Genomic DNA, 144,179 nt, shown 5'->3' with positions numbered 1-144,179 from the left:
TTAGCCGGCCGAATTTCAACATCATGAGGTGCTCCGCCTACAGTCCTATTCCCACCGTATTTATCGAAGTATTGATTCTGGTTGCCGTACCTGTAGTGTTCACGATCTTGTCCACGTCCTCGATCATTTCCGTTGTTCCACCTGTGTTCGCGGCTGTTACCCCAGTTTCTATACGGCCGGTCCCGATTATTGTTCCGTTCGCGTCGCGACGACCAGTCACGCCGCTGATTAGTAGTACGGCTACGACTGCGATCGCGCTGCTGTGCCCCGTAATAACTTTGTGCCTGATTAGGCAGGCATTCTGCTGTATTATATTCCAACTCTTGGAGAAGTGTCTTAAACGTTTCCACGTCCTCTTTGCATCGTCCCACAAGAATGACGTGGCGCAAGTGCATCGGCAATTTGGTGATGCATATCCTAATTAGTTCCGCAGGCCCGTATGGGTCGTATAGAAATTAATTGGCCTGCAGCATGGGGTCGAATAGGCGTGCTGGACTGCCGAAACCAGACTGGTTCGAATTTGGCAGCATAATTATGCCATGCTTGACCCTATCTTGTGCCGCTTCCGACCAATAGGCGGAGAGAAAAGGTTGTCGAAACTCCCGAGTGAAGTTGCAGTGACGCGCTGCCGACCTCATGCGAATCGCCGGTTCACCTTCCAAATAGCCACACATATATTCTATCTTATGTGAACTTGCCCAGTCGGGGGTAAGACAAAACTCAAATTGCTCGAGCCATGCTCGTGGATGTATTCCTTTTCGCGAATTTCGAAATATCTCAAACTTTCTCACCGTAAGGAAATGTTTGAAATCAAATCCCCGCATTTCCTCCTGGCGAGGCCCTTGAATGTTTCTATTTTTCTCATGTCTGCCCCTCAAATTACATTCTTCCCTGTCGTCAAAATCTCCCTCGTGGCTGGAGTCCCACTCTGCACTGTTCATACGGCTATTTTTAGTGCTATTGGCGAGTTCGGAATCACACGCCATGCGGTTTTCCAGATGCGCCACACGTTCTTGTAATTCGCCTGTTACAGCTTTGTGCTGCCTGTTCACTTCGAACTATCCCTTCTGAAATCAAATAAGCGAACGCACTTCTTCGGTCTCTGCGGCCGCTACCGGTGTAGCATTGTTCTCGCTTTCCATCACCTTCATCATGCCTACAATGTCCGCTAATGCCGCAATCTTATCATGTATTTGTCTCTTGTCCTCCGCCCCACTCTGCTTCAATTGTTCTACTTGCTGTTCCAGTGCGTGAATCGCTAGACTGTTGTCCGCTATTGTGTTGCTAACAGACGTGGGACAATGCGTTTCCGCCTCTTGGACCCTCGAGAGTACCTGCTGGTGTTCTCTTTGGCATTCTTCTCTCAGCACTTGAAAATTCCTAAGTAGCTGTTCTTCGCTCTCTTTAGATTCCGCATCGCAACTCCGCTTGCCCTGTTCTAAGGCTTGCAGACGGTCCTCGATTTGTTCAAATGTATGGCCTAATTCTTTCATAATATCACTTTTTATTTCACTTGTCAGATTGTTTATTCTTTGTGAGATATCATCGGACGCTCTCTGCATCGACTTGTCGACTTTATTTGTCTGCTGGATTAGTTTTTCGTCTATTTGTTCGCCTAGCTCTCGGATCGATTTTTCTGATTTCAGCGTCATTTGTTCGCCTAGCTCTCATATCGATTTTTTTGATATCTGCGTCATTTGCTCGCCTAGTTCGTGGATCGATTTTTCGGATGATTCTTTTTGTTCTCGGAACGATTTTTCTGATTTCTGAGTCATTTGTTCACCTAGCTCACGGATCAATTTTCCGGATGATTCTTTTTGTTCTCGGAACGATTTTTCTGATTTCTGCGTCATTTGTTCGCCTAGCTCTCGGATCGATTTTTTAGATTTCTCTGCGTTTTCTTTATTTTGTTGCAATAAGGCTTTTATGAGTTCTGCCAAATCAATTTGGTTAGTTGGAGGCAAATTTATTTCTGGCTCTGATGTGAGCCCGTTCGTCCTGTTTTGCATTTCCTCTGAAGTATTCCCCAATGCATTTTCGGAACCGTCTGACGCGTTAATATTCGAAATCTAATTACCCCCTTGGTCCATGTTGCTTAAGTTGTTGGACCACCTACTTTTAGCTTGGTTACGTGTCTGGATTAGTTCTATTTATACCCGGTACGCAACACACTAATCAGAACAAACGCATCCCCCAAAAATTACGACAGTCACACGAAAGGTACCCAACCTAGTACGCACTTTTTGACACGCAAAACAAATTTATGTCTTTGATCGAAGTAAATGCAATTTACAAGCGAGAAAAAAAACACACACACATATAAAGCACACAAATATAGAAAACAAAACAAGACAAACAACACAATGCTGATCAACAACGCCGTGAATCTTTTGAAAGTCTGCTCAGAAACAACGCAGAAGTTGTTTGAGTGCTGTAGGGGGAAAAAAATTAAGATTATACAACGCTCGCAATCTAACGTTTCAGAGATTCCAGAGTCTAGCGGAATCGCAGAACAGGGTCGCCATGTATAATATTGGTGCTTTAATTTCTTATGAAGGCGGTGCTGATAGACAATAAAAGCGGGTTAAAAGCTGTGAGCTGTCTGGGGAAGTTAACCTTGCATTATTGAGCAACTGTTTCACCAGGTATCCAATCTAGCTTACCAAATTGCCAACCAGACTAACATTAATTATAATCTTTTAATAGTCATATGACAACTGGTGATATATATATAAAAGAGAATTTAAATAAAAAGAAATAAATCAGTTTATATTTGGAAATTTATTTTAACATTGATCATTGAAATTTCAGCATATTAAATTTGATTCATAACTAAGCTGGTGCCTTATTTAGGACTGTGAAAATGTGAGTTTGTAATCTTACGGAACACATCAAATATGGAGCCAAGATTGGGAGACTGCATGCAACACTGCATTCATAAAATAACACATGAAGAACGTTGAAACATATGCAAGAGAAAATTAACCACAACCAACCGATTCAATTTTCACCCAAAGAAGTTGCATTCGTAGCACAATCCTGTCCGTCGTGTAATTACCACACACTGGTATACTAAATTCATACTAACTCTCTGTGAAATCTTCCCAAAAAGAATAGCTGAGGGCTACTTTGATGATTACACCACATGCTTCACGTGGTCAACTTGGTTTACACAAAGTGTGTAACTCCACAATAATTTTGATAATTAAAATAAATTAGATCGAAATGCAATTTACAAAAGAAAAACCTCGAACTGGTTACTAACGTCGTACTATTAACCTGATGGGTCAAACAATTATATAAGCACGTGGTAGTGGTCTCACAAAGTACACCCCACGTGGGTTGAACATAAAGAAAAGTTGCTATATTGAAAAATATTGTCAAGACGAGATATTATAATCTCACACACACTCGCATTTAAGATTGATGATCTTAGTTAGAGTTACTGATCAACACGTGGTTCCACTTTACTCACAAAGTAGTGACAAAGCAACTACCAGAATATATTCTGAACTTCACACGAGAATTACACTGCGCTGCAATTTAAGATAACATTAGATATTTTAGAGCTAAACCTGAAATAAAGGTGATTAAATTTTCAGTTAGGCTGAACTTAAGAAATCCATTGTCCTACGGACTTAGCAGACACGCGCTTAGCCAGAGATCTTACCACTTCAGACGCTCGCCACGGACAGACTGACTGGTGCCTTCCTGAGGGGTGGCTCACAAATACAAACGGAAGTGGCCAGAGGGGCAGCTTCCTATACCAACATGACAAGCGATGGACAGGACCATACTAAGGATAGAAACCTCTTTGCTTTTAGAAAGCGTAGCTACCTGTTCCGACGTTGGTCCTACTGTTCTCTAGTAGACAGGCTTGTCTGCTACCCTCAAGCATGCAACTAGAAATACATTTGCTCATTCATCCTCTCACACAGAAGGGAAGGGGGATGACAGTATCTTATCATATACAGTATATAAAAGAAAGCTGATGTAGGTTCCGTATGAGACTGTGTGACATGAATTACATATAAACTGTGTTTTAAAGTGTAGTAGTGTGACAGATCGTTCTTGTTTATGTGTAAAAGTAACACGTTCCACTACTCAGTCTCCTCCCGGATAGTCAGAAATGCCACAGTAAATTTAGAAGCGGAATTTATGCCGTAAATGACAACAGATTTAAGAAATTAAACATGAAAGGAATCCAACAGAGACCTTTCAGCATCTTCATTGTTGCTACGGTTAAGAACACAAGATGGATGCCATAATAGCAGGATTCAGTGTCTAGTAGGTGTTTGTCACTTATTTTCAAAGTTAGGTGCCGTCTTGTCTTCTACCCGGTATAGCTCTGCAATTGTCACCTACCGCGGTGTGACGTTTGACTATCAGGAAGCGTCGCAGCGTGCGCATCTGAGAGTTGACGATCGGCTTGCTGCGAAAGATTTCTTTGAGCAGTTACGTCATAAACTTGAAAATAAACATGTCAGATGACAAAGGAAAGCCGACAAACAGTGCGGATGACGGTGATGACACAGTTGTCAAGTCATACCCACTACGTTCGCGAACCGGAACAGGCAGACCCGATTCGCGATTGGAGAGAACGGTAGACGATGATGGTGTGCGTGACGTATCTTCACAGCAATCATCGTCACAGCAAGCGGGAGAAAATTTGATGGTTGAAATGATGAGAATTTTTTTTCAAGAAAGAGAACAGGAGAAACTGGAAAGGGAAGCTTATAAATTACAAGAACAACGTGATAGAGAACAGGAGAAACGGGAAAGGGAAGCTTATAAATTACAAAAACAACGAGATAGAAAAGAAAGGGAACAAAAAGAAAGGGAAAATGAACGGGAGACCGAGCGAAAGTGGTTTGACCTAAATACCATGATTGGTACAATGAAAAATAGGTCAGATAATATTGATGCCAACTTATGGACACAGCAGTAAGAATCCGTTAGTACGCAACCAGAATGATCAAGTAACTCTTGTCGAGCTAATGAAAGAAGAAAGCGTTCTCAAGCACCGCGTGTTCCAGCCTTTTCTGCCAGAGAAACGCAACATCCACCCAATGGTTTTTCTGAAGTCATTTAATGGTGTTTTTCCTGAGAGCTGGGATGACAAGCAACGTATGCGCTTTATAGTAGGTTACATTCAAGGAGAGGGTTCTGTCTGGGGAACAGAAGTAATTGACAGATGTAATAATTACGCTGACTTCGAAAAGCTTTTTCTGAACAAATTCTGGAGGTCAGGTATACAACAACGCCTTAGAAAGGCAGTATATAATGCTGAACCGTTTAACACGAGAAGTGTTGGTCTCCGTAGGTACTTCGAGAAATACCTGCGAAAAATACAATATTGGGACACGCCCATTTCCACGAAGGACGTAATTATGATCCTTAAGTCAAAGCTACCGGTATCAATCAGGGAGAAGTTAGTAAATGTCAGTGACGACGACACGGAGGCTTTTCTGTCAGTACTTGACAACCTTGACATGATTCAAGAAGACGTGCGTGCTAGTGCGCGGAGTAATTGTAATCTTGGCCTGCACACTACACAGCCGCACGGTGTAGGCGCAGACTCAGGTATGTCATACCAACCCAACAACAGTAAAGGACACGACGTTCCGTGTGATAATAACAACTACTATCGCCGTAACGGGAAGCAGAAACATAAATTCCAGGATCAAAACAGGTACCACCCCATGTACCAGACAACACAACAGAAATACGGTAATTCCCAGTTAATTACAATGATCGCTATCACTACAATAACGATCGCCAAAATAATAATAATTTCAACGGAAAAGGACGTTGGATTAACACCAACAGTCAACAGAAGTATGGTAACCAGCCTAGATTCCAGCACTGTTGTAAAGGGAGAAATGCTCCAGATCCTTCCAAGCAATACAAACAACAGTATGCTCCAAACTTTAGGAATAGTCCTCCACCTTTTACTAACTATCAAAGTCAAAATCATGAACCTCAAAACTCTCGCATCTATTATGCCCGAGCAAACCCGCCAACACACGCCATCTCGACTGAAATTCCGGCAAATAGCTCGCAACTTAGGTGGAATACGGAAGCAAACTTCGTACCGAGCGTACCGCCCGGTACTTCAAAAGTAATTGTGAGCGAAATTCAATCTAATGAACATGCGGAAAACTGAAAGCAGCTTCTTTTTCTTGGCTCCTTGGGGAAGCTGCGGAACATGTTGGGGGCGATTTCATTAGAGGGCAAATCAACCTTATACGATATGACAATGACTGTGACTTGCGAGATGACTTGCTGAAGGAGAAGGACGTTTTGAATGGTGAGGATTTATGGGAAAACCAGGTTCAGGCATCCACTATGATTCATATTCATGATGTACCACTTGTCGCTATAATAGATACTGGTGCCAATATCAATGTTTTGTCTTTATGTGTATATAAGAAAGTGTGTTCTGTAGCAAAAGTTCTGTCATTGCCAGTACAAGGGTGTATCGTATCCGGAGCTGTAGGCTATCTAGTTCAAAAGGTGACGCTACAAATTCATGTACCAGTGAGATTTGCATCAGACACCGTACCATGTACTTTTCTAGTTGTTAAAAATCTGTCAGTACCTTGCCTCCTAGGAATGGAGTTTCTATGTAAGAATCGTGTCATCATAGATTTACATGAAGGTACATGTACTTTCAGATGCAGTGATAAGAATATAGTGATTCGACTTACGAGGACCAAAGTTAAGTTGTCCAGCCAAGAACATAAAGTAAAGCTCCGCAAGCTCACATCTCGGCAACAATATTTCAATTATTTAGATGAGTCAGGAGATGCGGACGAAGACTTTGACTTATTACCGACACATGAAGAATTACTGACGAAGGCAAATGAATCTGACGGTTTAGGTGACCGACAAAGAAAGGAACTATACGACCTGTTGACACAATTTACCAATGTGTTTTCTAAGAAACCGGGAATCATAGCCAACTATGTATTCGACATGAAGGTTAAGCCCCACAGCACCTACTGTAAAACCACCTATGCAGTTCCGCAATCCCGCAAGGAAGCAGTACGACAGGAAATCCGCAAAATGTTAAACTGGAAAATAATTGAGCCCTCTGACTCTCCATATTCGAGCCCATTATCGTCTATATTTAAACAGGACGGAAGTGTTAGGCTTGTTCTAGACGCTAGGAACATCAACAAAATTATTGCTCCTGTGTGTACCCGACCGGAAGCATTGGAGGAGCAACTGCAAAGGTTTTATGGTATCAAATTTCTAACCTCCATCGACCTTCGAAGTAGCTATTGGCAGGTGAAGTTGTCGCCTTCTTCAAGGAAGTACACGGCCTTTATCTTTGCGGGTCGGTCATATCAATTTCGTGTCGTACCCTTTGGCTTGAATATTAGTTCAGGTGTCTTTATTGCCGCACTTGACCATGTCTTAGGTCATGATTTACTGGACAAAATAACTGTCTATGTAGATGATATCTTAGTAGCCTCGACTTCATGGGAGGAACATCTTGACTTGATTCGGAAAATCTTCGTGAGGTTTGCTAACTTTGGCGTTACTGTCAATTTACAGAAATCAAAGTTTGTAAAAAAGGAAGTAAAATTCCTTGGTCATATTATCTCTTCTGAGGGAATCTCTCCCGATCCTAACAAACTGTCTGCAATAAGGAACTTCCCTGTGCCCTGCACCAAAAGACAGTTAAAAGGGTTTCTAGGGTTAACGTCTTTCTTTCGTCGCTTTATACCAAATCAATCCATGAACAGTCCAGTGTTGTACAATCTATTAAAGAAAAACGTTCATTGGGCATGGACCTCTGAATGTCAGCAAGCCTTTGACAAAATCAAACAAGCTCTTCTGAATAGCAATATCCTCAGTCATCCGGATATGAACTCTGAATTCTGCATTTCTTGTGACGCCTCATTTCACGGCTTGGGCGCTTGTTTGTTCCAGCTAAAGAAAACTAGAGATAAAGAAGAGATTAGGATAGTTAGTTTCGCCAGTCGTGTGCTGATGGAGTGCGAGAGATCGTAGTCGGTTACAGAGTTAGAAGGATTGGCAGTTGTATGGGCGTTCCGCCGTTTTAATTATTACATTTATGGCCATCCGATCAAAGTGTATTCCGACCATCAAGCTCTTAGCTTTCTCCTTTCGTGTATCATCCGAGGCTTACTCGCTGGTGCCTATTTCTACAGGAGTACAATTTCGAAATTGTTTACATGAAAGGCAAGAACAACATCGTTGCAGATGCACTGTCACGCATGCCGGAAGGTATGCCGGAGCCTACGGAACTTGTAGAACAGATTTCCAATCACAAGATACTCCTTATGAAAGATCCCTTGAATCGTAGTTATTTTCTACGTCTTTGCCGACAGATGGGTACTCTGCAAGAAAGTGACCGAAAATGGAAGAGAGTCAAACAGCTTCTACAAGACAACCCCAATCATCGTTTGTCGAAATTTTATAAATCACACAATGGTGTTTTATTTCATCGTACATCTATGTTGACGGAGCAATGGTGTGTTTGTATTCCTGAGGAGTACGTTGAATATCTCATATGGTACACTCACCTATCCTGGGGACACTATGGCCCCGAGAAGTGTAAAAGAAAGATTTCTGCCTATTGCTACGTACCCAATCTGCATAAGAGAATTCATAAACTGCTAAGCACTTGTTTAATCTGTCAGAAGGCAAAGCCCTTCAATCTTTCGAATGTCATACCTTTGAATCCTATCTACACTGACCGTCCTAACCAAATAGTCAGTCTCGACTATGCAGGTCCACTTCCTAGAGGAAGAGGAGGTGCTAAGTACCTTGCTGTTTTGCTAGACCTCTTCACTAAGCACGTGCGTTTATACGCGATGAAGTCTTCCAGTGCAAAATCTTTAATAAGACGAATAGAAAAGGATTGTTTTCCTCGTTTTGGTAAGCCGGAAACCATGTTGTCTGATAATGCTTCAAACTTCGTTGGAAAAGAGTGGAGACAGTTTCTTGCCAATAATGGTATTAGACAGATTCTAATCTCAAGATTTAGACCGCAAAGTAACCCGACAGAACGAGTCTTCAAAGAATTTAATCGTTTTATTCGCACCTATGTACCGAACCAGCAAATACGGTGGGTCGATTTCGTTACTCCATTTGAAGAGATTGTAAATAATCTTCCGCACACTTCGACCGGTTTCACACCTTCAGAATTAATCTCGAGGCAAAAGGAAAGCAATGAATGGACTGATCCTATCCCCAAGATACAAGGTCCAGAAGTCAACCTAGATAATAAGTTAAGACAAGCCCTGGTCTCTCTCTCACAACTCATGCCAATTTAAGAAAAAGGGCATTTGACAAGCATATCAATAAAGTTCTGTCGTATCGCCTGAACGAGCGTGTTCTTCTGAGGACACACTTCAAACCATCTCTCATCTTACGTAAAAATCGTAAGTGGCAACACCTATACGAAGGACCGTTTGTTATAGTCAGGAAGTCACATATTGGTTGTTACGTGTTGGCAGATCCAGTTAGTGGACGAATAAAAGGACTTTACCACCATGTAGACCTAAAGAAGTACCATGAAAAACATTAAAAAAATATTTATTGTGTTAAGCTGCAACTTGAAACAAGAGTGTGATCTGTTTAGAAAGTATGTGAGTCAACAGCACGTACATGTATTCTGCAGGTGACGTAATCATTTGAGTGAGGTGGACACAAAGTAATGATGGAGCTTGAAAGATATGAACTGATTGAAGAAGGTACTCTACGTATTTGGAACATAAGATTTGCTTTAGTTTTAAGGTAGGTTTAAGTTTCTTGAGCAAGAGAAGGCTGCAGTCGTTGAATTGAGTAAGGGATGTGCCAAAGTGCCACCTGCTGCTTTAGTTTTAAGTTATGGCAAATCTCCTTTTTACCAAGTAGTAAAGGTTTTCTTTAAATCCCTCATTCAGACCAGAATGTCCGTATATGTGAAGTATTAACCTAAGTTAAGCTTTCAAAGGATTGATATTTTAAGTCGCTAGAACCATGTACGGTGCAAAACTGATACATTGTAATCTGTAGATTACACCGAGTATAAGCAGCAACATATAGTTAATGTACAAAGAAATGAATAATGGTACCCGCAACTGGAGAGCAACTTTAATTTATTTATTACTATGAGTCAACCAGTTAAGAAATTTGCATTTATAATAAGAATTAGGTCCTGTATTGGGGAAACTTAGAGAGACTATTCCTATGTCACGAGTATTATACAGAAACCTTCGATATTAAGACACCTAGTTGAGGACTGAGATAATCTGCTTATATTCTTCTGCTATGTCCGCATGCCGTGATTTTGAGATATATTTGAAGATGCTTTGGAAGCGGATTTGTGCGACATTTTAATACTGAAGTCAAGTTAGGCCACGTGGATGACACTAAAAACGGTGGAGCCGAAGAATGAATTTGCTCAACTGATTATTTCACCTATTATCTATCTTCGTACCTTTCATTTCCTTGCCCTATCCTATTGTATTTTTCTTCTTTAGCATTTTTACCTTTTTACCCTACCCGGTAGGGGAAGAAATTTGGAAATTGGTTCAAAAGACTTGACGTGTGTATATTGTGTGTATTGACGATCGTGGCTCGTTGGCTAATGCGTATCTGCAGTTACTTATCGAAACGTGATGTAAATCTGATTTGCTGTGAGCAAAAGCATCCTAGGAAATAGGAATAATTTTCCCAATTTCTGTTAGATGAAGTTTTGAACGTGAACTGTTCGGCACGCCAAAGTGGGTATATTTTACTGATTATTGATGTAACCGAATAAATGAACAAAGAAAAAGGGCTGTTATAGAACAATAAGAAAAGGAAAAGAATCAGATTTAAAATATATATAAAATCTAACGTGCTTCAGAAGCACCATTCAGAATAGCAAACACGTTTTTCGTTAGGTCTTGGACAGTAATAAAAAAATACTATGTATATTTTGTAAATGATCCTTTCATGATAAGTAATTTTAGCATTACCTGTGCTACTCTGTGGTATAGAGACACCTATATGGACACGTATGGATTGCTGCGTGTGACTCAGTGACAAAATAATGGACACGTGTGTAAAATCGTAATTTGACACATGTATGGACACGAAAAACTAGTTATCTCTTGTGTGAATCAAAACTGTAATAAACTTATGGACACGTGTGATGTTCCGCGTGTGAGGTAGCATTACAAGTATTCTCACGTTGTAACGACGATACAGTGACTATCAGTCAAAGGATAGACAAGCTATTGTGCTCACTGCAATAGATGACAGTAGTCATTTTCATCGATGACTGTTCTTCGTCGCTGGTGCAGTCAATTTACCGTCCAGGTTGACCATGTGACCTTGACGAGCTGCTCCAGTACCCATGATTCAACAAAATGCACAAGTTATAAAACGATTGGTAGCCACTGAACCATCTGCCTCGTGCAGGACGCGGACTGCCAACGCTGTTAAACCGCCAGTTCGTTACCACGTGACTGTGAAGCACTGTGGCAACATTCAATGACCGCTCGCCGGCCCGTACTCAACAATAAGCATTCCTCTCCATAACGGGCTCGAGCGTGCTCAAGATTTGAGATGAAAATGGACATAAAAATAATAAAACGTTGATAAACTACGCACGATTTTACTATATTTACATTAAAAGGACACTAATGATGACTTTTCCTTAACTATGAAAATTGCTACGGCAATATTGCTAAATACATTGCTTAAGAAAGACCTGTACAAGACGAAACGTGTTTTGCTAATATTTGCTAACGAAAGAATATAAAACCTAGACACAAAATATGAATAATATACAATGTATATGTACATAGTCTATGTAGTAATTTTTATTGTCTTAAATTCTTACTCTCTATTCCCTTAGATTAAGACGCTAGTTAATGAGCAAGTCCTAATACAGATTTTTTTTCTGTATTTTCATGTGCTGAAACATGAATTGGAATGAGATTAAGACAGCCACCAAACTGACTCATTCGTCATTGAACCAGTCATCAACTTTCCTGATTCCCGACATGACCCGATGGATCGTCGAGTCAAGAAATATCACTTCCCCCTTCACATAGTGAAATTCCCAGTGTTTTCCACCAGAATGTGAAAAGGTGATCCCCAGTTTTAGTGCAGAGAAAAGTGACAGGTGATGAAAGAATTCCCCTGTGAAAATCATCCGAGTTCATGGGAAATACTACCAACTACAAAGTGAAGAGTGATATCGCTACGAGAAAGACTGATAAGAGTCATGTTCTGTTCACAATTGGCGGAAATGCACCAATACTGTAGTAGAATTTTTTTTTCTTATTGTCAATATTTATGTATATTTGTATCTGTATGTGTATTTAAAAAAAAAAAAAAAGGAACCTATGTTAATTTCTTGAACACTTATGATGGCATCATGCTACAACCAAGTTTGTTAATGATCAAGCAACTGTGAGTAGCTTCGACGACTTAGTGTGAAACGTATATAATTCTATGTGCCTTATGTTATGTTTGTTTTGCTCCCTACAAGGAGAGATCCTTAAATACTTCATTCACTAAGTATGTGAATCCAATAATATTACGACTGCGCGTGAGTCGTAACGATCTTTCAGACTGTTTACTCCTCACGTGGGAAGCGATGTAATATTATTGGTATTTCCGTCCTATGAAAGCTTTGAGTACCCTTGGAAAGGCATTCACCTATCTGTATATTAAATGATCAACTCATAAGATGAGACATATTCTTTGAAAGACATTTGTTTTGTATAATTTACATAACTGTAAAGTGGCGTATCTAGCGCGGACGCTAATACATCGATTGCGCAGTCAAAGAAACATTTCAACAGAAGCTGAACCGTCGTTCCGCTTCGATCTAAATAAAAGATGAGAAAAAAAAGCTTTTGTAGATCTTCAGATTTTTAATGTACTTCTGCTTGGTATGTGAAAACGTAAAGGAGGTCGACTTTAAGTTAAAAAAGTGAGCGGTCTTGCTAGCGTGCAGACAACATTATTAATTAATAAAATTAAAGTAATTCATGTTCGAAACTGTAAATCAGCAAGTTATTGTTATCGGAGGTGTTGAACAGTGCAAGAATTGTTTTTAACGAAAGGAGAAAAGTAATGACAGTAATTTGTGACAAAAACGTGAACCAAGGAAACAGCACAGGACAGGCTGAACTCTGATCGCACCATACTGTTAAAAAAAAGTACTTATGTAAGTTATATTGTTTATAAATAAGCCCTAATTTACTAGTGAGAATTGTTTGAATATATTTAGTGTTTACCAGACTTCTTATTCTGTTCTTTTCCTTTATACTTTTTTGTCCTCCATGCCATATTATTTTTATAAATGTCAAACAGCCTTTACTACAGCAGAGAATACTGCGGCATCCTGGTCGTAGACAGAAGGCCGCTCCTTGTCTTCTATACAACTCATAGCTGCCCCATTTATTAATGATTTCATTTGCAAATACAATTTTTTTTTACTATTCATTGTTAAAGGTCCCTTAGGTAATTATAAAATTCATACTGATTACGTAAAGAAATCCGGGTTGTTCTTTTCCAAATAATAGAAGTCTTTGCGTAATCAAAAACTAGCCTCCTTCTGACAATGATCAGGCGCCGACCAGAAGACGGACGTCTTCGACCGCTTTCGTGTGTCCTGTGGCAAAGCTGTGCCAAACTGGGAACACGGCATTCTAGTATGAAATACAGATTTAAATTGAAAGAATTGAGATATATTTAATAGTAATAATTTTTTTATCATACTAGAAGTTCTAGATTCAAAATTGCTTTAATAGCTACGTTTTTTTAAAAAAAAACTTCTTCCGCCATTTCACAAACTTAGGGATTAAATCTCGAAAAATCCCTTCGTAGACGATGCCTACAGTATAACATCAACCCCTCTATGTTTTAATGTAATGAAATATTTTCATAAAAATTTTCATCCCCTGTTTCACCTCCTTAAGGGTTTCATTTCCAAAAACACTTAAATACATATATTATTAATTTCTAGCCGAGGAGCCAAAAACAAATGTTCAAGATTTAGCTTCAAAAATGATTGCGTAATGGAATATTTCCATAACAAATTCTCATCTCTTATTTCACCCCTTAGAGGTTGAATTTCTAAGAACACTGAAACACATTTTTTTTTAATTTCTATCTGACAAGGCAAATACAAATTTTCATACATTTAGCTTTAAAAATGTTTTCATAATGAAATATTTTCACAAAAATTTCATCGTTTATTTCACCTGCTTAGAGTATGAATTTTCAAAAACACTGAAACTCTTTTTTTATTAATAACCAATACCAGTTTTCATGGATAAAACTTTAAAAATTCTTTGGTAGTTCTTTAATAATGAGCCATTTTTTAAAAAAGAACACTTCCACCCACTTTTTCACTCCCTTAGGGGTTGAATTTCCAAAAATGCTGAAACACGACTTTCTCATTTCTGGCCAAGAAATCAAACACCAGTTTTCGTAGTTCTGGTTTCAAAACTGCTTTAATAGCGGCACATTTTAAGAATAGTTCTCTATTTCACCCCCTTAGTGGTGGAATATATATATAAAGACTAGCATAGCAACTGCTGCTTCACTCACATAGACTATCTAGTCTGCAAACTTTTTTTTTGTTTTTCTGTAATCGAATCTTTATGTTGTTCACAAATTGCAACATCTAAATTTTTCACACTAATTAAAATCATAGGAGCACGGTCTTTTCTGAATGTACTTCTGACCAAAAAGTGATTCCCATAACTGGAGTCCAAGGTTTTGGTTAATTATGCCTTTTGCGCTCTTGTGTTGATATGTCCATAGAAACTTTCATCACTTAACATGTATTTCTTTACATCTAACCAAGAAATTAAATACCAATTTTTATAGGCTTAGCTTTAAAGCTTTTTTTAATATAATGAAATATTTTTTAAAGTTTTTAATCCCATTTTAGCACCTTAGGGGTTGAATTTCCAAGAATAGTGAAACGTGAATTTTTTATTTCTAAAAGAGATCCCAAATACATTTTTCATTGATTCAACTTTTAAAGTACTTTTGTATTGAAATAATTTCATAAACATTTCCATACCCTACTTCACTCCCTTAGGGGATTGAATTTCCAGAAATACTGAAACACGCACTTTTTTATTTTTAGGGAGAAGTCAAATGCAAGTTACCATTGATGTAACTTTAAAAAAGCTTTTATATTTTCCTAATAATGATTTATTTTCAAAAAAGCTTTCACCACCCATTTTACCCCTTTAGTTGTTGAATTCCCAAACATGCTGAAACAAGTGTTTTTTGTTTCTGATTGAGAAATCAGATGCCAATTTTCATAGTTCTAGCTTCAAAACTACCTTAATAGCAACATATTTTCAAAAAGACTTTCGTCACCTACTTCATCCCCTAAGGAGTGGAATTTCGAAGAATTCCTATAATATCTACAATATAAGGTCCACATCCCCTCCAAATTTCAAGCTTCTATCCTGAGTGGTTTTGGGATGGGCGATGAGGAGTTAGTGAATCAGTCTCGCCTTGTTTCACCCTCTTAGCGTTTGAATTTCAAACATGTATTTTTTCATTTCCACCCGAGAAGCCAAACATCAGTTTTCAAAGAGGTAGCTTTAAAAAGGCTTTCACAATGAAGTATTTTCATAAAACATTTCACTCCCTATTTCGAAACCTCACAAGGCAAACTCCCCGTCGCACCCTTCTCAGATTTAGTGGAAAAATGACCCAGTGGATACGCCGTCAAAAACTGATCACAGATCAAGCATGAAAACAAGAAGGTATACGGAACTGTGAAAAAAAGAGGCAAAATAGAAATAGTGAATGGTCGAAGCTGAAGCTGTGCAACGTTTAGCGACGCACAAAAAGCAACGCGTCATGGTTGTGTGGCCACTGTGCTGGACTCCAAAGTGGGAGGTCCGTGTTCAAATCTCCTTCGTACCGCTTTTTTTCTCACAATTTTATGAATTGTCCGTACTGTCATTAACGTGTCTTTTCTCCTTCTGTAATCTTGGCAATTGTCATACTGTACACTGGTTATAGAATACGGGTCATGTGGTAAGAATATATTACCGTCACAAGTAAATTTGATGAACACTGAGATCAGGCGAGATACCTCATAGACCTCTCACAGAAATGAAAACAACAAATAAATAGGTGTGAGCTATGTTACAACGAAGGCAATCAAGAGTCAAAACTTCCAAAACGAAACGCAAGAGCCATAACGTCTGCTACTTGTGTAGACCAAATAGGAGGCACGTACGTCTGGAGAGTCCTTCGTTACACGTCGCTGTTGAGAACGGACGTCACACCACGACAGGGACACAAATTTAAATATAGCGAACAGATACGTCTGTGACCTGCCGGACAGTTCATAATTTTGTGGAAAAAGAGAAAAAAGTGGGGCTAGAAGTAGATTTGAACCCGATTCTCCCTCTACGCAGTCCAATACCGTGACCACATTACCACGACGCCACAGCCATTCAGGGTCGCTCCATCTTGCACATCTTCACCTTGGACCGTTCACTGTATCTATTTTGCTTCTCTTCTCACAGTTCGGTACACGTTCTTCCCGTTTCCATGCTTGATCTGTATTCAGTGTTTGACCGCTATCCAATGGGCCATCTTACTACCGAATTTGAGGGGGCTGCGTTGGGGAGTTTCCCTTGTTAGCAATTAAATTTCCAAAAACAGTGAAATGCTTATATTTTATTTTTAACAGGGAAGCCAAATATAAATATTCATAGATTTAGCTTCAAAAATCCTTGCATAGTGAAATATTTCCATAAAAACCATCATCCCCTATTTTACCCCCATATGGACTGAATTTCCAAAAACAGTCAAAGACGTATTTTTTTATTTACAACTGAGAAGCCAGATGCAAATGAAATCCCCTTAGGGGATGAATTTCCAAAAACTCCGAAGCAAGTATTCTTTTTGTAACTGAGAAGTCAAATAACCAATCTTCATAGCTGTAGCTTTAATAATACTTTAGTTGTTCTTTGATAATGATTTACTTTAAAAAATTTCACCCACTATTTCGCCCACATAGGAATCAACTTTCCAAAAATGCTGAAACACCTATTTCTCCTCGAGAAACCAAACACCAGTTTTCGTAGATGTAGCTTCAAAATGGCCTTAATAGTGGGGTACTTTCCAAATATCTTTCATTTCCTATTTCATCCCATTAGGGGAGGAATTTCGAAAAAATCCCCTCTTAAACGACGCGTAAAATATAAGATCAATACGTTCTCCAAATTTCAAGTGTGGTTTGGGCTGGACGATAATGAGTCAGTCAGTCAGTAAGTACATACATTGCCTTTTATATATATAAATTATCTATTCTAGGCGTATACCAAAAATCTATGAACTAATTTTAAGTGCTTGGCCAACGGTACTCTTCACTTTAAAACATTTACAGTTTCTTCCCGTTCCATTCTCATATAGCGAATGGTAAGAATGACTGCTTCTATGCTACTCTGTGAACTATTATTTGCATACGTTCGTCTTCATGAACCCTGTGGCACGGATACGTATGTAATGGAATGTAGTCGAATTAAATCAGATGATGCCGATGTAATGAAATGAAATGATCGCATGGAATTGTTGGGCGGGATGCCCCATTGGGGATAGGTGACGCCACATCGGTGACTTACGAGTCAGTGATGATGAAAATGATGATGATGGACACACAACACCCAGTCCCCTGTGGGGAATCGAACCCGGGCCCCCTGCGTGGTAGGTGGATGCCGATATAATTAGATTAGTAAATGAGGTATCTAAAATAGTGATTTACTATTTGGACAGGAAGATAAAATAAATATCTGAAGCTGAGATAGAAAACACAGACTGGCAATAGCAGAAAAAGCGCTTCTCAAATGAAGAAATTTGTTAACATCAAATGTTAGCCGCTAGGATTTTTTTCGGAGTGTATACATACTGCGCAACAAAGTTAAAGGATCAGTTTTTCGAAATCCCTAACTCTCTCCCATTGAGACGTATAAGCTTGTTATTCGACTCGAAGGTACCTACAATCTTCCCCTGTAACGGTGCAAAAACCTGGCGCCCTGCGACGTCAACCTCGGGTTCGATGCCGCTTCAAATAGCAAAACGTCGACACACGCGAAAAAAAGGCCAGAGTTCAGAAGTTATGTGGGCTGTTAGGTGGGTTTACGATGTCACATTGGCACCAGCCAACCAACTCTGGATGTCGAGGTTCTGAACTCCATCGCAGAGACGTCAGAAGAAGGGCTGAAATGTGTGTAAGACGGACAGTCCACAGTGCGCGTTGGGCATAATTGTGGTGAAATTTGGTGCTAATGTGATCCCATTAACCCACCATACAACTGTGACTGATGACCTTAGCTGTTTAGTCCCCCTTAAACATCCCCAACCCACCATACAACTCACATGAACTTCCGAGCTGTGGCCTTTTTTTCACGTGTGTCGGCACCATGCTGTTCGAATGTCGCCGAGCCCGAGAGTGACGTAGCAGGACGACACGATTTTGCATCATTACAGAGGAACGTTGGGGGCACCTTTGAGCCAAATTTCAAACTCATGAGCCGCAATGGGAGGCAATAACTGGATTTTCAGGAAAGTGACCCTTTAATTCTGTTGCACAGTGCACGTAGAGTGTAGTCTTCCACTGAAGTGAAACGTGGACGATAAGATGTTTAGACAAGAATAAAATAGAAGAGTTTGAATTGTGGTGTTACAAAAAATATGATGAAGATTGAATGGTTAGAGGGGATACCTAATGAGGAGGTACTAAAACGAAATGAGGAAGAAAGAAATTTGTTTCTCACCTTGACGAAAAGAAGATACGGGTTGAAATGACCACTTCCTGAGGCATCAAGGTACTGTTGCTTTGGGAATGCAAAGAAGTGGAGGAGGCGGGGTAGGGAGGGGGTGGAGTCAAAACTGTAGAGGAAGACCAAGGGTTGAAAGGTTGAGCGCAGTAAGCAAGTTCAGATGGATATAAGCTGCAGTGTTTATGCAGTGATGAAGAAGCATACACAGGATAGACTAGAGTGGAGTGCTGTGTCAGACCAATTACAGGACTGAAAATCACAATAACAACAACAAATCCAATAACAGCAACAATAACAACAACAAACACTATGTGATCAAAAGTACTGGACACCCCCAAAAACATATGTTTTTCATATTAGGTGCATTGTGCTGCCACCTACTACCAGGTAATCCATATCAGCGACCTCAGCTGTCATTAGACATCGTGAGAGAGCAGAATGGGGTGCCCTGCGGAACTCACGAACTTCGAACGTAGTCAGGTGATTGGGTGTCACTTGTGTACGCGAGATTCCCACACTTCTAAACATCCCTAGGTCCATTGATTCTGATGTGATAATGAAGTGGAAACGTGAAGGGAGACGTACAGCACAAAAGCGTACAGGCCGACCTCGTCTGTTGACTGACAGAGACTGCCGACAGTTGAAGAGGGTCGTAATATGTAATAGGCAGACATCTATTCAGACCATCACACAGGAATTCCAGACTACATCAGGATCCAGTGCAAGTACTACGACAGTTAGGCGGGAGGTGAGAAAACTTGGATTTCATTCCCGAGCGGCTGCTCATAAGCGACACATCACGCCGGTAAATGCCAGACCGCGCTTCGCTTTGTGTGAGGAGCGTCAACATTGGACAATTGAACAATGGAAATACGTTGTGTGGAGTGACGAATCACGGTACACAATGTGGCGATCCGATGGCAGAATGTGGGTATGACGACTGCCCGGTGAACGTCATCTACCAGCGATTGCAATGCCAACAGTTAAATTCGGAAGGGGTGGTATTATGGTGTGGTCGTGTTTTTCATGGAAGGGGCTTGCACCCCTCTTTGATTTACGTGGCACTATCACAGCACAGGCCTGCGTTCCTGTTTTAAGCACCTTCTTGCTTTCCACTGTTGAAGAGCAATTCGGGGATGGCGATTGCATCTTTCAACACGATCAAGCACCTGTTCATAATGCACGGTCTGTGGTGGAGTGGTTACCCACAAAAACATCTCTGTAATGGACTGGCCTGCACAGAGTCCTGACCTAAATCCTGTAGAACACCTTTGGGATGTTTTGGAACGCGGACTTCTTGCAGGCCTCACCGACTGACATCGCTACCTCTCCTCAGTGCAGCACTCCGTGAAGAATAGGCTGCCATACCCAAATAAAGCTTCCAACACCTGACTGAACGTATGCCTGCGAGAGTGGAAGCTGTCATCAAGGCTAAGGGTGAGCCAACACCATACTGAATCCCATCGTTACCGATGGAGGGCGCCACGAACTTGTAAGACATTTTCAGCCGGTGTCCGGATACTTTTGGTCACATAGTGTATGCCCCTAGAGAATATTCGTAGCTTATACCCTGAACAACGCTTCTTGAATTTTTATAAGCAGATTGTCGTAGGATGTACGGCGCTATTGCTTTAATATCTATCATTGAACATTCTTCAACATTTCTGTTATATTTTCTCGCCAGTCAAACGAACTTGTGACCAGGCATACTGTCCTTCTTACGAAATAGATGTCCTCTGTTAGTTTGCCCTGAAATGGTTCCTACATACTTGAAGGGTATCTACATATGGGTCATGCACCTGTTTAGTAAGCAATCTCTTTTGTAGACAAGCTGCAGCTTGCCAGTATCCTCTACCAATGAATTGTAACCTGCCATATTTCTTTGCCCACATCTGAGGCTACATACACTGCTGGAAGAAAATAGTAGATCTAGAAAGACAACGTCGATTTTGATCTGATGACGGGATTTGCCACCTGGGTGATAGAAGATGTACTGATAATGGTTTCAACGTCGTCCGCCAACATATAGCGTAATGGCATAGCTACCAGAGTGTCTAATTCTTACAGCCAGAAGGCTCAGTGTGGTGCAAAAGTGTGAATCGAGCAGGCTACCACGCCACAGAGTAGCACACGTGCTTCCAACAGCCAACTGAGTGAGTTTGAAAGGGGTCAAATTGTAGCTTTCCGAGTGGCTCTTCAGAGAATTGCCACACAAGCTGGACGTGATGCGTCAGTTGTGCAATGATGCTGGTATGAGTGGGTACGTGAACATTCTCACACCCGCAGACAAGGTTCTAGACGTCCACGCAGCACAGACTCCCTCCAGGATCGTCGTATTGTAAGGGCAGTAGTGGTAGCACCACAGCACAGATAAAAAAGGTATGAGCGCAGATGTGTCAACACGGACTGTTGCGAACCGGATATTAACAGTGGAACTACAGACATGCACGTCTCTAGCCCGTCTACCACACACACCACAGTATCGACGAGCAGAGCAAGAAAGTGCCATCAGAGGATCGCTTGGAAGACGGAATAGTGCGTCGTGGTCTTCAGCGAAGAAAGCAGATTCAGCCTGCACGCAAGTGATAGTCGTATGTGGGTACGACACAGGCCTGGTAAATGCTCTCTCTCTCTCTCTCTCTCTCTCTCTCACTCTCTTTCTCTCATAGAGCACGTTTGTACAAGATACAATGGCCCCACTCCAGGCCTTATGGTCTGGGGTACGATAAGCCACAACTCTTGTTCACCATCAGTGTTTCTGAAGGTGACGCTAACCAGCGCTTGGTAGGTGTAGTAGTAGTTGTTAGATTCGTTCTTTTGCCGTTTTTGAAACATGAAGTTGGTATTTTGTTCCAAGAGGATAATGCTCGTCTGTGGAACTCAACATGCTCTGTAGGACGTGAAGCAGCTTCTCTGATCAGCACGATCTCCAGACTTGCCTCCAATGTAGCACATGTGGGATATGATGGGACGCTGACTCGTGCGACTCGTCAGTTAACAACTCTTACAGAGCTACGTGAACACGTCGAGATGGCGTGGAATAACGTATCTCAGGACAGTGTTCGCCATCTGTACAATCGATTGTATACCAGAATAGCGCCTGCATTGCCATCTGTGAGGCTACAACACGCATTAAAATGTGTGTTTCATCATGTCTCGATATCTGGTACCTCATAACCGCTTGTACTATTGATCTGTATATGTAATCATTTCAGGCACTCCACATGCACTGTTGCAACAATAAATCTTGAGCGAACTGGAAATCTCTAAACTTGTTCCAACAAGGTATTCGTTTCACTTCATATCTCCACACGATGTTAATCCCAAATTCTTATGTGGCACGACTGACTCTGGGTGTGACAACATCATGCAGTTACCTAATGTTGTGTCACGTGTGCCGTGTGCATTTATTTACAAACACAGCGCTGTCAAACATTTCGCGCCAGACACCAGAGGCGCTGTGTTTTGTACGAGTATATATGAGTTTTGGTTTTGTTATTCTTTGACTATGTTTTTTACATTTTTTATCTTCCATGCATGTAAGTAGGTTGTGCATAGCTATGACATAACTGTGATGCTTTCGTTGCTTCCATGTTATGTTTTACTGAACTGTAAGCTCGAATCGGCTAAACAGGCTGTTGTATTTATGTCGTCTACTGTAACTGCGACCACTTTTGCTTTTGTGTGATCTGGTTCCGTCGTATCAAATACACGCAGCTTCTAATAGTTGAACGACAGCCTGCTGTGCGGCTAGTGAAGCAAGGGAGACAACCTGTCGGCTTTGACCAATGATGTCATACATTACTCATAGATAATGTCTTCACTTTCAGCCATAGATAATAAAACAGTTCTGTGGCGGGTAAGCGCTATCATTGTACATTAAAATAATTGAATGTGATTTTAAAAGAGATCGCTACATATCGCTCAAAATGTTCTTCGTGTGCATTTATTTAAATAAATGATTGTTTGCAATTAATTCGGTATTTAATTTCATTCTTAATGATATTGAGGTAATTTGGACTATTAGTTTCTTATTTTACGACAATTTTTAGTATCTCATTTTCGTTTGTAGGTATGGATTTATCTGTTCCGATGAACTTGGATGATTTGATACAGGCTATGGGCGTAGACATGCTGGCTACGATTTGCTTTTTTACAAATGTGTGGTCTCCTTGCCGCGTATGTTCGATGTCGTGACTGCGGCGAACATACGCGCCTCGCAAGTGAATCTCGTCGCCGTACTCACGACTTATTCGTATGACGCTGCAGCAAAGATCGGTTGTGGCGGTCCATTAGACGAGGGACGTGGTTCGAAAAATCTAAGCTCGCCTTGAGAGACATTATGAAAATCACGTACTGTTGGTGTTTGAGATATCCTGTGTGGCTGTGTGTCCATGAATGTCGTGTGAGTAAGCGTACAGTTATGGAGTGGTACTGTTTTTGTAGGAAAGTTGGTGGAGAATACATGAAATATAGGGGCCGGGGGGCCGTTGGGGGGGGGGGGGGGAGGGTGTTATGGACGAAACTGACGAGTAGCATTTTGGCAAAAGGAAGTACAACAGAGGAGAACCTCCGGTGGGATTATGAGTTGGGGGGGGGGGGGGGAGGGGGGCTGTAGTTTCAGGTCATGAGTGTCACGATGTAGTGTTTAAAGTAGTACCGAATCGAAGGAAGGAAGTTTTGGTCAGCAGCTTAACTGAAGATCACGTTGCAGAGCGTTCCATTGTACCATTGTAATTTCAGATGGGTTTTCTTCATATAGGGATTTACGAGAAAGGGGTTCTCAGCATCTCGTAGTTAATCACAATATTGAGTTCAGATCTTTATCCACAGGGTCTTGCACAAATATCATAGAGGGTTATTGGTCAGCCATGAAATCTCTTGTAGAGAAGGGGAAACGCTGTCTCATAGGCGAATATTCATGGAGGCATAGTATTCCCCAAACATATTGCCCATTTAAATGTTTTGTTAAACTGGTTGGGCAAATGTACTGTCCGAAGTATGTTAGCTAATTTCACATCAGGATGGGGAGTGGGAGGGTTGGGGGTGAATGTGTGTGTCTGGGCGTGTATGTGTGTCTGTGTCTGTGTGTATGTGTTTTTTCATAATGTTTTGTTTGTTATGTATGTGAATATGTGGCTTTTATTGATGTCTTTCTAGGCGAACTACAGTTCTTTCAAGAAGTTCCCGTGTGGTAAGTTCAGTTTTCCATTTTTTCTTTTACTGTATTTGACTAGTTTGACGTATTTCATTGTTGTATTACACCATTACGTATGTTTTCGTGTCTCCAGCACGTAGCAGAAATTTCGCAGCTGTCGTTCTTCTTTCGTTTCCCAGCACTAGTATCAGCACAATGTTTTCGAATCTGTACTAGTAATATTAAAGGCGAAACGCCCGACATAACTAAAATTTGTATCCCGTCCTTCAGTTGACCTTTACACTGACACTAACTATTCGAAAAGAACAACATATTTAGCATTGATGAGATTTACCTATATATCTCAACTGGAGAGCGGGATACAAATGTTGTGTATAGCTATATAGCTCAACTAAAGAATGGGATACTATTGTCACTGCTGTGATCAAAAGTATAACTTTCAGTCGATACTATTAGCATCGAAGGCGGGAAAAAAATTATGACCCATAGTGAAATATGGGATGCAAATTGTATACGTGTCGTCTTCTGCCTCTTCGCATAGTTCAACTGAGGTACAGGTTGCAAATGTAACGTACCTCCATTTCTACGTTTTCGTTAGCTGTATATACATCAATGGAAGTATGGAATACAAATATTACGTACGTAGTTCCTTCTGACTTGTATACCGTACTGCAGTTAACCAGTGCAATTCGAATGAGGTTCGAGATACAACCCATATATATGTGACGTGAGGTATTCTATGCTACCAATATTTCGATCCATTTTTCCCCTTCATTTTCTACAGAAAAAATACGAAACAAACACGCGATACCCTTAACATGAAAATACTACTTGCCTTGATATATGTCACTATATTTTTCGTCTCTCGTATTTCTTTGTTCCTGAACAGTCTTGTCAGCTCTTTCATCTGTATAATAATTGCTCTCTGGTCAATTCTAACGTCATTGGTCAAAGCCGACTAGTTGTATCCCCTGCTTCACTATATAGACCCGTACAGCTTGTATCAATACTAGGTATGATTCACTAACCCATTTGTGAAGGGATACCACGCCGTTATGTATCATGACATGAACTTTGCATTTTTCTCAAATATGCACCAGTTGCCAGCTTTTGCTCTGGGCTGACATTTTGTTGATAGGTAAATATACAGGATGTTCAGGAGGAATTGAGAACACACAAAACACAAATGTGAGGAATGTTATCCACAGCTACACGTTTTGGATGTCAAGCTCCCACTGTCTGTCAGCCTCCATTCAGTCCTTCATGCACAAGCAATTGCAAAAGCATAGAATAGTTATGAAATAAAAGAAAATCAAATTAAGGTATTCAGACATTAAGTACTCGTCTTACTTACAGTTAATAAACCAAAACGCAGAGAAAATAGCAGTATTAATAAAAAGACACCACTTTGCAGTAGAACTCAATAATAATAACCCACGAAAGTTTTCGAAGATGTAAGAAGAAAAATTCAGAGTCGTAACGGTAGAATCATTCGCGTTGTGACCTCTATAGGTAGTGGACCCAATGGAGTTGAGTGTCAACCTCAGAGTCAGATGCAATGTAACTCAAACGTTCAACTTTAGATGGTTGTGTCTACCACATGATTAGGATAGTACAGTGTGGAAGCGTTAGGAGAGCACGTTGGTTGGTATGTGTAGTATGTGATAATATAGGCTGCACTACTGTTCCACTTGTCGACTGGTCGATGCCAAATAAATTAGTTTCATTGGTGGATAGTGGTTAAGGAATAACAGAGACAGTGTGTAATACATTTTGAGGATACAATTAACAGAACATATTAAATATGACATCCATTAAAGGGACAGAATAGGTACTGCCAATGTTGTTGACAGCCCTACCTACTTTACCTGAACTCAGTCTTTACTCCATAAATCCGATTGTTGTCGGTTTACCTTCAACAATCTGGCTCCCATCAATCATTAAAAACAGTTGTTAGGAAATGAGGCACACTTCATAATTGGCGGCCAATATGGGGCTCGCAAAAGGAACCACGACAATGGAGAGCTTTGCATCTTAAATAGTGTTCAGAGAAATGAACTTATATTTACTCTGCAGGACACCGTACTATGTATGACATTTGCTCCATTCTGTCCCATCTGTGAATGGTGTGCAAAAGGAAATATTGTCAGGAGGAATCAGAAAAGGCTAGAATTCATCTGATTGCACATGCTGCCCAGAGGCACAGAAATGAAGTAAGCCCTACTGTACTTATAGGCGCAGACGACCAGTAGAGCCAAGATTCCTCTTAATGTACTATGATGCCTCTTTCCATTGAGCTGTTCCGGTGGACGAATTTTTCATAGATAGATATATCTGCAATTTGGAGTGTCCTGTAAGGTCTCCTTGTCGTGTGCCTAGTGCTCATAGGGAGATGTCAAACCTACCAGTTACATACATCCTCCTGGAGTAGCATACAACTTTTTTGGACTCGACTTGTTTGCTAATATCTTCTGGATATTATGGTGGCCTATAAATTTATCTTCCAGATCTGTACTACTGTTTATTCCCAGCTAATAATCTTCTTCACTATGCTTGGATCCTCTTCTCCACAGATTTCGTGAATTAGCTAGAAAAGGAGCTCATTTCTCTCCTCAAACAACTTAAAAAATTCATAACCCGAGTTTCATCATTTCAATGATATATTGTCAAAATGTACTTTACAGTGAGTACTCGTTCTCTCTGGTCCGCTTACAGTAGAGTAAATCAAATACATTACTTCTTACACAACATTCACTGCGAATACAAGCTCCTTGGTTGTTGCTTTGATTAACAATTCCATCGGCTCTTGGTAGAATATTTTATACACTTAGAATGAAAACACATGCAATACTGGTGTAATATTCTACATTATTTATTATTTATTTCACAAACTGGTTTTCAGTTGTCATGCCATCATCCAATACAGCTATAAGTTTGTGGTGCAGTGAAATTTTGTTGGATCAGAAATTTCAAACTAGTGCATCTACAGATTATCTTCATTTCCAGATATGAAGAAGTTAATCTTTGATTTAGGAATAAAACAAGGTAGTTTATTTCAATTTAAATTTGATGTAAGATTATTTAACTAAGATAAAATATACAACATGTTAATTAATAAACTATGACAGTTGTTCATAGAAGAAAATAAATTGAACAGTAAACTATGGTGGCATATTCCTAGGATGTGGCTGAACAAAATAATCTTGTCTTTAATTAGTCCTTGGTGGGCTTCCATAACACTTTTCATCAGTGGCTGCACAGAATATCAAGTCCACCACAGCAAGTGACAACGTTCATTCACCACTCATGGCCATAGGAGGTGCAGCTCCTGCATATATTCTGGACTTTGCATAAACAGAAACCCAGTGTCAGTGTTTTGCTCTGTACTAGCTCAAGTAACTTAAAATATTAGTTTTTCTCTCCATATTCAAGTGACTATCTTCCATTGTTCGAAGAGCCTAAGAGTGTCCCATAGCATTTCCTAACGAAATCTCATGTTATGCTACATCCTGAATGTCGTAAAGAATACCAGGTATACTCTGGAGAGACGTAATGCAGTCCATCAGTCACCACCAAAGGCTTTTTGAGACATCTGTTCATCTGATAGGACTGAGATTTATTGTCAATGCAGTTATGTCAACTCCTTATAGAGAGTACTCCCTATTGTTGCCAAGGTTACATAGCTGACAGAAGTAAGTCCCTCGCTCATTAATGGTTTTGTTGTTACTTTCTGTTTTTGTTTATTTTTCAAAGCTTTATTTATGTTTTGGAAGTTATGAAATTACATGTTTCCAACAATGCTGTATGTTATGAATCTTTACCTTGTCCTGTAACTCCTCTAAAGCCTGTTTTGCAAAATATTTCCTCTTGTCTCCATTGTGCTTCACTTTGACCTCTTCATTTTCACATTTTCAGCTAGATACAGAACATGACTGTAATTTCACTAAGGACAAACTGTTTTTGTTAAGCTGCACATGTAATGTTTTGGAAATAACATTGTTATTCTTATTTTGAATTTTACTATTTTATAAAATTGTATAACTTTTGTGAAAAGCAGTCAATTGCAGAAATTACTGTAGCCAATCCACAATTATCTTAGTTATTCTTAAATTTTGGTACATTTGTCTTCATACCATTTTCTGTACAATTTTATAGCATGTTCTAAGCTCAAATGTAATAATATCTCCATGCCAATCATCGTGGATTTCAAAGAAAAAAAAAAGATTGTGCAATCCTCAACATGCACTTTTCTCAAATGACTTTCTGAAAGTCATGGATCAAGGTGCTCCGCCGAATGCACTATTTATTGAGTTCCAGAAGCATATGACTTGTTACAACACCAACAATTATTACCAAAATTACGATTATAAGGCAAAAGAAAGAAATTTTGTGACTAGACTGAAGATTTATTGGTAATGTTGCAGCAAAGTTACATCTGTCTGCAAAGTCGTGTGTGCAGGAAGCTGAGCGGTGGGTTCTTCTGTAGTGTGGTGAGTGCAAAGTCAGAAATCCGTACTCAGCAGGAACATTCTTTTTTACTCGAAGCCACCTGTATAGTGTTTCGATGTCAATGGCTTGGAGTCAGATGTGGCTGTTTAGTGCACATTGAGTGACATACACTGAACAGTGGAATGATGCAACAGCTCAACAGAAGCTGACGAAGACAGCGCCCTTACTGACCCAGGAATGTGTCACTCTGCAGCGTCACAAACCAGTGGTGGGCATCTGCTGCTTGTGGCCTTTGGTAGCTGGCAGAAATGTTCTGACCACCCTGGCTCCCCAAGTTGAACTCTCTGTCTACAGTGTCTGATGGTGGCAGCCACTGGGTAGCCTCGCCTTGTATGCAAATATATATTTAAAAAATTATTATTAGTCAAATTAATTACATTATCGTCATGTTTGATTTTTATGGATTTTGAAGTGAATGAATTGTCTTTCACTTTTAATTTACCGATTTTGTAAATTGTAAGTCAGTGGTGGTGTGAACTTACATCGATTTCGCTTGCTTTACACCACTGAGCTTTACAGAATTTGGATATATGCTTCTTCTTCCTCCATGACTACTTCTCATTTTTGACCATGAATACAATACTGATTTTTATCGGACTTCCTCTTCAGATGCAGGCAGTTACAGTGACATGACATTTGCATAGTGCACGGAAGAAAAGAAAACTTTCGTGGTTTTGCACTAAAAGGAACTCTCACACGTCATACTTTCATAAAAATCATTATTCAGGTAACACAATGTCTACTACACACAGGAACTAAAGACAGAGTCTATGTAATAATTGATAAAAAAAATGAACGAAGTTTTTATCATTTGTCATTTGCCTTCCGGAGTAGCAAAATACATCCTTTTCGACGCTTACAGAGGTCGCGCTAGTGTTTATTATCATTGCTTTTTAGCTTTTGTCGTAGCTTGTTGGGGGTTTCCTTGTGTATCTATACATCTGGATGATTCAGTTCGATGCCCAGCACTATCAGGTTTAGCTGACAGCTTGTAGATCAGTGGCTTTCCCTAGTCAGCTGGTGTAATTAAACCATACATTCAATCGATGAATCAGCTTTGCTTCTCTTAAATCCTAATCCCGTGATGAAATTAGCGAATTTATATTTGAGCAATATGGTGCTGGTTTCAGGCCATGTAAGCTTTTCATTAGTCAGCATACTTTTCTAGAGCCATCATTATAACCTTCAGGCTGTGTCATAAATATCGTTTCCTTCAGGTCACTTTAAAGCAAAGCAGTAGTCACATCTATTTGTGCAATGTTCATCTTCTCCTTCGCTGCAACAAGAGTAATGTTCTAGTAGTCAACATCTTCGCCACGGGGCTGAAAGTTGGTTCATAATCGAATCCTTTCTTTTAAGAAAATCCTTCGATAACCAAGCTTGCTTTGAATCTGTCAACTGATATTCAGCATTCTTCTTCAATTTGTAGATCCACATATATGGACTTGCCCTTTTTTCGTGAGGTAAATCGTCCAAAGTCCAAGTTTCATTTTCTTGGTGTGCCACCATTTCTTGATCCATTGCTGCTTCCCACTCATCTCATTGACTCATATTCATGGCGTCACAACAAGATTCTGGCTCACAAAAGATCATCAGCTGCATTATGTAGACTTGAATTTTTTTTGGCGATCTCTCAGTTGTGTCCCAACCCTTTATTCATCAGAATTTCTACTCAGTTTCATCCAGTTAATCATCACAGCTATGGAACACATTTTCTCTTGGAAAACTAAATTCCACTTTGCTCTCTACTTCGTCTGACGACTCTTGATATTTCCTAAGAGGGAGATCAAGATCCACAGGAATTAATGGACTTTCCTTTTGCATAATTCTCTCTTCATAGATAACATCCCATGATATTGTTAGCTGATGACTTTCTTCACACTAGATCCAATAAACATCATCACACTCACAGCCCATCATAATCCTTTTTACCACTTTTCGATCCATTTTCACCATTAATTGTTTTGGAATGTGAACATAACATTTAGGCCCTCTTATACATAGATGCTTCATGGCAAGCTTCTATTGATATCATATTTTGTATGGAGGTTCCCCTACAGTATTGGAAGGTCCCATTCAATTCAGAATGTCTGTTGCAGAATTTATTATTTCAACCCAAAACGACTGAGGAATGTTTCTGTGAGCATGCATCATAACTCTGACTGTTTCATAAAGAGTATGATTTTCTCGTTCACTTCATCCACTTTGCTGTGGAGAGTATGCCATAGTGAAATGTTGGAATATGCCTTCCATCTGTTGAATCTCCATTGTCTGTTTATTGTTGAACTCTCCTCCATTGTCACTTAAGAGGTTTTTACTTGTATGCCCAGCAGTCTTTGCTTTGGTTATAAATTTCCTTAGGTTATTAGGAACTTCAGATTTTTCCTTGACAAAGTAAATGGCTAGAAATTTGAATACAACAAAATATGATACTGAAACTTGGATTTTTGAAAACCACCACAGACATCCATATGAATCAGCCCTCATGATTTAGAAACTCCCTTCAACACTCAAATGGAAGCTGATGTGGTTTACCATAAATACAGCCTTCACAGAGCTCAGAGCACAATCCCACATTTATGTTCAAGATCTTGGAGAGTAACATCTCAACATATCACTTAGTGTGATATCCAAATCTTTCATGCTCCAATTAGCAGTAAGTTTTCTCGACCAATTTCATATACTTCAACAAGAATAGGAGGTGTAATGCTTCTAATCATTAATTTCAATAGTCCTCCATAATGATACTGATTGCCAACTATTTTTGTAAAGTAATCAATTTTAAAATAACATTTTTCTGTTGTGGATAAAAATGCACTTTTTGAATTTTCTTCTTGTGCTACTAAGACAGACAACAGCTTCTTTTTAATTTTTGGTACATATCATACATTACTCAAAGTGATTTTGTGCCACATTCAATTCACTACTGCTCCATTTCTGTGGTGCCCCTGCCAGCAGCCTCAGCAGCTGATGTTAATGTATGTAACGGTAGATACTGTAGAAAATGGTTCAAATGTCTTGAAAAAGTTTACAATATTGGTGATACGACTTATTGTACCATTAGCTACAGACAGCTACCAGTATCACACTCAGATGACATAATGGTAGACGTCTCAGCAAAGAGAACCATGTTCATATCTGGAGTTTCAGCAACTTCTGACACATCACTTTTCTGATGCTTTTGTCACTGAACATCCGTAATCTACTTTTGACATTTTTTGATCGTGTGATATGGCGTCTTACAATGATAGCAAACAATTTTCTTTTTCAACTGTGGTTGTTTAGAGACTTGTTTCAATGAGTCACTTACAAGTGTCTCTTGAGATATAGAATCTCCTCCTGTACTCAAGAAAGCTTTCTTGTATGGACAAAGTCGAGTTGTCAGGCTGTTAACAGTCCCACCATTTTTTGTTATAAGCATTCAGCTTGATTTGAGTGAGAAATACTCATCTGATAGCACACCTAAAATTTTACAAAATAAAAGTAAATTGGGCAATTCTGGATTATTTTCTACATCTTTGGCCATTTCTTGTTTCAAGTCATCCCACACATTTTTCAGTTTTGATATATGAGTTCCTATATCATCATTGGAGTGTTTCACAATTCCAAAAAATCATATTAAAAGCTCATAAACTTTATCTTCAGAAACACTCTCAAATACTTTATGCTGTTCAGCCTCTACTCCTCCAGATGTATTGAGATACATGTTTTTCTGCAATGTTTTCTCTGTTATATTTGTAGTCAATACAATTAAAGCATTGTTGTCAGCCTTAAGATAATTATTTAATGCTTTCTTACATATCTCTATTTCCTGAACAGAAGAATCTTCTGCAGAGTGTACAGGTTTAACTAACCTACCTTCAATAATGTCAAGCACTTCAGGAACACAATGTAGACAGGCATTTGGTTTGTATTTCCATGTATTCCAGTTTGATTGCCATTCCAACCAATGTTTATCACTCGTGTCGTATCCATAGTCGAAATTCTCAAGCTGACTCCAAAAGTTACTTTGACATATTAAAGTCGTAATATGCTAATTTCAAAATTTTCGCTTCATTTGTGTACGAAACTTACAACTTATGTTTCTTCAATTCACTTTAAATTACACAGTAGCACATCTGGGCCCATGACCTGCTTGATTATTTAGGAATAGTACAAGTTTTCTACATTTAAAAACATTGGTTTATTAAAAATCTGCTCATTAGCGCTTGACAAGATAACACTTTTGTTGCAACAATAAGCATAAACCAGGCTGTTGCTGGTACGACATAAATATTTAAATGTCATTCAATTTATTAAATAAGACAGTTCACAACCTGAAATTCTAACATGTTGTATCAGAATTGAGAAATCAACAACGATAGAGTTTATGAATGATCAACGCAAACTTCATAACATGCGTTCTTGATTAGTTTTCTGTGGTGAAGTGCTGAGAAGTGAAACAGCATTTCAAAAAATCGACATTTATTTGCCAGCGAAAACATATAAATACAAACACATCAGACTCTATTAATAGGGGAACAAATAGAGCTTGTTTGCCTTTACAATCATGTTTATCTTTCCTCGTATGATTTAAAATATTTCTTCTTCATTAGAGCTGACTTTTTCGCTTAATATATTGTTTTATGAAAATTGCGTCACCAGCTTATGTTCTAATTAATATACAGCATAGGTATCAGTTCTGTTATTGTAAAACCTAAATAATTTTTCACTTCCAAGTATTTGACCTCGTTTGTGGAAGACCACTCAATGAAAAAATATCCAAGTCATCATAGAACATTTGCAATTTGATACGAACACAAAACGACACAAATCCACTATTCTAACATGAGTGAGCGCGGCAAATATAAGTTAAGTTTCAATGTTAGCAGATACCCTCAACACTCTCTTCCCGAGAAACTTTACCGAGACGAGACGCCCTGTACGAATGTCGTCATTGAATATGCATTGTTGAATTTTTTGACGTGACGTGAAGGCCAGAGTGAATTGATCTTTATTCAAGGAGCGGTTCCCAATACCAATTAAATTGGCGGCCTTTACTTAACAGTATTACGAGAACAACAGTGAAATATGACGTGAAAGGATGCTGTTGTACTACATTGTGCGGCAAAAAAAAGTTATCGCAATGAAATGCTGGTCGTCTGCTAGACGGTGATATTTTTATTAAGTCTCTGGAAATGATGACATCAAGGATAATATTTAAGCAAAAGTCGATCGGGATATCGTATCGATATTTTGGAAGATTAGATGAGTGAAATATCTTACCTCGGCGTCGTATGATGGCGGAATGCGCGAGTTTCTGTGACAACAGTTCACAAATATTGTTTATTGAACTGTGTTCATTTTGGAATTTGTGTACGTAGAGAAGTTCGCGCGAAAGTGGGCAAGTTGTTGATACCGTTTCACAACATTTAAAAGATCTTTGGATGTAGTTACTGTAGAAATAGTATTTTCTGCAAACTAACGAGCATCACCAAACCTAGGTATGTGTAGTATATCTTTTAAGTACATTTGCGCGTTCGTCAGTATAAACATTTTGTTGAAGTGTGTTTGTTTTTGAGTTAAATAGGACCTTCGTATAATAAATACATCTTTGTGTTTATTGGTGGCAACCGTAATATTAAATTGTCACAAACCTCATGAACATAATGAAGTATACCTTTTGTTTGTTTGTTTGTTATTACCATTACGCAAGTTATTATGAACAGCAACTGATAAGTGTCGCGTAACGTTTATATATGTGCTGTAGCAGTAGACATTCAAATTAATGGCATGATCTTCATCTGGTTGCGAAAAAATGTATCATGAAGTATTTGTTCTAATCTTAGCAATCCAGGCACAGACCTACATTTATAACTCGATGTAAAAAGTATCTGCTGTAGTATCCATTATTGCAGCTGCCTGAGATAACTTAATGGCGAAACGTTATTTGTGTGTGGGTGTAATGTAAAGAATATTATGAGGTTGTATTCGTCAGATTAATGTTACAGATGTGTACTCATCAGGAATTCGTGAATTTTGTCAAAGTTAAAGGTTGTATTTGCTTCTGGCGATAATCGATTTAGTTATTCAAATGTGAAATAGATAACGTACATAGGCTAATGAAAAATTATTTTCCGTTGATTTCTGGTTGAAACGTCTTTGTTGTGATGGTAGTAAAACAGCTGAGTGAAGTGGCACAGATGTTATCGCACTGTACTGTTATTAGAAGTAAGTTAGTTTGAAAAGGCGAACGACCGAATTCTTTCTCACTCTTAAGTAGTCATAACTTGCTCTCCATCTCTAGTAACTGTAGGCCTATCGTTGATAGGACATTGATCCTTTCTTTCTTCCTCAGTAGTAACATCATGTCAGTTGAACACACTGATTGGGACTAGTTTTTCAGTTGTATGCTTAGCCATGTCATAGTGAGTGTAACACAATTCCTGGTTTGTAAAAAAAGTAGGCCTACAGTTCATTATTTTTGTGAGCACTCATCCCAATTTTCTCAGGAGACTCACGTTTAAGAATTCGATATGTAGTGTTAGGTACACTTAACTGTGTAAGGCTCGTGCTGCTTCAATTTGTCAAAGTTAGAAAACATCCTAACCTTTCCATGTCAGATAATATTCACATTTGTGGTGTTTAGCAGTCTGTTCATTTTGTAGGTACTGTCACAACTCATGTCGCTCAGAATATATTACTTCGCCTTCAGGAGCCCATGAAGTCAAGGCATTAAATATTTTGCTGTGGAGCTGTATGATGGAGTACACCCAGTATAAGATGTGGGGGAGGGAAGTGATAGTTCATATTAATTTCAGATTTAATGCTAAAAAGGTGTAAGATATCATGATAGTACACTTGCTATGAATAAGCAACTGTTACGTGTCCCTGTTATCTCCAGACTGATACTGAATTGATTGCACCTCCCTGTCTCAGAATGGGGGGGGATGTGACTTTGGTGTATCAAGATGTTTTTTTGTTCATTTTGTGTATGTATTTAAAACTCTGAATCGACATGATTTGCTGGTGGTAAGCAGTTTCATTGTCCTTATTGCTTTTCTTCTCTCCCCCCCCAAATATTCAACTAAGTAAACTCGTGGAAACTATATAAGGCATTTGTTCATTGCTATAGCCTCATATTTCAAAGATAATATTGCTTTGGGCTTATGTTCTTATGCCTCTACAGCTAACCCACACAGTTGATCCTCCCTCTCATTTGTCATCCTGCATTTGTCTGTAAATCATATTTCTGCTTGTTTTGTTACATATCTGCAATAAATCAGCTTTATCATGTCCTTTAATGAAAACACAAGGGATGGAACATGGCATACAATACCACCTGTCAGCTTTGAGCTATGACGTCATATGACACCTCAAAACACACACTCACACGATTGGAAAATAGCAACCAATAACTTAATTGTAAACTATTTCGTAACACATATAATCACAAAATATAGAGTCATGCAAACTCTTAATAATAAACATCAAAACTTATGGACAATTGTGGGAAAATAGAGATTTTGCATGGGGGAAACTAATATCTAATATAAAAACCACAAAATCATATTAAAAGTGAGCTATACAATATGCGGCAACAGAAACGAGAAATAGTGAAAAATGGCAAAAACTAAAAAGAGTATCAACAACCTAAATGGGATTATATTGCTCACCTTGAATGACCAGTACCAATAAAGAAATTGAAATACACACCTAATGAAAAGTGACAAAATACAGTACTGATAACATAAATTGAGCCCACCTAGGAAGAAAAAGTCGTGAAAACTAACAAATCATGGTATCATGAACCCAAGTTGAACCGTATAGTTCAACTTGAAAGACCAATACCGGTAAAGAAATCGCTGTACACATCTAGCAAAAAGTCACAAAAACTAATGACATGCAGTATCAACAAGTTGAGTTAAACTATATAGCTCAATTTGAAAGACCAATACACATAAATAAAAACCATATGCCCACATAGCAGAAACTAATGAAACATGGTAGCAATGTCATTGACCGACACTGTCCATGTTGCCACAAAACCGAAACTTTCTTATATAACTGTTATCGAAAACCTGGCCTCACCAATGCAGATGAAATAAACTCCGTGATCCCTGTCACTGACAATCTACGTAGTTGCCAACAACTACCAATACAACAGAAAATTACATAATACCTCGTTCTACGTACAGGGTACAGCAGTGAAACCTGCGTTTATTATTAGTGCGCGGAAGCATTGGGAGTAGTGGGGGTGAGTAACCGAGGTCACCACTGCATTCCCCAATACCAAGCATTTCAGTAGCCACGGAGCGGACTAAGCAACAGTGGTCATTTTCAGTGAGTTTTCTACCAAATTGGTAGCTATGTAGCCGCTCAGCGTCGTTTCTGATCACATTTTCAAATTAATCGTAATAGGCTGTTGCCTTCGGTTAACTCAATAAAAACTTGGGCCAAAACCTTTGAAAACGTTGGTCAAAGAAAAAGAGGTGGCAGAGTGCAGAAAGTGCGTACTCCCAAGAATGTGGAACATGCAAGAATTGCTGTGGGAGGAAACCCCACAAGAAGCTTGTTCTGAACCTCTGGATCAGTGACGAGGCACATTTTCACCCCAATGAATATGTGAACAAACAGAACTTTAGATATTGGAGTGATCAGAACCCTCACCAACTCCATTGAAAACCCCTGCACTCAACCAGGGTAACAGTTTGGTGTGCAATGTTCTCATCGGGAATAATAGGCCCTTTTTTTTTTTTTTTAGAACGAAAGAGGGCAATGTGTTACTGTGGGTGCTGTGTGCTATTCAACAATGTTAAGGTCATTCTTCATACCTCAGCTTCATCATTGTGCAGTGAATTATGAAACATTATTTCAACAAGATGGAACAAGAAGTCACACAGCCCATGTGACCATTAATGTTCTTAATGAAGTTTTTGCTAACCTGGTGATTTCCTGAGAGTCTCAGATTTGGCTGAAATTTAGCACACCAATGCTACCAAGTGTGGAACACTCGTGTACAAAATTTTAAGGCCCCTGCCAATTAGTTCGAGAATTATGGCTTGTGAAAGAAGGTGGCGTGACCCAGAAATTGCAACCCGCATCTGGCAACCTATCTTCAGACCCAACTTCAGGTCTTAATAACTTTGGAACTATTCCGCACAGTCCAGTGAAATTTTTACAACTCAGTAACATCCATTTAGAAAAGACACTCCATGAATCAACACACCAACAACATATTTCTGAGGGAAAATAAAAATTCCAAAATGTGATTAAAAAATGTAATACATTAGAAGGTACATATTGTAGGTGCCCTCTATGCCAAATATAATTCACTCAAAAAGGGTATAAATTTTCTTCTGGTGAACTTAATGGGGCCTAAACACACACAGAACTCATCTTGCCCATATCAGTCACACGGACAGAGTTACATGCACACAAAAATACAAAAATTTGAAAAATTACCTGAAATACATGGATTTTCTAAGTGTGGTAACACAAAAGGGACAAGTGATATCCAAGCCATATTTCAAACACTGCATAAGTAGACCATAATATAATATATGGCAAAATTTCAACTTGTTATTGCAAGGCGACAGAGATGTATTTGGTTATGTTTCTTTTAACGCGATTTAGCAAGTAATAGTGATGATGCAGACAGCTTGTGTCAGATAAAGCTGCAGCAATTGTTGGGAACCATTCGGCAAAAGAAAGTTAAACAGTGGTAGTTTTAAGGGGCAGAATGAGTCATTGTTAGGCAGAAACAACAAAGGAAACAAGCAACAATACAGGTTACTCATGTTTTTAAGATTCTGGTTCAGACTGGTCAGTACTGTTGTGGAAAGTCAGTATGGAGGCAGAAGAGTGTACTAGTGGTGCTTTTGTTCAAGTAAGTTGCAATATTGGTAGAGCACAAGCACTTGAATGACATAAAACAACATATGGAACAAAATGTGGCTTTCGCTTTGTACTGTATGATCTGGATGAATCAGACCAAGATTTGTTGCTATGGAGATCCAGGATACATCCTGTGGGCACAAGAAGTACAGTTCCAGGAAACTTTAGTGTTTGTTATCATCTTATGAAAGTGTTTCTGGATAAGTATTCTTTCCTACAAACAAGTTGTTTTGATCCATTTCAGATTCATAAGAAGACAGTGAAGTGTAGCCTCAGAGAAATTGATATAAAATCAGTATTGAAAGTGAATCAGTGCATGGGACTTAACATGATGGACTTAACATGAAACCAGGACAAAAGTTATGTTCCAGGTGTGTTACACTGCTAAAAAATGAAGAATATTCTGATAATTTACATGACAGGGACAAAGAGTATCAGCCACCTACAACCACAGCGGATGAGGAATTAAATACATCAGTGATTTCTCTTGGTTTGTCTCCCATGAAGACACACAAAGTTGGGAAAAGAGACAGGCCCAGCTATGGTAGAAGAAAACTGCAAGAAGCTCAAATGGACTTAAAACACAAAATAGCTGAAACACTAACGGTAGAAGAGGAAGAACTACCTGCTCCAAAGGAACAGAAATCATGCCAGAAATGCTCTGATTTTGACAAAATTGTGCATGATTTGAAAGAAAAATGTGCCGTATCCACACGCCAGAAAAAAGTAGCTATTCTTACCCATGCACCTTCCAGCTGGCCTATTGACAACACTGCATTGGAATTCAATGTTTCTACATATATGGTAAAGCAAGCTAGGAAAATAAAAGCGGCCCAAGGAGTGCTTCCACAACTTCAGCAGGCTCAGGGTAAGCAATTGAGCTCAGAAATAAAGGTGCTAGTGTCAGAGTTTTATGAAAATAATGACTACAGCTGAATAATGCCTAGGAAAAAAAGACTATGTAACAGTGAAATTGGAAATGTACGTGTACAGATGCAAAAAAGACTGTTGCTATGCAACATATCAGAACTATATGTAGAATTCAAGGAAAAGTATTCCAATATCAAAGTAGGTTTATCATCTTCTTTCAATCTAAGGGCCAAAATAGGTTGTGCCTGTAAGTGCAAGGGGCACACACAATGTTTGTGTATGTGAGACCCATCAAAATGCTAAGCTGATGTTTGCTGCTATAAAGGATTCTGGTCTGGATTACAAAGGCGCAGTGAAGCTGCTAGTGTGTGACATCAGTTCCTACCAGTGCATGATACACAGGTGTGAAAAGTGTCCTGGTAAGGCAAATCTTGCAGAACACAGGAATAACAAACTGTATGGTGAACTCCGTATGGATGACGATGAACTTGTTTCTTATAAATAATGGACACACATGGATTGCACAAGTCTTGAAACAAAGTAAAGTGCAGTGGAAGATTTTGTTGAAATGTGTTGTCAAAAAATGGACAAACTGACCCCACACAGCTTCACAGCAACAGCACAATCAGATTGTCTCCAGTTTTGTAAGGATAATTTGAAACAAGATGAAATTATAGTAATACTAGACTTTTCTGTAAATTATGTATTTATAGTTAAAGATGCCATTGAAGAATATCATTGGGAAAACATTAAAGCAACTCTCCAGCCATTTGCGATTTATTGTAGAGGTGGATCAGTGATGTGTCTGTCATGAACCTGTGCGTTTTTAGTGATTGTTTAATTCGTGATGGCATTGCAGTTAATGCCCACATTCGTGCTGTCATGGCATATGTGAAAAACAAGCTGCCTCACATACATTTTGCGAAATACTTCAGTGATGGGGCAGCTAGTCAGTACAAAGACTGCAAAAATCTCATAAATTTGTGCATGCATTACCATGATTTTTCAGATTCTCGCAGAATGGAATTTTTTCGCAACAAGTCATGGTAAAAATATATGTGCTGGTATAGGTGCAACCATTAAGTGCATGGCATCACGAGCTAGTCTGCAGCACCCTACAGAAGGTCACATTCTAACACCTCTTCAATTATTTGCCTAGGAACAGAAAAATATCTCTGACATACAATCATTCTATGTTTGGAAAGATGAGGTGAAATCAGTCAAAGAGTTGCTAAAAAGCAGACTAGGACACATGAAAACTGTTGCCGGCACAAGGAGCCATCATCACTTCTCTCCAGCTGACTCTGACAATGTACAGATGAGCAGACTGTCCGGTTGTAGCTTTAGGTTCATGCACAACATGTGTCTTCACAATGCGTCTGACTCAGGATTCAGAAGCAAAAGCAGCAACATACAACCAGGTTGCTATGTTATTGCTGTTTATGATGACAAATGGTACTTAGGATGTGTTGCAGAGTGCTCTGATGCAGAAGGTGATGTATTTGTGAACTTCATGGCGCCAGCAGGTCGAGCAAGATGATTTCATTGGCCACGTTTGGCAGACAGGTGTTGGATTCCTTTTGAACATATTCTTATGACAGTTCCTGTTCCTACCACAATGTCAGGAAGACAGTACAATTTGCCAGTCAATGTACAGAGTACAGTAGCTAAAGTGTGGGAGAACATCTGTTCGAAGCACAATCGACTGGTTTTTAGCAATTAAGGTGCAGTAAACATTAATGATAGGTTGTGTTAATCTGTCTATATGTTGTTGCTTAGTGATTAAACAGTTGTGAGAGAGGATAAGAAGAGGCAGAACAGTGTGTCTGTCGACCTGCCAGCACTTTCATTTGGTAAGTCACATCATCTTTGTTACAGATATATATATATATATATATATATATATATATATATATATATATATATATATATATATATTTATTTATTTATTTTCGTGTGCATGTATCTCAGTTTTTGTGACTGATATGGGCATGATGAGTTCTGTATGTGTTTATGCCACATTAAGCTTATCACAAAAAATTTATACCCTTTTTGAGTGAGTTATATTTGGTATAGAGGGCACCTAGAATATGTACCTTTTAACGTATTACATTTTTTAATCACATTTTTGAATTTTTTATTTTCCCTCCGAAATATGTTGTTGGTGTTTTGATTCATGGAGTGTGTTCTCTAAATGGATGTTACTGGGTTGTAAAAATTTCACTGGACTGTGCGGAATAGTTCCGAAGTTATTAAGACCTGAATTTGGGTCTGAAGATCGATTGCCAGATGTGGGTTGCAATTTCTGGGTCACGCCACCTTCTTTCACAAGTCATAATATATATATATATATATTTCCAAAATTGTGTTGTGGAACAATGGCCACATCACCAAATACATCTGTCAACTTCCATTGTACACAAATGTCTTGCAATAATATGCTGAAATTTTGAGATATATATCATTATGGTCTACTTACGCAGTGTGTGAAATTTGGCTTGGATATCATTTGTCCCTTTTGTGCTACCACACTTAGAAAATCCATGTTTTTCAGGTCTAATTTTTCAAATTTTTGTATTTTCGTGTGCATGTATCTCAGTTTTTGTGACTGATATGGGCATGATGAGTTCTGTATGTGTTTATGCCACATTAAGCTTATCACAAAAAATTTATACCCTTTTTGAGTGAGTTATATTTGGTATAGAGGGCACCTAGAATATGTACCTTTTAACGTATTACATTTTTTAATCACATTTTTGAATTTTTTATTTTCCCTCCGAAATATGTTGTTGGTGTTTTGATTCATGGAGTGTGTTCTCTAAATGGATGTTACTGGGTTGTAAAAATTTCACTGGACTGTGCGGAATAGTTCCGAAGTTATTAAGACCTGAATTTGGGTCTGAAGATCGATTGCCAGATGTGGGTTGCAATTTCTGGGTCACGCCACCTTCTTTCACAAGTCATAATTTTGCAACTAATTGACAGGGGAAACTAATACTTTGTTCACGAGTGTTCCACACATGGTAGAATTAGTGTACTGAATTTCAGTCAAATCTGAGACTATGAGCTGGAGCCCCTGGTTGAACTGCCATGGAATGACCCTATGGGGTTACCTTAAGAGAAAAGTGTATGAAGAAAGGCCTCATAGCATTGATGATCTCGAAGCAAGAATCCGGCAGCAAATCAAGAGAATTCCTTAGGGTATGCTCCATCATGTGATGGACAGCTTCGTAAATCACCTGTGAGAATGCCATGATCGAGAACGACGCCACCTTGCTGATGTTATTTTCAAACAATGAAAAAAATGTGTAGATGTTTCTTAAATGCGTTTCAACGTAGAATAAGAGTGTATGAATAAACTTTTGATATCTGCATCCGTGTTTATTCTACACTCATTTAAAAAATGTAGGTTTGACTGCCGCACCTCGTCTAAGAGGTATAGTCATGTAGGGCACACATATTCATATACCATACATACTACAGCAAAAATAAAAACATGCTTATCAACCAAAGTTAGCCAACACATAAATCTAATGATCTCATGATAACAAAAATGATATTTCATCAACACAAACTCCCAAGCAGAAAGCCTAGACTACTCAAACCAGGAACCCCTCCCAATAGAATGCTATATGTTGCACCCCTAACAATGCCATATATGCTGGTTGTAGATGCAACAATTTTAATATATATTAACCAAATAATTGTAGGAATTTAATCCTACTCCAGATGTCATTCCCCATTGTGACATGCAGGGACCTACTTGCGAATGTTGCTGTCACATCCAGAACTAACAAAAAAAAAAAAGTAAACCTAAAGCTCTGACCATGACCAATACAGTCCACTAACAATTCCAAATGCAAATATCAGTATATTGCCCATAACTGTAAATATCAAGATATTCACTAATTAACTGCCATAAGCTCTTCCAACATTGTCATCGCAGCAAGCACTCGGGAAGTTCAATATTACTAAGAAGTCCTGGAAAAAAATTCAGAAACATAAACAACACAACACTATAGAACAAGTGCGCCACCATGTACTCCCAGTGCTCCCTCCTTAGAAACAATAGATTTAAAAATACACCTCACCACCATGACGTAGCTCAACAGTTACATTATGGGTCAAAGCAGGATAGTGGTACTGGCTATGTCGTCAGTCAAAGCAGGATAGTGGTATTGGACATGTCATGGGTCAAGCCAGGATATTGGTACTGGACATTTAAGTTGCTCTAATGCTGGTATCATCTATGGACAACATTGACTATGCTTAAGGCAGGTGGTTTGGTAAATCATTTATAAAAATTCAAGCTAATGGAGAGCCTAACAGAGAGCCTTGAGGTAATTTATTACTAATTTTCCTGTGGCCGGAAAATACATTTTCATGACATTTCACCTGTCAACTTACTAGAAAAATATGATGTGAAATAGTTGTAGGGAACATCATGGATACATTTGTAAATTTGCTAAGCAGCAACTCGTCGTTTATCAAATCAATGACCTGAAGAGTAGGAACAGCCCACATTTTAAATAATTTTGATTTATAGCATTTTTAACCCATTTTGAGCATTGACTATCATTTTATTCATATTTTAAAAAGTTAAGTAACCTTTCATGAACATTTCTTCTAAAGTCACTAGAGAAAACTATAACATTATAAATACTAAACTAATTATAAATACAGAGACCTCTCACAGAAAAGCAGAAGCATTGAGTTGTTGGTAGGCACACACAAAAGAAAGAAAACTTGCTATCATTGGTATACTTTGAAGGTTTTGACAGAATTGCTTGCTGAAACTTACTTGCAGGAAGCGAAACATTTAGTAATGCCAATAGACAGACATAGAACATGCCACTATCCCATCTGTTGGAACTATTAATTCATTACTTGACAAGGCGAGAGCAGTAGGGTGAAAGAATGTTTTGAAGGAAGGGTAGATCACTTGGACCCAAGGATGAGACAGACCACTTGTTTTTAGAGCCTTGATTTGAGGAGCTCCTAAAGTCCAAGTACAGCATGTTGACTATTGAGGCTTTGTGAAATTACCTATAACATAAACAGATATCGGCATACATATTTTGAATGGACAGTAAGGTAGTAAGATACTTGACATCAAATGATCCCTAAGAAAGATACAGATACTTTTCAGTGAAAATTCAATATAGGATTTTAAGAAATAAAAGCTGTTAAGAATAGTATTAGAATAAAGTGTCACACGCTACGTACGTTAAATTACTTACATTTTACAAAGATTTGTACACGTTAGACTCTAGATCTAGATATAAAATTGAATGTATTTGAAATTTCATTATAGGATAACTACATATTAGTAAAATAGTGCTAAAAACGGACTATTTTTTTTCATGCTAAGAAAACTGAGTTTTGCTGATTTTTTTTTTTTTTTTTCTCTGTTTTTGAGTGTGTTTGTGTGTGTCTTTGTCTTGTTGAAAAAGACTGTGAGTGAGCGAGTCAGTAAGAGAAGAATTAAGGAAGATATGAAGAGCACTGTTGATTTAACACAGCTTTTCTCATAGTTTTTGTGTCCTTGGTCAAGTGATATACGTCCATTCAACATTAATCCCACTTCATAGTTTTATGAGAAATATTTGAAAAATATATTTAATGACTGTTTTTCGTTTCCTGTAACAATGAAGGATGGAGGTAGATGTCAAAGAGACATCTGCAGCTGGAGATACCAGTGATGGAGCAGTTAATGCACATGAAGAGAGGGGAGACGAGAGTGATGTAAAAGATACTGTGATGAATATCACAACTGAGAATACTGCAGGTGATGATAAAGCTATTCTTATTTTTGCATAGACATACTGAATTGGAATGTATTGGGCAACTAATACTAAACCAGCGCAAACTGACACAAGAAAAGACACAAGATTTGTCAATTTCTTGATTAAGTCATATGATGTGTGGTGGATAAAAAAGATTACCTTCTTCTCCCACAGTACTTTTTTGTACGTGATAGATGTATACAGAACTCTGTATACAATAAATGCAGAAATGTGCCAGTAACTTTTGAAAAATCCATATCCTACTGTAATACTCTCCCCAGTTAAAAACCCATTGGTTAAACTAAGTTGTACAATTCTGTCAAGCAAAAATAGAAGACAGTTCCTGAATCTTTAAACAACTGTAGTGTAAGACAAATACTCCTAACTTATTTTTGCAATTTTAGATCTGTTATGTTTGTTGTTTTTATGCTATAACTAACACCTGTGTTTTGTATCCTAATTAATTTTCACTTTGCATTTTGTAAAATACCTGTGAAACAATACTGTTCAGATAATTCATTTTATCTGGTTACCATTCATTTAGCTTAATGTTAGCTTTTCCATTCGTCTTGTGTAATTCATTATCTGTGCCAGTTCAGGTGCATATTTTTCGCACTTACCAGTCAAGTGGAAACATACTGTTTATGAGAGTTGTTGAAGGGTTGATTGCCAGTCCATAGTGGAGGAAGTAGCGTGCACTGAATAAATACAAGGTTTATGGATGTGTTTGGAATTGATAGGTCTAGGTTGTATTGCCCGGCAAAGTAAACCGAAGATTTGATTAAGGTGGAAACTCCTTCATGTTTACAGAAGCCAGCAGAAGAGAGGTAGTTACAATGTACACTTAAGAATCCTTAAAAGTAGGTCACACACACTAACACCTTGGATAGCACAATCTTTAATAACATTGACATACATATTTTATTTGGCAATGCTTCTTGCTCGCTGTCACTGTAGCTTCATTTATTCACAGTGTAATGTGCATGAATTCTTGTTTTATCTGAGTGAACCTTTCACCTCCTTAATTCTGTTGCTTCATCTTTCCATAAAAATTTGTGCCTTTCTCTGAAACTAGATAGTCCATGCCATATGATGATTCATTTCCTCTGACACCTTTTAGAAACCAAATCCCATGGCCAGAGTAATTTGTCTCGTAGTATCTCTTAAAACTTTAAGGTAATATTCTGTGTGCCAAAAGTTGTGAAGGTTTTGCAAAGATAGTTTATCTTAGTAACATTCACAATATCGTAGATATTTTTGGCTAATAACAGATTTAATTCATACCCTTAATCAGCTATTTATTGTGTGCACTTTAGCCTCATGCCATAGTTTTCACATAATCAGCTTACAGAACTGTAATATTTTTACTGCATATTGTGTCACAATTTATGTCGACAATGTTACTCCCTCTTCTACTTGCCATAAGTAAATTTAATGATATTAACAGCAACTCATTGTGCCTACTATAAGGTATCAGTGAAGGGGAGCAAGAAAAAGTTACTGATTTAAAGATTGGAACCAAAAAGCTTGGAAGATGATAGTTAAATCTAAACTTTTCGTTTCACTGGAACAGTTATTAGTGATGACTAATGTCAATAAGCACATCTGCTTCTCCCACGGTTGCCTACTTTTCTCCATTCAAACAATTAAACATTGCTCCACCCAACAGAACCTAAAAGCTCCAAGGACATGGTTATCTTAGTACTGCTACCTTGTATTCCCCTCCTACATCTTTTCCCAAATTTATCCAAAATCTTGGAAAGCAAAGGGAGGAAAAAATCAGGAAAATAAAAATCCCATAAGATTCTGTGCAACACAAAGTTAATGACTTATCCACACTTAAGCGCCACTATTACAATATCATATTCAGATTTATCAGATAACATCATAGTAATTACAAAGTGCATCAGACAGATCGTCATAATACAAAATAAAGTTGAGCTCTCTTCATCAAGAAATTGTAACAGTTAATGAAAATAGGGTTAATTAGTAAGTAAAGAAATGTAATTAATATTAAGATAATAAACAAAATGTATGAATATCTTTCTCACAGTACTGAAGGTACGTGGCTATTATATATTCAGGAATGGAAACTATTGAATCTAAATGATTATTAACTTTATGAATATAATGGAGGGACACATTCCACGTGGGTAAAATATATCTAAAAACAAAGATGATGTCACTTATCAAACGAAAGCGTTGGTATGTTGATAGACACACAGCAAACACACACACAAAATTCAAGATTTCGCAACCCACGGTTGCTTCATCAGGAAAGAGGGAAGGAGAGGGAAAGACGAAAGGATGTGGGTTTTAAGGGAGAGGGTAAGGAGTCATTCCAATCCCGGGAGCGGAAAGACTTACCTTAAGGGGAAAAAAGGACAGGTATACACTCGCGCGCACACACACACATATCCATCCGCACATATACAGACACAAGCAGACATATGTAAAGGCAAAGAGTTTGGGCAGAGATGTCAGTCGAGGCGGAAGTAAAGAGGCAAAGATGTTGTTGAAAGGCAGGTGAGGTATGAGCGGCGGCAACTTGAAATTAGCGGAGGTTGAGGCCTGGTGGGTAACGGGAAGAGAGGATATATTGAAGGGCAAGTTCCCATCTCTGGAGTTCTGATAGGTTGGTGTTGGTGGGAATTATCCAGATAACCCAGACGGTGTAACACTGTGCCAAGATGTGCTGGCCGTGCACCAAGGCATGTTTAGCCACAGGGCGATCCTCATTACCAACAAACGCTGTCTGCCTGTGTCCATTCATGCGAATGGACAGTTTGTTGCTGGTCATTCCCACATAGAAAGCTTCACAGTGTAGGCAGCTCAGTTGGTAAATCACGTGGGTGCTTTCACACGTGGCTCTGCCTTTGATCGTGTACACCTTCCGGGTTACAGGACTGGAGTAGGTGGTGTAAAACCTGTCCCATGCACCCTCCCACCACCACCTACTCCATTCCTGTAACCCGGAGATGGGAACTTGCCCTTCAATATATCCTCTCTTCCCGTTACCCACCAGGCCTCAGCCTCCGCTAATTTCAAGTTGCCGCCACTCATACCTCACCTGTCATTCAACAACTTCTTTGCCTCTGTACTTCCGCCTCGACTGACATCTCTGCCCAAACTCTTTGCCTTTAAATATGTCTGCTTGTGTCTGTATATGTGCGTGTGTGCGAGTGTATACCTGTCCTTTTTTCCCCCTAAGGTAAGTCTTTCCGCTCCTGGGATTGGAATGACTCCTTACCCTCTCTCTTAAAACCCACATCCTTTCATCTTTCCCTCTCCTTCCCTCTTTCCTGATGAAGCAACCGTGGGTTGTGAAAGCTTGAATTTTGTGTGTGTGTTTGTGTTTGTTTGTGTGTCTATCAACATACCAATGCTTTCGTTTGGTAAGTGACATCATCTTTGTTTTTAGATATATTTGATTATTAACTTTTGTCTAAATACTCTTCCCTTTATAGTTTCATATCTTTCTCGTTTGGTTATATTCTCATTTGTACAAATCCTGTATCAACCCTGTCATTTCTAATGGTCTGCTAAAAGTCAACAAAACCTTACGTAAGCTGATTGGGATGTGGGCTGCTGAGTGGCATGGGATGACAGCCCCGAATATACTGCGGGCTGTCAAGGGGACGACCGATGTGTGGCGTTCCTCCCTGCGGGCTTCTCGCAGGGACTCGGTAGTCCTGTGTCGGCTGCGCATCGGCCATACATACCTGACGCACGGCCATCTGTTGCGTCAGGAGGATCCCCCCTTGTGTCGGTGTGGGTCCCGGCTGACGGTCGGCCACATTTTGGTGGAGTGTCCTCGACTGCGCACACTCCGGCAATCTCTTAATCTCCCGGGCACTTTGGCTTTGGTTTTATCCGACGATGCCTCCATGGCTGACAATGTTTTAAATTTTATCCATAGTAGTCCTTTTTATGGTTCGATTTAGGGAAGTCCTGGTGTGCTGTCAGATGGTTGACTCTTTTCCCTTTTTTTTCTCTCTCGTGGTCAGTCATCCAGTCTCCGGCGATCCTCCTTTCTTCTGTTTCTTTCTGTCTGGTGTTCCTCTGTCCTGTTCTTGTCTGTAGTGTTTGTTGCTGCATTTGTGTTCATTTAGCGCCTGGGGGGACGTCTCCTCCCCCTTTGGTTTTTACCCGCTCCGTAGATTTTGGAATGGGGGACTGATGACCTTCGCTGTTTAGTCCCCCTTAAACATCCCAACCACCACCACCACCACCACCACCACCACCTCATTGTCACACATACAGAGCCCCTTTCCGTACTTGTGTGATGATATGTCTTATTGCCCAGTGGGGCAGGACAGCTGCACATAGGTGCCCGTGCTACTACTGGAGATTGGTGTTTGTTGACTAGTATAGCCAGGTGGTTCAGTGTGAGCAGAACGGTGTCCATACATGGATGTAGGTCAACAGCTTCTTCCTGCACGTGCACAAGTTGCATATAGTGGTGCTGCTCCACCACAAGGGTGGGAAGTGAGCAGATTTGGCCTGCACAGTGTCTGGACCCGGTGCAGTCACTGTGTCAGAAAACTGGCAGCCCTGCTCCACACCTGCGCAGGCTGTTGTCTGTCCTTTCTTCTGCCACATTAATTTCCTCATGCACACTTCTTTTCCTAGTATTGCTCCATTCTTAACCCCCAAAACATTGCAATCTCACTTTGTAGTTTAATAAACTCACTCAAACCTGTAAAGTTTTTTTCAGTCATCTCTGTGTTCTTGCTGTGACTGATGTATCACGAGGCTTGTGGTTTGTCCTTTTCTTCTTTCTTACGCATTTGGTGTTCCTGAGAAGGTTGGCTTTTCTTTCATCGCCTTACATTTTGTATGACTGTATTCTCTATGGAAAATGCAGGATGGAATAATGACAGAGGCTAGATTGCTACTCAGCACATAATGGAGATGATGTGTTGCAACCAGACACAACAAAAATACTACTGAACATGAGAGTTTTGGTTGGAAGGCTTGGTTCTGAAAAACACACACACACACACACACACACACACACACACACACACACACAATGCAGCTCACACACACATGACCAGTGTCTCTGGCTGGCCTAGGGAGCCAGAGACAGTGGTTTTGTGTGTGTCTCTGGCTCCCTAGGCCAGCCAGAGACACTGGTCATGTGTGTGTGAGCTGCATTGTGTGTGTGTGTGTGTGTGTGTGTGTGTGTGTGTGTGTGTGTGTCTGTGTCTGTGTGTGTGTATTCAGGAGAAGGCCTGCCTTTGATGGGGTAGGTGATGTTTGTGACCAGACTGGAGTAGGTGGTGGTAGAAGGATGTATGGGGCAGGTCATGCATCTAGGTCTTCTACTGGGGTATGAGCCATGAGGAAGGGATTGGAAGCAGGGGTTGTGTAAGGATGGATGAGTATATTGTGTAGGTTCGGTGGATGGCGGAATACCACTGTAGGAGGGAGGCCACTGTCCTTCCCACTCGTTCATCCTTACACAACCCCTGCTTCCAATCCCTTACTTCATGGCTCATACCCCTGTAATAGACCTAGATGCAAGACCTGTCCCATACATCCTCCTACCACCACCTACTGCAGTCCGGTCACTAACATCATCTATACCATCAAAGGCAGGGCTACCTGTGAAACCAGTCACATGATTTACAAGCTAAGCTGCAACCACTATGCTTCTATGTAGACATGACAACCAACAAGCTGACTGTTTGCATGAATGGCCACAAATAAACTGTGGTCAAGAAACAAGTGGACCACCCTACTGCTGAACAAGCTGCCAAATATGATATCTCTCATTTCACTGACTGCTTCACAGCCTGTGCCATATGGATCCTTCCCACCAACACCACCTTTTCTGAATTGCGCAGATGGGTACTTTCCCTGCAATACACCCTATATTCCCATAACCCTCCTGGCCTCAACCTTCCTTAGTCACTGTCCTCACACATCCAGCCCCCTCCCTGTGCTACACAGCTGTCATTTCACTGCCACACCCAGGTCTTTTAATTTCTTTTTATTTCTCTTTTTTCTACAACTTCCCCCACCCCAGCTTCTTTCCTGCCGTCCATTTAAACTGCAGCACTTCACTGTCCGCCACCCCCACCACAGTATCCCTCCCCGCCCTAGCCTCCTCCTTACCCCCACCCAGTTGCCACTCCCATCATGCACTGGTGCTACTGCTCGCAGTGTGGTTTCAGTTGCCTGAGACTGCAGACCTATGTGCGTGAGTGTGTGCGTGTGCGCGTGGGTATGTCTCTGTCGTTCTCAAAGGCCTTAATGGCCGAATGCTATAATTGTGTTCTGCCTGTTGCAACTCAACAACTCCGCCATATGGTGAGTAGCAACTTTCCTCCCAATATTGTGACATTCCATCCTGGATTTTCCATCGTTTGATTTATCTTGTCTCTTGGCATTTTGGGATACTTATGAATGTGTCTTATTTGAATCTGTTTTTCTTCTGGCCAGTATTCTCGTAGGAATGCTACCTAAAAATCTTATTAGCTTTCTGCTGTCATTCCTGAGCCCATGCACCAAATGACTGCATCTCCCATTACCTTCTTTGATACGGAACTGATCTTCTCACCTACTGTCCAGTCAGCAGGCCAATTTCCTTTGAAGTTTGTCAAAAACATGACAGGGTGGATCAAGTCTTCCAAAACAGATTTGCCGATGCCACTTACCAGAGAGCTGTGATGCCCTATGAGTGCGATTCCATTGTGTAAGCTATGTGACTCTGTTTGTAATTCCTTTTTGATGCATTCCTGTGATCTTATTATTGTCCTTGGTGATTTCAGTCCTCACTGTTCCCATTTGGTTATAGAGCCCACCACATTTCTCGCATGTTCTTCTACAGTCTTAACGATTTTAGCAACATCACTATGCACTGCCTTCATGTCACATTTTACTTTCACATTTTCTGTCTGACATAAACCTGTGCTCGCGCAGGTTTCCTTTCCGTAGCTGTGACTCTTTCGGATTGATTTTGTAATCCTGGTTCTGATTCAGAAATTCTTTCCTGTTTGTCTGTTGCCAATTCCTCACATTTGGCTACAAGATGTTCTAGCTAATGAAATATTGACATAAGATTTTTTGTTATGTTCGTCCTTTTCCTTGTTCTTCCTTCTACTTCTTGTTCTTCCTTTGTAAACTCATTAATGCAACAACACACCCAGGGATGGAACGCACTGCCGCCTTGGTGTCTTTGGAGGCCCAAAGTGATTTTAAGCTTGACACAGTACCTGAAAAATTGTACTCCAGATATGGTTTTTACAACTTTGTTTTCATCTATTTTATTTGTCTTTAGCACTGTATGTAAGATTTTCCCCCACTCTGGTGTCACTTCCATCCAAAAATCCAGAATCTTTAGCTTTGTCTCCATCGTCCCATTTTGTCATCCTGGTCCTTATTTATCCTGAGAAGTACCTGTGCTCTTTTGGCCATAAAGAGAATTCGAAATGATACATGCATAACATCCACCGTTTGACTTTACTAAATATGTGAATGGTCACAACAGAGGTGACTTTAAACCTTCACAGGCTATTTCACACCCAAAAATACAGTTGTTGCCCAAAAAACTTCTGCTGCAGCAACACTAAAGATTGTTATGATCATTTGGCACCTGCTCTAAGGTATCGGTGCGTGTGCCGATTCATTCACTACTACTATAAAGGTCAGAATCAATAAAATTTTAGAAGACAATAGTTAAATCAAAGTGCTTTATTTCACTGAAACCCTTATTTCTAATAAAAAGTTAATTCATGCAACTGCTTTTTTCCTTCTCCCTTCCAATTGTCACACATTGCTCCACTAGCTTCAACCTTGCTCAACAGAATCCGAAAGCTTCAAAGACACAGAAACCTTACACTGCCCACAGAGGCACTTTCCACAATTTGGTTGGTCTGCAGTGTAATAAAGCACATGAATTAGAACTGGAATGCAGCTGTACCTAGACACTCGGCCACATTAAATTCCTGCTGTGACCAGTTCTGTGGTTCGCTTTGTTGAATAATGCACTGGCACTAGGCTTGATTCAGACGTGGTAAGTAATAAGGGAAGGGCAAACTGTGTACTTGGGATAACAAATCCTAAATGATGTCCCATGATGTAAAGATTAAAGGACAGTGGCAGAGGTGGTTATTCCAAGTTGAATGTAAAATTCTTAAAACTCATAGCATTTTGACCCGTGCCCAGAGTGGCTCTATGTTGGTAAGATGGAATTCTTACAGATAAACAACACAACTTATACGTAATCTGCGTGATTACTGCACTCATGCAGCACTTTTTTTGTGTCTACGGGGGGAGTGTTTCAGGAAGCAAAGAAAACAAACCTTTTGGCACAGAATGAGTTTTGCGGAGCGAAAGCGGTAAGTTGCTAGTCTTTCATACACTGCTGCCTTAAAGGGAAATGGAACCTGTATTTTATGCTTTCCTGTGAGAGTGACAAAAAGGGATAACTGACATCTAATTGTTATGTGTAATCAAGGGCTACATGGTTTCTACACGAAGTTGGTAGTGGTATCTCTGATGGGCTAATATTTGGTTCACCAAAATGTAGCAAAATACTTTTGGCACCCAACAAAAAAGCACAGAAAAAGTGCAATGATGGTTTGTAGAATCTTGTGTTACTGGTTAGCAGTGTGTTATTTGTCACAGTAATTAATAGTTAAATGTTAGGTGCCGGTGTGTATTTGGGTTCTGCTGTAGCTTTTATCATTGCATATATTTCGTGGCATCCTCATTAATTATTGACTGCTGACAATTGTCATCTCTTGTAAACACCCCCCCCCCCCCCCCCCCTGCTCCCGAACCCACACACAGACTTACTTCCTATGGTTACATCGAGCTTCTCTTATTACATATTCCATGTAGTGCAATCTTGATCTTCCTCTTGCTTACCTAGCTTCTAATATTGATTTTAGTCATTCCTATCTCACTTTAAATATACAGTAGGCTGCAATAGTCCTGTCATGGCTGATTTTTATGCTTACCCTTGTAACACTCCTTTTCACAACATTTTAAAACGCGTGTGATTGTTATTTTACTGAAAGTTTGACCATGAGTGTGGTGCTATTAACTTAGGCAATTGGACTCAGAATTAATTTGTCTTCTTCAAAACATAATTAGGGTGCAAAGCAATGCGGATAGGCAAATCATTTCTGCTAGGACACGCACATTTGTAATTAACATGTTGTACAGTCTCCAACCCCATTCAGAGTTTTTAATGAGTAACAAACTTACAATAATTAAACCCATAATTTCAATTATTAGTTAACTGTCTACATTAACTATTTTATGAGAAAGCTTCTGAAACAATGTTTAATTGTAATATCGATTATGTACTTTATGGTGAGACACTAAGTAATCAGTAAATCACTGCCTTCCCTTATCAAAACATCCTGTATGGTTCTGAAAAAGGCAACCAAAGAAATTAATCTGCAACCTAACTTCATTTATATTTATGTCCCTTAAACACAAATACACATAAATGAACATGCACTTGTTACATTTTGCAAACATTGAAACAAACCAAAGCGATTAGTTCTTTCTCTTGAGTGTTCATTGAGCAAAACTGTCAGAATTAATTTACTTGTAGATTACTGGTTGATTTCTCATGAAAATCCTGTTCTGTTATGACATTATGCAACAGTCAAAATTTTTGAACCTTTTTAATGAGACTGAATCTTTAAATAAAATCATTGTTTTTATTGTGCCTATCAGCGACTCAACATCTCCACTATATGGTGAGTAGCAACATGTCCTTTTCATAATATTTTTGTTACTGAACCTGGAAATAGTTTTTCAAAATGACACAAAATTCCGATAGGCCTTGTAAAGCAAATAATTGGGTTTTTTCTTTAAAATTATGAGGCTAAGGTAAATTTTAAGACTTGAACCAGAAATTTTTCACAGATAGTGTGACTTAGGTAAGTAACAGTCTGTATGCACATGTAAATTGAGTTATATTGATAAAAGAACATACAATATATACTGGCCTGCATGAGTTACAGTTTTAAAGAAAACTACATTGCATAAAGGTGTTGATGCGAAGCGCTCTGTCGGTGTTGGTGAACGATGTGTAGTTTCAGCCGCAGCAATTACAAGGCTCTCATACTGTTTTTCTTCTAATTAACAGTTGCCATGGAATACTGTTTAAACATTCAACTTCTTTATTATCAGAGCCAATGACTGTCAAAGGCAATATTTCCATGAAGTTGTACATATTTTAGCTTCAGTTACAAACCAATGTATGCTCACTATGATGATTGACTACTGCCTTGAGCTTCGTCCTGAGTTAGCGTGCTCTCCACGCTTCTTCCACATTTTCCATTGACACTCTTTTGCTCATTAGCACAGAGGGACTTCACTCCAGCTTTTCCTATCCCATTGTTACAATTCTGTTTACCTTATTTATGGATGAGTAACCTTGCAATATATTCACAGATTATCTTACAGGACGCCAACCCATGCAATTTAAGATTGAAATTGACGAGCAGATCACAGAACAAATTAATATATTTAAATTTTTAGGGTACAGTATTACATGCATGGAATACAATTAAACACAATATAAATTAGACCTATTTCACTATTTCTGTGGAATTTTACATAGAACACTGGGAAAGGAAATCCACAGAGACAGTCTGCTAAAGTTCTGTAAGGTTATGGCTACACCAGCACTGCTCTATGGATGTGAAAACAGCACTCAGAAGAGAAATGAAAAGAGAATGAAAGCATGTGAAATGAATTTCCTTAGATATGTGGCTGGATATAAGTAAAAAGGGAAATGAAGACACACAAGCTGAACTGCAAAACATAATTGACATAATGAAACAATATCACTAAAGATGGAAAGAACATACGGACCATATACCAGATGCAAGAATTGCTATAAAGCCATAAAACAGTATAAACCAAAAAGCAAACATTAATTCGGAAGACCAATGAAGAAATGGCTTGAACAGTTTTGAAGGACACCAAACAGACCAAAAGGCCCAATCCTTGATGTAGATGACGATGATAAGCTTCTGTGTATATAAATGGTTCATATTTAATACAAAATCAGAAATAAAAATAAATAGTAGCAAAATGTACATGCATTTAGCTAAAACGCCTTCATCCAAATCATTCTGGATCTTATTTTATTACTGTGTAAGCGATGTCTGCTCAGTAACTAGGATGGCAGCTTGAACTACCAACACAGTGAAACAGTTCTGCACACGACGAGGCAGTTGTGAGGAGGCAATGTTAAGTAATCAGTTGCCCAAGACATTCTCCAGAATGTTTTGAAGAAGTGAAAAGTGTGCACAAAGTCTGTCCTACATACCTTGACCTCTGAACGAAACATTGATACGTCGACACCTGCAGAGGCTTGATTGAGAAGCAAAATGTATACAATTCTGTTCTGGAAGAAATCATCAGAGCTGACAAGACTTGGCGTTTTCAATACAAACCTACTACAAACGACAAAGTGCAGAAATTCACACGTGTGGTCAATGCTTTGACGATGCAGCTGACCTAGCCAATGTGACATGCTGAGTTGAACAAGATCCCAAAGACGGACTTTCCTGAGAGTGTCTCATGGTTGTGTGAATGTTTTGTGTGTTGTATTAAAGTGGGAGAGACTATGCAGAACACCTGAAGTGTTAAAACAATGACCTTAACTTTTTTAAAATTCAGTCCCTATACTTTTTGGACTGATGGTGTATAAATGATGGAAAATTATGAAAGACATAAGGTCTTTATGTTGCACTCTCTCGTGCATTCTTCAGCAAACCACACCTCAGATGAATTCAGTCTCATCCCTTCTAAAAGTGCTGAAGTAGAGTTGATATGGACATATGAACACCACCATACATACATTTTTTAAAAATATTTTCCCAGTTTCAAAGCTGTTACAGTGGTTAAGTTATATACCACCTCGGTTTGGTGAAAGCACTTACTCAGTGGACAATTATATTTATGTCATTACATATAAATATCACTCGTATAGTATCTGAGATTTATTTTCAACCTGTATGTACACTTGTAAGGTGGATAAGCACATTCTTAGGTCAGAGAAAGACTGTTACATACCACCTGTTGTATTACCATGCCTGCTAACCCATTGTCACTGGGAAATTGAGTTTTAGGTCGATGAGAGCGTTACTATGCTATTGGAAGTAGAAAATATGGTAAATGCTTATAGTTGTTCATAGTTTGAGGATCTTTAATAAAGGGAGAGCATTACTAATACAAAACAACTTTTGCATATTGAAACAAAATGTACAGTTGAATAGTTCTGGTTGCCAAGTTATAGAGCATCACATTTAACTCTTTGAAGTAACTTGATAAAAATCCAGCAGCATTTGTATTACGCACATTCGAATATCCATTCCCACCTTCAACAAAGATCATTGCAAACAATGTTGTTTAGCTGTGGTGTGATAATCAAGCAAAAATACTGCCCATACTAGAAGCAGATAATATATTCAGGTTTTTGTCTCGGTCCCTATTGAATAAATATGATGCCACATTCATGATGTAGGCGCTTAATCTTGATATTACTGATAGCTTAAATATTCCCACCCCCCTTCCCCCGCCCTCCAGTTTTCTACCGTAAAATTGTATATTTCAATTACCTTTTTGTAAATTAATCATATTTTTCAAGGCAACAACCTGTGCATGGGCATACCTCATTTATGAAGCAAATAAATATTTAGTGAACACCTAGAAGAAGCCTTTTATTTTTAATTTCTTTTAACCTCTTTTTTCCCCCATGTATCACAATGTCTTCGTGTAAGTCCATTGTTACCTTGGTCACAATGAAGGTCTACATTACTGAACAGTTAAGTGACAACACATGTTGCATACCATTTAATTTTCTGTATTTATCTTTGGTTTGTGCTGTGTGCATGAGACATTTTCTTTGAAAATTGGATTCTCATTAAAAATGCGTTTTCTTCTCAATAAAAGTGGATTTTCCACCTCACAGATTCTTAGCAAAATAATGGGACAGGGTTAAAAACCTTTTCTGATTCTGGTTTGATTTTAATATTTCCATTCTGTTTCTCTGTGTGATAAACTTTTGAACATTATGTGTGGCATTCAGACTTGATTTTGCTTTTATTGTCTCTAAACAAAACCCATAAGATTGTATTTCTAACAGTACCTTGGGAATCCTTTTTTCCTGCGTGTATTACTTGCACAGATCCTCTCCCTTTTAGAGGCCTTGAATTCTGTAATCAAGAGTACAAACAGTTCAGTTATTGTTGACAATAGATCAATGGAGTAAGTTATACCATCAAAATCATATTACCTTTTCTTTTAGATTGTTTGATTTGTAATTTTGGTTTGCTGTGTATTGCCTTTTGGTATGAAGTTAATTACTGAACCTCCAGACAACTAAGGTAAAAATTTTAATTTTAGAAATGACAAAATAGATCAGTGTTTTTTTGGTCCTTGAGCCTAATTTTCCATTTATGGAGAATTAGCTTCATGTGTGAGACGTGTTTGAAAATAATTCTATATTTCAAACCATGATCCCTAAAATTATAGAAGATCAATACATGTAATGAAAAAGAAGGTTTTTCTTTCACAGATAAGTAGCCAGTAGCTGTCTTCAGGAGAAATAACTCACAGTACAAGCAATAAAAACACAACGAAATGAATAACAACACTCTTATATTTTAATATCACAGATTGCTTTTTCCTGGCTAATGGTGGTGGTGATTTGAGGGGAGGGGGGGAGGGTCACTCAATAATCAGGCAGATCATGGGACTCCCCCTGCCCTTCTTTGAAGAAGAATAAAATGAGAGACCTGCGTATGGTGTAATATTATATCATGTTATTACATTCTGTGTACAATTACATCAGAAAAGGGGGAGGGAGAGCAGAAAGGAAAGAAGTTTCGAGACTGAAAAGTATTCATATGTTGCTGGACTGTTAAATTAATGTTATAAAGAAGGTTAATTAATGTAGACAGACAAAAAGGCAGACCAGTACTTACCTTCACGTGTAATGCTTAATGATACTGTTAGAAACTTTTAATGTGATTAGAGAACTCTTATCTTTTGGAACTACATGTTCCTTCTTCAGAGCAGAAAGGGGGACTAGTCGTGAAAAAGTAAGGGGGAGGAGGGGGCAGGAGCCGTGCTAGACATTGAGTTACACTAAGATCAGTCTGTCGTCTCATCCTCCTCTCCAAAAAATTATTTCTTGTCATTACGTCACATTGCTTGATGTGTGACCGAACAATCACCACCATCTTGGCCTAGGCCTGCAACTAGGTTATGCAGCAGCTAGTAGCTTCAACCTACAGTTTCAAAAAGTTATAAGAAATATCTAAGCTGTGCCAGAAATGATTTAAGCCAATCTTTCTGGATATAACGTAACCATGAATAAAATTGAACAGTCTCAAATTTGGTGTTCAAAAATTTATTGCATCTTTTCTCATTCTTTGGTGGCTTCTTACAAATTTCCTCCTAGTGGTTGTATGTAACTGACACCTGTGTACTGACACGCCTGTGTACTGTAGGGGGAAAGCATCCTGTCTGGTACTATTCCTATTAAAGATTTTAGCACACAACTTCCTATTAAGATAGTTGCTGTCTCGCCTGTCCCCCTTCCCCCTCCCCTGTCCTATCCTTATCTTAAGGCCATCAGTGACTACTTATTAATTCCTGGACAGTCTCCAGTCCTTCAGAGCTTTCCTTTATTTCAGCTTCCAGAGGATGAGCTTTGTGTTTTTTTAATACCTGTTCCCCAATTTCCTCTTCTACTTGAACTTCACAAGTAGTTGGATATTTTCATATAAACATTGTAACAAGGAGTGTTTAGTATTTTCATTACTTAAATGTATCAGTAAAATATGCAGTTTCCTGAATGAATATTTCACCCTGCAGCCGTGCGTGTAGTGTTGTCAAATACATGGTGCCAAATTAAAACTGTAAGTCAGACTGGAGTCAAATCATGACTTGTGCCTTTCACAGGCTGTCTTACTGACTGAGATATCTAAAACTTATGAACTGCTTTCACAATATCAATTCTATCAGTACATCTCCCCAACTTTGCAAACTTCACCTAAGGTACATTTTTAATTCATTCTGGATATCTCACAACAGTACGCACTTTATTGCTGAGTGAAAGTGTCTGGATACAGCCCATACATTTTTAATGGCCTATTTCTCCACAGTATTCTTTTACCAGTGGAACTAACACAGAGAGGCATGCAGAAAAGTTTCTGTAACATTTGAACAATGAAAAAGTCAGGATGGAATAATAACAATGTTATGAAAAGGATATAAGGAGATATTGAGCTGCAGATAGGCACAACAAAAAAACTGCTGTACATTGAAGCTTTTGGCCAGAAGGTCTTCTTCTAAATTAGGAAACACACACACACATTCACACCAGCATGACAAACGCACATAGGCACTCTCTCTGGCGTCTGAGGCCTGACTGCGAATAGCAAGTGCACTGTGTGGAAGAAGCAAGAAGCTATCTGTGGGTTGTGGGGATGAAGCAGAGGCTGGGGGGGGGGGGGGGGGGGGGGAGGTGTTAGCAGGGTAGGGTGGGTGAAAATGTAGAGCAGTTGTGGGAGCCTACAGAGATGCAATGGGAGTGGGGTAGGGCTGCTAGATGCAGTCGGGAAATTGGGGGTGCGAGGAGGGGAGATTAATGGGTACGTTGGTGGACTTGAAGGCTGTGTAGTGCTCGAGTGGGAGCAGGGAAGGGGATAGGTGGGTGAAGGACAGGGTTTAGCCAAGTTTGTGGTCAGGGGAGTAACAGGGACATAGGATATATTGCAGGGAGAGTTCCCACTTGTGAAATTCAGAAAAGTTGTTGGTTGGAAGCATCCGTATAGGGCAGTCTGTGAAGCAGTCATCGAAGTTAAGCATGTTCAGCAACTGAGTAGTACACCTGTCTCTTGACCACAGTTTGTCAGTGGCCATTCATGCGAACAAACAGCTTGTTGGTTGTCATGCCCATGTAGAAAGTAGCACAGTGGTTGCAGCTTAGTTTGTAAATCCCATTACTGCTACCACAGGTAGTCCTGCCTTTGATTGGACAGGTCTTACGTCTAGATCATGTTGCAGGGATATGAGCCATAATGCAAGGTGCTGGCATAGACAAGAATATTGTGTACTTCCTGTGGGCAGTAGAATACCACTGTGGGGAGGAGTGGGAAGAAAAGTGGGTAGGATATTCCGCATCTCAGGGCACATCGAGACATAGTCAAAACCCTGCCAGAGAATGTGATTGAGTTGAGCTCCACTATTGGGTGATACTGCATGATGAGGGGGAGTTTTTCTTTTTTTCTGTGGTCTAGTCTCAGTCTGGCATATGGTTTTAATCCATCAAAAAGTTCAAGTATCTTTCAATCTTTGTGTTAAGAAGAAGTTTACCACTGAAATCAACAATAGGAACCACTTTAATTCTGCGTATTGTCACCATAACTGCTTAAGTTGCTTACGTAACACATCTGAATATTACATAAAGAATTTTGAACTTTTGGTATTGAGGTTTATAATTTCATTTCTGGCCTCAAAAACCATGGACTTCATTAGGTACTTGCATTATTTGTTCATAAAGCAAGATGTATGATACTCTTGTTTATTGAAAATGAGTTTATCACATTACGTGTTGGTGGTTCAGAGCAGTGCTGTCATAACTACATTTTGGAAGAAAATGAAGTTACACCTGCCACTGTGTTGTTGAAGCTATTGTTTTGTCTATGAAATAAAATAATGGGTGTCCGTTTACTGATCTGTCATACAAAGATGATGTTCAAATATCGTAACTACAGACTCTGTATGTTGACAGTGTAGTACCATCATGACTACTGTTAAGAACCTTTTGCACTCATATTTTTAGCAGGTTGTAACTGCTTTGGTAATTTTTTTTCACTGAACAGAAAAAACAAATTTGTATATCACGACACGGTTACGTTAGTATCTCTTCACTCGTTTGTCATTGTAATGTGCAGGAAAAAGTGTTATTTGAATCAGCAAGTTGTGTGTGAAGTACTCTAATACATTCAGCAGCACTGGAAACATACTACAGTAAAACAACACAGTTGCTGTGCCATGAGAAATTGTTGCTATTATTGTAGGAATTCCACATGCTTGCCAAAAAGTGTAGGACCTCAAACTAAGAATTCAGATGCGATAGACAATGGTATTCATGGGCAGTTATCAGTTAATCTTGATGAAACAGCCAAAGCAACTGCAATAGAACCAAAGGCAACTAATAATATAGAAGTAGAATAAGCCTGCTTCATTCAATCCAACCTTGTGAATTTGTTAAATAGATATGTTGGAGTGCTAACTTTTATTTACAGGAATAACTCCCAAATGCAAACGTGAAGAATGGAAATGGAGAAGAAACATTAGAAAAGAAGCTTATTAGAAAGGAAAAGCTTACATTAATTCAAGCAGAAAATAAGTGCAAGAAAAGCAGATCGGTTCACGTTGTGTAATAACTGCAAGGTGCAAGTGTAAAGATAAAGTATCATTAAAAGAAAGAAATTGTTTAAGACATGTTATGGCTTGGAAAGTACTGATAGGAAATGTGATTATCTGGTCAAACTGATAAAGAAAAGGAATTTGTAGCAGATTGGAAGATAGTATTACGTCCAGGCATTCTTGCACATCACTATGTACATTTATTCTTGGAAGCCAAGTAGTAAAGGTATGCAAAACTTAAGTTTTTGCTTATATTTGGAATACCGATTGGTAAGTAAAAATAGTTTTGGGGAAAACTACTACTGAAGGTGTAGTGAGTGCAAATGTGCCAAGCACAATAATCATCAAAGAGCATCAGATGACATTGTGAAATGTATAAGAAATCATGCAGATTAATTTGATAAAGTAGAATCGCACTACATTAGAAATGATAGTTGATGGCTGTACCTAGACAGCACCCTCAATGTTTGAAAAATGTATGGAATGTATATTCAGAAGTGCCAAGAGGAGGAGAAGGAACACTTATAAGCTTGGGTTTATGAAAACATTATTAATGAAGAATACAATCTTGGATTTTTCGAACCTATGAAGTATACATGTGATGAGTGTGAGGCCTACAAGAATGCTGAACTGTAAAATAAGTCTTCTTTGGAGGAAAAAATACATAGACATCTGAAAAACAAATACATGGCTCACGCAGGAAAAGATGTCGACAAATTGGAGGTGCAAACTGACAGAACATTTCTGTGTGCCTGTTCTTTGTGGTATCCTTGCTCTGTTACAAAAGAAAGCTGAGTACCTACAGTATAACTATCTGCAATATGGGAATATGAAAGGGAATGTGTTTTATGTGGCACAAGGGAATTGGAAGTAGAGGAAGCCCTTCTTGAAAAGGGGCACACCAAGGACAAAGGATACAGTATGCACAGTGTTATCGAGAGGGCAAATAATATTTTTGAACCACAGCTGTGGTACACTTTAGTTGCGACAGCCAAGGAAAATGAAAGAGGTATGATGTACATGAGATGTCAAAGGTTTTTTTTTCATTTCAAAGAAGCATCATTTATGGCCCAAAACAGGACTAAAGCTGAAAATAGAGAAAGGATAAGATGGTCTGACATCAGAGAGAAAGGAAGAATGATGGATGATGTCATTTAAATATGAATATGACTCAGAAAACAGTGTAATTGCTTTAATGCACAAGTTTCGAGGTCACAAGCCAAATGTACAGCACGCTGTAGGAGACTTGCCACATGCATATTCATCATCACTGTCAGTTTCAGAAGAAAAGTTTTCTGATTTGAAGCTCCTCTGCCACAAGAACATTATTCCAACAGTTTACCATGAATTCTGTCACACTCTGATATGCCGAATAGTTACTAATATTTAAGAAGAAGAATGAAGTGTTAAAACTATTTTAATTTCAGTGTTAATTTTAACATACCGTCTTTATTTTCTCCTGAGAACTATATTTTGTTGTTATGTTGTGCTTGCATATTACTGTATTCATGTGCTGTAAAGCTTTGGAAATAGGAAATGTTGTAAAAGCATTATTACTGTAAACAGAATTTATGAAATAAAGATATTCACATTCATGGCCACTTGCCGCAGTAGTACGATCTCAGTGAAATATGACCGGACCGTAAGTGACATTAATGTCATACATCAGTACCTTTAACAACAATCCTATCTCTAAAATAACTTCTGTAAATTTTTTTTTGCTGTAAAGTATGTAATAGTAATGAAACAGGACATTCTAAGCAGTATTTGCTGGTGTACATTTACAGGTTGCTTTCTGGGAAATACTGTAACTTACTTTGTCATACTATAAAGTTTAAGAATTGCTAGTTATGATAGTATTGCTCTGAACTGTTGAGATGCGTGAGTTGACCCTAATTTTAATCTTTTCTTCCTATTTACACTGAAATTGAAAATGTCCTAGATTTGATTTTGCATTGAAGAATGAACTCTAATGCACTATTCTACAAACATATTTGCATTATTAGGCAGAGCAATAGTGGGACAAAATGTCTTGGATGTGACAGGGGCTGTAACTTGAATGAAAAATATAAAAATTGTAAGCTTTGCAAGGTACACACACTCCATTCTGTTCTGTGGAATATTTGGGTTTAAAAGTAGTTCTTAACATCCAGAATGAGATTTTCACTCTGCAGCGAAGTGTGCGCTGATATGAAACTTCCTGGCAGATTAAAACTGTGTGCCCGACTGAGACTCGAATTCGGGGCGTTTGCCTTTCGCGGGCAAGTGCTCTACCATCTGAGCTACCGAAGCACGACTCACGCCCGGTACTCACAGCTTTACTTCTGCCAGTATCTCGTCTCCTACCTTCCAGACTTTACAGAAGCTCTCCTGCGAACCTGGCAGAACTAACTTAACATTCTTTTTTGTGTATAAAACTACATATTTATATAATAGAGGGAAACATTCCACGTGGGAAAAATTTATCAAAAAACAAAGATGATGTGACTTACCAAACGAAAGCGCTGGCAGGTCGAAAGACACACAAACAAACACAAACATACACACAAAATTCAAGCTTTCGCAACAGACTGTTGCCTCATCAGGAAAGAGGGAAAGACGAAAGGATATGGGTTTTAAGGGAGAGGGTAAGGAGTGATTCCAATCCCGGGAGCGGAAAGACTTACCTTAGGGGGAAAAAAGGACGGGTATACACTCGCGTGCACACAGACACACATATCCATCCACGCATATACAGACACAAGCAGACATTTGGTCTTTAAATATGTCTGCTTGTGTCTGTATATGTGTGGATGGATATGTGTGTGTGTGTGCGAGTGTATACCTGTCCTTTTTTCCCCCTAAGGTAAGTCTTTCCGCTCCCGGGATTGGAATGACTCCTTACCCTCTCCCTTAAAACCCACATCCTTTCGTCTTTCCCTCTCCTTCCCTCTATCCTGATGAGGCAACAGTCTGTTGCGAAAGCTTGAATTTTGTGTGTATGTTTGTGTGTCTTTCGACCTGCCAGCGCTTTCGTTTGGTAAGTCACATCATCTTTGTTTTTTGATAAACTACATATTTATATGAAATTAATGAAGGTTTTGTATGTACACTGAGAAGTGTTGCTATATATTAATCAAAGTGGCGGGGTAAATTGTGCCCAGACATGTGTAAACAGAGGGAATGACAGGTAAATTGAGCCACACCATTGTTTCATTGTGTTAATAGGCAGCACACAGAAATTGGCACACTGGAAGATCCTCCAACTGGGAGAGATGATCATGCAGGGTAGTATTGTATTTTGTAATCATGTTAACGCCACTCCTTTCCATTTGAATCGCTAGTGGGATGTTACCATGGCAAAAAGGCCAGCTTATCAAGGTGATAAAACCAAAGGGGATCTACATCAGTACTCCACAAGCCACTTTACAGTGTGTACTGGAGGATACTTCATGTACTCGTACCACTATCATCCCCCCTCATCTCTGTTACGTTAATTCCAGACGATTGTTTGGAAGAGCAATTGTCTGTAAACCTACACAAAAGCTCTAATTTCTCTGTTTCTCATCATAGTCATTTCATGATTTGTATATGAGAGGAAGTAATATGTTGAGCAACTCCTCTTGGTATGTACATTCATGCAGTTTCAACAAGAAACCTTTCCGTGCAGCACAATACCTCTCTTGTTGCAACTGCCACTTTCTTTCAGTGTGTGTGGGGGGAGGGGGAGCTGTAGACACACATCTCCATAGCTCTTGCACTTAGTAAATAATGCTGAGAGGAAACATGCCACTCTTTGTTGTTGCATCTGGTTTAGCTCTTTTATTAAGCCAATCTGGTAAGTGTCTCAGACTAATGAACAGTTCTCAAGAATCAGCTGAATGAATGTTCTGTTATTATTGTTTTCAGTCCAGAGGCTGGTTTAATACAACTTTTCAGTGCTAGTCAGTCTTGTGCGAGCCGCTTCATCTCTGCAGAATCGCTGCAATCTACGCGCATTTGAACCTGTTCATAGTATTCATACCTTAGTCTCCGTCTAAATTTTTTATCCCTCAATGGAAGGGACCATTACCAAATTGACAATTTCTTGATGCATCAGGATGTGTTCTATCAAGCAGTCCTTTCATTTAGTCAGTTGTGCCATAATTTGTTTTTTGCCCCTCCAGTTCAGTTCCTCCTAATTTGTTATTCAGTCTACCCATTTAATCTTCAACATTCTTTTACACCACCACAATTCAGCAGCTTCTGTTACCTTCTTGTCTGAATTACCTATTGTCCACATCTCGTTTCCTGTACTCCAGACAAGTGCTTTCATAAAAGACTTCCTAACACTTCAATTTACATTAGACTAGTGACCTGCCATGGCTTTGCATGGTAGCACCTAGTATCTAGGGCCAGACAACTTGTCAAGTGTAGCAGTAATTTTCTTTGTGGGCACTTATGTTGAGCTATGATTAAACTATTGACTTTAGCTCTGGCCAGTTGCTGGCCGCTCTACTCCAGCACCAGTCCGGGGCAAGCTAAATTTTCTGTAAAAACCTTTTCTCACGTTTCCCAAGTAATATCCTCGTGAAGCATCCTCAGCCGCACGACATTGGTTGAAAGCACTCTGTCACAAAACTTTGGTTTTAACCACCCTCTACCATGCAGCTGGGGTACAAAGCACCTCTACCATGCAATATCAGTAAGGTGTACCCTCTGACAAGCAACATCAGTACAATGTACCATCTGCCACTCAGTATCTGTACAAAGTATCCCTGTTCCATGACATTCAGTACGAAATACCTCTGCCACATAACATTGGTGCGAAGCAATCTTTGCCACACGACATCAGTATGCAACATCCTCTGCCTTACAAAATTTGTATGTTGCGCAATCTACCCTACAACACTGGTACAGAGCACCCTCTGCCTCACAACACTGGTACAAACTGCCGTCTAGCACATAAGAATATTGGTGTGAAGCACCCTCCATCACACAGCACTAGTACGAAGAAATCACTGACACATCAATAGGAAGCACCTTCTGCCCCGCAAAATTTGCATGAAATTTTCATCATCATGCAACACGATCCTTCATGATGCAACATCGGTACAAAGCATTCTTTGCCACATAGCATTGCTACCTGCCCAACAGCAGCTCCAAGCAACACCAGCTACCGCAATTCCAAGAATTATGCCATTCATCGCTAATGTCAGTAGCATATTTTCACTATGGTGGGAGGACATTAATTCATCATGGTTTAGCCGATTTGCATGAAATATTTATGAATTGTATACACAGACCTTACTTGTAATCAGTTCACCTGTTGGTAACTACTGAATCAAATGCCTACAGCAATCCCTGAAATTACTTGAAAATATAGAAAGGATTGTGGCAGGGGTCTTCAATTAATATACATGTAGATGTTAACAAGAACTTTTTTTTTATTTTTGTTTAAGAAATACATGTCTTGCTATTGTCACTGCGCACTTTACATCTTACCTACTTCAGTCAGCTATCATCAGTTAATTTGATGCCCGAATAGCAAAACTCATCTGCTACTATCAGTGTCTCATTTCCTAATCAGATACGACAACATTACATTACCCTTCTTTTACTTTTATTGAAATTTATCTAATTACCTCTTTCTAAGATACTATCCATTCCAGACAACTACCCTTGCAAGTCCTTTGCTTTCCCTGGCAGAATTACAATGTCATCACAAAACATCAGAAGTTTTGTTTCTTCTCCCCGAACTGCAATTTCTTTTCCAAATTTCTCCTGGATTGCTCCACTTCTTACTAAATGTACAGATTGAATAACATTGGGTATTGGCCACAACTCTGTGTCACACCCTTCTCATCCATGGCCTACCTTTCATGTCCTTTGACTCTTATAACTGCAACCTCGTTTCTGCACGAGTTGTAAATAAACTTTTGTTTCCCATATTTTATCCCTGTTAACTTCAAAACCTCATAGAATGTAGTCCATTCCATATTGTGAAAAGATTTCTCTCTCATCTACAAATGCTATAAATACCTAAGATAAGTCATAAGGTCAGTATTGCCTTTTCATGTTTCTACATTGCTCCGAAACCTAAACTGATCTTCCCCAAGGTAATTTTCTACTAGTCCTACTATTCCATATATAATTCATGTCAATATTTTGCAATTATGATTTGTTAAACTGATGGCTCAGTAGTATTCACACTTGTTGGCATCTGTCTTCTTTGGAATTGGAATTAATACATTCTTCCTGAAATCGTAGGATATTTTACCTGTCGCATGTATCTTGCACATAAAATAGAACAGTTTTGTCATGGCTGGCTGTCCTGACGATCTCAATAATTCTGAAGGCAAGTTGGCTACAGCATGCCACCACTTACATCTCTCAGTGCTCTGTCAAACCTTTTCTCACAGTATCATGCCTCCCATCTCTTCTTCACCTCCTGCCTATTCTCTTTCTATAATGCTGATCTCAAATTTGCATTGCATTTACAGATCCTCTATATATTCCTTCCACCTTTCAGATTGCCCTTCTATGCTTAGTACTGGCTGTCTTCTGAGCCCTTTATATTCACACAGTTACTTCTCTTTCCTGCAATGATCTCTAATTTTTGTATAGACAGCACCTACCTTTCCCATAGATATGCATGCTTCCTTAGCCATTTTGCACTTTGTGTCAGTTTAATTCTTTTTAGAGATCTTTATTGCATTTCACTTGCTTCATTTGCTGCATTTTTTATTGTCTCCTTTTGTCAATTAAATTCAATTTCTCTTGATTTACTCAGGGATTCATACTAGTCCTTGCTGTTTTACTTGTGTGATTGTCTGCTGCCCTCTCTATTTCATCGCTCATAACTACCCATTTGTCTTCTATTGATCCCTTTCACCAGTTTTAGTCGAATGTTGCCTAATGATTCTTCTGAAACTCCCAACAATCTCTAGTTCCTTCAATTTATCTCTTTAGTTTCTTGCCTTTTTGTAATGTCTTCAACTTTAGTCTAAAGTTTATGACCAATAAATTTTGGTCAGAGTGCACATCTGCTCATGGAAATGTCTTCCACCCATTCTGTGCCTCCATTCATTGATGACTCCTTTGATCGCCAGTAGGGGGCATGTCCCTCTTCTCTGTTACCTCCTGGCGCCCACTTTTGGCACTTTCTCCGGCGGCTTAACTTCACACTACCTGCAACTTTCCCGGTGGGTGTGAACCCTTCACCACCTTGGCTTCATGCAGTGACCCATGTTCACCTTGGCCTTCATTTTCTTCCTAAGGACACTACTCCAGCTTCCCTCTATCACCTTCAGTTTCACAACGTTCGCATGGAACTTTGTGATAATGCCTTTGTGTACACTGATGGCTCTCGGACTGATTGTTGTGTTGGGTGTGCCTGCCTTCATCATTGGCGCTAACGTTTTTCAGTATCGGCTTCCAGCACACTGCTCAGTATTTACAGCTGAGCTCTTCGCCCCATATCAGGCCACAGAGTACATCCGGCGACACATGCTTTTCAATTGTGTCCTCTGCTGAGACTCTCTCTGTGTCCTTCAGAGTCTGTGTGCTGTACACCGCCCATCACTTAGAGTAACGGGTCCAGGAAAACTGTTGCTTGCTCACTCTTGATAGAGCTACTGTGATGTTTATGTGGGTTCCTGGTCATGTCAGTCTGCCACAAAATTAGGCTGCTGCCAAGACTGCAGTCCTCGAACATCAGCCCACTACTTCCTATATTCCCTCCAGTGATCTCTGTGTTGCCTTCTGTCAGGAGGTGGTGTCACTTCGGCATCGCCATTGGTCCTCCCTTCATGGGAATCAGCACTATATTATTAAGCCTCTCCCAATCAGTTACATTCCCACTTGGGTTTGCCGTGTGAGTTAGCAGCCACTTTAGCAAACGACATGTGGGCTGTTGACCACGTTTTACTTTTTATCTGTCATAACAATACTGCGAAGGCCATCTAATTTTTAGTTCTGGACCTCCAATTCCCTATGGTGGATTTTATAGCCCTTTCTCCATGTCCTTGTTTTTACCTGTCTTCTCTTACGTTGATTGGGATTGACATGTAGTTAAAAAATAACTCCTCTCTTTCTTCGTGTTGTACAGTTTTGACTTGGGCATGTATGACCCCAGTTGTTTTTGCACCCTAAAACAAAACAAACAAACCACCCTCCCTGTCCTAGTGCGAAGAAAGCTGTACTTGACATACAGTCAGGCCAGTAGCTCAGTCACGGACTGTGTACCACAGACTATACTTCACCTACTAGATTTAGGAATCTAATAATCCACATTCCAGCCCTTAGAATGTCAGTCTTGTTTTTCCTGCTGATAGGATCCTCCTGAGTAGTTCACACCAATCGGGGGCCATTTTTACCAAACAGAATGCCATCATCATTACATCTGCAACTAAATGTACATAACTACTCTGCAAGTCACCATATGGTGCATTCCTGACAGTACTTTACACCAGTGCTTCCCCCCCCCCCCCCCCCCCCCCCCTTCCCTCTCCCTGCACGCAAATGGATCGAGGGAAACCAACTGTCTGTCTGCCTCTGTACAAGCCTTAATGTCTCTTATCACGTCTCCATGATCATCATGTGAAATATACATTGGTGGCAGTAGAATCATTCTGCAGCCTGCTACAAATGCCAGTTCTCTAAATTAACTCATTTTCCATGGGAAAAAGGGAAGAAGAAAAATATTCTCTCCAGGGATTACCATTTGAGTTCACAAAGCATCTTCGTAACACTCGCATGTTGATCAAACCTACTGGCAACAAGTTTAGCAGCACACCTCTGAATTGTGATGGCTTTCTGTAATTAGTTGCTTTGGTAATTGCATGTCCCATAGATCATTTAATCACTTCTTTTATCGAAATGATGTGGAACAAGCCAGTTTACAGGGTATGTATAAGTTATTTGTGTTAACATAATGAACAAACACATTATTTATTTAGTCCTCATATGATTACAGGATTGTGTTTTCGACTCGTGTGCATTAACCTAATTTCTACATTTAGAGCGAGCTGATATTCATCGCACCAAATGGAATTTCTGCCTTCATCCTCTGCCCTTCTACTGTCACCCAATGACCGTACTTTCCCATAAACTACAAGCGCTGTCAGCATAGAGCTGCTCACCTATTGATGCTATCAGACTTTCCTGGGGCATTCCTGACGATGTCATATCTTTATCTCTGGTGAACACTTGCCGTTGAGGGTAACATAATGGATTCTATTACTTAAGATGTCTTCGAGCCATCGACATACCTGGGAACCTATTGCATGTGCTAGGACCTTTGTTGGCTGTCTGCAGTGAGGCCCTGAGTCAAACGCTTTCCAGAAATCTTGGAATATGGAATGTGCCTGTTGGCCTTCGTACATGGTTTGCAGGATATTTTGTGAGAAAAGGGCAGGTCGATTTTTGCACAAGTTTCCTGTGTCAGGGAAATTTATTATGTTCGAACTTTGAATATGTTCAAAAATCCTGCAGCAAGGCAATATTAAGGATATTAGTCTGTAATTTTGTGGGTCTGTTCTTTTGTCCATCAGATGTACAGGAGTGATGTTCTTTTTTCCAGTTGCTTGGACTTTGTGCTGGTTGAAACATTCGTGATGAATGCAAGCCTAGCAAGGGGCCAATGCCATAGATGAATATCTCCACCAAACAGGAGTCTATGCAACAAATGGCAGTATGTCTGTACCAGCCTCCTGCATGAATAATTTCTTTGATGCAGAAATTTAAGCCTTTAGCTTTTTTTGCTGTCTACTGGCACACCAGACAGATCGATGGGCGATTGGATGGCAACCTTCGACCTACTTAATGATTTCGCGTATGATCAGAACTTTCTCAGCTTCTTGGCAAGATCTTTCATTAAGATGTGATGGTGGAAGTTGTTGAGTGCTTTGTGTACAAAAATTTTTATAGACACGCGAATTTCTACAAACATTTCCCTGTCTACATTTCATCTTTTTTATATGAATAGTTCATGTATCTCTTCTTCTTCAGAATTTTATGACTTTTGTTATTACTCAGTGATGGGTCTTTTCCACCTATAAGCCATTTATTAGCGTGCACTGCTCCAGAGTGCAATTTACAATCAGTTTAAATTTTATCCATAATTTCTCATCATCCATCATATTGGAACTAAGTGATACCTATTCAGTGCTACATCAGGATGCTAAAAAAATGCTTATCTGCTCTTTACAGCGTAAATACCCTCATAGCCTTCTTGAAATATTTAATATCTTTAGTAATCATCACTGCTGTAGTATCACAATCGCTAGTCCCTCTGTCTATACTGACACTGTCTATAAGGTCAGCACTGTTCGTTGCTATAAGGTCTTAAATTATTTCCATTATGTGTGAGTTTTAGAACCAGCTGCCCATGACAGTTTTCGAACTAACCATACAGTAGGGCTGCAGGTGCTCAGAAAAATTATGGCTGTAGTTTCCTCTTGCTTCCAACTGTTCGCAGTACCAGCACAGCAAGGTCATGTTGGCTAATGTTACACGGCCAGATCAGTCAATCATCCAAATTGTTGCCCCTGCAACTAGTGAAAATGCTTCTGCCCCTCTTCAGGGTCCACGGGTTAGCCTGACCTCTCCACAGACAATCTTCTGGTTTGGTTGCACCTGTGGTACAGCTAGATGCAACTGTCTGTATTACCAATTTTGGAAAATATTTTCTTCTTGTTCTGGGAAGGAAAAAAAAAAAATTCCAGATGCCTAATAGAAACCCTACAGTCTTGTTAATTGTATTTCTGATGATACATTTTGTTGTATTTTGAATATATCTGAAATTGCCTTTCATTTTGAATGCCACTTTCACTTGTTTCTTAAAAATTCAAAAACCCATTCCTGTTCAAAATGATGTGAAACCCCTCAGGTGGAGGTAAATATCCAGAACTCAGAAGTTGGTATTGTGAGACAGTTGTTTCACATGCAGCTACAGGAAAAACAGAGATAAAATTCAATCAGTTAGTGCATTATTAAAGAATAAAGACACCCATGGGTATGGTGAAATCCCAAATAGGATTTTAAAGATCGGTGTACCAAATATAAATTACCCCATGGGTATGGTGAAATCCCAAATAGAATTTTAAAGATTGGTGTACCAAATATAAATTATCTTCTCAATTTGTCTTTCAGGTGTGGTCAGTTGACAGATTGATCTATTCGTTAGTGAAATCACTTTATAAAAATGGCAAAAAGAATAATGTAGTGAGTTGCTGACCAATTTCTTTGCTACCAGTACTTTCAAACATTGTTGCTGTCTGATCCACAGGTTTGGCTTCAGGAAAGGAGTATCCACAATAAATGCAATTTATTCTTTTGGGTGTGAAACACTGTCAGAGCTAAACGATAGGTTTAGAACAGTAGGTATTTTCTGGGATTTAACAGAAGTATTTCATTGTGTGGGCCATGCAATACTTCAGCATAAATTGAAACACTGGAGGGTTAGAAAAAATGTCAACAGTGTTTCACTTTACATACAGAAAATTTGAAGGCGAAGGTTATCCTCCAGAGTCAACAAAAGAAATAGGTTTGAATCTGACTGGGGCCATGTAAAGTAAGGGGTGCCACAGGCTTCTGTACTGGGTCTGTTACTTTTGTTGGTATACGAGGTATCCCAGAATGAATGCTCAGTATTCAGGGATATGACAGAAATGCTCATTTGAAGCAAAAAGAAAATCACATGGGTATACGTCCTATTCTGAATAGTTTCCAAGATAGAACACATTTAATGTACGTTTATACATGGGCTAGTGGCGCACACACATGTGTCTTACCCACCCAACATTTTTGACATTTTATTCTAGCCCAACCTACCTCATTGGTTTCAGTCTCTTTGCATGGGATGTCTTTATGCCATTAAACGATGTTGCAAGCGTGGTGCGTTGTAAGTAAATTAGTGTGAGGGATTGAGAGTTATCAGAGAGAAGCATTGATTAACTGTGTTTGTACGTGTGCTGGCTAAAATGCCACACGTCTACACTAACGAAGAATATGCAAATATGACGTATATTTACAGCTTCGGCAACGGTAGTGCTCCCACTGCTGTCGAAGAATATCGTCGGGGCTTTACTTTCCTGATCATAGGATGTTTGCTGAATTTTTCAGCACATTGGTTGAAACACATTTACTTCCAAGTTCCCATTTTTCTTCTGAATGTGTAGTTCAACAACGCATGCCACATGGGTTGATTTTTGTCACTGGTTAAACAACAATAACCATTTGCTTCTGTTAACACTGTTCGCTGATAAAGCCGTGCTTACATGGAATGGAATCAACAACATGACATAATTGTCAATGGTCGCAAGAAAATCCACACGCTACAGTGGAAACAAATTTCCAAGTTTATTTTTGGATCAGTGTTTGGTGTGCCATGATCTGTAATACGCTGATGGGCACCACTCATTTTAGAAGAATGAATAATGGGATGGAGTTACTTGTGTTTAGCCTTAATCACTGGATTGGCCAACTAACGGCATTATATTTCTGTTTATGGGTTGGATGGAGCCTGAAGTGTACAAACAAAAGATGCATAAGTAAGATAAACAGCTTGTTTGCATCATAAATGCTGCTGCCCTCATTGAGGAACATACAGAAGCACTCAGGCAGGCAACACTACATGTTCTCCTATGAATACAAATGCAGTGAAACTGCTTGAAGGATATTCAAACATTTATTGTATCTCGCTGTCATTGAAAAAGAGTAACAAAGCTGTCCTGGTATGACGGATGCATGGATTATAAGGCAGCACACACCCAAAGAAAGTAACACAGGAAAGCAAATAGTAAAATATATTATTCAACTTTGGTACCACTGGCTACAGCAGTTGTAGAATGCGGGTTTAGCATGTCTGTTGTGCAATGACTACAGTTCCATGAACATAAACTAAATTATGTTCTCTGAACTAAAGTCGGAAGAACACGAATCCTCTCTCTTCATGTACTATTCGAAGAACAGTTCCAAACTAACAGTGCTCAATTAAATTTCTAGGCAGGTGGTCGCTGTCCATACATGCAAATTCTATTCACAGCACTGTTTCTACTGAAGACTAATAACTGTCTACCTATTAGCCACTGTTTCCATCTCACTCGACAACTTGAAGACGTGACGAACCCTCTGCAGGAACTCCTTAGCAAGACTCGGACTGACTTACAACTTGCAGCTGGCGATGCAGTTACCTAAGTGTGCATCTCTCTTCCTGGTAGCGCTGCCACTTCAGCGGGTACGATTGTTGTGGGCTGCATGATTGATTTGTATGCGGCAATATTCCTGCTCCAGGCAGGTGTCCATGGTACTTCTGGTACCTGTCGCAAACTCTTCTTTTGTGATATCTTGTGTACATCACAGTGAATGTATTAAAAAATACACATTTTCAATTAAGACTTTGTAAAATACATGTTATAATGTTAACTAACTGTTGTACATATGTAAACCTGACAGTATATTGAATAATACAGAAAATAAACAACAATGTGCATCAGATGTGTTCTGTCTTTGAAAATATTTGGAATAGGGCATATGTCCATTTGAAGTTTTTTGCTTCAAATGATCGTTTCTATCACATCCATGAATATTGACCATCCCTTCTGGGATTATATAGGTGATCTGCCACTAAACATGGCAAGCAGATTTTGCAGATAATACAATTGTTATAGTGAAAGATGTGGAACGTAATATAACTAATTAGCTAATAGGTTAATCAGTAACTACAGAATGTTGCTTTCAGAGAAGATTAACGCTTAACTGCAACAAAATAATGCATACAGTTTCTGACATGAAGCTCTGGTAAAAGCCAAATTTCCTTACCCAAAGTGGTCAATCAGTCAGTGCAGTCGACCCGTTTAAATTATTCTTCTTTCTACACAGTATGACATTCAAGATCTTGTGCAGAAACAGAACTCTGCTATCTTTGCACACTGTCTCTGTTAGCAGAGAAATTTACAGGTGATGCCTTGGAACAGACACATTTTATTATACACTTTAACATGGCAAAAGGAAATTGTAACATGAAGTCTTGCTAAAAATTACTTGGATAAAGTCACAATGTCCATTATTACCCATATATTTCACAAAAGATCACAGTATTTGACAAGTAAGGTGTAGATCCTAGAACTGTTAGTAGAGTAACTTGTTGGTGGATAATTGGAATGATGAGATTTATTATACACACATTAACAACACAAAAACATTTAGATGATCTTTTTTACAATACAGTTTCATAGAATAAAAATGTGAAGCATCTGTAACTACCCATAGCAACAAATATGGTTATTTAAGAAGGGAGGCATAGATCCTAAATTCTCACACATCAACTAGAGTTATGCCAGCCTAACAAATACAAAACTACATTTTCAATCAAAAATCTTGCACCAGCAGATGATGGTGAGGCTTTGTCAGAGATTTTGTCACCTTGTTTGCCAGTATTTGGTCTGAAGGTATGTGCTCCACAGTGACTCGGGCTAACTCTATTTTTTTCTCTTATAAAGTGATGTCTTGTGTCTGGGTTTGGTTTGACTCGTAGCCACTAGTGTTAGACAACTCAATTGCTGTTTTGATGTCCTGTAGTATTTTGGTTGGCTCCTTATTTTGGAGATATTGTCTTAACCTTTGATGCTGTAGAATCTCTCGACACGCTGATGTAATGAAGCCCATATATTCTGCCTCAGTAGTGGATAAAGCTATTTTCAGCTGTTTCTCACTCTGCTGGGATGTCAGTGCTCCTTAAAATGTAAACAGATATCCAGTTATTGACTTCCTGTCTTCAAAATCTGCGGCCTAGTCTGCATCATATTCACTTCTTATGTGGCAGTCCTCTGCTTTAGAAACGAAAAAATTCATATCCTTGGTACCTTTTTGATATCCAAAGAGCTTTTTTAGTGTCTGCCCATGTGGTATGCCCATATTATTACAAAAACAGCTGACAGTTCATATTGAATAAGTTTGGTCTGGTCCTGTTCGTAATTGAGCATACATTAAACTTTATGTTGCTTCAGATGAGGTATATTTTTCGTAGCTTCTTGCTCTTGTTGCATTTTTGGATTCGTTTCATGAGTGAGCACTTAATTATTATCCAGTGTCATTGATATCAGGTTACACTCTTTTATACTGAACCTGTTGAGAATTTGCTCTATGTAGTGTATCTGGTCTATCCACTAATAACCTTCTTGTGGTTCATAGTAATTCAGACACTAAACAGTTAGTGTGTTCGTGAAAACCTCTTTGTCTCATGTATTTGTACTGAAAATTAGTGTATCATCCACAGAAGTAGTAACTATTAATATTTCTGAAACTTGATATTTGCAATAGACACAATGGTCGGCTGTTGACCTTAAGAAATTTGGTTTCAACAGTGTACTATCTAATTTCAAGTTCAGTAGCAGCCACCTGGCTTCATTTCATATACTCCTTGTTTTAGTCTTTTAATACCAGTATCTTTTACTTTCTTTGTAACTCAATCTGCTTTTGCAACTGTCACACAAATCTCCTCAAATAAGTCACCTTGTAAGAAAGCCATTGTAATATCTACTCATCATTGTCAAGATTGTGTTTAGCAGACAAAGCAAATAAATATCTTAATCAGGCATGTCTTATAACTGGTGCATATATTCCATTAGAACTTAGTCCTTGCTTCTGAACACAGCCTTTTTAATACTTGTCATGCTTCACAGATTTCAGTTTGGCCTTTCAAATATGTTTTAAACACCTATTTCACATTTCTTGGGTTTTCTCTGAAGGTAAAATAGCAGACTCTGTAATATACATCTTCAGTTTAGCATATTCAATGGCTTATCCTCGAACTGGGTGTTTATCATTATTCTGAACTGAGACACATCAAAGGGCAGATCGACATACTAAGATAGGAATTTTCACTTATCTAATTGTCTAGATGTTGGCTTCATCATCTTCTTTGGAGGCATGATAATGTCCACAGCCTGCACTGGGATGTAGAAAATTAACTGGTGTAAGGATTGTGAATATCTGGTAAATTTCAAATTACAAAATGAAATAGAGAGAACTTTTATCAGTTTGTACTCTGAAACTGTTCACATATTATGACACAATTTGAACTAATAACTCCAACAGTACTTCTTCCTGCAGCCTCACAGAGTAACTTAACTACCATTCACCATAACTTTCTGCCAAGTCTGTACACAGTGAAGAAATGCAAAGATACCAAAGAAAGCTAAGAGTTTACACGTCTGTCAGAGGCAATAGCTGGTACATATGTAGCAAAATGAAATAGAATCGAATGTACAAAATTTTAAGTTGAAAACTCCAACATTGTTGCAAAGACATGAAATGTAAATAGTTAAGCTTAAAATAATTAATTGTATTTGATTTAGTTTTTATTTGAGTTTTCTTTTGTTAATGAAGAGATCAATACCTGCTGGTATCATGGGATTCACATTGTGTTGTGGTCTTGATTACTGTACAACTCCCATGTGTGGTTCTCTTAGTGAGATTGTAATTCTTCTTGTATTGCCTTCATGCAGCGTCTTTGACTTTGGAATTCTTGATGACTTTTGTATTGTTTCAAGTTGTTGCTATTGCTGTTATCAGTAATTGAATCATCTGTACCCGATTTGTCATTGCAGGTAGTGTTCATCAAACTACTACTTAAAGTGATAGTCTCAGATTTGGGTTCAGTTTCTTTTAGTTCAGTCAGTGTTATTCTATTTTGCTTCTTTTCTGTCAGTAAGATGGACAATTTACTTTGTGCCTGTGACTTGGGTTCTCTTTTATACTGTTTAGAAATACCTTTGTCAAAAGTAATAGCCCTCATTTTTGTGATTTTCTGGCAGTTAGGTTCAAAGTGCCTGTATAATTGTGAATCTTCACAGTATCCTACCAAGATGTATGCAATACTTTTTTGGCTCCATTTTTGTCAGTTGTTTCTCGAAATGAGAACATATTCCTTGCTTCCAAATATTTTGAATGTCAAAGATCCGGTTGCTTGTTTTTCCGAGCTTCTTCTGGAGCCTTGTTTTTTAGTGCCTTAGCTGGAGATACCTTAATTAAGTAGACTGCAGCGAAGGCTGTTAATGCTCAGAATTTATTTGACAAATTTGTTTCTTTTTGTCACTTTTTCTAATATTGTACAGTTGCGATTCTGGTGTACGTTATACTGTAGTCTGATGTCAGATCCCTTCTTGTCTGGGGAGGGGGGGGGGGGGGTAATTGTCATTCACATTTTCTGTGACATTGTCTGTATGTAGAATGCAGCTCAGTTTTCCAGTTTGCTTTTCAACTAGGTTTTTAAAGTCTAGAATCAGCTGAGAGCATCAGTAAAAGGAAGTCACATTTGTTTGCCCTGTAAGCAAATTGCACATGGAGTATGCACTATAAAGGAGTCAGTGTACAGAACACCAGTGTGACCCATTCTTGAGTACTGCTTGAATATTTTGTATCCCCACTAGGTCGGATTAAAGGAATATACAGTAAAGGCGTGTTGCTAGATTTGTTGCCTGTAGGATCAGACAGCATGCAAATATTACGGTGATGCTTTTTGAACACACATGGGAATACCTGGAGGGAAGAAGACTCTTTTTGTGAGGCACTGTTGTGGAAATTTAGAGAACCAGCATTTGAGGCCAGCAGCAGATTGATTCCACTGCTGCCAATGTACATTTCACATAAGTATCACGAAGATGACATGCGAGCAGCTACGACTTGTGCGGAGTCTGATCTGAATGACACAAGCATAGCCTCTGAACAGTCCTGTGTAAACTTTAGCCAGAAATTCTACTTGGTGATTTCTCATCGTGTAGGCAGGATATAAGGTCTGTTGTATAGGTTTTTGTCACCAAACTAATATCTTCTTCATGTCTTCATGAGTGGAGGAACTTTCAGGAACTGAATGTGACAGGGAGAATGCGTTATGAAGAAGTTATAAAGCCTTCAGGGCAATGCAACCTCCAGCGTTCAGTATATCTGTTGCAACAGTTCTTCAAAGACCTTTTATCAAGAGTGACACCACAGTCCAAACTCAAGCTTCAGACAGGTACAAAAACATTAACTTCCAGCTGTATCTGCAAAGGGAAAATTCCCTCTGAACTCTCAGTGCTGTGAAGCCAACAGGCCTTCCAAACAAAAAATATTCAGTCGCAAGAAACTAAGAAGCAAGTATCCTTCCCCATATAACCACCACTACCTGCCTCCAAGTAAAGAGAAAAGTTCAGCCAAAAGTCAACTAAACCCCAAGAAAATCTGTTTAAAATCATTGGATTGCCAAGTGCTATCATTTACTGATGGTGAAGATAATGTTATGGACATCCATGCCTGTGTGGAGGAACCAAATAGCGTGGTGACTTTTCCCCCTATTATCTGCTGCACATCACAACAATAGAGAGAAAATAGAAAAACAAGCCCTCACTAATCTAAGGTTACTACGTGAGAGCAGCAGATTCAGAATTCGTGTGTATAAGCTCTGACTACTAGCACAGAAAAGCCACTGTGCCTGTGTCTCAACACTCACCTTAAGGCTGCTAATGCCCTGTGCTAGACACTTAGTCTCTCCGTAGGAAATATTATTTGAATGCTGGCTGGGCTAAGGGTGGAGTGGCATTACTCATTAGGAAACGTACCAGACGTTACCTGTCCCATTCACTATAACCATCAGTGGCTGTTGTCATCTGTGTGTTGAAAATTACCAAATGCACAACATAATGCCTACCTCTTAACCCAATTGATAAAGAGGCTATTGTAGACCTAATTAAGCGATTCCCTAGGCATTCCCACTTGGTGGAGATTTTAATGCACGTTACGTGCTTTGGGTTCAGACAGCACCTGCTTCAGAGTAAAATTCTCAAAAGACTCTTTGTACAAGAAGACATCTGTCTTCTGAACAGAGGCCAAGTTACATGATTACTTCAGCCACAGGATCGTTCTTGCCTAGTGACTTTTCTTTCTGTTTGCCTGCATTCTCAGATGTTGCAGAGTGGGTAGTGGACACCAATGTACAATCAAGTAATCACTTCCATATCTGGTTATACTTTCCTGATAAAAAGACCCTGTAAAACATTTGCTTAAATGGGTGCTCATCATAGTGAACCAGGTGCTGCATTGCCAGTCAGCTTGATGGGAACACAAAGATAGTATCTAGGACTGGGTATCATTGACGCATGCACCAAGAGCGTGGAACACTGTGAAGGTTCTGGATGAGACCATCAGTAGAAAACCAAGTAGCAATTTTGGTCACAAGGGCAAAAGCGTGAGCAATAGAAATGAACAGAGAAAGACCATGGAAAGTGGAGCTGAATTCCATTACTCATTATACACCATCCACAAAAGTATGAAAATAGATACGGAGAGGCTTTGTTGCAAGCAGATCAACACGTAATCACTGCCGCAGTGAATGATAAGATTATCTTTTCCAGGGGACATAGTGTGATTAGTGACTAATAACTTCGGTAACCTAGCATCTCATAGCAACAGATACTACATTCCTAAGTCAGAAAGAAAATGCAGGTAGGGGGCAGTTGGACTATAGTTCCAATGACCAAGAAAAACAGAACCTGCCCTGTGTGAACTGAAATTGCTTTATCTGCTGATGAGGCTACAGTACCAGATGTTGTTATGTGTATCAGTAAAATATGAAAAGGAAGTAACACCCTCTTTGGCATTCTTATAAATAGGATAGTGAAGACTTCTTTGTTTGTTGACAATTTTGTGATTTACTGCTCCTCCTATTGTCTCACGGGCACAACTTATCAGTTACTGGTTACTAGCCAGAGAGGGTTTTCAACACAAAAGATAGGTATTAAAGTTTCAACGGAGAATACGGTGTATGTTTATTTTAGTCATATAAGTTGCAGTTTTAACGATCCGAAACTGCATTTTAATGGCACCATTCTCCATTTTAATCAGTCATTTAGATTCACGGATGTCATATTTGATCAACAGCACATTGTATAACTTTGAAGTAGCATCACTTGAAACTTTTAGACATTTTAAAGTGTTGAGGTTTCCTTTGTTGGGAGCCAGAATCTTATTAAAGTTATAAATAGTAACACTGCTGACATTTGACTGTACACATTTTATTATTTGCACTACTGAGATTTTGTCTTTTGAGCCATTATCAGGTGCAACTGGGAAAGATGTTGGTACCTTTTCATCTAGACTGAGTATATCAGTTACAGTTCAGCTAAAACTTCACTCTGGAAAGATGTTGAACACAGTAAACTATGCAGGCACCAGACAGGGAATCAAGTATGCCATCCCTTGCCTCCTTACCAAACTTACTGTCTTACTATCTGATGGCACCTGTTGATCACACACAACCTACCTTTAAAGCTAAGACTGTCAAGTGTCTCCTGTTTTTGTCGTCATAGCTCACCCTTATGCAGAGTAATTATTCTTATACTAGCCACAAGCTGCAAAACCACTAGGGATCCAGATAAAAGTTCTTGTAGCAGAGAGCAAAGCAGCAGCACTTCACTAACCAGCAGTGGAGGGTGAATCTTTGAGTGCAAGACACTTATGCTGGCAAAATATCAAAAACTCCATAAACAAACATAAACTATTAATCTCAAAACGAATCCCAGCAGATAATATGACAACAAGTGGCCACTAAACCCTTGGCATGTGCAGTGCTGAATTGTATGCAGTCTTGATGGCTTTTGAGCAGTTGAGACTTGCTGATATAAAGACCTCCTTCATCTGCTCCAAGTCCAAGAATGCCTTATAGAGCATCAAAGAATGCTCCCAGCAGAAAATCTTTTCCAGAACCTTCAAAGTACAGTGTTGTCTGTACAAAATCATGCTAAAGATGTCATTCTGTTGGGTACCATGGTACACACTAATTCATCGTAACAAGACTGCTGATGCATGTGATGATTGAGATGAGAATTCACTGACGTCATGTGAGGTCCCTCGGCACTCAGTTATGTCAACTGCCCTTTAACTTATGGCTTCCTCCTCCATCATGATGAGCCTACAGACTGTGACATGCCATTGTTATAACTGTTCATATTTTAAATGGATGTTGTTCGTATGCTGAAATGAGAACATCAGATGCTTTGACCAGAGACAAGCCGCACCCCCCCCCCCCCCCTCTCTCTCTCTCTCTCTCTCTCTCTCTCTCTCTCTCTCTCTCTCTCTCTCTCTCTCTGCCCCCCCCCCCCCCCCACTCTCTCTCTCTCTCTCTCTCTCTCTCTCTCTCACACACACACACACACACACACACACACAGAGGGAGAGCTTTTTAATTTTTGTTTTAAAATACCTACTTATTATTTTAAAACATAATTTTAATTACATAAAAAGTAACCTTTTATGCTTTTTAGAATCACTTGTACATTATAATTTTGAACTGAGACTGTTTTGAGTTGTGCATTATTAAAATTTTTGGGGCCTATGGGCTGTCGGCACTCTCCACAGCACAAGTCTGGTCTGGAGGGAGTGGGCATTTACAGCCTCCTGTACTTTGACATTTTTACATGTTTTCAAAAAAGTAGTAATATACTTCCACAATGCAACATATGTGAATTTTTTGTAAGGAAATATTTCTTTATTTGGCTCATTAAATACATACTTCAGTATTCAGCAAGGCTACTGATAACCAGGCCACTGAGCAGTCTTAAATCACTACCATCATAACCCAGAAGCTACGTGTACAACAAGAGGCAGCAGGGACTGACAGACTTGGTAGTGAGTGAACTAATGTAACATGAACTGAAGAGCATCATCCTTTTGTGGGGCATTTTCAGCTTGGGAAATACCCAAAAGACACACAAGGAGTAAGAAACCTGACCCACCACAGAAATATTGTGTTTGGCAAGGAGAATTGGAATCCTATGTCCAGAATGAGCAGGTGTGTTGTGATGGAGCTGTCAAGATTTTGCTGCCTGCAAATCCAGTTCTTTGCACAGCACAACATCATCAGACAACAAAGGACCTTCTGGTAATGTTTCTTTATGATGGCTGGGGCCTTGTGCTGCAAATTCACGATGCACCTCCCCTTAAAGTGAGAAAAAAATGGTCAACTTGATGACACTGTTGCTGTGAACCTACTGTACTCATCTGGCTTCAGAGAATGTTGGCTGTTTCCATAATGAGGACTGCATCTTGGTTCCTTGGTTATAGATATAAACCCACACCCCATCACCAGTGATCACTGTGCACCACTGCACTCGCAACTCCTGCTGCTGTCAACACCAACTCAGTGGAGGGCACATCAAAACTTCACATGACAAGTGTGTCCCTGGATGCAGTCTTGACAGAGTTAAAAGATACTCAGCAGAGGAAGGAAAGAAACAAACGGCGTACCACGGGAGCGGTGTGGGAGAGGGAGTGCCACTACTGCAAGACCATGTAGCCCTGCTACAAGGTCAGTCCCCATAGCAGCAAAGAGAGCGGCAGCTAATCAAGTTTTGGCTTGACAAAGAGCGTCATAATGAAGTGCCAAGAAATTGTGGCACCTAATGAGGGTGAACGGAAGAAGCAGCGAGCAGCCCTCATCCCGACAAGGGGCGCAAACAAAAGATTACCATTGACGAGCGGGGCTGGTCTACTCTTGTAGCCACACAAGCCCCAGAGATAGAGGGCTGCCCCAAGTTGCAGCTTAGCAGCTCTGAAAGTCCCTTCACTGCACTTGATGGGATGGCAGATGGTGGTACCACACCACCACTCACCAACGAAGAGGTCCCCACCCCTTCTGCCCAACAAACTAAAGCAAAGGAACTGAGTTCAAGGCCAATCGCCTTCCAAGTGAAGGGTGACTATTCAGTTCCTGCAACAGATATTACAGTGGACAAAGCAAGAGTTCACTGCAAAATCTGCAGGAAAGTACCTCGTGCTCTTTAACCTGTATGACTGCGAGGACTACTGCAATGTATCTAGAGGGGCATCAGACAATGAGCTTCCTTTGTACACGTACACTGCAGTTTCTGACAAGGGGATCAAGGCTCTATTCCTGTAGCTTGCCATGGACTACGAAGACAGATCGCCTACAGAAGGCACTAGAACAACTCAGGTTTTGGATTCGCACAGTGACACAGTGAAGTCCCCAAACACTGGTGAAGATGGGCCACTTCTGCTAGCTGTGCCCACAAACAATTCCATTAATTGGGTTCTGTTTGGCCTCACATTATTAATGAAGACAGGCGTCACAGTTGAGGACCTGAAGCCACGGCAAGGGGCGCTGTAGTGCTACAGATGTCATGTCACTGGGCATGTGGCAGACCAGTGCTCGTTGCCTGACATCTGCACGAAGTGTGCTGCAAACATCCCAGCAAGCAGTGCACACTAGAAATAGAAGGCGCACTGACATGTGCAAATAGTGGTAGGTCACACGCAGCGAACTACTGTGGCTGCAAATATCTCAAAGCCATGATGGCTCACCATTGTGGCGTGCCATACAGGGTGACTCAGAGGGCAATACCAGCATGCCCCCCCCCCCCCTCCCCCGCCTTCCTTTTCCCCGTCCGCGCCCCAGCCAGGGTCAAGACACCAGCAGCGGAAGGATGCACACAATCAATGCCTCTCGGCATGAGCGGGGCACAAGACGATGCGGGTGCTGATGTGCCACAGCAGCTCGCCACTGTCACAGACGTGGCCTCCACACAACAAAGAGGATGGCACACCTGCACCAGAAAGCGCATAATGCATTTGCAGAGGGGCATCTTCTACAGAAACTGGAAGTGCACAGCAGCCCTCTTCAGCAGAAGAGGACCAGGCATGATGCTGAAGCAGCGAAAGACAGTTATGGCGGCAATGCCGAAACTATTGCCCACAACATGTCAGTGCCACTCACTCACTTTCCTGATGGCACAAGAGGAGGTGAAATCGGCAACCTGGTTGTAGTGCTAACACTTATGTTCCGTCAAATGATGGGCATGATGGACTGCATGATGCAGCGACCACTGCTGCCATGCGGGTAGTTACGCAAGCAGGTAAGCCATCTGCTGACAGGCAGTAGACGGCACAACACCACAGTTCAGAGCACTCAAGTGTGCAAACAGCGCATTTGGTCGGCCCACCAACTTCCAACAAACTTCTGTGCTGGTGCTGGCACCAGAAGAAGATAAAATTTTGAAAGGGTCAACATGAAGATGACCAACTGAGAGGTCACAGCACAGTCTTACGAAGCTGCAGAACAGGACTGTGATTGCAGCAGCGAAAAGCAAGAGATAGCCTTTGCCCCGTATGTTTTAACAGCACTAACTTCAGAATTTGAAAGTTTGTATTTCAATCAATATTGTCAAAAGCGTTTTCTAAATCTACAAATGCTGTCAATATGGTTGTGCTTTTCTTCAACTAATCTCCTGAAATAAGTCACCGGATCAGTATTGCTAATTTCTCCCCTGCTCTCTCATCAGACCAGTAATTCCATCCTTCTGTAGATAATTTGTGGTAATATTTTGCAAACATTACTTATTAAACTGATAGTTCAGTAATATGTCTGTCAGCACATGCCGTGTTATTACATTCCTCTTGAACAATGAGTGTTCTTTGCATATAACACTTATCCAGTATACCAGTTTGAATCGCTTTGTCATGGTTGTTTCAAGTTTCTTTCCTTAATATATCTTTTTTACACCTTTCAGACTTCCCTTCTTTTCATAGTACTGGCTTGCCAGTACCTATTTTATCTTCAGAATATTTTACTCAGGATGATACAATAGTCGTTTCTGTGTCTACCAATGTGCAATGAACTAATGTCATTGACAGGTTCAGTGTTTTTGGATAGGTTGCACTTGTAATCTTAAGTAGTGTGGCAATTCAGGTTCATATCTAAGAGACAAAGGGTGACAGCTGCCCTAGCAGCAGCAACAGCAGCAGCACATCAGAATATTGTGAGTTGACACAGCTACTCATCAAAAGCAACTTACTTTTCATTTCATCAGTGTTCTTTTGCTTCAATTCGTATATTTCGTGCATATCTGTGTATTTATCAGGCTGTCTTTAGTCTGGATAGGAACTCTGATTGCTGTGTTCAGATGTGACCCTTCACTCACAGCTACAGGCAGCACTGGCTTGAGGCTATTGCCAATGGGCATCACTGTAGAGGCTGGATGGAGCAATACAAGGGACATCCATCATGACCCACATGTCCTCTGATTGGTCCACTACTGTGGCTGCCCTGGGTACTGCCCACATTGAGGTTGATCCCTCACCTGTGGTTGAGTGGGAGATTGTTCCAAGGTGTGACTGGCAGTGAAAGATTTTCCAAGGGGTTGATAGCAGGGCCTTACCAGTTCTTCTGACGAGCAGGTTTCAGTTGGTATCTGCGGCTGACGAAGTCCTAAGCCAGATCATGCCACTTGCCCTGTCCTAGAGCAATCCTCCGGTCTGCAAGATCTGGATAATTCAGAGTGTGGGGTTACCGGTAGTTGGGAGCTTCAGCATTAGGCACATCATGGGGCCTCTTAGAGATATGGCTCAGAAGGAGGGGAAGTGCATACTGAGAAGAGTCTCTCCAGGTGTGCAACAGGTGCTTCCAGATGCCATGAAGAGCACAGTGTGCTGCCAGCAGCAGGTGGTGGTCCATGTTGGTACTGGTGATGTGTGTCACTTTGGATTGGAAGGGATTCTCTCTGGTTTTGGGCAGCTAGCTGAATTAGTAAAGACTGCCAGTTTTGCTAGAACAAATAATCCTGACCAAATAAGGAACATAATGGCATATACAGGGATTAGTGACCTCAAGGTTTTTGTAGCTAGACTGAATACCATAACATCCAAACCCACCAAAAATAAACCCGAAATACATTTATTTAAAAAAGCAGATAAAAATTCTCTTGGCACCTTTCTAAAAAGACAGTCTCCACTCCTTCCAGCTCGACTATCTAAGTGAGATGTGGTTTAAATTCAAAGACTGTGATTTGTTGGCAGAACACACAGAAAATGTAACAGGTCTACCAAAGAGATGGCTTACACTATGTTTGCCTGCCCCTTCTGGAGTATTGCTATGCAGTGTGGGATCTGCATCAGATAGGACTGATGGAAGACTTCGGAACAGTTCAAAGCATGGCAGCCCATTCTATATTATCGCACATGATATATGAATTGGGGTTGCGGTCATTAAAACAAAGGTATTTTTGACTGCAGCAGGAACTTCTCATGAAATTTCAATCTCCAACTTTCTCCTCAGAGTGTGAAAATATTTTGTTGATGCCAACCTACATAGGAAGAAATGATCATCATAATAAAAATGAAAAAATCAGAGCTCGCACAGAAAAATTAAAGCGGTTGGTTTTCCTACAGCCCGTTCAACTGTGGAACGGTAGAGAAGCAGCTTAAAGGTAGTTTGATGAACAAGATACCTAATTCTGACTTGCAAAGTAATCATGTGGAAATAGATGTAGATGCTCATTTTTATGTGTTGTTTTCTTTCGAGTTTTAGTACTGGGCTGAATAGGAAGAGCACTTGCTGTTGGTTAACACTTACGGGTACAGCCAGCCATCTGAAGGCTGCAGCCTTGGAGTGTAGGGGCAGTGCAGAAAGCGGTACATTGCATGCAGAGCCTCAGGTGAAACTTGTTTCACCTGTGAGTACTGAGTGGCAGGTTGTAATCCATTGTTACCCATTGACATGGAGGGTAACTGTAGGGGCTGGCCATATGACCTTGCCATTTTATCCTGCAAGTGGATAGGTTCTTTGGCAGGGCCTGAGCATCTACATCTTTACGCCAAAAGCCACATTGAGGTGCTTGGTGGAGGGTACTTTGTGTAGCCTGAAATTTCCCCGCTCTCCTGTTCCGTTTGCAAATAGTTCACAGGAAGAACGATTGCCAGTAAACCTCCACCTGGGCTCAAATCTCTCTTATTATATCTTCACGGTCTTTTTGTGAGATATACTAGGAGGAAGCAATCTAAACTCTTAAGACAATAAAATAAAGATTCACAGCGGAGGAATTATCCTAATGGGACAGAAATTGGCAGACGTGATGTACACGTACAAACAAACAAATGATTACAATTTCAGAAAAATTGGATGAGTTGTTCAAGAGAGAGATTTTCACAAATTGAGCAAGTGAATAAAGTGTTATTCCTTCTGTGGTCCTTATGCAAGCAGTTATTTGGCTTGGCATTGATTGATAGAGTTGTTGAATGATTTGCAGAGAGATATTGTGCCAAGTTATGTCTGTGGTGCATTAGATCATCAAAATCCTGAGCTGGTTGGAGGGCCCTGTCCGTAATGCTCCAGACATTCTCTGCCGGGGAGTGATCCGGCAATTGTTTGGCCAAGGAAGGGTTTGGAAATCACAAACACAAGCAGTACAAACTCTTGTCTTGTATGGGTGGGCATTATCTTCCTGAAATGTAAGCCCAGTATAGCTTGCCGTGAATGGCAACAAAACAGAGCATAGAATATTGTCAACATATCGCTGTGCTACTGTAAGGGAGCTGCGGATGATAACCGAAGGGGTTCTGCTGTGAAAAGAAATGGCACCCCAGATCATCACTCCTTGTTGTTGGGCTGTGTGGTGGGCTACAGTTAGGTTGGTACCCCCCCCCCATTGTCCACATCGTCTCCAGGCACGTCTTCGGCCTAGAATCTCATCAGCTGGAGTAGAATTGCCTTCAGTGGTGAGTCCCACTTGAAACTGAGTTTGAACAGTCAACAAAGAATGGAGATGACCCTGACAGTCATGGGATACCAACTTGACTGTTGTCCACTATACAGCCCGACAACCAGGAGTGATATACTTTGGGTGTCATTTGTTTTCATAGCATGTCCCCTTTGGTAGTCATCTGCAGCACCCCTAAAGCACAGCAGTACATCAGTAACATTCTATGCCCAATTTTGTTGCCATTCATGGCAAGCCATCTTGGGCTTACTTTTCAGCAAGATAAGGCTCTCCCACACACAGCAAGAGTTTGTACTGCTAGTCTTTGTGCTTTCCAAACCCTACCTTGTCCAACAATTTCTCTGGATCTCTCCCTAATTGAGAATGTTTGGAGCAGTAGGGGTATGGTCCTCCAACTGTCTCAGGATTTTGATGACCTAATGCACCAGTTGGTCAGAATTTGGCACAATCTCCCTCAGGAGGACAACCAACTTTTTTTTCTGACTCTTCTAGGAACATTTGCTGTCAGAATTTTAACAGTAAACCACACTGCTATGCAGAACATCTATCTGGCAACATCTGCTACTAAAGTACGCTGATAACCTTTGTGATGCTTTCATGGTTACTACATGAACCTGTAAAAAAACACGCTGATCTTCTTTGGATCTTCTATATTTCCTCTGTAAGTCCTATCTGGTACAGATTCCATGCTGACGAGCAGTACTTAAGTATTGGTCAAATGAGTGTTTGTGAGGTACTTTATTTGCTGATGGACTATATTTCCCGCGGATTCTTCCAATGAATCTGTCTGGCATGTCTTCCTCACAATTAATTTTATGTGATCATTCCACTTCAGATTACTCTGTGTGCATACCCCTAGACATTTTATGGATGTAACTGCTTCCAGTGATAGTTCTGCAGTCTATGTATTTGCAGTATGTTATATTTGTTTATGTTGATGGTCAATTGCAACATTCTACAGCCAGGAGGCAGACGAAGGAAGGGTTTTGTAGCTATAGAGGGCTCAAATGTTACAGTCTGGGAGATGAGTCCTTAGTACTGACAGTTCAGTAGCATAATTCCGTTGCCTAGTGACCACAGGTAGCCAGTCAATGACGGACTGCATTCAGGCAGGTAGCAGGAGCCATGTTGCTGCTCTACAAACATGACGCACCCATGCCAGAAATGTATCAGTGAGTGTGTCTCATGCAACCAATGTTGCCGTTTTGTTGTTTATGTTAACAGTTCGGCTCATAATTCATATTTCTTGTTTTTAGTGTTATTTGCCTGTTTCCTTTTAAACAATATCCAGTGCAACAATTTGTGTTGGCCCAGCATCTGATGCGAAACTAAGGAGGAGAAGTGTGCCACAAGCCAGGCCTTCAAACTCATGTGTCTGCTGGTGAAGCTACTTTGAAAAAGAAGAGGAGGAAGCAAGCTCTTATTTTGTTTTGCTCAGGTTTATAAGAGGATTGCAGCAGCATTGAAAATAAGTAAGACCACTGTTGTAACAGTAGAGAAAGATCAATGCAGTATAGATTGTGGTGAGGGTGGCGCAACAAGGCTACACACACACACACACACAAAAAGAAAAAAGCACCTGAGAAAGAAGCAAGTGACAAAGTTTCGAGAAAGACTTTATTTGTAGTCATATAGATGTATAGCTATTATAAGAGAAGGGAACATCCCACTCTATCTATGTTACTCATGTCACTTCAGAAAGATGATCTTTTTAAAGGAAGCAAATTTTTATTACATTCAGTGCTAAAAGACATAGGTTTCAGGACTTCAGCTACTCGGTGTTTAACAGATGCAGTGTGTTGGTGGAAAGGACAGATGGAGGTGCAGACTTCTGCGCAAGGTCATGGGTGTGAGATGTGAAAATATAGTGTGGATAGATGAAACTTGTGTTATTGCCAGCCATTCATTACATACAGGCTGGAGTGATGGAATGCCTGAGGGAATGATGGCAGTGTCTTTTGGAAAATTAGGGCATTAGGTCGAATTACTGTATCATATGCAGGTACATCAGACGTTTTTGTGCCAAACTGCTTGTTACTGTTTTGTTTGGGGGGGGAGGGGGGGGGGGTGATTACCACTAAGATATGATGAACAGTGTGGTTTTTCAAAAGTGGTTTGAGACATTGCTTATGATAAATCTGACTAGTCCATCGTCATGGGCAATGCCCTTTATCATTCCGTTGTTCATTATAGGACACCAACTTTGGCAGTGAAGAAAAAAGATTTTATTCGGTAGCTGAAACGACAAAAATGTTAATCTCAGAGAGGATTAGAAGAAGGCAGAATTACTTGAAACTGACAGAAAAGAAACCAGGAATTACTCGCAACTGTGTCAGAAAAGAAATCACAATTTCCAACATGTGTAATTGGTGCGCTGCTAAAAGTCACAGGCATGAAACTGTTTGGCTTCTTCCATACCATTGTCACTTCAGTGCCATTGAATGGGTATGGGCAGAGATAAAAAATTATGTTGCTGCAAACAATAAAAAATTCACAATCTATGATGTTGAAAATCTTCTTGTAGCAGCTGTCAATCAAGTGACAGGCAAGACATGGACAAAAATTGTGAGCAAGTACTGCAAGTGTTATCAGAGGGGCAGCCAAAAATGAATACATTGTGGAAGAATCCGTATAAAATTTAAGTATGGGCAGTGCTAAAGGAGACTTTTAAATCAGATTCTGACAGAAATGACAGTGGTGTTTTCCCATTAGAATAACTACAACACACTCATGAAAGTAAGAAGGGAGCATGCCCTCGATCATATTGTGAGTACCATCTTCAGATTATAACTATTAATATACTCATAAATTATTCTGTCACTCAATGTAGAACTAATTGACGTTGCTAATATTTAACATCAGGATTAAAAACTGTGAATGTTCAATGATTTGCAAAAATAGTTTTCATTTTTATTGTGAAGTTTGAAAATAACTTTATATTGCAGTATATTAGATACTAAATAACTCTCTTCACTTTTTCAAAATTAATATATTACAAGAAGCAACTGTAAATAAATTCACGCATACAAATATGACCTGCATGTTGTCGATGCTTTTGTTTCTGCTACTAGAGAACGCATATAAGTAGAGACCAAATGCAGAGTACCATACGCCATGTTCGGCAACATTGATGTCTGTCCGCCTGAACTGTCTGTACCAGTCTCATCTTGTGGACTATAGGTGCATTATGGAGCCCTTTTGGGAAAATCGTCCTGAACTGGAAAAAAGTCCAATGAACACCCAGTGTGTGTACTGGGGTCCTATCCAAGATGTGGAGAAGGCCCTGCCTGTGGTTAACAGGGGTGCTGGGTGCAGTCACCTTCAAGCTGTGACTGATGTCAGCACCAGTGATGCCTGTTGCTTGGGTTCTGAGATCCTCTGCAGTTAGCTGGTGGACGTGCTGCCCTTCCTCATGGGATACAGGCAGAGCTTACAGTAGCAGTATTGTTTCCAGAAATGTTTGGAGTCCTTTAGTGTGGAATCAAGTGGAAGATTTTGACCAGTCAGTTATACGATGGTCTTCGCTGCCAATTTCTGGAGCTGTGTTATGTTGTGGGAAATTGTAGGAATCCTCTAGATAAGTCAGGGCCGCATTATGCAGAAAAAGTGGATATTTGGATAGCAGAATACATGTGAAATGTACCTTCTTTCTTTTTTAAAAGAAAAAAGGAGGTTGGAAGCCAGGCGATAGTTTGAGGACCTCTGATAACCACCCTCCAGTTAATACAGACACGTAAAGTGAAACCTGATATGTACAAAGAAGGGGCATTTCAAATGTCAAGATTTTAACAGTAATTATCTGAAGCATTCATAACAAAGTCCCTGAAGTTATTGCCATCCAGGGAAGCACTCGTGCTTATACTTGAAACTGAGAGCTGGATGCAGTGTTTATTGCAGTCGACAAAAATAATTATCTGTCAGTGTCGAAATTGAGTCTGAGTGAGAAGTTACCTGGACATGAGTAACTGGCTGAGGCGAACTCAAAGTAATCGTAGGTTATTCTCAACTGTCACCTGATTCCACTATAACTGTTGTAGAGTCATTTAAAGAAAGTCTACACACAGTAGTGGGGAAGTACCCCTACTGAGTACTGACTAGGACATCTATGAATTCATTGCAGATGGTACAGTCAGTCTCAAAAAGTAATGCTGAATACTTTCTCTGAAAACTGTCTTGAGCATTTAGTGCAGCAACTGTCACAAAATGGAAATATCTTAGGCTTCCTAGTTTCAAACAAGTCCAACAGTGCCATTACAAAGAGAGGGATTACTGGTCACAGTATCAAGCCTTAATGGTTACTAAAGTTAATTAATCCATCAGGAAGCTTAAAAGAGCTTTTATGTTGGAAAGAGCTAATAAGCAGTTGTAAGCTGAAGTTTTAAATTTCACATTTAAGAAACCATTCATGCAGGAGGATCATACAAACATACCATTGCATAGACTCCCATATGGAGTAAATGGATATAGGCATCCCTGGCATAAAAAAGTAGCTCAAAGAGTAGAAAACAAAAAACTCACCAAATCCAGACAGAACTCATTTCAGGCATTTTCTTCATACTTAGCTTGTGTTTATTGTGAATCTCCTCTAGTGTAGCAAAAAGTCCCAAGTGATTAGAAAAAATTGCACACGGTTTCCGTATATAAGAAGGATAAAGGAATGCACCACAAAATTACAAACCAATTCCTTAATATCGGTTTGTTGTAGAATTCTGTAGTGTATTCTGCTTTAAAATGTAACAAATTACCTTGAGAGAGAGAAAAGTTTCTCTCAGTTCGAATTTATAAAGTATCACTCAAGCAAAACTCTACTTTCTCTATTCTTGCAAATTATCCTGCAAACCATGGATGAAGGGCAGCAGACAGATTCCATATTTCTAGATTTCCATAAAGTGTGTCACACAGTGCCACACTCAGACTGTTAACAAGGAGCCAAGCATGTGGAATATGTCCCCAGAGATATGGGTAGCTCAAAGACTTCTTAAGTAAAAGAAACTGGTACGTTTTCCTGGATGGAACATATTCATTGGAGACAAAGGTATTGTCAGGAATGCCCCAGGGAATTGTGACAGGACTGCTCTTGTTCACTGTAAACATAAATGATCTGACACACCGGGTGAGCAGCAATCTGTAACTGTTTGCTGATGAAGCTGTAGTGTATGGATCAGTGTTGTATTTAAGTAACTGTGGAAGGATACAGGATGATCTAGACAAAATTTTTATTTGATATAACGAATGGCAGTTACTGACAATGTCAAAAAATGTAAATTACAGTTACTGACAATGTCAAAAAATGTAAATTAATGCAGATGAATAAGCAAAACAATCCAATAATGCTTGACTACAGTATTAGTAGTATCCTACTTGACGCAGTAATGTCAAGGCATAATGTTGCAAAGCAACTTGAAATGGAACGAACACCTAAGGTCATTTGTAGGATCTGGACCACGAGGTCCAGGGTTCGATTCCCGTCCAGGTTGGGGATTTTCTCTGCCTGGGGGCTGGGTGTTTGTGTTGTCCTCATCATTTATCATCATCATCATCATCATCATCATCATCATTCGTGAAAGTGGCTAAATTGGACTGCGTAAAAACTGGGACTTTTTACGGGTGCTGATGACCACGCAGTTGAGTGCCCCATAAACAAATCATCATCATCATTTGTAGGAAAGTGTAGATCATATATAAAGGAAATGGCATACAGAACACTTATGCAACCCATTCTTGAATACTGCTCGAGTGTTTGGGATCCCCACCAAGTAATATTAACAGAAGACTTTGAAGCAGTTAAAAGACGAGCAGCTAGATTTGTAACTATCTGTCTCTACCAACATGTGAGTATTACAGAAATGCTGTGTGAACTCAAATGAGAATACTGGAGGGGAAGAAGACATTCTTTTTGCTACACACTGTTGAGAAAGTTTAAAAAACCACCATTTGTGACATCCTGCAGAGCAGTCTTACTGCCACCAACATACGTGTTGTGTTAGGACTATAAAAGGCAAGATACAAGAAATCAGGGCTCCTACTGAAACATGTAGTCAGTAGTTTTTTCCTTTCTGTGTTTGAGAGTGGAAAAGGAAGGGAAGTGACTAGCAATGGTACAAAATACCCTCGGTATAGTGGCTTGCAGAGAGTTTATGTAGCTGTGGATGTATACATAGATTATCTAACGGTACAGTAGAGCTGTATGTCATCTGGAAATATGATGGCTTTACTTCCAGCCATTTGCACACCAGCATAGTAAGGACATGTTGGCTAATGTTTCAATGTGATATCAGTCCTGCCTCCACACTATTGCCACTATAACTATTGTAAAGGCTGCTGCCCCAGGATTTTGTTGTGGTGGTCGTCAGTCCAAAGGCTGGTTTGAAGCAGCGCTACACGCTAGTCTACCATGTAATACTGTAACTTACTTCCATCTGAAACTGCTTACTGAATTCGAGCATTGGTTTCCCTCTATAATTCCCATCCCCCTCCCTCCCTCCTCCTCCTCCCCCCCCTGCATACACACACGTGTGCCCCCCCGCGCGCACGCACACACACACACACACACACACACACACACACACACACACAAAAGAAACTCTTCACTCCATTACTAAATTGATTATGTATTGATGCATCACAGTGTGTCCTGTCAACCAATCTGTTCTTTTAGTAACATTGTGCTGTAATCCCCTCACCTTCCCCTCCCCAATCCGGTCCAGTATTTCTTCATTAGTTACTCAGTCTACCCATCTAGTCTTCATGCTTGGGATATAGGTGTCCTTATCTCAAGTGTATTCTCTGTAGAATTTTCCAGTGCCTCAACAGATACATTGTGCAGATTTCTTAACAAAATTTACTGAAAATTGTGTATCCTGTTCTTACTCATTCAGAGATTTATGAGAACTTCATAAGGCCGTACACAATTTTTTTGTGTCATTCCTCATTTTCTCTTTCTTGGACAGGTGACAACTGCAGCGTCAGTAATAATAGTATAGCTGATGGGAATACTTTACCAGAAGCTTCAGAGAAAATGTCTGAGCAAGACTCGGACGTGTCGATTACAGTCCATGACAAGTTAGGCAGTGCAAGTGATGAAAAAAGTGAAGAACTAAAAGCTCCAGAGGCAGTAGAAACTGATGCAGAAATGACTGATGTTTCTGAAGCTGTACCATCATCTGGTAATGGCGCTACTTCTGTTACTACTATCACAGAAATGGTACAAAAATCATCCCCTGTAAAGGATGTCCCAATGCTAGAACCAACTATAAAAAAGGAAGATGAGGATGAACAGAAAGAGGAACATTTGGAGCAACCACAACAGCAAGCAAGTGCTGTCTCGGATCTCACTGCACATTTGGCAGCCACTGCTGTGGAACCAAAGCATGAGGATCCAGGTGGGGCAGATGCTTTGTCAACCCTTGCAAGTGCTGCTCTTGGCTGTAACCAGGCACCAACAGATACTCCTGCTGTGGTTAGTTTGCTCTTCGGCAGTTACATTAACTGTATTGATAACATGTATTGATTTGCAACAAATACTTTAATTTGATCATTTGTTTTGTTATGTTCTTATCTTTTATTTTATTTTCAGAAGCAGAGAGATGAAACAGAAAACTCAACAGCAAATAAGAAGAAAGAAAGCTCTGAATGGTATGATGTTGGTATTATACGAGGTACAAACTTCACTGTTAGCAAATTTTTCATTCCTCCAGAAGGCTATGAAGATGACAGGCCAGTGACAGAATTTTTACGTGGTTTGGAACCAGATTTCTCCAAACACACAGAGTTGAAGCTAGAGCCAGGAACTGCATACAAATTCCGGATTGCAGCTATAAATTCTCGCGGCCAGGGACCCTGGAGTGAGGTAGTAAACAATCTACTTTGAGAGACTTAAATAAATAGTTGTTGCTTGAAACATTGCAGATCACACATGCAAATTATCACCCAGAATAATGCATATCCTGTCTTTCAAAGGTCTCTGCTTTCAAGACTTGCTTGCCTGGTTACCCAGGTGCGCCATCAGCAATAAAAATCTCCAAGTCGTTAGAAGGTGCCCATTTGTCATGGGAACCGCCTCCTCGCACCTGTGGTCCCATTCTTGAGTATGCTGTTTATCTTGCTGTTCGCAGTACACAGGTTAGTTTGTTCAGTGTATCGTGCGATGGTATTGTTTTGTCAGTCTCTTCACATTTCAGATAAAGCCAGTATGGATGATGACAAAATTGGTAAGAAAACAATATACATTGAAACTTTGTTTTTACATTCTCCAATTTTATAAATTTTGCGACTCCACACCATAAATTTGTAGTCCCTGTGAGAAAACCTATAAGGTCAACGCTAAAAATTTCCCAATTTTACATTTCTTCCTAGTAAGGTTTACCTCATTTCTAAGTTCTTATTCAATGTGTCACTTGACTTTGTCCCATTTTCTTCCCATTTACATTTGATGAGACTGAACAAGTTACAAGTGGCTCAAAAGACATGTTTCTCTCCCATGGGTGGTGGTGGAATTAAGGGAATAGGCCTTATGGAGAGGAGAGATGTGAGAGAGGAAACGCTGATGTAATCCACGATCGGTGTTGCCAGCACAACTTGCAACCTTTAGCTTCATCGTGCAATTATGATACAACTACTGTTAGGTTGTAATGGTAATGGAAAAACGAGACAATCGACACGAAGTGTTCTGGATCAAGCCAATATGTGACAAAGGGGCCCTGCCACCACCTTTGCTTGTGCCACATACAACTCGGTCTCATGTTTTTGCATGTATTTCCAATATACTGTATTCAGCAACAGTATCAATCATCAACCTTATAAATTCAAACACTTAAGTGTCGAAGAATATACTCAGTCATAATCAATGAAACATTACCCATTTCCAGCTATTTAATTATTATTGGCTGGCGATTTATTACGTCAGCCAATAGCCAGGGCACACGACATTAACATACATAAAATGAGCTCACCTACTGGATGCATGGAGAGGGGTAGGGGCCCTTCAGTGACTGGAGTGCAGGTAGGGGTGAAAGCGTATTGTGAAGTGCTGAAAATATATTTTTCGTGAAGATGATGTGCTATGACAGAGATGGCACACGGAAATAAAACGTGGGTTTTGTGGCAGAACATTTTAAAGAGTTTCATGTTCAAATCTCACATGATACATTTGCAACAACTGCATACTCTACTCATGTATGTACATTTAGATAAACACTGTTTGGCCTTCTACATCGACGTAAGTACCACCAAATTATCAATTAAGATGAATGGGCATAGGCAGAGGGTGTATACTGGCATCATGCAATATCCTGTTGCAGAGGATGCTCTACAACATGACAGTTGTGATCTTGGTGCTTGTTTCACCTCATGCACAATCTGGAATCTTCCCCCAGACATCAGTTCCTCAGAACTCCGCAGGTGGGAACTAGCATTACAACGTGTCCTTGTTTCTCGCCACCCACTTGGCCTTAATTTATGTTAATTTCTTCCGTCTTAGCATTTCTTCACAGTAACTACTCTTTGCTTCACTCCGTTTTAGTTTTCTACGTCTTTCGTTGCCGGACCCGTCCATTTTTCACTCCCCCCGCCACCTGTGTTACATACAATGCACTTCGCTTTTCACTTTTGTTAACTCATGCATGGTGTTCAAGCAGTAACCTCTGACTGCATATTGCCCTTTAAGCTCTCAAGTTTTCAAATCTTGCCCAATGCAGTCCCCAACAATCAGATTTTCCTTCTCATCCTATGTGGTAAGCCTCTCCCGACGCTCAGTTTTGGGCGACTTTCACAAAATCCACCCCTTTTCCTAGACCTTCAAAAATTTATTGTTTTCATTATTACATGTATATACTTTGCATCACACACTGTAGATCATAAAGATTGGCAACAGTGATAGAGGGTGTGAAGTGAAACTGTAGCACCTGAGCTTCCTTTCAGATTTACGTTTTACACAGTGTACAGAAATTCACTGAGCCGACTTCTAATAAGCTTGTAATGTCATTTGGGGAATCAAACTCATTTTTTCACGTCTGTTTCTGTCGTTAAGCCTAAAATAACACTTTAACAGTGGTGATTGTATGAAAGCTCATAAGAAAGCATTAAACAGTAACAGCAATGGTGACAAAGTATGCCATTAAGCAGATGTCTGCATTTATGCTTATGGGTTAACCACTTAGCTGTTGTGATATTTTTGGTTTAATTCAACATGCTCACCAATTTTTGCTTTTTTCTTACTGAGCACAAAGGATGATCTCTCAAAAATGCATGTTTTGAACACACAATTTGTAGTCATAACATGTCAGAAAAGTCTAGATTACCTTGTATCCAGGTACCGATTCCAATTTTTTTGATGAGTTCTTACTTGCTGTTATGCATCTTTTACTTTTTAAGAACTGATGAAATTCATTGCCACAAATTATTGTATAAGCATTGTATTGTACATTTAATTTCCTTCACTTGACAGATTTTATGCAAAGTATTGGAGAGAATTGTGATTTTTAATCATATATGCCAATTACATGTATTTTTGCTCATATTTAGGGGAGTGGGGGGGGGGGGGGGGGGTTAACATTTTCCTCAATTCTGCACTATCCTCCATTTTGGGTTTTTATGTCTGGATCACGCAAAACCATAAAATAGGGGTTTCACTGTATTTGAATTCTGAGTAAATAGCAGTGCCATATTGAATAAAACTTTTTAAAAATTGCTTATCACAGCATAGCTAGCTTCACAATAATAGTTGTACAGTAATTATATATCAGATGCAGAAGATTCAACTATATGTTTTACTGATAGTCTGCTAACTGATGCAATCCCTGATTTGACTTTATGCAATCAAATGTAATTACATTCCACATATCCCCCCCCCCCCCCCCCCCCCCTCCCACACACCCTCTGCCCGTCCTTTTCCCTTGCATTTGTACCCTATGCTGACTTGCATTTAGCTTTTGTGAATAGAGTTTTGTTATTTGTAATTGTTGCCACAAGGAAAGTAGGTCTTCTTTCATATTTGTATTCAATATTTTAGTAGTAGGGTGTTTAGGGAGTATGTTACGCATGTGCAAATTCAGGATCAGTTCGCCTTTGTCCGTGAAAAGCTGTAGATGCATTTGGTCATGGTTCCAGATAGCTGCCTTGGGATGCAGAGACAGTGAAGAAACCAACGTGCCATATGATGTACATAGCGTGTTCCATGTCCTGCCCAAGGCAGAACATGGCACATTCGAGTGTGCACAATTAAGTTGCACCACACTGATCTCAAAGTGTGTGACCCTTGTGTGACCAGTTCAACTAGTTCAACAATCTGTTTGCAGCAGAAGTATTTTAAACATAGTGGGTACAAATATGCCTGACCTAATGAACAGCGTCATCCAAGATGTATGGTTTAGAGAGAACTACATCATTATAGCCAAGATGTTTTCTAAAGCCAGTGAATCTATCAAGAACGAGGCTTTTTATTCTTGATGGAGCAAACAAGCAATCATTAATACCCTGTTTACAAAATTGATGAGCATACATTACTTAGAAATTGTTGTCAAAGTTTTTAACTTACCATGCATCCCACGCTGGGTAAGGAACTGTTGACTAAGTCAGTTAAGGATGAATGTATCAAAGGAAAAGTCCCTCAAGAGTACTAAAAACAATGAGACAGAATTGCTGGTAAGGAGTTACCGTCTGGAGGTGAAATATTTAGTACTACATTAGATACACATAAAAATACACACATTCTTAGCTCTGGAATTATTACTTCCTTCCTCTCGCCTCCTCTTCCATACGGAGGCATACAGGCAATCATTTTCCCTTCACTCCATTTGTGTCTGGAACACTAAAGGGAATGACTGGTAGTGGTGCATAGTATACTACTCTGTGTGCTTTAATGTAACTTTGGTGAGTGATAAAATTAGCGTTGTCACAATAGATAATACTTTACAAAATTGAGCTAAGCTTCTCCGCACAGGTTCCAAAGTGGATTGGTCAGTCAAACTGTACTGATTTTTTACAACCAGAAAAAAACAGTACAGATGACGGGCTAATGACTGCTATCAATTTCAAGATGTCAGTATAGAAAAAAATTGCTCTTCACTCTGTCAAACAGTAAAGTTATAATTATAGATCATCCCTCTCAGCTTAGCTCTCAGGAAAACGCAACACCTGCACATTACTCTTAAGAAGAATATGATTCACTGATTTGAAAATAATGTATTATGCAGCAAAAATATGAAGTTTGACCTTCAAAGAGACTGAAAAGGAGTACCACATCATTATGCATTGACAAAAAGTCATGGGTTCACAGTAGGTCACCGTATCTCCATGTTTGTGTGAAATGATTGTTACAGATTTATTTTCAGCCATAATAGCTATGTTTGTAAACACTGCATGTGTGGGATAATTATTTATTTCTGGTTTCTGCTACCACTCACTTATTTTATCTTCAGTCTAACATAATACAACGCATTTCGAACATGTTCTGCTAATCTTCAGTCATTTATACATACACTACTGGCCATTAAAATTGCTACACCAAGAAGAAATGCAGATGATAAACGGGTATTCATTGGACAAATATATTATACTAGAACTGACATGTGATCACATTTTCATGAAATTTGGGTGCATAGATCCTGAGGAGAAATCAGTACCCAGAACAACCACTCTGGCTGTAATAACAGCCTTGATACACCTGGGCATTGAGTCAAACAGAGCTTGGATGGCGTGTACAGGTACAGCTGCAGCTTCAACACGATACCACAGTTCATCAAGAGTAGTGACTGGCATAATGTGACGAGCCAGTTGCTCAGCCACTATTGACCAGACGTTTTAAATTGGTGCGAGAGCTGGAGAATGTGCTGGCCAGGGCAGCAGTCGAACATTTTCTGTATCCAGAATGGCCCGTACAGGACCTGCAACATGCGGTCGTGCATTATCCTGCTGAAATGTAGGGTTTCGCAGGGATCGAATGAAGGGTAGAGCCACAGGTCGTAACACATCTGAAATGTAACGTCCACTGTTCAAAGTGCTGTCAATGCGAACAAGAGGTGACAGAGAAGTGTAACCAATGGCACCCCATACCATCACGCCTGGTGATATGCCAGTATGGCGATGATGAATACATGCTTCCAATGTGCGTTCACCATGATGTCGCCAAACATGGATGCGACAATCATGATGCTGTAAACAGAACCTGTATTCATCCGAAAAAATGACGTTTTGCCTTAGGCGCTCCTGTCTGTGATGCAGCGTCAAGGGTAACCGCAACCATGGTCTCCGAGCTGATAGTCCATGCTGCTGCAAACGTCGAACTGTTCGTGCAGAGAGTTGTTGTCTTGCAAACATCCCCATCTGTTGACTCAGGGATCGAGATGTGGCTGCACGATCCGTTACAGCCATGCAGATAATATGCCTGTAATCTCGACTGCTAGTGATACGAGGTGGCTGGGATCCAGCACGGCATTCCATATTACCCTCCTGAACCCACAGATTCCATATTCTGCTAACAGTCATTGGATCTCGACCAACGCGAGCAGCAATGTCACGATACGATAAACCGCAGTCGCGATAGGCTACAATCCGACCTCTATCAAAATTTCTCCTCCTTACACGAGGCATCACAACAGCGTTTCACCAGGCAACGTCAGTCAACTGCTGTTTGTGTATGAGAAATCAGTTGGAAACTTTCATCATGTCAGCATGCTGTAGGTGTCGCCACCAGCACCAACCTTGTGTCAATGCTCTGAAAAGCTAATCATTTGCATATCACAGCATCTTCTTCCTGTCAGTTAAATTTTGCGTCTGTAGCACGTCATCTTCGTGGTGTAGCTATTTTAGTGGCCAGTAGTGTACATACATAAGAGAAATGTTACTTAAAAATAAACGGTCTTAAACGAGATTAATCTAGAACTCTTTGTCCATTGTTTGTTACTGTAGCTGCTGAAGCTGGTGTGGCGTTTGGGAGGGGGGAGGGGGGGGATTTCTAGCCATACACTTTCCCCCTTGGGCAGGACCTGCTAGAAATCGCCCCCTCTCCAAATGCCACACGAGCTTCAGTAGCTACAGTAACAAACAATGGACAAAGAGTTCTAGATTAATTTAGTTTGAGACTGTTTATTTTTAAGTGACATTTCTCTTATGTATGTATGAAATGTATGTATGTATAAACGCCTGAAGATGAACAGAACATGTTCCAAACACGTTGTATTATGTTAGACTAAACATAAAATAAGTAAGTGAGTGGCACAGAAACTAGAAATAAATAATGTTACAGATGATGGCCTGCATAGAAAATTTAAGAAATGTGCTGACACGCATTATGTTTTGTGTGTGTGTGTGGGGGGAGGGGGGGGGGGGTGATTGATGGGAGAGACAATGCAGATAAAATTGCAATCAGCTTAAGCAGAATGATCTCTGGCAATGATGATGGCGGCAATATCATGTTTCATATTCAGATCTATCTCAGTGATTGGGTGACAAGAAGAACAGTTAATGGATTCACCTGAAATGTTAGCAAATATTTAGTAATTATAACTAAGGCAAATAAAAGGACGAAGTTCTAAAAGTAAATTTGTCATAGTGTATATAAACATGTTTTGGCCATTAAATGAGTGTTAATAAACAGGGCAGTATGCAACACACACTGATTGATAATATGTAGAATGTATCAATATATTGGAAAGCTGGGTTGGTATAACGCCATTACATCACTTTAATCTCACAAAGTCAATTACACTTACAATGTAGTCTAAACATATTCTTGAAAATGTTTTATTTTAGAGTGTCATATATCATTCTGTGTGATACGTGAACCCAAATCACTGCTGCATTCGTGCTGCATACATTTCATTCGCTAATGGACAGTAAGAATTTCAACAAAATAGACAAAAGTCCCTTTTGCAGCAAATGTCACTTTCAGTAGAGGATAGAATGACTTCCTTAAATTACATTGCCATTTGTGCACTCAGAAGTGAATTGAGGGGTCATTGATTTAGACATGTAAAACGTTAGCAAGCACTGTTAATGTAAATTCCTATCATTATTTTTCTACTTGCAGTGATACTAACTGTCTTTATAATCAGGTTGCCACCAGTGCTTTCATCTTGGCCTTTGAGGGTGATACATTACCCGAGAAGGTCAAGGTGATGGTCTACCGCTGCTATGTAAAACCCTATGACCCTCCCCCAGTGCAGTGCTTTAAATGTTGGAAGTTCGGTCATATGTCTTCCCAGCATCACACATCGAGATTGTGGATGCCCATCACATCCCAATACTCCATGTGCTCGCTCCCCATCTGTGTCAACTGTGGAGAGCACCATTCGCTCTGCTCACCAGACTGCAGGATTATCCAGAAAGAAAGGAAAATCTGGAGTACAAGACCCTGGATCGACTGACGCTAAGAGGAAATTTGAACACCTAGGCTACATTCTGTATGCATGGCATCGTCTTACGCTGCTGCTACAAGTTCTAGCCCCATGAGCTCTGCCAACTCCACATCACCTCTCAGAGCCAGAAGACAACGCCTACGCCCTTGATGGTGGGGGGCACTTCCCTCCCTATTTCTCCTGCACCACCTACTTCAGGAGCGATACTCCACCAACCATCGGGGACGTCTGTCCCCAATTCTAAGCCAGAGAAGCATACAACTCCTTCGACTGCTCTCACTAGGAAAGGGTCCCTTGGGTCACTCCCTTCCCTTCTGCTAGTGGAATGATGACACTCGCCAGTGGCTGAACAGCCCAAAAGCAGCTGATCACAGGGCTTCACGCTCATCCTCAGTCTCGGAGACTGAATCAGTGAACTCCTACCAGCCAGGGAAACCCAAGGAACAGTAAGATAAATCCAAAAAGAAGGTCCCCAAGACCAAGGGAATTGCAGTGGCACCCACACCACCGCTACCACCAAGCTCTGCATCTGTCGATGAGGTGGAGATTCTGGCGCCCGCTGAGGACCTAGATCTCGCCAGACCCTCAGACAAAATGGATATAAACCGCTCAGGCAAAAAGTCGGTAGCAGCAGGTGGTCCTGAGGTGTAAACTGCCTCATTGAATGTTCCGTGCCTTCCCAGTGTCATGATGACGTCATCCTCCAGTGTAATTGCAGTAGTTTTTTCCACCGCCTGGCTGAGCTACAGCAACTGTCAATCTCTACACCTTCTTCATGCATTGCCCTCCAGGAAACGTGGTTCCCAGCAGTGCGGACCCCTGTCCTCCGCAGCTATAAGAGTTATTACAGGAACCATAGCGACTATAATCGAGTGTCAGGTGGAGTTTGCGTTTATGTCCTAAACTCGGTCTGTGGTCAACATGTGCCCCTTCAAAGCCCTCTTGAAGCTATGGCTGCCAGAATAAGGACGATGCAGAAAATAACTGTCTGCAATGTATATCTTCCTCCAGATGGTGCAGTACCCCTAACTGTGTTAGTTGCGCTGATTGATCTACTCCCTAAACCTTTCGTACTTCAGGGAGATTTTAATGCCCGTAACCCCTTGTGGGGTGGTACCATGCTTACTGGCTGAGGCGGAGATGTCAAAACTTTACTGTCTCAGTTCAACCTCTGCCTCTTAAACACTGGAGCCGCCACACATTTCAGTGTGGCTCATGGTAGTTACTCGGCCATTGATTTATCAATTTGCAGCCCTGGACTTCTCCCATCTATCCACTGGAGAGCACATGACGACCTGTGTGGCAATGACCAGTTCCACATCTTCCTGTCACTGCCCCAGTGTCAGGCCCACGGATGCCTGCCCAGGTGGGCTTTAAACAAGGCGGGCTGGGAAATTTTCACCTCTGCTGTCACCATTGAATCTCCTTCACACAGGAATATCGATGTGATGGTTGAGAAGGTGACTACAACAATCATTTCTGTGGCAGAAAGCACGATTCCTCAGTCTTTAGGGTGCCCCCGGCGAAAGACAGTCCCTTGGTGGTCACCGGAAGTCACTGAAGCAATTAAGAAGCGTCGGCGAGCTCTACAGTGGCATAAGCAGCACCCTGCCCTGGAGCACCTCATAGCCTTTAAACGGCTCCGTGCTCGCGTTGTCCAATTTATCAAATGATGGAAGCAGGAGTGTTGGTAGAGATATGTCTCAGCCATTGGGTGCCATACGTCACCTTCCCAAGTCGGGGCAAAGATCAAATGTGTTTTCGGGTACCAAACCCTAACAGGTGTTCACAGTGTTAACATAAATGGCGTGCTACCTACCGATGCAAATGTGATTGCCGAGCATGTTGCCGAGCAATATGCTCAAGCCTCGGAATTACCCCCCCCCCCCCAGCCTTTCATACTCTCAAACGGCAGCTGGAAGGGAAAGTCCTCTCATTTACACACCATAGTGAATCCTATAATGCCCCATTTACAGAGTGGGAGCCCCTCAGTGCCCTTGCACATTGCCCCAACACAGCTCCTGGACCAGATCGGATCCACAGTCAGATGATTAAACATCTCTCATCTGACTACAAGTGACATCTCCTCGTCATCTTCAACCGGATCTGGTGTGAGGGCGTCTTCCCACCACAATGGCAGGAGAGCACCATCATTCTGGTGCTCAAACCCGGTGAAAACCCACTTGATGAGGATAGCTATCGGCCCATCAGCCTCACCAACATTCTTTGTAAGCTGCTGGTGTGTCGGCGGTTGGGTCGGGTACTGGAGTCACATGGCCTACTGGCTCCATGTCAGGGTGGCTTCTGCCAGGGTTGCTTTACCACTGATAATCTTGTGTCCCTAGGGTCTGCCATCTGAACGGCCTTTTCCAGACGCCAACACCTGATTGCCGTCTTTTTTGATTTATGAAAAGTGTATGACATGACCTGGCCACATCATAGCCTTGCCACATTATACGAGTGGGGTCTCCGTGGCTCACTCCCGATTTTTATCCAGAATTTCCTGTTGCTTCGTACTTTCCATGTCCAAGTTGGTGCCTCCCATAGACGGTGGCCCATATATTGGTGAGCTGTCCTTCTTTGGCTGCCCTGCGACGGACTCTTCAGTTACCGGACTCTTTGCCATTAATTTTAGCTGACAATGCCTCATTGGCTAATTTAGTTTTACATTTTATGCACGACGGTGGTTTTTATCATTCTATATAAATTTTATCGCATGTCCTTTGTCCCTTTGTCTTGTCCACTCTAATGCTTTTAGGGTGGATGTTTTTAATGTGTCACAGAGTGGCTGGCTTTTCCTTTCTATTCTTGTGGTCGGCCAGCCATGGTTATCTGCTCTCTTGTTTTTACCCCTTCTACCTGTTTCTTGCTTCTCTCTATGGTTATTTTCTTGTTTTTGTCCATAGTAGGATTGGTTGTCCTTCTGTCGTTCTTCTGGACCTTCCTTTCTCTTTCTATTGTGTTGTATGTCTCCTTTCTTTTCTTCTTTCCATTGTGTAATTATTTTACCGGGAACAAGGGACCGAAGACCTCGCAGTTTGGTTTCTTCCCCCCCCCCCCCTCCCCCTCATTTAAACAAACGAACCGACCAACCGGGGCTCGTGAAGTCGCACATTGCATGGGATTCCACGCACTACTGTTTGATAACCATGAAGGCATACCCGTTATTGCTATCCATACAAAATCCAGTGTCATCATGAACCGTTAGCCACTCATTTTCTGGCAAGAGAGCATCTGCGGTGTGGGCACTTCAGAAAATGAAAGAAGGCAACAGTTGGTTGCCTAACGTGTTGTGGACCAATGAAACCCATTTCACAGCCACAGCTGCAGAATTTCGGATACCCAAAGTCTAGAACTGTTGTTGAAACCCTACTGCATGTTGAGAAATTCATGGTGTGGTGTGAATTTACCACATCTACATCTATGTGTATACTGTACAAATCAAACTTACGTACCTGGCAGAGGTTTCATTGAACCACCCTCACAATAATTCTCTATTATTCCCCTCTCGAACAGTGCATGGAAAAACAAACACCAGTATCTTTCCATGTGAGCTCTGATTTCCCTTGTTTTATTATGACGATCATTTCTCCCATTGTAGGTTGGCATCAATAAAATATTTCAAAATGATGGAACCCAACAATCAGTTGTCCTTTCAAAATATCCACGGGTGTACTGCCGGTGTACAGTGTCCAACGGGCACAATATTTCGGCGATCATACATGTCGCCATCATCAGGTGAACTGACGGACTGAGCTCCTGTGAATGTGCCGGCAGGGAGATCCGTACGCTATGGCTGCTCGGGGGGAACTGGGTTCGGTCGCGGCGGCGGCTGATTTAAATACCCTCCGCCCGCGGCTCGCTACCCCTGCTGTCCGCGCCCCGTGCCATGGTCACGCAGTGGAACAGATTGCGGCAGCGTCTGAGATGATGTCAGTGTGATGGCTCTGTCTGCCGTGGTCGTCACAACTATACGTTTGCTCGATTTACTCTTGCTTAACCCAATCGCTGGTTCCCAAGCCTTGCTAAGATTATAGCCACAGTCATGGTTTATGAGGTCGTCATTGGTGCGAATTTCGATGGCTTCTCTAACAACGCTGTCCCAGTATCTTGACGTCTGTACCAGAATCCTCGTGCGGTCCTACACCATAGCGTGATTTTCCGACAAACAATGTTCAGAGACCGCCGACTTGCTCGGATACATCAGTCGAGTGTGCCTGTGGTGTTCACGGCATTGATCCTCGACGGTACGCATCGTCTGACCAATATACGACTTGCCACATTGACACGGAATGTGGTACACGCCAGCCTTCCTCAAACTGAGGTCATCTTTGGCGCTCCCCACCAGTGCACGAGTTTTATTTGGAGGACAAAACACAGTTCTGACCCAGTGTTTCTTCAAAATGCGGGCGATTTTCCCCGAGAGTGCGCCTGTATATGGAATAAACGCAGTGCCTACCTCCTCCCTCGTGATTTCATCCATCACCACAGGTTGTGCTGTAGTGGTTGAGCGGAGAGCACGTTGAATCTGCCACTCTGAGTACCCATTTTTTCGAAATACAGTTCTCAGATGTTCCAATTCCTGGGGTAGACTCTCTGTGGCAGAGATAGTGTACTAGAGTTTTAAGTACCCCATTCCTCTGTGAAGGGTGGTGGCAGCTGTCGCGTGCAAATACAGATCAGTGTACGTTGTCTTCTGATACACCCCATGACCTAGGGTGCCGTCAGCCCCTCTCTTGACCAAGACGTCAAGGAAAGGTAATTTACCCTCCGTTTCAGTCTCCATAGTGAATTTGATGTTGGGGTGTATGGAGTTTAGATGTGTAAGGAAGTTGAGAAGTTTATCCATACCATGTGGCCAGATGACAAATGTGTCGTCCACGTAACGGAAAAAGCAAGTAGGTTTCCATTCGGATGACGACAGGGCTTCCTCCTCGAAGTTCTCCATGTACAAATTCGCTACCACCGGTGAGAGTGGGCTACCCATGGTGACTCCCTCCGTTTGTTTGTAGTATTCTCCGTTAATAAGAAAATACCTGGAAGTCAAGACAAGCCTAAAAAGTTCAGTGGTCTTCTCATCAAACTTCTGACTAATCAATTCTAGTGACTCTTGCAGGGGACCCTCGTAAACAAGGAAACGACGTCAAAACTCACCATGATATCTGACTCATCCAATCTGAAGCTATCAAGGTGTTTAACAAAATCCACAGAATTACAGATGTGATGAGGGCATTTACCCACATAGTCGGGGCGCGGACGGCAGGGGGAGCGCGCCGCGGCTGGAAGGTATTCATATCGGCCGCCGCCGCGACCGAACCCAGTTCCCCCTGAGCAGCTATAGCATACGGATCTCCGTGCCAGCACGTTCACAGGAGCTCAGTCCGTCAGTTCACCTGATGATGGCGAAATGTGTGATTGCCGAAATATTGTGCCCGTTGGACACTGTAGACCGGCAGTACACCTGTGGTTATTTTGATTATCAAATATGCCGGGAGAAACTCAAGAATCACAGTTGTCCTTTCCTTTCAGGCTTTCATAAAGCAGACCTATATTTCGGCTGGTGCCTGGCTGTTATCAATACACTATTTCGTAGTGTCAATACATGTCCTAGTTCATCAGTCCCCTTTTGTTCGGTCGTCTGTCACAGTTCATTCAATACTACTCAGTCTTAGTCTTAGCCTTGAATGAACTGTGACAGAACACCAAACAACAGGGCACTGACTCACTAGGACATGTATTAAACCTATGAGGTAGTGCTTTGATAATGGTTAGGCACTTGCCAAAATGTGGATTTGCTTTAAAAAAGCTTGAAAGGAGAGGATGACTGATTGCTGTGCTCAATCGTTTTTAAAGTCTTGTCACATTCATTGAATGCATTCCACATTCCAAATGGAAGGTAACTTGGTGATTGAAATTTTGTGAGAAAATTCTGGTGCAGTGAGAAACACCTTTGTTTTAATTACGTCTACGCCAAATCCTGCATCATGTCCACGACACTATCTCCCCTATTTCTCGATAATACAAAATGTGCTGCTGCTATTTGAACTTTCTCAATGTACGCTGTTAACCGTATCTGGTAAGGATCCCACACCATGCAGCTGTACTCCAAAAGAAGACTGACAGGCATAGTGTAGGCAGTCTCTTCAGTAGATATGTTGCATCTTCTAAGTGTTATGCCAATAAAACAAAATCTGTGGTTCGCCTTCCCAACAACATTTTCGGTGTTTTCTTTCCAGTTTAAGTTATTCATAATTGTAATTCCTAGGTATTTAGTTGAATTAATGGCCTGTAGATTTGATTGATTTATCGTATAATTGTAGTTTAATGGATCCTTTTAGCAGTCATTTAGATGACCTCACACTTTCCATTATTTAGGGTCAATTGCCAATCTTTTGCACCATACAGACGTCTTGTCTAAATCGTTTTGCAGTTTGTTGTGATATTCTAATGACTTTACAGGTGATAAATGACAGCATCATGTGCAAACAACCTAAGACATTCTCTCAGATTGTCTTATAAACTGTTTATGTATAGATAAGGAACAGCAGAGGGCCTATAACAATACCCTGGAGAACACCAGAAATCACTTGGTTTACTAGATGACTTTCCATCACGATATTCCATAAACGTACAATTTTACTACAGGCCTCTTGTGTGGTACAGTGTCAAAAGCCTTCTGGAAATCTAGAAATACGGAATCACATTGAAATCCCTTGTCAATAGCTCTCAACACTTCATATGAGTAAAGAGCTAATTATGTGTAGCAAGAACATGCTGACTGTGTGTCAATAGACCATTCCCTTCGAGCTAATTCGTAATGTTCGAACACAATATATCTTTCAAAATCCTGCTGCATACCGACGTTAATGATACGGGCCTGTAATATTAGTATGACTTGGGCAACTTCCCAGTTATTGGGTATGGATCTTTCATCGAGTGAGTGGTTGTGTACAATTCTAAAGTAGAGCGCTATTGCATCAGCATACTCTGAAAGGAACGTAATAAGTATACAGTCTGGACAAGAAGCCTTGCTTTTATTAAGTAATTTAAGTTGCTTCACGTCTCCGAGGATCACTACTTAAAGTTATTGGCAGCTGCTTTTTATTTGAATTCTGGAATATTTACTTTTCCTCTTTGGTGATGGGATTTTTGAAGGCTGTGTTTAGTAACTCTGCTTTAGCAGCACTATCATCGATAATATTTCCATTGCTGTCACACAGAAAAGGCAGTGTTTTTGTCTTGCCACTAGCATGCTTTACGTATGCGTACCTGTGAATTTAAACAGACATTTTCACCAATTTATCAATGGTAAATTGAAGTCACCACCAACTATAATTGTATGAGTCGAGTATGTGTTTGAAATTAGACTCAAGTTTTCTTTGAACCTTTCAGCAATTGTAACATCCGAGTTGGAAGGTCAGTAAAAGGATCCCAATTATTATTTTATTCCGGTTGCCAAACATGAGTTGTATCCATACTAACTCACAGGAACTATCTACTTCAGTTTTGCTACCAGATAAACTGCTTCTCTCTGCCCATCCCCCCTTCCCCTCCTCTCTCTCCATCCCTCTTACCCCCCACTTTGCCCATCAACTTCTCTAAGCTGTCTGCTCATTCCCTCCTAGCTTCCCTTTTCACTGTCCCTCTCATGCTTCCACTCTCTCTGTCCATCTTCTCTTCCTCCTCCCCCCCCCCCCCCCCCCTCTCTGTGCTCCCCACATCACCCTATTCATCTCCCCCATGCATCCCCTTCATTATCTATTTCCCTAAACCTTCATCTCCCCATCTACCTCCTCTTCCCCCGCTCTCACCCCCTCCTCCTCCCCCCCACCCCCTCAACATCTCCTCCTCTCCCTCTCTGTGCCCTTCGTGTGCCACTTCTCTCTGTCAGTGTCCTTCGTCCACCTTCCTTTGTCCATCCCAGCGGATCCCTGTCTCTGTGCCTCCCCTTCTCTATCCATCTCCATATCAATCTGCATCCAGCCGTGACCATCTACATGTATAGCCCCTGCAGAACAGGTGAATGAAGCAAGCATAGGCTACTGCCACAACACATCTGTCGTGCAGGGCAGCATGAACAGTGGGGGCTTGGAGAACCTTTTTTCCCGTAACAGGGCTTTCTGATTCTACTCCCCATACAACCTGCCACTCGCGCAGGCAGCCTGTTTGGTTGGCGGGCTGAAAAAACATGGTTTCGCCTGTATCTCCACTCCTGTTGGAGCTAGGAGAAACCACTGTGCTGATTTTGTAAAGTTCACTGTTTGTGTTCAAATTTTGGTTGAAATCGATCCAGGGGTTTGGGAGGAGATCATAATCATACATACTTGCAATGTTCTTTATATGGTCACACAAAAATAATCAGTTTTGTTTTCACAAGTAGATTACAGAGTAACTTTATTGCACCACTACAAGCAATAAAAGTGATGTGATACATTGCTTCGTTATCTCAGTTGGTACAAGAGTTACCACAATTAAATTGCAGTTTCGGCCACTATCCGGTCGGCTGCACTTTCAAATTCATGCACCGCCAGCTACGCCACAATGTTTCCTACAGCCACTTTAAGTTCAAACATTCATACACTGACCCCATTTTTGTGTGTTTGCCAGTTGAATAACCTTTACAGACTTTCATAGTGGCCCGGGCTCAACATCTTCTGAACAGACTTTGTATTGAAGTTATCAGTGTCAAATGAGCACAAGGTCTAAACCCCACCATCTCAGATTTTCTTGAAATTTGGCATGTGTGTGTTGTTGGTATGGATGTAGAAAAGTATGAAACTTTACTGAGCTATGTCAACTCTTTCCTGAATTACAGAGCCATAAAGTTATCATAAATGGTATGCCTGAATTGTATTTGTAAATGGTCAGTGGTTCAAAAGTTTGTGATAAATGTAGGAAGGAAATTACTATGTTAAAAATGCGCAGTTTTTAAGTGCTAAAAATGTTGAACATGATCATTTTCACTCAAAAGTATTATTGTACATTGATATAGAATTTATAACTACTTCAGAGGTTAATCAGTCACTTAATATATCTCTTGAACGGTTAGGTGAGTCTCCCACTGAAAAGAGAAAAATGAAATACGAGAAGTATTGGAGATCTAAAGCAAGAAAAGTTTCCGCAACTGTGAAACATAAACTCTTTTTCTGCTTGTGCTGAAAGTTTGTCATCAGAAGCAAAAGTGATGTTGAGAAATGTAAAGTTTTAAAAAATCTGGAAAATAAGTTTTCCAGTTGTACAAGTTGTTCAAAAAGGCTAATGCTTCTAAAATGTTTACCAGATAATTGGAACATTAGAATGGTAATGCATGAGTACAAATGCCCAGTCAGTCAAAAAGAATGCAAAAGAAAAAAGCTTTTCAGAAGGTTCAAATTTACAACCCAGGGAAATGCTTGCCATTAGACACAGTGGGAATTGCACATTGATTTTATGAAGGGTGTAATTAGCAGGGCAGTGCCAGGTATTAATGGCTTTGTGACAGTTAATGAATCAGACGGAAGTATAGCAAATGTTTTCGAAAAACATCATATTGTGTAACCTTAAAGAAGCATACAAAAATTTTAAAAAGAAGTTTGAGAGCATGAAAATAAGTTTCTCTAAATTTGCTAAATTGAGACATAAACATTGTATGTTAGCTAGTCAAAGTGGCACAGACACTATTTGTGTGTGCACAGACCACCAAAACATGAAACTAATGATAGTAAATACTAAATTGAAAACTGTAACAAGAGTTAAAATTCAAAATTACAAGCAGTGCTTCACAAAAGTGCTTTGTAACACATCGTCTGTTGATTATAAGATGGGGAAATGTGCTTACTGTCCAGGTGGGAATGAGATGTGTAAAATTTTGGAAGACTCCTTTGCTGAAAATTGAACTAAAAAAGTACAATTTCACCAGTGGGTTGTAGTCTTAGATATTTTGGAGAAAAGAAGAGCTTGATTTATTCTGCAGCAAGTTGTCCTCTTAATCTCAGCATTACCTCATTCTCAGGCAGCAGGAATATTTTCTTAACTGCACAAAAGAAAATCTGGAAGAATCTGAATTCTTTGTCATGTGTGATTTTTCTGAAAATTACCACACAGTTCTACAAGATAAAGCTCAAGAGTTACCACTGGACAAAGCAATGGGTTAATATGTGGCTCTTTGTTATATATTTCAAAGAGGAAAACAAAGTTGAACATCTTACTCATGACATTGTTTCTGATTCACTAGAGCACACCACAGTTGCTGTATATACTTAAAAGAGAAAAAAGAACATGACAGTCAAAGATCAAAACCTTCCAAAAAAGTTATTCTATTTTTCAGATGGGTGTTCTGTCCAATACAAAAACAAAAAGAGCTTCTCAAACCTCAGTTTCCAAGCGGAAGATTTTGAAGTGTAAGCAGAGTGGCACATTTTTGTCACAGCACGTTGCAAAGGGGCTTGTGACGGTGCTGGACGATCTGCAGAGAGACTGGCAGCTCATTCCAGTTTGCAAAGACCCTGTGAATACCAATTACGAAGCCCACTGCAACTTTTTCAGTGGACAGTAGAAAACATTATCAATGTAAACTTAGCATATGTAACTTAAGAAGACTATATTGAATCAGAATGTTTCGTGTAAAATTGCTTTGAACAATCATTGGCTATCAAAGGAAAGCATCAGTACCATGCATTCATTCTGAAAACTAGATCAAAAATATTGGTGAAAAACTTTTCTTAGAATTCAGAAGTTTGTTAAAAGGAAGTGTCAGAATCTCACCCAAAAAACTAAAATTACCAGACACATCAGGCTATACCACTGTTGTCTATCAAGCAAACTAGTGCCTCAAGTACTTCTTGCAGAAAAATGAAGAACCTGATGAAGCAAAAATAATTTTTCTTCATCCAGCTGGGCCATCTACATCCTCCTTATATCCAAGAAATGCTGATGTTCTGGTGACAGTAAATCCTGTGACTCCTACTGGAAGAACTTATACTTTACTTGAAAGTGATGTGTACAAAACGAAGCCTTTTCAAACTTAAAATGTTAAACAGATCCTGTTACTTAATAGTTAGTTTTACTGTGGACTATTTATGTAATCTTTATCACAACAGTGTTCATGTTTAGTTTCATGAAAATGTCCGTATTAGTAATGTTGTAATAATAAACATGAGTACGAATTTGAATTATTGAAAAAGAGAGCTTCAGTATTGTTTCTTTGTTTCCCTGTTTTTTTTCCAATGAAGAAATTATCATCCCAAATTTATATTTTGATATGTAATTTACAACAATACTAGGTACTCATGGAATAAATTTGGAAGTTGTAAAATGTGTATTTCTGAAAAAAAACTAAAACTTTAAATTTTGTATAGAAAAGAATTTTCTTATTAACCTTTATATTATTATATATGGTAGGGAAGGTTTTGAAAAATGACACCTATGCATCCCATGTGCGATTGGTCATGTGCGATTAGGACTTGCACTTTGAGGGTTCTATACGAACTTAATTATGTACACAGACAGTTCATCCATTTCGTAAATTGAGGATCTTGACAATTTTTACCTGTTATCGACATTGATATTGGCAAGATATGGGGCCCACAGATTCCAAGACTATTGAGGGTGTTTTTATTTCAAGTATGAAATCGAATAACAAATAACAGAAGAAATGAACAATTTTCTAATATTTTCCTTGACTTGTACTGTGAAAACTTCCTCCTTGCCAGATTTCATGATTCTACATCAAGGGCAAGTACCCTTTAGATGCAAATGAGTGAGTCTGCAAGTATCAAAATATGTGAAATAAATGGCCATATCTTTTGATTGCTTTGACTTAGTAGCTAACATTTATTGTGCTGCCAAGGGACCATAGACCTTAGTGTGTGACGTAAATTTCAACTTGATATGTCTACCTGTTCCTGAGAAAAAGGAATCTTAACAGACGGACAGATAAATAGACAGTCTGATAACAAATGACAATTTTTTTCACGTGATGTAATTACAAATTAATAATTTTTGCACTTTTTTTCTTTGGCTGTAGTGTGAAACCTTGCTTCATTTCACGATGCTAGGTAAAGGCAAGTACCCTTTGGGTTTTAATGAATGAGTTTGTGAGTATCAAAATATGTGATAGCCGTATTTTTTGTTGACATTGACATCGACGCTTCCCTTTTTTGCATTTCCAGTGGACCGTAGACCTTAATATGTGACACACATTTCAACTTGATAAAGCTACCCACTCCTGAAGAAAAGGATTTTGAACAGTCAGATGGACAGACAGACAGACAACAACAAAGTGACCCTATAAGGATTTTATTTTTGCTGATTGATGTACAGAACCATAAAAAGTAGAATTTAGTTGGATGACATTGTTGACTAGGAGCCTCTAAGGCAGGCTGTTCCAGCTCGTCGGCTCCGTTGTGAGCCGCGGAGCGCTCCCTGCTCCAGGGAGCTGCGTCGCTCGCTGTGACCAATCAAGTGGGCCGGCACGTGGCACGGCTGGCTGAGGCAGGCGGCAAGGCAAGCGTTTTGATGTGCCAGCTGCGTCTTACAAGATCGACAGCCTCATACTCTTTGCTGCTAAGACGTAGTGACACGCTACACCAGGAAATACGATGTTCAGGAAATAAATAAGGAACAACTGTTTTACAAATTTATTGGGCCTCTTTAGCTTGACATTTTCTTTTCATTACAAGATCGGAAATATCTGGCGTCAAAGTGTTCGCAGCGTTAATGCGGAGGATGGCTTTCATTGTTGCATCCTGAAGAAACGATCGTTCCTTACTTTTTACTTTTTTCATTGCTGAGAAAAGATGCTCACAACAATACGTAGATCCCAACATGCAGATGATCTGAGTGGCATTGTTGTGAAGCTTGGGAAATGTTTTTTGCTGTAATGAACGATACCATCGTGACAAATCCAACGTGTTGTAGTACCTCTCTTTCAACAAAGTTGAATTTTGCAAATCAATAATCTCCAATTGAAGTGACGATGACAAGTCATCAGGGGAAACTGAAAAAGGAGTGCTGAACACCGTAAGTTCCATTTCCAAACTAGTGAGGTCTCGGAATCGTGTTTCAAACGACGTGATGAGCTGCTTTAACTTTGCTTGGTAATCGCCGAAAGTAGTACCTTCAGGCAGTTTTAAAGAAGCAAGACGATTGAAGAACGTTAAATGTCCATTACTCATCTGCCTCTCAAATAAACGTAACTTTTCCATGAACGCTTTGATCTGGTCGTGCATGTCGACGATTAGCTGCCCTTTGCCCTGCAATGAAAGATTTAAATTATTCAGATGCATAGTTATGTCAGCTAGGAACGCCATGTCTGATATCCATTTTATATCTTTCAGACAACGCATTTCTTCCCCTTTCATTTCGAGAAAAAGGGATATTTCCTCACGAATGGCAAAGAAAACATCAAGAACTTTTCCCCGACTCAGCCAACGAACTGTACTGTGGTAAGGTATATCCCCATATTCCGCTTCCATATCTTTCAGGAATCCTTTGAATTGGTGATGATTCATACCATGACGCCGCACAAAATTCACACATTTCACGACATCTTTCATTGGACCACCTAGCTCTACTGTTTCAGCACACAGTGCCTCTTGGCAAACAAAACAATGAAGAGTCAAAATCTCTTTCCCGAATTTGTCCCTGAGTTTATTTTTCAAACGAGAAGCAAAACCTTGGTGACGCCCGATCATTTGTGGTGCAGCATCTGTCGCTACAGAATGGAGCTTATCCCACAGCAAATTCATGTTGTCCACTGATTCACAAACAGCTTTAAAAATGTCACGTCCTGTTGCGGTGTAATCGTGTGGTACCACATCCAAGAGATTTTCAGTTACTTGCAGCTCCATGTCGACACCACGCACAAACGCTTCCAGCTGAGCACAGTCCGATATGTCGGTGCTTTCGCCAAGCGCTAGCTAAAATGCAACAAAGCTCTCCGCTTTTTACCTGAGCTGTGTCTCTAAATCCGCTGCCATATCCAGCATTTGACGAGACATTGTTTGCTTCGACAGGCAAACTCAGGCAAACCCCTTCAATTGCCTGCACCTCCCTTGGAAACAAACATTCTGCAACTGCTACCATGTACGATTTTACGAGTGGTCCCACCGAAAACGGCTTGTCACTCGTCGCAATGACGTGAGCGATCCTGTAGCTTGCTCGAATTGCAGATTCAGTAGTGTTTTCTCCTCTCTCATTCACCTGAAAATTATAAACGCATTACAGAACACAAACTATGTTGCATGTTTCGATACCCTCCGTATTACGCCTCCTGGTATGTCGTTCTTAAGCCTGGCTACCAATTCTCTGCGTGCAACGCCTTCTACCTGATCGTAGTGTGCTGCTTGAAGACATGTATAATGTCGGTGTATATTTTACCTCCTCGCAGAATTAAATACTTTATGACATACAAGACACTGCGGATGCCCATCCCTCTCAATGAATAGAAAGGCATCCTCCAATAGAGGTACAGGGCTCCCGCGGGGGCAGTGAGTTCGCTTTCCCCCTCCACGCGGGCTCCGAGCTGCCGCAGTGAGCGCTCCAGAGCGCTCCGGCTCCCTGGAGCTCGGTTGGAACAGCTTGCTCTAAGGGGTACATTTGGCCACTTAGCCAGCATGTTACTATATGGGAAAGAAGTGTACTTTGTGTGTGTGCGTGTGTGTGTGTGTGTGTGTGTGTGTGTGTGAGAGAGAGAGAGAGAGAGAGAGAGAGAGAGAGAGAGAGAGAAGAGAGAGAGAGAGATATTTACACATGTATGAAACCAAGAAACACAAATAGTAATTAGATAATTTGTTTATTGCAGTTTGGAGCTAAATTGTAGCACTTCGTGGAAGAGAGAGAGAGAGAGAGAGAGAGAATTATTTACATAATAAGTAAGTTTTAAATGTTGAATATGTTATTATTACTTGTATACAAAATGATAAACCCTCTCTGCTTCACAGTCTGATCCAAAAGTACAGCCAGGACAACCAAGCCAGTTAGCATTTGTTCGTGTATACTGTGGTGCAACAAATCAGTGTACAGTGGGCAATGCATCACTTGCAGCAGCACATATAGATACTACAACAAAACCTGCCATCATATTCCGCATTGCAGCAAGGAATGACAAGGGGTATGGACCAGCAACACAAGTTAGGTGGTTACAAGGTAAGTTATGACATAAAAGTTCAGGAGTGTAAGCTATATTTATCTTCTCTTTAAGCAGCATCACCTTTTAGGAGTTATTTATGGACTGTGAAACTGGTCATTAACATGTCAGGTGCATTAAAATTTAAACCATGAATGTAAATTTGAAGTACAGCATAACAGAACATACTTCATGTAATTATCAATAGATTGAACAGCTGCTGTTGGAGCATAGCTCACAAGTACATACAGCATAAAACCAGACATCTTGTGTTGAGTTTCCAGTTTCTTAAATGTAGGAGCAAAGGACTGCAACAGAAGATGTCAGGGAGAAACAGTAGGTTCTGCACAAGAACTAGAAAGTGGACTCCCAAAATTTAGGTGGAAACAAAAGTTGAATGATGGGGATGGGGAGAGGAGTTGAGAAAAAAAATGGCAAATAATATGAATGTATGTGATACTGAAGACAATGGCTCCAAGAAAGATAATTGTTTATCCTTTTAAAGATACCTTGAGCATTAGAAAAACACATAGTAAATTGGTGCTGTACGTAACTTCTGCTCCTAGTGTTGCTGTATTGGATCTGTGAATTTTATAATCTGAGCTAGTCATAAATACATTATTTATATGCCTCTTTAGTAGTTATCACAGTCTCAACTACATGATTTGTTGTCTTCCTTGATATCGTTGCTGATACAACATACAAGATTCAAGATAAATTGTTAAAGAAAAAGATAACAATAAGAAATTTAGATTCACGGAATCCTGTACAAAACAGCTAGAAAGACAAGGAGTAAAATAAACAAGCGTAATTAACACTTTGGAGAGCAAGCCCAAACATAGCTCAGTCTAAAACTGTGTTTTAAAAAGGCCACATCTGAGCATACATCAGGCCTTGATTTTCTCGTTACATGAGCCACCTGTCACTCTAAAACTGGACAAATTTCATATGAGAACAGTTTACAGATGTCTCGCTACATGTCCTGTAACTGGAGCTGCATTCTTTTGTTAGTTTCTAGAATTATTTTGAAAGAAGCGTTAGTGAACATAGCAGCTGCTGACGCTAATGGTTGAGCCAATATTATCACATTTCGTGCATGTACTCGTTAGATTTTGCAGTTTGCTGTTCACCTGCCACAAATACGTCAAGTTTGTGGAATGAGCTCAGTAATTAACCTAACACTTTTTACTTAGGAGGATCATTATACTTTCTGTCATCATTATTTTAAATTTTTAATCCATTGTGGAATTACAGTAACTATGGAAAATAAATCTCTGATCCTTTCTTATTATGTATTACTCTCAAAGCTACATCAATTATATCTGTGCCAGTAATGCTTTAAATAATGGCATCAATGGTCGGTTTCTTAGGCCCAGTATGGGGAGGTCTCTAAAGTGTTAATATCCAGGTGACTGTAGAAACAGAGTATTTGCTAGACAGTAAACTCCCATCACAACAATTTTAAGTTATGTTTGCATTGTGGTGTCTAAATTTCTGAATGGTGTAACAAGTCCTGAACTGTACCAATATTCAGCAACAAAATATGGAGTGGAAAGCTAGTCTGCATTACTTTATTGGTGATCACATCAGGATAGATTATGACAGAAGTTGTAGGTAAAATTAGCAGATTATGTGCGAGCTCAGATATCACTACCACTGTTTGACACTTGACCATTGGTGTAATCGAAATGTGTGGTACTGAGGGTGTGCATGTTTTAAGGTAATATCAACTACACAGGTGAAAACTATGAAGGTGAACCATGTTTCAGGGTATCATAGAGGCCTGAAAAATACGTTATGTAGGTTAAAGGCCGGTGTAATGTTATCCCGGACAGTGCTGGAAGGGGTCAGCTGAAGTAGCCATTGAGAACATAGAAGGCTATATTTGTCTATAAAAACAAATAAATATAAAAAATATAATGTAGTTCAATATAATAGAGGGAAACAATCCACGTGGGAAAAATTTATCAAAAAACAAAGATGATGTGACTTTCTAAACGAAAGTGCTAGCAGGTCGAAAGACACGCAAACAAACACAAACATACACACAAAATTCAAGCTTTCGCAACAAACTGTTGCCTCATCAGGAAAGAGGGAAGGAGAGGGAAAGACGAAAGGATGTGGGTTTTAAGGGAGAGGGTAAGGAGTTATTCCAATCCCAGGAGTGGAAAGACTTACCTTAGGGGGAAAAAAGGACGGGTATACACTCGCGCACACACACACAAAAGTTTTTGTCTTTAAATATGTCTGCTTGTGTCTGTATATGTGTGGATAGATATGTGTGTGTGTGCGCGAGTGTATACCCGTCCTTTTTTTCCCCCTAAGGTAAGTCTTTCCGCTCCCGGGATTGGAATGACTCCTTACCCTCTCCCTTAAAACCCACATCCTTTCGTCTCCCCCTCTCCTTCCCTCTTTCCTGACGAGGCAACAGTTTGTTGCGAAAGCTTGAATTTTGTGTGTATGTTTGTGTTTGTTTGTGTGTCTTTCGACCTGCCAGCGCTTTCGTTTGGTAAGTCACATCATCTTTATTTTTTGAAAAAATATAATGTAGTTCGATAGATAAAAAATCTATTCACCAAATGATTGCAAAATAACACATGTATAAAAGGTATTTTGTATGCAAGCTTTCAGAGCCAGTTGCTCCTCCTTCTGGTTGAAGGGTAAGGAAAATGGTGAAGGAAAAGACTGGTGATGTTTAAGAAAAGGGGTAGAATTCGAAAAGTCACACAGAACCCAAGTCAGGGAACAGGATGAGAAGGAAAGATAACAGTACATTCTACTACAAAGAAACTATTTTTATTCCTTTTTAATTTTTTTTCAAAATCACCTCTGTTCAACAGTACTACTGTAGCAATTCCATAAGACTCTTCCCTTCTCATCCAGTCCATTAAGTTTCCTCTAACCTGGGGTTCTGGGTGACTTCCAAGCTCTACCCCTTTTCCTAAACCTTACCAATCCTTTTCCTATACCCCTCTTCCTTCCCCTTCAAACCCTTCTGCCAGAAGCAACCACTGGCTCCAAAAGCATGCATATGTATTAAAAGTGGAACCTCGCTTAAAGAGCACCTCTCAATAATGCCCAATTTGTATAACAAGCAAATCAAATTGTATAAAAAAGATACTAACTTAATGTGTGATCTTTCGCATAACGAGTGACAATGGTTTAGTATGTTGTCACGAGCTGTTTGCATGTAGCGGATGAAACATTCAACAATATGAGCGCCTTTCATTGTCAGCACTGGCATATGAACAATGTCTTTCATATGTACTGCATTCTGGGGGGGTAGCACTCTTTTTGATACCCTCCCTCTTAGTGCAGCTTGTGATCACACACTTTTCTAAACTTGTGTTTTCACTTTTTTTTGTTCACATTTTAATAACCTTTGTAGAAATGTCCTCAAAGATAAAGCCGCGAGAAGACTACCTCAAGAGAAAGAAAATTACCTTAGAAATGAAACATGAAATGATTGAAAAATGTGAAAGTGGAGCATTGCTAATTTAGCATCCACATATAATTGGTCTACATCATCTATTTTCACTATTAATGCTGACGAGATAGGTCTGTTCTGGAAAAAGATGCCAAAGCGTTCCTTTATAACAGCAGAGGAGAACATATTCCCTGGTCACAAGCAAATGAAAGACAGTCTCACACTGCTATTCTGTGCCAATGCAAGCAGCGATTTGAAAATTAAATGCTGCTTGTTTATCGTTCAGGAATTCCATGAGCCTTCAAGAAGTATACAGTTCAGAAGAGCAGGTTAAATGTGATTTGGAGGTCCAACAACAAGGCTTGAGTGACACGTGATCTTTTTTGTGATTGGATCAGTGAAGTGTTTGGTCCTTCGTTGAAAAAATATTTGCTTGAGATGAATATGCCAATTCACATTTGGTGTGTTACAGACAATGCTCCTGCCCATTCTCCAGGCCTACCAAATCACCTTCTTGAAGAATTTCAATTCATCAACATCCAATTTCTGCCTCCCAACACCACTCTGTTAGTCCACCCTGTGGACCAGCAGATTATTTGTAACTTTAAGAAGCTCTACATTAAAGCACACTTCGATCATTGCTTTGAGTTGACTGAAGCTAACAATCTCACTCTCAGAGAGTTTTGGAAATATCACTTCAACATAGTTGCATGCCTCAAGATGATCAAAAAGACTTGGGAACGGGTTACCAAGAGAACTCTCACTTCTGCTTGGAAGAAGCTTTGGCCGAAGCGTGTTGTCGAATGTGACTCTGAGGCATTCAACTCTACCTGTGGAGCCTGTAGTCAATAGGATTGTGTCTTTGGCCAAGAGCATGGGGCTAGAAGTAGATAACAATGATATCAATGAGCTTGTGGAAGATCACAGCCAAGAAGTGACCACCAAAGAGCTTATGAAGTTGTAGAGAGTAGTCCTTCACAGGAGGAAGAGGAGGAGGCAGTTACAGAAAAGCTGCAATCTTCTGGCACAATAAGAGAAGTGCTGAAAGCGTGGGAATCAGTTGCATTGTACATTGAAAATCATTACCCCATTAAAGCAGTGGCCAGGCATGCTACAAATTTATTTGACAATAATGCTGTGGCACATTTTTGCCAAGTGTTGAAGCATCAGCAGAAACAAATGACTAGGTTGCTTTCTAGTAAAAAGAATTAGTTATGTATCATGAATAATAAAGTACATAATACTATATGTATAATTTTCTGTGAATAAATGGCATGAATCAGATAAAACTGTCAGTACTTTTCCTGCATGGAATGCATTATTGTTTTTTACATTAATTTATATGGGATAAATTGTTTCACTTAAAGGGTGTTTTGCATTACGAGTAAGATTCTGGAACGAATTATGCTCACTATGTGAGGTTTCACTGTACCCTTTGTGTGTGTGTTCTCCTGCCATTGCTTGGTCAGTAGATTTTTTATCTGCCCAATTAAAACAAATAAATAGTTGTTTATTGGTTTATTCCATTGTGAATTGGTAGATTTCTTTTCAGTGTGTTTATCATACATTCTTTTCAGTATGCTTATCACGTATTATTTGAATCTTATTATGATTGACTTACAGGCTTACATTTAAATTTGCTCTCTGAAGGAGGCAGATACAGCTTAAAGCAGCAAAAATTTGACAAAATTCACCAATTTTTCTAGTGACATAGTAAACTTGGAAGAATGAAAGTTGACCCTCTCAGACAATTGGTCTTCTTGTACAAGTTACAAATACAATCAACCATAAAGAAACTATTTTTACCCCCTTTTAAATTATTTCAAAATGATTGCTGTTCAGCAGTAGTACTATAGCATATTCATCATATCGGGAGTTTAATGTTGTGCTTAATTTACTTTATTGGCAAAATACATGTTTACAAAACAGTTCTTTTAGGTGCATACCAAAATACGTAATATTTTTAATTTGTTTTAAATTATGAATTTAGTTTTCTAAACTTTTTTTAACATAGTAGTATGTTTTTAACTGAGAAGCTATCCAATAGAAGAACCTGATGTTGCTTGATTATGTTGATATTATATAGAACCAGTTTTTTGTGTTAAGAGAGAGACAGATCAAGAAGATATGAAGCGCAAGAAATGATCAAAATACATTGCTAATTCATTTTTGTACTTTGTTTGTCTTCTCTAATCTGATCTTAATCCTTTTTCTTGCCTCTTGTGTTGTTTCTAATTTTTTTTTTTTTTTTGCTGATTCTATTCACACTCTATCCACTTGGTCCGACGTAAGTCTATAAAACTTTGAGGCTTAATTCCTAATTGTGTAATTACTTCTGTCTACCTTTCATGCCTCCATTAAGGGTAATTAATGCATCATTAGTTGCAATTTTAATAATAATTTTCCCACAAAATCCACTTTTGGGAAAACCTTTCTAAATTTTGCTGTTCAGTGACTCATTATCATTTTGTGTATTGGCTCCAACACACATTTTTAAGAGCTCTGTGGAACCTACATTTTTAAATACAGGCTTGATAGGTTCCATCACTGCAGGTGGTGAAGTATTTTTGTGCCTATAGCTACGGTAGTACAAGTTTATATGCCAACTAGCTCTGCAGATGATGAAGAAATTGATGAAATGTATGATGAGATAAAAGAAATTATTCAGGTAGTGAAGGGAGACGAAAATTTAATAGTCATTGGTGACTGGAATTCGACAGTAGGAAAAGGTAGAGAAGGAAACATAGTAGGTGAATATGGATTGGGGCTACGAAATGAAAGAGGAAGCCGTCTGGTAGAATTTTGCACAGAGCATAACTTAATCATAGCTAACACTAGGTTCAAGAATCATAAAAGAAGGTTGTATACATGGAAGAATCCTGGAGCTACTAAAAGGTATCAGATAGATTATATAATGGTAAGACAGAGATTTAGGAACCAGGTTTTAAATTGTAAGACATTTCCAGGGGCAGATGTGGACTCTGACCACAATCTATTGGTTATGAACAGTAGATTAAAATTGAAGAAACTGCAAAAAGGTGGGAATTTAAGGAGATGGGACCTGGATAAACTGACTAAACCAGAGGTTGTACAGAGTTTCAGGGACAGCATAAGGGAACAATTGACAGGAATGGGGGAAAGAAATACAGTAGAAGACGAATGGGTAGCTCTGAGGTATGAAGTAGTGAAGGCAGCAGAGGATCAAGTAGGTAAAAAGACGAGGGCTGGTAAAAATCCTTGGGTATCAGAAGAGATACTGAATTTAATTGATGAAAGGGGAAAATACAAAAATGCAGTAAGTGATGCAGGCAAAAAGGAATACAAATGTCTCAAAAATGATATCGACAGGAAGTGCAAAATGGCTAAGCAGGGATGGGTAGAGGACAAATGTAAGGATGTAGAGGCTTATCTCACGAGCGGTAAGATAGATACTGCCTATAGGAAAATTAGAGACCTTTGGAGAAAAGAGAACCACTTACATGACTATCAAGAGCTCAGATGGAAACCCAGTTCTAAGTAAGGAAGGGGAAGCAGAAAGGTGGAAGGAGTGTATAGAGGGTCTACACAAGGGCAATATTATGGAAATGGAAGAGGATGTAGATGAAGATGAAATGGGAGATACGATACTGCATGAAGAGTTTGACAGAGCACTGAAAGACCTGAGTTGAAACAAGGCCCCGGGAGTAGACAACATTCCATTAGAACTACTGACGGCCTTGGGAGAGCCAGTCCTGACAAAACTCTACCATCTGGTGAGCAAGATGTATGAGACAGGCGAAATACCCTCAGACTTCAAGAAGAATATAATAATTCCAATCCCAAAGAAAGCAGGTGTTGACAGATGTGAAAATTACCGAACTATCAGTTTAATAAGTCACAGCTGCAAAATACTAACGCGAATTATTTACAGACGAATGGAAAAACTGGTAGAAGCCGAACTTGGGGAAGATCAGTTTGGATTCCGTAGAAATGTTGGAACACGTGAGGCAATACTGACCTTACAACTTATCTTAGGAGAAAGATTAAGGAAAGGCAAACCTACGTTTCTAGCATTTGTAGACTTAGAGCAAGCTTTTGACAATGTTGACTGGAGCACTCTCTTTCAAACTCTAAAGGTGGCAGGGGTAAAATACAGGGAGCGAAAGGCTATTTACAATTTGTACAGAAACCAGATGGCAGTTATAAGAGTCGAGGGGCATGAAAGGGAAGCAGTGGTTGGGAAGGGAGTGAGACAGGGTTGTAGCCTCTCCCCAATGTTATTCAATCTGTATATTGAGCAAGCAGTAAAGGAAACAAAAGAAAAATTCGGAGTAGGTATTAAAATCCAGGGAGAAGAAATAAAAACTTTGAGGTTCGCCGATGACATTGTAATTCTGTCAGAGACAGCAAAGGACTTGGAAGAGCAGTTGAGTGGAATGGACAGTGTCTTGAAAGGAGGATATAAGATGAAATCAACAAAAGCAAAATGAGGATAATAGAATGTAGTCGAATTAAGTCAGGTGATGCTGAGGGAATTAGATTAGGAAATGAGACACTTAAAGTAGTAAAGGAGTTTTGCTATTTGGGGAGCAAAATAACTGATGATGTTCGAAGTAGAGAGGATATAAAATGTAGACTGGCAATGGGAAGGAAAGCGTTTCTGAAGAACAGAAATTTGTTAACATCGAGTATAGATTTGTGTGTCAAGAAGTCGTTTCTGAAAGTGTTTGTATGGAGTGTAGCCATGTATGGAAGTGAAACATGGACAAGAAGAGAATATAAGCTTTCTAAATGTGATGCTACAGAAGTATGTTGAAGATTAGGTGGGTAGATCACATAACTAATGAGGAGGTATTGAATAGGATTGGGGAGAAGTGAAGTTTGTGGCACAACTTGACTAGAAGAAGGGATCAGTTGGTAGGACATGTCCTGAGGCATCAAGGGATCACAAATTTAACATTGGAGGGCAGCTGGAGGGTAAAAATCGTAGAGGGAGACCAAGAGATGAATACACTAAGCAGATTCAGAAGGATGTAGGCTGCAATAGGTACTGGGAGATGAAGAAGCATGCACAGGATTTGGCAGCATGGAGAGCTGCATCAAACCAGTCTCAGGACTGAAGACCACAACAACAACAACAACAACAACATATAGCTATTAACAGTCCTTTCAGACACTGAACATTGATAAGGACATCTTGTCTCATTTTGCTTGGGCCAAAAATATGACATTGGAATCCGAAAAGAATTTGTGATACCGTGTATTCCATATAGCTGCTCTCATGTTAATAACAGAATCAGAATTTAGGACGTCCCTAATATGAGATTATTGTGTTTATGGCAGCATCTGCCAATCTCATTTTACCACAGAGGGGTTTTCCACCAGAATACTTTTTATCCTTGTATTCTCAATTCATTTTTCTCAGTTGCGCACCCATTTTGTTTTGGACATGACCAACACATTACAGTTTAGTGATAGGTTTATTAGGTCATGTGGCTTTAATTCTGAAACAGCCTTGAAGGATTTGGTATCACCACCACTAATATAATGTGTTGTACACCATGTCTGATTTCTGATCATAGGAAAGTTTTCTTCATTCTGTCTACTTACATGGCACCTGCTGGTATCTCTGTGGTTAATTGAACCATTTTGTTCATGACTTTCCATCCATTCTGCATAAGACATAGTATTTTTCCTCTTTCCCTATTTAACAACCTTTGTAGTAAGAAGTGAGCTATTTGGTATCCACAACTATTCCAGATTTACTTTCTGGTACAGTGCTTTCCCCGTGTAGTGACTAATGTTCACTTGTAAGCCATGTACCATCACATGAAACTGGTAACTTCGTGCTTTTGTTGTGTCTTAATTTCTTCTCCTGATGCATTACTGGTACACAATTTCTTCACAGGTGCTGTCAAACAGGTGGCCTCGTATTCATTATATCTTAGGCCTGTCACATTCTGTCCTAAACATCTCATTCCGTACACCACACATATTAATAGCATAAACATTTCTCATTTTCCCTGAAATGAGGCAGTTATAAAATCAGTCTGGTCTTCTTACACAAGATAGAAATACAATTTACCACAAAGAAAAGTACCCATGTTACAACAAATTTGTAGTAAAAAAAAATATAGATCTGAAGAATTTTAATGGTGTACTTCCAGATCTTCAGCTGACTTATTTTTCTGTTATGTATACATGCTGCCTGGTCTCTAACCAGTCTACTAACTATTGGTGGTCCCACACTGCTATTTATAGCTGAGTGTGAATCCAACTCCTGACACTCACTATGCTCTTTCAATGCTCTTTGTTTTCCAGAGCCTGCACTGATATTCTATGAAACACACATTCTTTCAGCATTTCCCACCTTTGGTGGATGTGACAACCGTTGAGATCTTAACAAAATGAGTGCCACGGCCCAAGTCTTGTTTAAATCTAAACCCCCATCAGTGTATTAGGTTTCCTGCCATCTTTTTGTTGATAGACTTGTAATTACACAGTCCTGGAGATTTGGCTTTTGATGCAGGAAACTGTCTCATGATTTTTCTTTTCATCATTATATTCGAGGCCATGCTTGATGAAAGCTTATTTGCTTGGTTGTTTTGATCAAGTATGGTGCTGATGTTCCTTCCATCCCTTGTTGACTGTTCCAACAATCAGCCTTACATAAGACCTCCCACATTCGCATGGAAAGCGATGCTCACCCTGCCTTTGCTGGCCTAGATTATGTTTAATATTACAAAGAAGATTTTATCTTCGTTCCTGGGAGCAAAATACACTGGATACCATCTTTCCATAGGAGCCTACCAATCATTCTGGATATTGAGCCAGACCTCCACCATGTGGATCAGCAGATCATTTGTAACTTTAAGACCTCTTTCTCATGCATTCCTGGTGTTGAGCATAACCCCTTTGGAAAACTATTTGTAGATACAACTTGTCTGTGTGGCTCTGTCTGTCAGAAAGTGTTCAAGCTTTATGGACCAGAACACCATATTTCTTTGTGATTGGATAGTGATGGCTCAAGGTGTGGGTGTGGAGACAGAGAGAGAGAGAGAGAGAGAGAGAGAGAGAGAGAGAGAATCAGTGCACATGCATTTTCCATATACACTCCGATGAAGAAATCTGACCAGTCTACTTTAACTAACCATTGATGAAAGGTTAGCTGCCCTTCTTTTCAAGTTCCATTGTGAATTTTATATTATGATGAAAAGAATTTCAATGTTCCATGTGTTGCCCAAAGCACTTCATGGGCACTAGTGCCTTCTTCAAATTACTCCATCCAGTGGGCTACTCGTTGTCAAGCCATCACTGACCTCTCTCTCCATGTTTCAAGCTATCACCATCTGACAGAAAGAAATTCGTTGTTAAAGACTCTACTCCATAGAGCTTAAACACTTCCAGAAAAGAAGTGACTCACCGAAGAATTAAGATACTTACAAATAGTGTTATGGGGTCATTCCATGTCAATTCAACCAATTTGAGAACATGTTCCAGGTGGTAGTCTCAGATTTGGCTGAAATTTAGCACACCAATGCTACCAAGTGTCGAACACTCATGTACAAAGTATTAGTTTCCCCTGTCAACTAGTTCCAGAATTATGGCTTGTGAAAGGTGGCGTGACCCAGAAATTGCAACCCACATCTGGCAATCTATCTTCAGACCTAACTTCAGGTCTTAATAACTTTGGAACTATTCCACACAGTCCAGTGAAATTTTTACAACTCAGTAACATCCATTTAGAAAAGACACTCCATGAATCAAAACACCAACAACATATTTCTGAGGGAAAATAAAAATTCCAAAATGTGATTAAAAGATGTTATACATTAAAAGGTACATATTGTAGGTGCCCTCTATGCCAAATATAATTCACTCAGAAAGGGTATAAATTTTTTGTGGTAAGCTTAATGTGGCCTAAACACACACAGAACTCATCTTGCCCATATCTGTCACACAGAGTTACATGCACACGAAAATACAAAAATTTGAAAAACTACCTGAAAAACATGGATTTTCCAAGTAAGGTAGCACAAAAGGGACAAGTGATATCCAAGCCAAATTTCAAACACAGCATAAGTAGACCGTAATATAATATATGGCAAAATTTCAACTTGTTATTGCAAGGCGACAGAGATGTATTTGGTTATGTTTCTTTTAACGTGATTTAGCAAGTAATAGTGATGATGCAGACAGCTTGTTTCAGATAAAGCCGCAGCAATTGTTGGGAACCATTAGGCAGCAGAAAGTTAAACAGTGGTAGTTTTAAGGGACAGAATGAGTCATTGTTAGGCAGGAACAACAAAGGAAACAAGCAACAATTACAGGTTACTCATGTTTTTAAGATTCTGGTTCAGACTGGTCAGTGCTGTTGTGGAAAGTCAGTTTGGAGGCAGAAGATTGTACTAGTGGTGCTTTTGTTCAAACAAGTTGCAGTATTGGTAGAGCACAATCATCTGAATGTCATAAAACAACATATGGAACAAAATGTGGCTTTCGCTTTGTACTGTATGATGTGGATGAATCAGGCCAAGATTTGTTGCTATGGAGATCCAGGATACATTTTGTGGGCACAAGAAGTACAGTTCCAGGAAACTTTAGTGTTTGTTATCATCTTATGAAAGTGTTTCTGGATAAGTATTCTTTCCTAGAAACAAGTTGTTTTGATCCATTTCGGATTCATAAGAAGACAGTGAAGTGTAGCCTCAGAGAAATTGATATAAAATCAGTATTGAAAGTGAGTCAGTGCATGGGACTTAACATAAAACCAAGACAAAAGTTATGTTCCAGGTGTGTTACACAGCTAAAAAATGGAGAATATTCTGATAATTTACGTGACAGGGACAAAGAGTATCAGCCACCTACAATCACAGCGGATGAGCAATTAAATACTTCAGTTACTGCTCTTGGTTTGTCTCCCATGAAGACACACAAAGTTGGGAAAAGAGACAAGCCCAGCTATGGTAGAAGAAAACTACAAGAAGCTCAAATGGAATTAAAACATAAAATAGCTGAAACACTAACGCTAGAAGAGGAAGAACTATCTGCTCCAAAGGAACAGAAATCGTGCCAGAAATGCTCTGATTTTGACAAAATTGTGCATGATTTGAAAGAAAAATGTGCCATATCTACACGCCAGAAAAAAGTAGCTATTCTTACCCTTGCACCTTCTAGGTGGTCTATTGACTACACTGCAAAGGAATTCAATGTTTCTACATATATGGTAAAGCAAGCTAGCAAAATAAAAGCAACCCAAGGAGTGCTTCCACAACTTCAGCAGGCTCAGGAATAAGCAATTGAGTTCAGAAATAAAGGTGCTAGTGTCGGAGTTTTATGAAAATAATGACTACAGCCTAATAATGCCTGGAAAAAAAGACTATGTAACGGTGAAAATGGGAAATGTTCGTGTACAGATGCAAAAAAAGACTGTTGCTATACAACAGTAGGTTTATCATCTTTTTTCAATCTTGGGCCAAAATGGATTGTGCCTGTAAGTGCAAGGGGCACACACAATGTTTGTGTATGTGAGACCCATCAAAATGCTAAGCTGATGTTTGCTGCTATAAAGGATTCTGGTCTGGATTACAAAGGTGCAATGAAGCTGCTAGTGTGTGACGTCAGTTCCTACCAGTGCATGATACACAGGTGTGAAAAGTGTCCTGGTAAGGCAAATCTTGCAGAACACATGAATAACAAACTGTATGGTGAACTCCTTATGGATGACGATGAACTTGTTTCTTATAAATAATGGACACACATGGATTGGACAAGTCTTGCAACAAAGCAAAGTACAGTGGAAGATTTTGTTGAAATGTGTTGTCAAAAAATGGACAGACTGATCACACACAGCTTCACAGAAACAGCACAATCAGATTATCTCCAGCTTTGTAAGGATAATTTGAAACAAGATGAAATTATAGTAATACTAGACTTTTCTGAAAATTACGCATTTATAGTTCAAGATGCCATCCAAGGATATCATTGGGACAACAGTCAAGCAACTCTCCAGCCATTTGCGATTTACTATAGAGGTGAATCAGGTGATGTGTCTGTCATGAACCTGTGTGTTTTTAGTGACTATTTAATTCATGATGCCATTGCAGTTCATGCCAACTTTCGCACTGTCATGGCATATGTGAAAAACAAGCTGCCTCACATACATTTTGCGAAATACTTCAGTGATGGGGCAGCTAGTCAGCACAAAAACTGCAATAATCTCATAAATTTGTGCATGCATTACCATGATTTTTCAGATTCTCGCAGAATGGAATTTTTTCGCAACAAGTCATGGTAAAAATATATGTGCTGGTATTGGTGCTACCATTAAGTGCATGGCATCACGAGCTAGTCTGCAGCACCCTACAGAAGGTCACATTCTAACACCTCTTCAATTATTTGCCTGGGAACAGAAAAATATCTCTGGCATACAATCATTCTATGTTTCGAAAGATGAGGTGAAATATAGTCAAAGAGTTGCTAAAAAGCAGACTAGAACACATGAAAACTGCCGCAGGCACAAGGAGCCATCATCACTTCTCTCCAGCTGACTCTGACAATGTGCAGATGAGCAGACTGTCCGGTTATAACTATAGGTTCATGCACAACATGTGTCTTCACAATGTGTCTGACTCAGGATTCAGAAGCAAAAGCAGCAACATACAACCAGGTTGCTATGTTATTGCTGTTTATGATGACAAATGGTACTTAGGATGTGTTGCAGAGTGCTCTGATGCAGAAGGTGATGTATTTGTGAACTTCATGGCGCCAGCAGGTCGAGCAAGATGATTTCATTGGCCACGTTTGGCAGACAGGTGTTGGATTCCTTTTGAACATATTCTTATGACAGTTCCTGTTCCTACCACAGTGTCAGGAAGACAGTACAATTTGCCACTCAATGTACAGAGTACAGTAGCTAAAGTGTGGGAGAACATCTGTTCGAAGCACAATCGACTGGTTTTTAGCAGTTAAGGTGCAGTAAACATTAATGATAGGTTGTGTTAATCTGTCTATATATTGTTGCTTAGTGATTAAACAGTTGTGGGAGAGGATAAGAAGAGCCAGAACAGTTTACAATATGTTTTTACAAAATTGTGTTATGGAACAATGGCCACATCACCAAATACATCTGTCAACTTCCATTGTACACAAATGTCTTGCAATAACATGCTGAAATTTTGAGATTTATATCGTTATGGTCTACTTATGCAGTGTGTGAAATTTGGCTTGGATACCACTTGTCCCTTTTGTGCTACCACACTTGGAAAATCCATATTTTTCATGTAATTTTTCAAATTTTTGTATTTTCGTGTGCATGTAACTTAGTTTTTGTGACTGATATGGGCATGATGAGTTCTGTGTGTGTTTGGGCCATATTAAGCTTACCACAAAAGAATTTATACCCTTTTTGAGTGAATTATATTTGGCATAGAGGGCACCTACAATATGTACCTTTTAACGTATTACATTTTTAATCACATTTTGGAATTTTTATTTTCCCTCAGAAATATGTTGTTGGTGTTTTGATTCATGGAGTGTCTTTTCTAAATGGATGTTACTGAGTTGTAAAAATTTCACTGGACTGTGTGGAATAGTTCCAAAGTTATTAAGACCTGAAGTTAGGTCTGAAGAGAGATTGCCAGATGTGGGTTGCAATTTCTGGGTCACGCCACCTTCTTTCACAAGCCATAATTCTGGAACTAGTTGACAGGGGAAACTAATACTTTGTACACGAGTGTTCCACACATGGTAGAATTAGTGTACTGAATTTCAATCAAATCTGAGACTTTGAGCTGGAGCCCCTGGTTGAACTGACATGGAATGACCCTATGGAGGTACTCATAAGGGAAACTCCCCACATCAAGGTGTAAGAACGGAACCTCCAGATGTACATACCTTCTATTTGTTCCACACAAGTACCACGTTATGACCTTTGTGTTGCATTTGGAAGTTTTGACTCCAGAATTCCTTTGTTGTAACATGGCTCACTCCGTTTATTTGTTGTCTTCATTTCTGTGAGAGGTTATGCAGCATATTTCCTGCTCTCAACATTCAACACATTTACTTGCTACGGTAATATATTCTTATCACATGACTTATATGTAGTGGACACGTTAATGCCCTGACACAGTTCATGAATTTCTGAAAAATAAATAAATAAAAGGGGGTGGGGTTGGGCAAGAGGAAGATTTGGACGTGGATCTCCCACTTTGTAGTCCAGCACCATGACTACACAACCACAACACCATTATTCCTGTATTGTTGCTCATCTCAAGCTTCTACTGTCCATTGTTTATAATTTGCTTCTTTTTTCACATTTCAGTACACCTTCTTCCAGTTTTTATGCCGGGCTATCCACTGCTAGGACATTTTACAACTAAATCTGAAGGCAGTGCAATGGGGAGTTTCCCTTGTCAGATCATCAAATTGAGTGGGTGTTGCAGTCAAAACCTAAAATATCTGGGAAATAAGTTTTGGTTGAGACTGAGACAGGGAAAGAGAAGCCAGGAATCACTTACCTACCTTATGCTGGGCCAACATCCAGAAATATTGGTAGACTCCTACAGAAACATGCCCTCCAATGTATTTCACTTCTGTGAACAAAGATTTTTAAAAAATCTTCATTGTAATGTTAAGGCAGTTTAGGTTTCTAAAATCGAGGTGTGTGTACCGCATTTCATGCAAATGTGGCATTTCATCAGTGGAGCAGACTTTTAGAATAGTTGAGGAGAGATGCAAGGAACACCAGCAACACACCCAACTAAAACAACCAAGCAAATCAGCTGTTGCCAAACAGCCCTCAAAATTAATCATGAAATGAAGTGTAGAGAGACCAATATTGTGGTGCAAACACAAGTTTCTGGGACAACATAATGTAGGAGTCTGTCAGTAAAAAGATGGCAGAAACCCTAGCACTCATTTTGGGAAGTTTAAATCTAAACAAGTTTAGTGTCTTGACTCTCAAATTTGTTACAGTCTTGATGGCCATCACATCCACCAGAGCTAGGGAATGCTGAGAGAATGTACATTTCATGGAATATCGGTACGGGCTCTGAAAAGCTAAAGAGCTTCAAAGGTCTTAGTGGGTGTCAGAAAATAAACTCACAGTCAACTATAAATAGAAATAATTGCAATGTGAGACCAGCAATAGTTCACACTCTGGGTGGAGTCAAGGCAAAGAGTACACATAACAGCACAATTCATAGCATCTGAAGAAGACTGGGTAAGTTTTTGAAAAATTGTGCATAAAAGACAACAACAAATTGGAAAACCTGGAAGTACATCATTAATCAATCTCATTGGGAAAACGTGATAAATATGTAGGATTTTCTTTGGTGAAAAAGGAGGGAAATAAGGAAATACTGGCAGCATATTCAAAACAAACAAATTTAAATACATAGCTCTACTACTCAATAAAATGCTTAGGTGAAACCAAAGTATGGAAATTTTTAAAAGTGTATGATTCCAGAATTTCAATGTACTTGACACCTGCCTACTCTCATCTACTCAGAAGGTGATCTCAATGTTTGGTGCTTCATTGTCACACAGTATCAAAGATCCACATTGTGTCTCTCCACATGCAGTGTATGTCCTGCAATCTAAGTTGAATTTTATAAACAACATTGTAGGAATTTTCGTGATTTTACTTCTTGTCTTCAGCTTGTTCCAGAAACCATCCTAAATCATTACATTAGCATTAAAAAAAAGGATAACATGTAACATCACTTTCAAAACTTTATGTACACTCCTAGTGCTGCTTAAACAGGTAAGGGGGAAGAGAAAAGACTCATAAATGATACTTAGTTCGTGGGGCAAGTGATTCTGAATAACTTCCTCTCTCCCTGCACTACCAGTTCTGCTTGTAATATATGTTGCTCTCAAGGACTGGGCTACTGGCTTGAAAACCTAGAGACTGGTATCTTTTCTTTCCTCCCCCCCCCCCCTTTTTTTTTATTTATTTTTTTACCCGCACAGCAGTACTACATTATATTTCAGTTTCAGGCTACCTGTTTCTTTTTACGTTTCTGTTGGTGGTGGTGGTGGTGGTGGTGGTGGTGGTGGTGGTGGTGGTCTTCAGTCCAGAGACTGGTTTGATGCAGCTCTCCATGCTACTGTAACCTGTATACGCCTCTTAATCTCCGAGTAACTAGTGCAGCTTACATCCTTTGAATCTGCTTAGTGTATTCATCTCTTGGTCTCCCTCTACAATTTTTACCCTCTATGCTTTCCTCCAGTACTAAATTGATGATCCTGCTCAGAACATGTCCTACCAACCGATCCCTTCTTCTAGTCAAGTTGTGCCACAAATTCCTCTTCTCCCCAGTGCTGCTCAGCATTGCCCAATTAGTTATGTGATCTACCCATCTAATCTTCAGCATTCTTCTGTAGCACCACATTTCAAAAGCTTCTATTCCCTTCTTGTCTAAAATGTTTATCGTCCACATTTTGCATCCATACATGGCTACAATCATATAAATACTTTCAGAAAACACTTCCTTATACTTAAATCGATACTTGATGTTAACAAGTTTCTGTTCTTCAGAAATGCTTTTCTTGCCACCACCAGTCTACATTTTATATCCTCTCTGCTTCAACCATAATCAGTTATTTTGCTGTCCAAATAGCAAAACTCATCTACTAATTTAAGTGTCTCATATCCTAATCTAGTTCCCTCAGCATCACCTACTTAAATTTGACTAAATTCCATTATCCTCATTTTGTTTGTGTTGATGTTCATCTCGTATCCTCCTTTCAAGGAACTGTCCATTCCGTACAACCGTTCTTCCAAGTCCTTCGCTGTCTCTGACAGAATTACAATGTCATCGGCGAACCTCATAGTTTTTATTACTTCTCCATGCATTTTAATTCCTACTCCAATTTTTTTATTTATTTATTTCTCTGGCTTGTTCAGCGCACAGATTGAATAACATTAGGGATAGGCTACAACCCTTTCTCACTCCCTTCTCAACCATTGCTTCCCTTTTGTGCCTCTCGACTCTGCCTTTGGGTTTCTGTACAAATTGTAAATAGCCTTTTGCTCACTGTATTTTACCCCTTCCACCTTCGGAATTTGAGAGAGAGTATTCCAGTCAACATTGTCAAAAGCTTTCTCTAAGTCTACAAATGCTAGAAACGTAGGTTTGCCTTTCCTTAATCTAGCTTCAAAGATAAGTTGTAGGGTCAGTATTGCCTTGTGTGTTCCTACATTTCTTCAGAATCCAAACTGTCCTCTCCCGAGGTCAGCTTCTACAAGTTTTTCCATTCGTCTGCAAAGAATTCACATTAGTATTTTGCAACCATGATTTATTAAACTGATAGTTTGGTAATTTTCATACCTGTCAGCTTGTGCTTTCTTTGGAATTGGAATTATTATATTCTTCTTGAAGTCAAAGAGTATTTTGTATGTCTCATGCGTCTTGACCACCAGATGGAAGAGTTTGGTCAAGGCTAGCTCTCCCAAGGCTGTCAGTAGCTCTAACGGAATATTATCTAGATCTCTCAGTGCTCTGTCAAATTCTTTACACAGTATAATATCTCCCCTCTCTTCTTTATGTATGTTCTCTTCTATTTCCATAATATTTGCCTCAAGTACATTGGCCTTGTGTAGACTCTCTGTATACTCCTTCCACCTTTTGGCTTTCCCTTCTTTGTGAAGGACTGATTTTCCGTCTCAGCTCTTGATATCTGTACAGGTGGTTCTCTTTTCTACAAAGGTCTCTTTAATTTTTCTGTAGGCGGCATCTATCTTATCCCTGGTGATATATGCTTCTACATCCTTCCATGTGTCCTCTAGCCATCCCTGCTTAGCCATTTTGCACTTCATCTCATTTCTACTAGCCCTGGTGTTTTTATCTAATTCAGCCTCTGCTGCCTTCACTATTTCATTTCTCAAAGCTATCCATTCTTCTTCTACTGTATTTGTTTTCCCTGTTCTTGTCAATTGTTTCCTAATGGTCCCTCTGAAACGCTCGAAAACCTCTAGTTCTTTTAGTTTATTCAGGCCCCATCTCCTTAAATTCCCACCTTTCTAGAGTTTTAATCTGTAGTTCATAACCAATAAATTATGGCCCGAGTCTACATGCACCCCTGGAAACGTCTTAAAACTTAAAACCTGATTCTTAAATCTCTGCCTCGTCATTATATAATCAGTCTGAAACCTTCTGGTGTCTCCAGCTCTCTTCCACGTATACAACCTTTTTTCATGGTTCTTAAACAAAGTGTTAGTGATGATTGAGTTATGCTCTGTCCAAAATCCTACAGGCGACTTCCTCTTTTATTCCTTGACCCCAGTCCACATTCACCTACTACTTTTCCCCCATTACTATTAAATTTTCATCTCACTTAACTATCTGAATAATTTGTTTTACCTCATCATACATTTCTTCAATCTCTTCATCATCTGCAGAGCTAATTGGTATAAAACTTACAGGGCTATTACAAATGATTGAAGCGATTTCATAAAGTCACTGTAGCTCCATTCATTGACATATGGTCACGACACACTGAAGATATGTAGAAAAACTCATAAAGTTTTGTTCGGCTGAAGCCGCACTTCAGGTTTCTGCCGCCAGAGCGCTCGAGAGTGCAGCGAGACAAAATGGCGACAGGAGTCGAGAAAGCGTATGTCTTGCTTGAAATGCACTCACATCAGTCAGTCATAACAATGCAACGACACTTCAGGACGAAGTTCAACAAAGATCCACCAACTGCTAACTCCATTCGGCGATGGTATGTGCAGTTTAAAGCTTCTGGATGCCTCTGTAAGGGGAAATCAACGAGTCGGCCTGCAGTGAGCGAAGAAACGGTTGAACGCGTGCGGGCAAGTTTCACGCGTAGCCCGCGGAAGTCGACGAATAAAGCAAGCAGGGAGCTAAACGTACCACAGCCGACAGTTTGGAAAATCTTACGGAAAAGGCTAAAGCAGAAGCCTTACCGTTTACAATTGCTACAAGCCCTGACACCCGATGACAAAGTCAAACGCTTTGAATTTTCGGCGCGGTTGCAACAGCTCGTGGAAGAGGATGCGTTCAGTGCGAAACTTGTTTTCAGTGATGAAGCAACATTTTTTCTTAATGGTGAAGTGAACAGACACAATGTGCGAATCTGGGCGGTAGAGAATCCTCACACATTCGTGCAGCAAATTCGCAATTCACCAAAAGTTAACGTGTTTTGTGCAATCTCACGGTTTAAAGTTTACGGCCCCTTTTTCTTCTGCGAAAAAAACGTTACAGGGCAGGTGTATCTGGACATGCTGGAAAATTGGCTCATGCCACAACTGGAGACCGACAGCACCGACTTCATCTTTCAACAGGATGGTGCTCCACCGCACTTCTATCATGATGTTCGGCATTTCTTAAACAGGATATTGGAAAACCGATGGATCGGTCGTGGAGGAGATCATGATCAGCAATTCATGTCATGGCCTCCACGCTCTCCCGACTTAACCCCATGCGATTTCTTTCTGTGGGGTTATGTGAAAGATTCAGTGTTTAAACCTCCTCTACTAAGAAACGTGCCAGAACTGCGAGCTCGCATCAACGATGCTTTCGAACTCATTGATGGGGACATGCTGCGCCGAGTGTGGGAGGAACTTGATTATCGGCTTGATGTCTGCCGAACCACTAAAGGGGCACATATCAAACATTTGTGAATGCCTAAAAAAACTTTTTGAGTTTTTGTATGTGTGTGCAAAGCATTGTGAAAATATCTCAAATAATAAAGTTATTGTAGAGCTGTGAAATCGCTTCAATCATTTGTAATAACCCTGTATATTACTATGGTAGGTGTGGGCTTCATTTATATCTTGGGTGCAATAATGTGTTCACTATGCTGTTTGTATTAGCTTATCTGCGTTCCTATTTTTTTATTCATTATTAAACCTACTCCTGCATTACCCGTATTTGATTTTGTATTTATAACGCTGTATTCACCTGACCAGAAGACCTGTTCCTCCTCCTACCGAACTTCACTAATTCCCACCATATCTAACTTTAAACTATCCATTTCTCTTTTTAAATTTTCTAACCTACCTGCTCAATAAAGGGATCTGACATTCCACGCTCCGATCCATAGAATGCCAGTTTTGTTTTTTCTAATAACAACATCCTCCCGAGTAGTTCCCAACTGGGGATCCGAGTGGGGAGATTACTTTACCTGCAGAATATTTTACCCAAGAGGACGCCATCATCATTTAACCATACAGTAAAGCTACATACTCTCAGGAGAAATTACAACTGTAGTTTCCCCTTGCTTTCAGCTGTTTGTAGTATCAGCACATGTTAAAAAGTCAGGTCAGTCAATCATCCAGACTGTTGGCCTTGCACTACTGAAAAGGTTGCTGCCCCTCCTCAGAAATCACATGTTTGTCTGGCCTCCCAACAAATACCCCTCTGTTGCGGGGTGCACCTACTGTACGGCTATCTTCATTGCTGAGGCACGCAAGCCTCCCCACCAATGGCAAGGTCCATGGTTCATGAGGACACTTTCCTCTATTAAAGTTCACTTACCAGGTGTCATCTGCCTCTTATATGTCATGCTTACCTTAAAATCCGACAGTTTCCGTCACAAATACCAGTTATGTCCGCTGTATACTACTTTTTATAGCTGTGAGTTGGCTTTTACTGATATGCCTCAGTTGTATTCGAATGGTGCACTATTCTGACGTCGCAAAGCATTTGTTAACAGGTAATATGGGACTGTATAGTAAAGTCATAAATGTCTCAATAATAGCAATGTACAGGGGATAAAATGATGATTTAGAATCCTGGGGAAGACTGCATGTGTTGACAGATGCTGGTATTGTGCAGACTCTTGTCTGAAAATTCTACGTTTTGGCACTATATTCTTGCTTCTTTAAAGTTGGTCAGTTTTTCGAAGGAAGCGTTAAGGACGTGATGTAATTATATTAAGAATTTACCAGTTGATGTTGGGGAAAAAAGAATGAATTTTCCACAATGTATAACAGAAACGTATATGTATAGTAAAACTTTGTTTATATGTTTTTCAGGGGGCTAAAAGAAGTATAAGTGTGAAAAATGTATACATGAAAGGAAGCGCCATATTTGCAAATTACACAGTAAAACCACAAACGAAAAATACAGTAAATGAAAAGTTACATAACAGGAAACATAATATTTGCCTATTAAGTACTTAAAAATGAAGAGAAAAAGGTACATGTCTACATGGAAGGAAATGTCACGTCTTAAAGTATTACATTTTTATGGAATTAAAAAGTAATTTTGGGTATTGTGACTTCTTAATTTCTGTGTAAAAAAAAAAAAAAAAAAAAAAAAAAAAAAAAAAAAAAAAAAAAAAAAAAAGTTGGAAAGGGATTTCTCTCCAGTTTCCTAAAACATAGTAGCAGGCAGTTTTGACTGTATCTGTCTATGACAAATTTTTAGTCATTTGTACTTGTGTTGCGCATTTTAAATATGTGAGTTGTATCACTGTATTGCATATTGTTATTACAGATGCTGCAGCACAAATGAAAGTTGGAGCCATGAAGAGGGGACAAACGAGATCACATGTTGGACTGAAAAGAACAAGGGATGAAATGTCGTAAAAAGAGGATCAGAAAAACAAATACTGTTTTAATCTAAATGCTTGGAAGAGGAGTATGTGCTTCATTATTCAAAGACAATATATTGCTGTCCTTAATCAGGATTTGTGAAGGTATCCCCTGTGGACATGAAGAGATCTGTTTCAAAATGCTGTTTTATGTGTGTGTGTGTGTACATAAAAGTGACATGAACTGTAAACTACTGCTGTTTTATGTCATTTAAGACAGTAGTTCAGTTTAATACATTGGATATTAGATGTGACATGACTGTGAATCAACAATGAACTTTTTTAAAAAAATAAATGAGGAAGACTCTTGTATTGTCTTAAATGTTGGTTTACTCTGTAATGTCATCCTTATAATATAAACCCGGATATATAAGCACAGACATATTAGTTGGTTTTTGTGAAATGGGTCCCTTACTAGCCCTGCCTTCATAACTTATCAGAATATCTGTACTCAGAAGTGTAAACTTGTAACTGTAAATGTACCCTCTAAAGTTACATAAATGCTTTGTCATAAGTATTGGATAAAAATATCATCTGAGTTTGTAGAACAAGGAACAATGGACCCCCCCTCCCCCCCCCCCTCTCTCTCTCTCTCTCTCTCTCTCTCTCTCTCTCTCTCTCTCTCTCTCTCAAAAGATTGGAAGTTGTACAAATACTGTAGCAGTATTGTATCAAAAGACCTTTCACAGAACCAAAATAATTTTCTGTTCATGTGTAAAATCTGTCAGTTACACAGTTCAAGAGAGATGCAAGGAATCACACTCGACTAAAACACCCAAGCAAATCAGCTGTTGGTGTGCACTGCCCCAAAAATTAATCTTGAAA

The 144,179-nt window shown here is 39.9% G+C and overlaps 1 protein-coding gene across 3 annotated transcripts; it reads left to right on the top strand.

Moving 5' to 3' along the window:
• The first annotated feature begins 33,720 nt into the window (after nucleotides 1-33,720).
• On the top strand, nucleotides 33,721-143,676 carry LOC124619669 (host cell factor 1-like). 3 transcript variants are annotated; one of them, XM_047146209.1, is made up of 7 exons: nucleotides 33,721-33,941; nucleotides 44,859-44,992; nucleotides 96,874-97,382; nucleotides 97,503-97,772; nucleotides 97,883-98,044; nucleotides 120,198-120,402; nucleotides 143,258-143,676. In XM_047146209.1, exons 2-7 carry the CDS (start codon nucleotides 44,860-44,862, stop codon nucleotides 143,347-143,349), a joined length of 1,371 nt encoding a protein of 456 aa, XP_047002165.1. In that variant the 5' UTR covers nucleotides 33,721-33,941; nucleotide 44,859; the 3' UTR covers nucleotides 143,350-143,676. The 3 variants fall into 3 exon arrangements, with proteins under 3 accessions (XP_047002165.1, XP_047002164.1, XP_047002166.1); XM_047146208.1 differs by having other exon boundaries at nucleotides 97,500-97,772; XM_047146210.1 differs by lacking the exon at nucleotides 44,859-44,992 and having other exon boundaries at nucleotides 97,500-97,772.
• Nucleotides 143,677-144,179: the final 503 nt, after the last annotated feature.

This window comes from Schistocerca americana, chromosome 6, assembly GCF_021461395.2.
Source record: "Schistocerca americana isolate TAMUIC-IGC-003095 chromosome 6, iqSchAmer2.1, whole genome shotgun sequence".
Taxonomy (NCBI): Eukaryota; Metazoa; Arthropoda; class Insecta; order Orthoptera; family Acrididae; genus Schistocerca; species Schistocerca americana.
The sequence above is the reverse complement of the archived record's forward strand: the minus strand, read 5'-3'. Positions and strand labels throughout refer to the sequence as shown.

Bases quoted from the DNA above. Each gene is read 5' to 3' on its own strand.
- LOC124619669 (XM_047146208.1), top strand. From the start codon at position 44,860: ATGGAGGTAGATGTCAAAGAGACATCTGCAGCTGGAGATACCAGTGAT. The intron at 44,993-96,873 runs GTGATGATAAAG...TTTCTTGGACAG, and splicing joins CACAACTGAGAATACTGCAG to GTGACAACTGCAGCGTCAGT. The intron at 98,045-120,197 runs GTTAGTTTGTTC...TCTGCTTCACAG, and splicing joins TTGCTGTTCGCAGTACACAG to TCTGATCCAAAAGTACAGCC.